The following is a 144,179-nucleotide window of genomic DNA, read 5'->3' as shown; positions in this document are numbered from 1 at the left end:
TGCTCTCATTTGAGGAATTCAGTACTATTTGGGATATCCAGCAGGGCCACTTGCTGCTGCACAGAGCAATCATGGGTGCAATGAGATGGCACTGGCAGATGGGTATGATAGAACCACCACAACATGCCACATGTGAATATATCAGGATAGCTGGAGGGGTCATTAAGGTAGTCACATGCCTGTATAGGGCGATTGGAGGAGACACTTTCAGACCATTAGAGAGGGTAAAGAACCACTGGGCAGAGGATATAGAACGTCCCATAGAGGATAAGGACTGGGAAAATATACTGGAAAGGGCACCAAGGCTATCTAGAAACACACGATTCAGGGTCATAAGCTTATACACGCTACATCAAGCATACATCACCCCGGAACGAATAAACAGGTACTTCCACAGAGAAGACAAGGAATGCCCTAGATGCAGGGTAGTAGGTGCTAATTTCATCCACATGATGTGGAACTGCCGACTGTTATCCCAGTACTTGCAGGAGATCAAAAGGGAGACGGCCCAAATCACTGAAAAAATAGTACCCTGCACACCGACACACTGCCTGCTCGATATGTTCCCGCACACGGCCAAGACCAAAGTTACCGCCAGGTTTCAGGACCTGGCTTTCACATTAGCCAAGCAGGAAATCACCAGCAGATGGAATGCACCAGGTGTCCCTAGCATCACTAGATGGAGGCAGGAGCTCGAGAGATGGGCGGGCTGCGAGAGCAAGGTCCTGTTGAGAAATGCTAGACGACGCTGAGGCAGAATAGAGAGGGCCCAAGCATGGGAGACACTGTGGAGGAGATGAAGCGTAGTAGGCAAGAATCTGGCAACATCTCCCCAGCTGCAGGATCCAGACAGGGAAGCAGCCAGGGACAGGTACCAGAACTTGACTAAGAGCTGGGACCCAGGGAGAATGACCGACAGAACTAGCAGGTGGGGGTGAACTAAATATGACTAAGAACCATAGATATGAAGTTCACACAGCCCGCTCATGATTGGTGAAAAAGCGGCAAACAACAGAGGGCGATGGCCTGCAGTGCGAGGGAGGGGGGGAAGAGTTTGGGGGTTGAGGGGACTTGGGGGGTGGTGTTTAAATGAACCCAACCAATTTGAAGATACCAGGACTGTAACTGGGTTATTGGAAAACCAGAATGTAATCCACCAATTGACGGCTATGGAATATATGTTATGTAACTCAAATTGATGACAATATGAGAACGTGTGTCACACCAAAACCCAATAAAATATGTTTTAAAAAAATCTTGTATATTTAACCCCGCACACACTACATATAATATACCCAAAACAGGCGAATAGCTGCCCTTGGTGCATCACTCAGGGAGCGGACTTTGTCCCGTGTTGCAACCTTACTGGGAAAGAATCCTAGTGAGACTGGGAGAGGCCACGGGGTGGACCATCCCACAGGAAATAAAATGATTACTGTCTGGCCTGTTACCTGCACCAAAAAATAACAAGCTGAGCAGACGCTTTGTGAACTTAGGACTGGTGTTGGCCAAAAGACTCATTGTATTTAGGTGGTTTAAACCACATCCTCCGAAATACCTAGATTGGCACTAAGTCCAGATGAGACTGGTGAGGAAGGACGAAAAAGCTGAGGATGACAGAACAGCCTGGACATCCACAATAACAGACCTGCAGCGGGACCAAAGACAGTCTACCCAACAAAGTAATGTGAGGGACAATACTCAGGAGGAAGACTCAAGCGGAGGCTCAGTTCGGCAGCCACCACCACTTGAATAATATAGTTATGACGGAGTTATTGGCAATCATAGTGAGTGGAACTGAATCGCCTTGAAGGAAGGGAGGAGGGGGGGTGGGTCATGTTTAATGTTTTTTTTCTTATTTCTCTAGATTGTTACACCACATGATGGCAAGATACCATGGGATATTATACAATGTTACATGAAACAGATGTTTGAATTTAAAAGGATATGGAACGTTATTTTGTCTAAGCTGGATTAAGACATGGCTTCAATGTTATATATTATGATTAAAAGTCCTGATGCGTTCTGTATACGATTTTAAATGCCAATAAAAATATATAAAAAGAAAAAAAAATCATTCCAGTGTTGTAGGTTCCAGGTGGTCTGGTAGTCTCATTGAGCAGGATTAAACATATTTACAATTGTGCCCTTTTGTCTATCTGGCAGAATGAGAGAAAATATGCGGCTAGCCATCTGTTTTTTTCTTAGGGTCCTATCTCGGATGTTCTTTCGTTTCGATCTTCTTTCCTTCATGGTCTGACATGTCTTCATTATCCTCTGTTGTATATCTGGATAGGGGGGAATGGAATTTGGTTCCACTTATTGTGCTGTTCCGTAAGACCCACTACAGTGGAGCTCTGTACTTCCTGTTTCCTGTTCCAAAGACATTCCTCATTGGAAAGTTCCCATTTGAAAGTTGAACGCCCTTTTTCTCTTCCTACTTCTCCTTATAACTTTATATGAAGATCAGAGTTGGTATTTGTTAGAATTTCATAGGAATACCTTCTTGCAGGCTCCTAGCTACGGAGTATTTTTTATTTTTTTACAAACAAGTATTTTTTTCCATACAGAGCAACTGCAGTTCATTTTAAAAGTGCCCTCTTAAAAATACTGACTAGAGGGAGTACTTTGATGAGATAACTTTTGCATTGGGACTGACCTGGCCCCTGTGTCTGGCCTGCACTCAATTGTGCTTGGTCTCAACTTGTGACTTTGTCCCGGGCTAATGCAACCAGATTTCTAAAGTTAGCGCTTTATGCTTCTTGGCACTATATTTATTTAAACGTTTGAAATTGCATACCTCCAGTTCAACTGATTGGAATTTTGTCGTTTTGGGTCTGATTGTATTCATTAGGTTTGATTCTATTTTTCTATAGTGGTGTACTTAACACAATGCCTCTAAGTTAAGCTGGACTGCTTTTGTTCCAAGCTACAAGAGGGTTAAGCACAGGTTAATTTAGTGACTTATGTGGTTCACCTTGACAAGGACTGTGGTTGGTGTTTAAAAAGAGTTTTCACGCCTTTTCAATCAAAAAAACACAAGTTCATACAGACATCATGGAAGGAAAAGGTAACCTAGGAATGTCACAAGTCTGTTACTATTGGTTGCAGGTTTTTACTGAGAAATGCCAGCATAAGGAAACTTGTCCTGAAGGTACTGTCTCTACAAATCTGTTTCTTCTAAAGTTTCCAAAAGAATGCCCTTACCAGGATATCAATCCAAACTGGCAAATGCATGTCATGCCAGAAAAATATCTGCAGGCCTGTGTTTGTAAGATCTCATAGATCCTCGGTTTCCTTGTAACAGGGGAAATCTTTCATTTCTGCCTTCATCCTCCTCATTGTCTATCCTTTCACTACAATATTTGTGGATGAGGGTTCCTCTGTGCCCTACCCTAATTTCCCTCCTTTCCTCTTCATGTCTCTTTCCTTAACCAAGCTGGTTCCCCCACCTCTCCCTCAACTATGCAGTTTTCCTCTGTCCCACATTCTATCTCCTCTTATGCCCAGGTAACTCTACTTCTTGCCTACACCCTATAGTTTATTTTCCACCTGCATCCTAGTAGCACCACATCTACTCTATCTCTAACACTACCCATATCCTAGTATGTCTACATCTATCATACTACCCCCACCCATGCATTGATCTTCATACTTCCATCTACCTTCTCGAGGACTCTAACAATAAACCAGCATCAGCATTTATAGAGGCCCTGAACACTCACAATCTTCAGCTTCTTAATTCATCACCTACTCACTCAGCGGGCAACCTTTTGGACCCCATTTTTTATAATCTCTCAACCTTATCTGTCACACCACATATTCAACTGTGCTGGATGGATCACTGTGCAGTACCTTTCACCATCAAATCTCTTCCGGATTTTTTTACTGGGCCGACCTTAGCACCTAAATCCAGGAATTGGTCCAAACTTGACATGTCAGCACTTAACAAACGGCTCCTTAACAAAATCCCTACCCTTACATCCCAACCTGATCCGAACTAAATCTCTGCGTATCATTGGCTCTCAGAGGCTATTGACTCGGCACTTTCACTGTTAGTTAAACCACAACAAAGAATGCACCCTCCTGCCCAATGATTCACTGATTCCCTTAAACAAGACATAAAACGTTGCAAAGCCTAAGAGAGACAATGGAGGAAGCACTATGCACCCCAGGCTAAGTCAGTATGTTTGACAACACTGAAAAAATACCACGCTCCTTATAGCTCTGCTCACGCTACTTTCTTTACGGAAAGGATCACAAATTCCCAACACTGCCAGAAAACTTTGTTTAAAGTCATGAATTAACTTTCAGCAGATAGTACTTTTCTGCCTCCTCCCTCACTTTCTCCACACAAGTGTAATGAGCTAGCAACGTCTTTCCAAAATAAAGTCAAGTGCATTCACTGCCAACATTGACATGGATACTTCCCATCAAGGAAACTTTACTTTCCCTGCTACTCTAACTGTTGGTCAGTCTGAAACATTTTCCTAAGCCTCCTATTCTGATGAACTTCGACAAATAAGGGCTATGTTCCCACTAGACTTGGCTACACTTCAATCATTACTTGGATCTATCAAGCCTGGCTCCCCACTTGACTCCCTTCCAAACTCAGCCACTTGGTTGAAGCTGCCCTTATTGTGAGCCTTAACCTTCTCAATACCTCATTAAACTTAGGACACGTTCCACAGAATTGGAAACATGCCCTTGTTCTTCCTTTACTGAAAAAGAACAGTCTTGATCCTCTCTGTTGGTCAAATTTCCACCCAACATCCCTCCTTTCTGTTTTCTCTAAGGTATTGGAAAGACACATCAAGGCCCAACTCTCCTCCTTTGTTAGAATCCACAATTTGTTTCATCTGTCACAGTCTAGCTTCAGATAAGGCTATAGCACAGAATCAGCTTTGCTGGGGGTCACTGAATACACCAGGCAACAATTTGATTGCAGAGGTACTGCCAGTCTCATTCTACTAGATTTGAGGACGGCATTTGATACGGTGTCACATACCATCATGGCAGACCTTCTTGAAGCCTCAGGTATTGAGGCTTTGGCCTTGAGGTGGCTGATCTCTTTTTTAAAAGATCGTTCCTTTCAAGTCTTTTCGAATACCACAAAATCGAGGCCCAACGCATTATCTTCTGGAGTGCCCAAGGGATCAATTCTAAGGCCTCTTCTTTTTAACCTCTATGTTCGCCCTCTGGCGGATATTGCTGAGAAGTTGGGAGAGACCATAATTTCATATGCAGATGGTACCCCGATTATCTTCTTTATCTCAACTGCTCAGCATCAGGATCCCTACCTGCTTCAGCCAGCTCCGCCTGAGTAATATCTCTTTGTGGATGACCAGAAATGTCTTGAAGCTAAATGGTACTAAAACAGAGATCCTTGTTCTGGGTAACAACCCCGAACTTTGGAGAACTAACAATTGGCCTGACACTTTGGGACCATTACTGGCTCCGGTCCCTAAAGTTTAGAACCTGGGTTTTACTATTGATAACAATCTCTCCCTCAAATCTCAGGTGTCTGGGCTCACTGCGACATACTTTGCGGTACTTAAATGGCTTAAAACGATCCTCTAGTTAATTTCACCAGCAGTCAAGAGAACAGTAATGCAGGCGTTGGTCATTTTAAGACTATATTACAGCACTGTCTTGTACTTTGGCGCAGAAGAAAACATTAATGCATTATCTGCAGCTCATACATAATGGAACTGCGCGCCTCCTTTTTTGACTGCCAAGACATGCCTCAGCTTCACCTTTGCTTCATAAACACCACTGGCTCAAGATGGACAAGCATATCGAATTCAAGGCTTTATGCTACATATTCCGGGCCAAACATGGTTTGGCGCCCTCTTACATACAAAGCCTGGTGAAACCTTACGCACCTGCCCGACAGCTGAGATCAGCAAGCCTCTCACTGATTTCTGTGCCCAGGTTCACATGAGATGCCGCTTGTTTTCCTACTTGGGCCATAAACTATGGAACACTCTTCCAACGAAGCTCAGGATATGTTACTCATTGCTAGCCTTTTGTAAGAATCTAAAGACTTTCCTTTACAGACAAATATAATTTTACATCGGGCTGTGGTTTTGCAGCCTATGGTTTGTCTGCTGTCCTCTCCTGTAGAGCCCTGGGAGACCCACTTGGGTGGCTGTGCGCTCTATAAATCTAAAATAATTATATTAATACTTATTTTCCTACTTATACTTTAATATATCCACCTCTGCTTATACCTAACTACTTCTAACTATACTCTCATAACCCTATATCTGCCTATACTGTAGGACATCTGCCTAAACCCTAGTAGTTATACTCCTAATTACACTCTAGCACCTCTACCTTCAACTCTACCCTAGCACCTCAATACCTACCTACACTCTAATACCTTTCCCTACTACTTTACATTACTTGCCCCCCTTTTTTTCTCCATATGTGGTGTCATGCGCTCTTTGCTTGCCTTGTGTGGCAATTCCTGTCTTTTTTGCCAACTTTCCTCACCTATTTCAAGTAAAAAGGTTTTTCCCTAATTTGGAAATATATCAAAATTGAGTTTTTCCAGCCACCAGTTGTAGGGATGGTGTTCTCCATTTTTCTTCTTCCAAATGAGGTAGAGTCATGCTTCTCACCTCTGTCTTGAACCACTGTGTTTAGCAAAATCCTGGTTTCTGCCTTCTGGCTTTCCTTTGTAAGCTTTTTCCAAGCTACTTTTATCAATATATTATAACAGGCTTTGCACTTTCACTTGTTTTTATTACATTAAACGATGGCCATGGGAGAGAGGAACAAAAAGATATGGGAACAGTTTGCATTATATATAGAAAATCAATCCAAAAAATCCCTGTACCCAGGACACTAGTTAGTAATTATCTAACGGGCATGAGAACCTTCTCCACTCGAATTTTCAATCGTAAAATTCCGGAAAGACCTCTTCTTGTTTCTATGTTTAGGTATTCGTTGTCTCGAATGCCCTACTGTCCCAAACAAACAAATAGTTTGTAAATACTAGTAGTTATGGGGGGTTCACTGTATTTTCAACTCGGCGCGACCTAAAAATGTCAGCCCTAAATAGGACCATACATATACCCACACATACAACAAGCATTGGAAATGCAATAGGTCTCGCATTAGAAAAGTGGGAGCTATTGGTATTGTAATTTTTTTTTTGTGTAGTTTTTCCAAATAGCTACATTGATAGATTAGTCATTTACAATGCCAATAGTTTTAATTTTTTTGAATGTGACACCTATAGCATTTGGAATGCCACATGATTTGTATTGACGTGACTTTGATGGCAGCTTATGTTGTAATGCCACATTTCTAGAGAGCAGGAGAGTGCAGCAGGGGATAGAAGCACAGCCCTGCAAGCTGAGCGTCCTCCCATCGCACACCCATCTGTGGCTTGAGTGGTGTGAGGGTGAGGGGTGTGAGAGTGAGGAATGTGAGTGTGAGGGGTGTGAGCATGAGTGCTGTGAGTGTGAGGGAGTGTGAGTGTGAGGGGGTGTGAGTGTGTGGGATGGTGAAGTTGAGTGAGTGTTTGTGAGGCTGAGTGTATATGACGGTGTGTGTTGGTGAGGGTGTGTGAGGGTGAGTGAGGGTGTTTGATGTTTAGTGAGGGTGTGCGTGGGTGAGTGTGTGGGAGGGTGTTTGATGGTGAGTGTGCGAGGTGTAGTGAGTGTGAGAGTGTTGTGACGGGTGTCAGGAAAGGGTGTGTGTGTGAATGTCATGTGTTTGAGGGTGAGGGGGTGTGTGTGTGAGTGTGAGGGTGAGTGAGGGGGTGTGAGGCTTCGGGTGTGTGACGGTGCGTGAGTGTGAGTGTGTGTGAGGGTGAGTGAGGGTGTGAGAGGTGTTGTTACGCAGAGGGTGTGTGAGGGTGTGTGAGGGTGAGGGTGTGTGAGGGTGAGGGTGTGTGAGGGTGAGTGTGAGTCATTGTGAGTGAGTGTGAGTGAGGGGGTGTGAAGGTTTTTGAGGGTGAGTGTGTGAGGTGTAGTGAGTGTGAGAGTGTTGTGAGGGGTGTGATGTTGTGATGGGAGTGAGGGTGTGTGAGGGTGATGGGGTGTGAGTGTGTGTGAGGGTGAGGGTGAGCGAGGGAGTGTGAGTGTGTGTGAGTTGTTGAGGGTGAGAGTTAGGGTGTGTGAGGGTGATGGTGTGAGGGTGATTGAGGGTGTGTAAGGGTGAGGGATGAGGGTAAGGCTGTGTGAGGCTGAGGGGTGTTGATGATGAGAGAGTGTGAGGGGTGTGAGTGGGTGCGGCTGTCCGGTGTAGTGGATGTGAGCTTGTTGTGAGGGGTGTTATTTTTTGAGGGGAGTGAGGGTGTGTGAGTGTGTGTGAGTGTGAGGGGGTGTGAGTGTGTGTGAGGGTGAGTGTGAGTGAGTGGGTGTGAGGCTGAAGGTGTGTGATGGTGAGTGAGGGTGATGTTGTGTCAGGGTGATTGAGGGTGTGTGAAGGAGTGTGAGAGTTTTGGTGTGTGAGGGTGATGTTATGAGTGTGTGTATGTTAATATTAATTATTTAATATGTGTTGTGTAAAAAAAACGTGATAGATCTTCCCTTTGTAATTGTCCTGCCTTATGTGTATTTTTGTATGTAATAGAACTGTGTATGTTTTTTAATTACTGTGTGGTGTTATGTGTGTTTTAGGTGTCTGTGGAGTCCCGTATTAATTTTATTATTTTAAAAATGGCCAACGCAATGCGTCACCTTGACGTTCCCTATGTTAGCGTTCTAGTTTATTTTTGTGTTGTGAGTGTTTACGTTTCCTTGACGTTTATTTCTAGCCAATCGGAGCGCGACGTTTTTGACGTTGCGTTCCGTTTTGCTTACGTCAACGGTGGAATTCCCCAGAAGATCGAGAATGTTGGTGCGCGGAAGGCGTGTTCTTGTTCCTGTGCTGTTGCTGCGTCGTTTGACAGGTAAGAATGTATTCCAAAGTGTTTTTTTATGTAATGTAATGTAGTATCTATACTATCTTTAAGTTAACGACTGAATAGGAGTGTGTTTTTATAACTGTTGACAAATTTCTTTTTCGATCGTAATATTTGTAAATGTTTGTAATGTAATGTAAATTAAAGTCTTGTTTTCAATTGTCGATATGTAATGCATATGTTTTCTAAAACTGTAATGTAATGTATTTTTTGCTGGTGTTTGTTATTTGACGTACAAGAGCTGTTATTTGAACTTTGAAGTGCTATTTAGTTTATAATATATTTATGTATGTTGTGTTTGCATTGTTTTTTTCCTGTGATGCTGAAGTAGCCGGATTATATGTTATTGAGGTACTCGATGTATTAAAGGAAACTTTGTGTATTTGCTGAATTTATTTTCCCTAGCAATGTATTAAGAGGATGTACAGTGATGTAATGTGTGTATTTTATGCGTTTTGTGAAAGAATTGTTTTATTTTCCAATCCCTGTTCGCATATTTGTGTATTAATAGCTGCACCCTCCTTGCGTGGCTTTAAGTTTGCATTTTGGACTAGCTGCAAGTGTGTAATCCTCTTTTTACGTAGAATTCAAATAGTTGCTTAACGATATTTATGTGTACAGTTGGAGGCTGGAGTTGTATTTGTAGTGTAGAGTTGTAGAGTTGTATTGTAGTTATAGGGTGTAGTTGGAGGCTGGACTTTGACGGTGTGAGTGTGAGGGTGGGTGCATGTGAGCCTTTTGGAGTTTGCCCCAGTATTTGTGAATTTGTAGTACTGTATGCAGTCTATTTTCTTCCCCAAACGTGTTTTGTGTTTTTTAGCTTAGTATGTGTTAGATCAGAATGTGTATGTGAACTATCTTTGATGTATGCAACAGTGAGAATAAGGGTGTTGCTTTTAATTTATGGGCATAAGGGTAGACGTCTTAGGATGTTTTTGTATTTTCTGTACTTCCCTAATTTTTTGTGAACAGCTGCGTGGGCAAGGGGCGTTGGCTGTTGTGTTGTTGAGTAGTGCTCTTTTGATGTTGTTTGATGCTGTTTTGGTGTACGGTGTTCCTGTGGTTGTGCACTTAGCACCACCAAAACACTTCGTGCAACAGCAGCATCAGTCAGAGCAACACCAGAGTCTTGTGCTTTTGTGATGACGCATTTTGTTTGTGTTTTTGATTATTTCTGGCATTGTTTACTTGTTTATTTTCCCTTACTTTAGTAAGTGCTTTCTGTTGTGAATTTATTTCCTTTAGCTCACTTTGTCCACTTAAAAATTATTGTATTTTTTGCTGTGTATTCATATGTTTGTCTATTTTGTGTGCATTTATGATCTTTGTGAAAGAACTGTTTTATTTTACAATCCCTTTCTTTATTTTTGTGTATTAATTGCTGCACTGTCCTTGCGTTGCATTTAGTTTTAATGTTTTAATAGCTACAAGTGTGTAATCCGAGTTTTACGTATTAAAATAAATATTGCCTTACGTTATTTATGTGTGGATTTGGAGAGTAGAGTTGTAGTTGGAGTGTAGAGTTGTAGGGTGGTATTGTAGGTATAGGGTGTAGTTGGAGGGTGGACTTGGACTGTGTGAGTGTGAGGGTGAGTGGATGTGAGTCTTTGGGTGTTTGAGGGTGCGTGATGGTGTGTGAGAGTGATTGAGGGTGACTGTTTTAGTATGAGTGAGGGTGTGAGTGTTGTGAGTGTGAGGATGAGGGGGTGAGTGTAAATGTTGACTAATGTTATTTTTGTGTGGAGTTTGAGGGTGGAGTTGTAGTTGGAGTGTAGAGTTGTAGGGCCCGATGTAGGTGGCCAATACCGGTCGGAAACGGCCGAATTCGGCCGTTTCCGACCGGTATTTGGCCTTTTGAGATGTAGGGGACCTTTTTTTCTCCGATTCGGTATTTTACTGATTCGGTAAAATTACCGAATCGGAAAAATACCGAATCAGTAAGTTTACCGATTTTAAAAAATCGGGATGTAGATGGGACTACTTTCAGTCCCACAGGCCCTTCAGATTCGGTATTTTAACACCCAATCCAATTGGGTGTTAAAATACCGAATCCAGGTGTGCATGCACATGTGTGCATGCACACCTATGCCATGTGACAGACAGACATGCCCTTAGGGCATGCCTGTGTGCCACATGGCACACAAGCCAGTATTGGGGGTGCTAGAGGGTGTCAAAGTGACACCCCCTGCACCCTTGCAGAAATCGGTAATTACCGAATCGGTAAATACCGATTCGGTAATGCACATTGATTCCTATGGGCTTCAAGGCCCATAGGAATCAATGGGGGGTACCGATTCGGTATTTACAGAATCGGTAAATACCGAATCTTACAGATTCGGTATTTACCGATTCTGAAATACCCACATCTCCCCCCCTCCAATTTACCACTTCTTAAATACCGAATCGGTATGATTCGGTATTTAAGAAGTGGTAAATTGGACTTTACCTACATCGGGCCCGTAGTGTGGTATTGTACTTTTATGGTGTAGTTGGAGTGTTGTCTTTGACGGTGTGAGTGTAAGGGTGAGTGGATGTGAGGGTCAGGGGGTGTGAGTGTGTGTGATGGTGTGTGAGGGTGAGTGAGGGTGACGATGTGAGTATGAGTGAGGGTTTGAGGGTTGTGAGGGTGGACTTGGACGGTGTGAGGGTGATTGGATGTGATTTTTAGGGGGTGTGAGGGTGTGTGATGTTGTGTGAGGGTGAGTGAGGGTGACGGTGTGAGTATGAGTGTGGGTGTGAGGGTGATGGTGTGAGGGTGTGAGAAGGTGAGGGTAATGGGATGTGATAGTGTGTGATGATAGGTGTGGGTGAGTGAAGGTGATAGTTTGAGCGTGAGTGAGGCTGAGTGTTGTGAGGGTGTCAAGGTGAGTGAGGGTGTGCGAGTTTGAAGGTTGAGTGTGTGACTGTGGGTGAGGGTGAGTGTTTGTGAGGGTGAGGGGGTGTGAGGGGGTGGGAGGGTTTGGTGGTGTTGTTGAGTGATGGTGTGTGATGGTGAGTGGGTGAGGGTGATTGAGTGTGTGTGAGGGTGAGGCTGTTGAGGTTGTGTGCGAGGGTGTGTTGCTGAGTGATGGTGCGTGATGGAGGTTGTGGGAGTGTGATCGTATCACGCTGTAGAGGGATGTGGGGAAATAGTAGGCCAGCTGAATGGGGTGTTTTGTTTTTTTTTCGTTTTGACACAAGTCTTTTGAAAGTAAAGCTAGCCATCCCTCCTGTGCCTCGAACTTGCTGTCATTTTTCTTTTTTGGGTTTGCGTGTAATTTAGTATGTGTTGTGTGTTGTGTGTGCGTCAAAATGCAACCCAAGGAGACGTAATAGAGTGTGTGTGTGAAAGTCCCCTTGATCCGTGAATGTGTGTATGAAAACTTTGTTGTGGTGTGGCGAAGTGGTGTGAACGGAGTGTGTGTTGTAAGAAAGGATCCGTTGTTAAACGAGCAACATTTGTAGCGAGTCTGGATGTATACTGATCAGCAGTAAAGTATTGCCTGTGAGTTGTGTTTTCCTGTGTGTATGTGTGCAAGATGCAGAGTGGTTGCAAGCTGCAGAGTGGGTGCAAGCTGCCGAGTGGGTGCAAGCTGCCGAGTGGGTGCAAGCTGCCGAGTGGGTGCAAGCTGCAGAGTGGGTGCAAGGTGCAGAGTGGGTGCAAGGTGCAGAGTGGGTGCAAGGTGCAGAGTGGGTGCAAGGTGCAGAGTGGGTGCAAGGTGCAGAGTGGGTGCAAGCTGCAGAGTGGGTGCAAGCTGCAGATTGGGTGCAAGCTGCAGAGTGGGTGCAAGCTGAAGAGTGGGTGCAAGCTGAAGAGTGAGTGAAAGCTGCAGAGGTGATAGATGCAGAGTGGGTGATAGATGCCTAGTGGGTGAGGAGGTACGCCTGGTGTATAGGGATGTCTGTTACTATGCATATGAATCCGAGATTGTGTGTCCGATTTGTGTCCCAAATGTAATTAGAAGCTGTGGCCACTGTCTAGCAGGTTGGTAGTGTTAAGTAAGCCTAAACTGTGTTAGCAATCCATAAGTTCTGCGTGTAATGTAGTATGTGTTGTTAGTTGTGTGTGCGTAAAAATGCAACTGAAGGAGACGTAATAGAGGGTGTGTGTGAAAGTCCCCTTGATCCGTGAATGTGTGTATGTAAATTTTGTTGTGGTGTGGCGAAGTGGTCTGAACGTAGTGTGTGTAGTAAGAAAGGATCCGTTGCTAAAGGAGCAACATTTCTAGTGAGTCTGGATGTATACTGATCATCAGTAAAGTATTGTCTGTGAGTTGTGTTATCTGATCAGCAGTAAAGTATTGTCTGTGAGTTGTGTTTTCCTGTGTGTATGTGTGCAAGCTGCAGAGTGGTTGCAAGCTGCCGTGAAAGTGTTTTTTAAAAGTAATTTGTGGTGTGGCGAAGTGGTCTGAACGGAGTGTGTGTTGTACGAAAGGATCCGTTGCTAAACGAGCAACATTTCTAGCGAGTCTGATAATGAACAATAAATTACAATGCCAATAGCCTGCGTTCAAATGCTGGTGAGCCCACCCAAATTAAAAAACAATGGTAACCCTGTGTTTCGTGTTGCTTGATGGGGTGGGTTGCTGAGGGTGCTTTCAATGCGGCTTCCCTTTGCAGGCTCAGTTTGAAGGCCTGGTCTTAAGTATGCAGGCTCGGCACTCGATACAAACTAAGTATCATCAGAAAGGAACGGGCTGGAACTTGGGAATATGTGTATGAAAACTTTGTTGTGGTGTGGCGAAGTGGTCTGAACGGAGTGTGTGTTGTAATAAAGGATCCGTTGGTAAACGAGCAACATTAGTAGCGAGTCTGGATGTATAGTGATCAGCAGTAAAGTATTGTCTGTGAGTTGTGTTTTCCTGTGTGTATGTGTGCAAGCTTCAGAGTGGTTGCAAGCTGCAGAGTGGGTGCAAGCTGCACAGTGGTTGGAAGCTGCAGAGTGGGTGCAAGCTGCAGAGTGGGTGCAAGCTGAAGAGTGGGTGCAAGCTGAAGAGTGGGTGCAAGCTTCAGAGTGCGTGAAAGCTGCAGAGGTGATAGATGCAAAGTGGGTGATAGATGCCGAGTGGGTGAGGAGGTACGCCTGGTATATAGGGATGTCTGTTACTATGCATATGACTCAGAGATTGTGTGCCAGATTTGTGTCCCAAGTGTAATTAGAAGCTGTGGCCCCTGTCTAGCAGGTTGGTGGTGTTAAGTAAGCATAAGCTGTGTTAGCAATCCATAAGTTGTGCGTGTAATGTAGTATGTGTTGTGTGTTGTGTGTGCGTATAAATGTAACCCAAGGAGACGTAATAGAGGGTGTGTGTGAAAGTCCCCTTGATCCGTGTATGTGTGTATGAAAATGTTGTTGTGGTGTGGCGAAGTGGTGTGAATGGAGTGTGTGTTGTACGAAAGGATCCGTTGCTAAACGAGCACCATTTCTAGCGAGTCTGATAATGAACAATAAATTACAGTGCCAATAGCCAGCGTTCAAATGCTGTTGAGCCCACCCAAATCAAAAACAATGGCAGCCCTCTATCTGTTTCATGTGGGTTGATGGGGTGGGTGGCTGAGGGAGCTTTCAATGCGGCTTCCCTTTGCTGGCTCAGTTTGAAGCCCTGGTTTTAAGTATGAAGGCTCGGCACTCGATACAAAGTAAGTATCAGCAGAAAGGAACGGGCTGCAACTTGCAACCAGCATTTGAACGCTGCCGTTCACTCCCACACATGTACATGTTTTAGTACTCAATGCGAAGCTGTGAAAATGCGTGTTTAAAACGAGACACGTTTGTGATACTGCAGGGAGAGAGAGGGGAGGTGCTGGCGGATGGGGAGGGGGAGGAGAAATGCGAGGCTGGTTGTGTCCAGGGAGAGAGAGGGGAGGTGCTGGCGTCTGGTGAGGGGGAGGAGAATTGCGAGCGTGGCTGTGTCCGGGGAGAGAGAGGGGGAGGGGGAGGAGAATTGCGAGCCTGGCTGTGTCCGGGGAGAGAGAGGGGAGGTTCTGGCGGCTGGGGAACAGATGTCGAAGGCTGTCGAATTTTGTTTTAAAAATAGTGTGTTTCAGTGTGTGAGTTGTTCATGGTTAAGGGAGACGAGACAGAGGAGCTGGTGGCTGGGGAGGGGGATGAGAAATGGCAGCCTGGCTGTGGAGGAATGCGACCCTGTCTGTGTGCGGGGAGAGAGAGGGGAGGTGCTGGCAGCTGGGGGTGGGTGCGAGAGAGAGGGGAGGTGCTGGCGGATGGGGTTGGGGATTGCCGTGGGAGGGAGCCTTGAGGGGGAGGAGAATTGCGAGCCTGGCTGTGTCCGGGTAGAGAGAGGGGGAGGGGGAGGAGAATTGCGATCTTGGCTGTGTCCGGGGAGAAGAGAGGGGAGGTTCTGGCGGCTGGGGGCTGGGGAACAGATTTCGAAGGCTGGCGAATTTTGTTTTAAAAATAGTGTGTTTCAGTGTGTGAGTTGTGCATGGTTAAGGGAGACGAGACAGAGAAGCTGGTGGCTGGGGAGGGGGATGAGAAATGGCAGCCTGTCTGTGGAGGAATGCGACCCTGTCTGTGTGCGGGGAGAGAGAGGGGAGGTGCTGGCGGCTGGGGGTGGGTGCGAGAGAGAGGGGAGGTGCTGGCGGATGGGGTTGGGGATTGCCGTGGGAGGGAGCCTTGTCGCTTTCATGTGCACGCGCTTTTAATGTCAATGCGCATGCGCATTGAGCTTGAATTTCACGGGCACTGCAAGGAATCGCCACGATTCCTTGCAAGTTGGTTAAAGTCTGTTTAAGCCCCCATAGTCTCGCAAGCTCAATGCGCATGCGCATTGACAGACGAGACCTAAAAACTAATCCAGAAAAAATGTGTGGCGGAGAGGAAGGCACCTCACGGGCGAACACCCTCGGGGCAATCTGGTCAGATGTTAACCAGATACTTTGCCCCTTTCTCATCATAGGTGGCCATTCCTATTCCAGAATTTGTGAACAAGTGAAAAAAAGAAAAGTAAAGAGAAGGTGCAAAGTAAGGAGCTTAGAGCATGGCTCCTCAAACAGACAGAAACAGAGTGAAGATAAAATCAACAGTCAGACCTCTTGAACCACTTTATTACTAACTGAGGTGTGCACTGTTGAAATAAAAAGGCTGGTAGCTTATTGTCGCATACCACTACCTGCAACCGACATGTTTCACTGCCCAATAAACTTTATGGCAAATTCATCAGGGTTAACACTCTATTGCTGCACCCACTTTCGACATCTTTAAAACAGGAAGCTGCCGAGTTGAAAAAAACAAATTAAAATATAATTAAGACCCATTCTGAACTCAAGACTTCTTAATTGTTATGCTTCTTTTTTATAAACAATTTCTTGATCTAAGAAATTGTTGTCCTCCACCAGTTTACCATATGTATAACAAAGACAAAAAGGTTTTTTTTTTACCCTAGTTCAGCTATGCTCCCTCGTACCAGCTGAAAAGGCAATTCTCCGCCTGGTTGTCGGTTGTAGTATCAACCTGTAGAGCATTTAGGTGCAGTAAGTACAACATGCATGAAGTAGCATGCCCACAAAATCAAACTTCAGTTGATGAGCTATCCTTACTTTAGCGGAGTTATCCCTCCAAAGTACACTTTTAATCAAAAAGAACATCCACAGAGAAATTCTAAATGAAAAGAAACCTCTTTAAACACATTCAAAAGGTCTGCCTTAACCCACCTATAACCGTGACTAATGCTTGTAACAAGGGTCGCCTGACTCGTGTAGTCTAAAGGGGTGTGATAGAATACCCTTTCCAGATTATTTTAGTCCACAAACAAAAACACCCACTTCTCGTAAACGGTGTACTGAACATAACCTAGCCCTGTGACCCCATAGTCCTTATCTTAATTGTTCATGTTGTGCCACGAGCATGATAGCACAAACTACGGAGGACCGGCAAGGAGGAAAAAACAACGAGGGGAAACAGCGTCCAAGAGCCCTCTCCTTACCGTACCACCTTGATTCTGGAGCGTTTTATCATCCCAGGAACCAGGAACGGGAAGTGTGCACGCAATTTAAACTTTATGCGTGATCATCAAACCCGGGCATTACCCGATCATGTGATCGGAAAACAACCCCGCCACGTGGTGCGGGCGGGAGTCGCGTCAGTATAGGGAGATGGAATTACTGACTAATGTGGGGGCCATTTTAGAGTGGCTAGTTGGTTACATGGTCATGTGGATATTACCGTAATGATTTAAACCAGGAGTATTCGTGATGATTTACAAGGAGGATTATCATACACTTTTCACAAATTATTAAAGTTAAAAAGGTTTCCTTATTATTAAAATATACTCGAAAAATCAATCACAGATTAATGCAAGATGCTATTTCCAAATGGCTAATTGGTTACACGGTCATGTAAATGTTACCATGATGATTTAAGACACCAATTGTCATTAAACATTCATGCTCATTTTTCAAATGGTGCGGCCTTGGGCATTAATAGGCATATGCTTGGTAATGTACCAAAACTTGATGGCATTAAAAGGTTATCTTCTTATTACGGTGCACAAAAACAAGTGTTGTCACAGTGACTGCCACCATCCATATTTTTAGAAATTCACTTAATGGAAGGCAATCCCCCTTCTGGGATTAGATGTACTATCCCAACTAAATGTTTATGATTGAACAGGAGCCTCAAAACCACTGATGTAGGGCCATTCTTTTTATATACCAATCTCTTCTATATAACCCTGTTTGTAAACCGGAAAACTGGATTACCAGAAGAAATGCCAAAGTTCATAGTATTTTATTCACCAGTGCTTCTCGTGTTGGATCCCAACAATGGAGCACAACACGAATGTTTTTACCTTTCACTAAAGGGAGCAGGGACCCGACTCAAGGCGGACTCATTAAAGTGGTTAATAAGCTATTTAACTTTGTTCCACTCTATAATTTCGTTAAGGCCCCGCTTATCACTGCCCTCTCTGAAAATCCATTTAGCTTCCTTTGTAATCAAGATTGATTCAACATTAGTTGGGTTACCCTTTACTGTCTCTAGCACTGTCCATGTAAAACTGTGTTTTTCTTGATGACAATGTTGGACCAATTTGGTCGTCAGTTTTCCAGCCCTAATGGTACTAAGGTGTTCCTGTATGCGAACCTTTATTTTCCTCGTAGTGAGTCCAATATATTGTAGGCCGCAACTGCACAGTAACCTGTAGACCACATTAGTGGTGTTACAGTTACTGAATTGATTTAAAAACCATTCTCTTCCTGTAGATAACATGACGCTGCTACATTTGTTAGTCAGTGGGCACACTGAACATGTACCACAAGGGTAGTGACCCTTCGGTATCGTTGTAGAATCATTTCTCAGAGGTACTCGATCCCGAGTATGGACAAGCCTGTCCTTTAGATTGCCTGACCTTTTAAAGGCAAATCTCGGTGGGGGCATTGAAAAATCTTTGTTACTTAATAGGCCCCAATGTTTTCTGATTGACTGCCTAATCTTAGTGGCCATAGGTTCAAAAGTCATAACTACTGGTAGGCAGTCCTTTTTATCTTTAGTACTATGCTCAAGCAAGGCGTCACGAGGAGTATTAAGTGCCCTCTTTCATGCATTCTTGACAACCTTGTGGGGATAATTACGCTGTTCTATTCTTTTTGTCAGATCACCGGACTGTTCAACTGTCCGGTGATCTGACAAAAAGATTAGAACAGCGTAATTATCCCCACAAGGTTGTCAAGAATGCAAGAAAGAGGGCACTTAATACTCCTCGTGACGCCTTGCTTGAGCATAGTACTAAAGATAAAAAGGACTGCCTACCAGTAGTTATGACTTTTGAACCTATGGCCACTAAGATTAGGCAGTCAATCAGAAAACATTGGGGCCTATTAAGTAACAAAGATTTTTCAATGCCCCCACCGAGATTTGCTTTTAAAAGGTCAGGCAATCTAAAGGACAGGCTTGTCCATACTCGGGATCGAGTACCTCTGAGAAATGATTCTACAACGATACCTAAGGGTCACTACCCTTGTGGTACATGTTCAGTGTGCCCACTGACTAACAAATGTAGCAGCGTCATGTTATCCACAGGAAGAGAATGGTTTTTAAATCAATTCAGTAACTGTAACACCATAAATGTGGTCTACAGGTTACTGTGCAGTTGCGGACTACAATATATTGGACTCACTACGAGGAAAATAAAGGTTCGCATACAGGAACACCTTAGTACCATTAGGGCTGGAAAACTGACGACCAAATTGGTCCAACATTGTCATCAAGAAAAACACAGTTTTACATAGACAGTGCTAGAGACAGTAAAGGGCAACCCGACTAATGTTGAATCAATCTTGATTACAAAGGAAGCTAAATGGATTTTCAGAGAGGGCAGTGATAAGCGGGGCCTTAACAAAATTATAGAGTGGAACAAAGTTAAATAGCTTATTAACCACTTTAATGAGTCCGCCTTGAGTCGGGTCCCTGCTCCCTTTAGTGAAAGGTAAAAACATTTGTGTTGTGCTCCATTGTTGGGATCCAACACGAGAAGCACTGGTGAATAAAATACTATGAACTTTGACATTTCTTCTGGTAATCCAGTTTTCCGGTTTACAAACAGGGTTATATAGAAGAGATTGGTATATAATAAGAATGGCCCTACATCAATGGTTTTGAGGCTCCTGTTCAATCATAAACATTTAGTTGGGATAGTACATCTAATCCCAGAAGGGGGATTGCCTTCCATTAAGTGAATTTCTAAAAAATGGATGGTGGCAGTCACTGTGACAACACTTGTTTTTGTGCACCGTAATAAGAAGATAACCTTTTAATACCATCAAGTTTTGGTACATTACCAATCAAATGCCTATTAATGCCCAAGGCTGCACCGTTTGAAAAATGAGCATGAATGCTTAATGACAATTGGTGTCTTAAATCATCATGGTAACATTTACATGACCGTGTAACCAATTAGCCATTTGGAAATAGCATCTCGCATTAATCAGTGATTGGTTTTTCGAGTGTATTTTAATAATAAGGAAACCTTTTTAACTTTAATAATTTGTGAAAAGTGTATGATAATCCTCATTGTAAATCATCCCATCATTGTGGAGAAGTGTGGCTCAATTCTTAGAGCGGCAGACCTTGATGCAGAACGCTGGCCAGGGACCAGGGTTCGATTCCCGCCTCAGCGGGTTTCGGGCTTAAATTCCTCTGACCGGATAATCTCGCCTCAGTGTCGATTCTAAGCATGGGTCCCACGCTGCAACTCTGGGCAATAGCTTGCTTAGTCTCCACAAAGGCCCCCTGATACACAAGGGATGCCTGGTTTCACCATGGGATGCCCAGGAGTGGACACCCCACAAGGAAAAGCCAGGAGGGGTTCCCTTGTGGTAGGAGTACAAGCGCCGGGATGCCTCCGGGTCACTGTTCGCGCTATACAAATACGCCACATTTACACATTTACATTTACATCACGAATACTCCTGGTTTAAATCATTACGGTAATATCTACATGACCATGTAACTAACTAGCCACTCTAAAATGGCCTCCACATTAGTCAGTAATTCCATCTTCCTATACTGACGCGACTGCCGCCCGCACCACGTGACGGGGTTGTTTTCCGATCACATGATCGGGTAATGCCCGGGTTTGATGATCACGCATAAAGTTTAAATTGTGTGCACACTTCCCGTTCCTGGTTCCTGGGATGATATAACGCTCCAGAATCAAGGTGGTACGGTAAGGAGAGGGCTCTTGGACGCTGTTTCCCCTCGTTGTTTTTTCCTCCCTGCCGGTCCTCCGTGGTTTGTGCTATCATGCTCGTGGCACAACACGAACAATTAAGATAAGGACTATGGGGTCACAGTGCTAGGTTATGTTCAGTACACCGTTCACGAGATGTGGGTGTTTTTGTTTGTGGACTAAAATAATCTGGAAAGGGTATTCTATCACACCCCTTTAGACTACACGAGTCAGGCGACCCTTGTTACAGGCATTAGTCACGGTTATAGGTGGGTTAAGGCAGACCTTTTGAAAGTGTTTAAAGAGGTTTAATTTCATTTAGAATTTCTCTGTGGATGTTCTTTTTGATTAAAAGTGTACTTTGGAGGGATAACTCCGCTAAAGTAAGGATAGCTCATCAACTGAAGTTTGATTTTATGGGCATGCTACTTCATGCATGTTGTACTTACTGCACCTAAATGCTCTACAGGTTGATACTACAACCGACAACCAGGCGGAGAATTGCCTTTTCAGCTGGTACGAGGGAGCATAGCTGAACTAGGGTAGCCCCCCCCCCCCCCTTTTTGTCTTTGTTATACATATGGTAAACTGGTGGAGGACAACAATTTCTTGGATCAAGAAATTGTTTATAAAAAAGAAGCATAACAATTAAGAAGTCTTGAGTTCAGAATGGGTCTTAATTAGATTTTAATTAGTTTTTTTCAACTCAGCAGCTTTCTGTTTTAAAGATGTCGGAAGTGGGTGCAGCAACAGAGTGTTAACCCTGATGAATCTGCCATAAAGTTTATTGGGCAGTGAAACATGTCGGTTGCAGGTAGTGGTATGCAACAATAAGCTACCAGCCTTTTTATTTCAACAGTGCACACCTCAGTTAGTAATAAAGTGGTTCAAGAGGTCTGACTGTTGATTTTATCTTCACTATGTTTTTGTCTGTTTGAGGAGCCATGCTCTAAGCTCTTCTCTTTACTTTTCTTTTTTTCTTTTTTTTCACTTGTTCACAAATTCTGGAATAGGAATGGCCACCTATGATGAGAAAGGGTCAAAGTATCTGGTAAACATCTGACCAGATCGCCCAGAGGGTGTTCGCCCGTGAGGTGCCTTCCTCTCCGCCACACATTTTTTCTGGATTAGTTTTTGTATGTGTGGGTATATGTATGGTCCTATTTAGGGCTGACGTTTTTAGGTTGCGCCGAGTTGAAAATACAGTGAACCCCCCATAACTACTAGTATTTACAAACTATTTGTTTGTTTGGGACAGTAGGGCATTAGAGACAACGAATACCTAAACATAGAAACAAGAAGAGGTCTTTCCGGAATTTTACGATTGAAAATTCGAGTGGAGAAGGTTCTTCTGCCCGTTAGATAATTACTAACTAGTGTCCTGGGTACAGGGATTTTTTTGGATTGATTTTCATTGAGTGGAGGGCTTTCCCTATCAGTACCCATAGTTCCCTCTAAGCTCCCCTTGCTATTGAATGCATTATATATAGGTCTGGGTGAAATTGTAATTGCCCTGGTGTAACTGGAGTAATTTTGGTAATTTCACGTGACGCAAAATTACCAAGGGCTATACAGTTATGCCCACTGGCTAAAAATGCCTTCCTCCAGAGCACAGTAACAGAGCGCAAGTAGCAGCTCGCTGCTGTAGTTCATGATTTTTTCCACTTAGCACTATTTTCATAGCACCAAATGCATCCTTGGGTCCATTTTGAATGTGAGGGTGCATCTTGTGCTTAGAAAATAACACTGAATGCTGTGCCCCTCACGTTATTGCGTATAATCGCACACACGTTTGCTATAATTTCACGTAATTAGGTTAAAGCAAAATACACATTATGCCCACCCCTAATTATATACAGCTTTTAGATTCTCTAACCAGATTTTTTAGGATCTCTACAAGGATTTTTGTTAAATTGCCTTATAAAACCTGGAATTTGTTAAACTTTGCAGTTAATAGTGCTGGTCCATAGCAATAGATGTTATTTGCCAAAAATAAAAACTAGATAAATAGATTTCTACTCAACTATGCATGCAAGTAGACCCACCATTGGCGTGTAATGATTTGTGTGAGTTTGAATGACCTGGGGACGTATTACATAAAGTGCCCCGGGGGTACAACGGGCATTTGCACCCACTTTGCACGCCCCTGGGGCACTTTGATATCACAGAAGGTGTCGCAGATGCTTGTGCGGCCCCTCCTGTAATACTAATAGCGCTGGTACACATGAAGCACCAGCGCTATCTTCTAAGGGGTATTCACTCATTTGCATGGTGGCGTGCCCATGTAAAAGGGGGAAACGCTTTGTCTTTGCGCCCATGCCCTATTACCATCATGGGCAAAGAAGCCTTCAAGAGGCGTACTGACAGCGCACTACCTAAAACGTGATGCACTGTCAGTGTGCCCCCTAGAGCAGCCCTCTGCTGGGGCTAAAGGGGGCCCTATTGACCCCTCAGATATCCCCTTGTAGAGGAGTGCTGTCACCTGCTGCACTCGCCTGCAAGAGAATCTCTATTCCCCTTTAAAAGTGCAGGCAGATTGCTGCCTGCACAATGAAACACAGAGCGCCTTTAATCCCTCCCTGCGGCGCAAATTCCGCTGTGGTGCGGAGATTTAATTAGGGGGCGTAACCCCTTGCGTGCTCAGGGCGGCCCCCGGCCATCTTACGTCACGGTAGACGTGCGTGGAGGACGGCCGGGAGTCATCCGAACTCTGCCCACTAATTATTTCTCCCGTACATGCGGGGAATTTCAGCCGCTCTGGGGAATCGGCGGCGTTCGGACGGCCGGGGGCCATCCTGAGCACACGCCCACCGTGACATTGGAAGGCCGGGGGCTGTCCTGAGTACACAAGGGGTTAAAGCAGCTGCTCAGTATTTCATGTGAATGCGCTGTCCCCAGGGCAGAACAAGGACGTGGCGGCCCTGTGGGAGCACATTTCCCATAATGCAGCGCATTTTCTTTCATTGCACCAGGCGCACCTTTTAAAAAGGTGTGCCCGGTGCAATGAAGGAAAGTGCGCTGCATGTGTAATACGGCCCCTGATATTCAAATCTGATTCATTTGCCATCTTTCCTGTTACCACAGTGTTTCCTAAATTACAAGGTACTTGGCATAATTGCAGAAGGCACAATAGGCGCGTGAAGTAGACCAGTCACCAGAGCAGTGCAAGAGCTATGATGGGATCCTTTGTGCAAGGCACAGAAGTGATACCACCTTGAGAGCCCTGGAACAGTTTCTATTCTCTGTGGTCTGATAGCTGCTTCTTGGCGCCCACCCTGCCCGTTCAGTAGAGGAGAAGGATGCTGATGGAGCGCACTTGAACACGAGGTTGTGCGGCGATCAACGAAGCTCTCTGGACCCAGCCAGCTGTTGAAATTTAATTGAAGTTAAATTGGATCAGCGTTAAATTACAGCTGGGACTAATTAATCACTGCAACTGTTTATTTCTCTGAAATATTTCATTTCCCTGGCCCATGTGCGACAAGACGCAGAGGCCCTGAGCTGGGAGGTACACCGCTGTAATGGGATTGGTTGCTCGCCTCACATGTCTGGTTTCCCTTTCTGGAATGGGTCCGAAGGAACCAGCCCTTAGGAAAAGAACATTGTCATATTCTTGTAGGGGGGACAGTAAAAGCTTCCCAGGGGTGTGACATGCTGCAGGGAGGTGCACTGGTAAAATCTTGTGTACACTTGAACCTATAACCATGCATGAAAACTAAACTATCACCTCAGTTTAGTTTTCAAGCAAGAGCAACAGTACTTGCTGCATACTAAGTACTGAGGGGTGGAGAGCTCCATTGTTCAGCACGTGCAGGGGTCGCTTCCTCGTCACCAGAGAGGTCACGCGGAAGAGAGCTTTCTAAGACTAATGGAAAATCATGAGCAATAATTAAACTTAATTCGTGAGCAGAATCTTACATCTAAATGCAAGGATTTCCAGTGAAACATTTTATTTCGCAGGATGATGATTTGTAACCAATCTCATTTCTTTAAGCACTTTTTTTGTAATTTAAAATGTTATCCAATCGGAAAAATGTAGGTGTATATAGGTGGCATTATTATGTGACAGCCTAATATTACAACCCTTCTGTTCTAAACCTCCCAACTCCGGCTTCTGAACCCAGTTAGAAAGAATCCTGAGGGCCATTCATTTGAATTCTTCGCACATTAAAAGTTGTATTGTATTGTAACATTAATTACGTGTTTCTCACTTTTTAAGCACTTTTTAAAATGAGGTTGTGCACTGAACCGGAGTGTAAAAAAGAAGGTCCAGGGATCCATATGGCAACATATGCAGGACAGAGATGATGGCAAATGATTGAAATGATGGCAAATGGGCAAGAATCGGACTTGGTGACATGAGCAGTTGCCATGCCCTTTTTAGGTCAAAGCCTGCCGGAAAGCACAGCTGTCTGGTTGTGAAAGACTTATTGGAGACATGTTGCTAGCTGTCCTGGAAAGTAACTCTGCTCATTGCTTTCTATTGTCTTTCTCTTTTGTTATTATTATTTTCTTGATTTCTATTTGATGGTGTGATTTGGTCTGGCTTTCCAAGTCAACCATGTTTGTTCCTCATGTGGAGCACAGTGGTGTAACAGTAGCCCCTGCAGTGCAGGGGAGCCCCTCGAGCTCTGGGGGGCCCCATCTGGTACTGAGGACGGGTGGGCCTTAGAGCTCCGGACTAGGTCTGGAGAAGTTGCGGCCGGTGGCGGGAGTGCTGCGGGGCGGCGGGGCGGGGGTGGAGCAGTGTTGGGGTAGTAAACTATGGAATAAGGCCCAACAGAGGTAAGTAAACAAATAAAACACATTTTGTTGTATTTGGCAATGCAACATTCACAATGAAATTCGTTTTTTTATTTGTTTACTTACCTCTGTTCGGCCGTATGCAGTAGTTTACTACCCACCCACCCCATCCAACCCCGCCTTGCACCACCGCCCTCAGCACTCCCACCACCGGCCGCTACTGGCCCAGAGCATGGGGGCACTCCTTCATGTACTTTGCAGGATGGGGCCACTCAATTTACGCCACTGATGGAGCATAGCCTGTTTACGATGTTTCCTTTTATTCTTCCAAAGTGTCAGGGGCGTATGGTTGAGGTTTGTGAGTGGGGGGCGAGGGGGGCGGGCATGCAGGCAAATAGGAGACATGGATCTCATGCAGGGAATTTAGGGGATGCAAAGTAGCAAGAACAGAGCTAGTGCCCTTGCTTGTACGCCTGTCTCATCCAGGGTTGCTTCTCTTTTTTTCCATCTATCTCAATGTCCCAGTCGCTTTCTTTTGTACCTGTTGCTGCTTAGTACCTCTCTGCTGTACCTTGCACCGGTCCTGACCTCTCATTAACGCGTGCCTGTGGCCGTTTACCTCTCTTTTTCTGTTGAAAATCTGAGTAATATACACACTATGCACAGATTTTTCTCGTCCCGAATTTGAATTTGAATTCAGAGCTGAAAAGTAGTATGCACAGCCACTTGGCACTGTGTAATATTTCTGGCTACTTCATTTTCAACACAGTGCCAGGTGTTGCCACACAGTTGATTGCCCTTTGCAAAGGTTGACAGGCCCTCTTAAGTTCATTGCTGTATTTGCGTGTTAAACTGGTCCAAACGAAGTGAGACCTTGGCCCAGAAAGAGTAAACGTGTAAAAATGACAGAAGTAACACTAACACAGAAAGTGCTGCACACGCTGCATACTTTGCCTTTTATGCTGCATAGTTTAGTAAACCCTGCTGCATAATGCGGTCCTCTCCTGACTCATAATTCCAGAGGCCATCAGTGACAGAGGCGAAATAAACCGGGCCAGCTGGCACCAGCGAGAGCTGTCTCCCAGCTTCCTCAGTGTGTGGAGGGCCGCGTGAGGTGCCGGGTTTTTAGGAACCCGGTGGTGCCAGGGGATAACACCCGAAGACCTCTGAGTTCTCCCTGTTCCGGACCACAGAAACTAAGAGTCTTCTAGGTGAAGTCAGAGATCGAGTTTTATTGGCTGCAACCAAGTAACATGTGTCCTAGAAGTACGACAGCACGGGCCGTAAGTTCTCAGGAGACTGTTCGTTTTTACAGAACCAGCCTTCTCCTTTTATACAAATTATTGCACTTCAGGCAAGAATTCTTGAGTTTACGATATGGTCATAGACATATTTACACAATAAAGCAAAGAGCAAAGTCATGACGGCCAACCCATATTTTAGATGTCCAGTTTGTGATAGATGAACCAGCCCAGCCCGGAATTACAATCAGATATCGATGAAACCCCAATAAAACAGGGCACATCCTTGTCATAAAACTGGCCATAAACAAGGAACATGGACAGGTGTATGTGTGTAGAAAACATGGTCTGTAGGTGGTGAATGGTTTATGGCATGTTGTGCTTTAATGATATCTTACTCGGCCACTGGGCGAGGAGCTGCCCAAACAGGTTTGGCTGGAGGCGGTAGAGTCAGTTCGGCCAGGTCATGGGGAAGTCAGCTAAGGTGGACGTGTACTTTCAGATCAAGCTCGACCTTAATCAATTGACTTATATGAGGGCAAGGCATAAGTTGGATGCCGTTCACAAAATGGAGTCCGAGGGTTCAGAACGGAAACCACGATTTGAGGGTGTTGGCATCGCTCAATCACGACGCAAATGTACAGGGATAATGTCCTAATCATTATCGGTCTGTGGATACCAAATTCGTCATGGTACGACGATATTTTGTGACACGAGTGTTGGACCTCGGTACCATATCACAGCAAGGTCCGGAATTTCAGAACCACAGACCCTCCTTTTGCTCTCATATTAGGCAATAACTCATGCTAATCTGAGTCCAAATCCGTATTAATGAATTCATGGAGATGCTGCTGTAGCATCATCCTGTTGCTCAATTCGTCCCTTGACACAGGCTTCCTTACACATGAAGTAGCACAGAGGCCACATATTGCAGGAGCGCACTGCACAAACAGGCAAAACATAAACAGAATGGCTAAGATCATCCCAATGAAGATCAGAGTTTTCCATCCCCAAGCAGAGATCAGTTCCCAGAACCACCCTAGCAGAGACCAATCCCCTTTATCCACATGAAGGAAATCAGAGATTTTGTGCCGTTTGGAGATGGCCTGGTACACTGTCGGAGCATTATCAGGGATCAAAATGCAGCAACTGGGTTGGATCACTCTACATACACCACCACGGTCTGCAAGTATGACATCTAGGGCAACCCGGTTCTGAAGAGTCATAAGCTGGTCCGACTGGAGCTCAGCTGTCAAATTACTAAGGGCACCGGCCGTTTCGGTCACGGCGGATTCGACTACCCTCGTTAACTGGCGAATGTTCCTGCTGTTCACCATAGGCCCCCAAAAGGGCAGAAAACCCTTCGCGAAGTCCCCAAATTCTTGACCCGCAGTGTCGTCATGACTCACGACACCCCTAACTGCCTTGTCCGATGGTAATCTGCCCCGGCCGTATAGGTGGGTGGCAGCAGAAACGAGATAAAACATGTGCCCGAGAAGTCAGGGGGCAACCAAGTGTATGCTTTGTCATGGCAGATGAAGTATGTACCCTTAGCTGCCAAGAATGGAGGGGAGGTTCGGGATGAAAATACGTACATTTCTGTGCATACGCTCTTCCCCAACTGTGCTTTGGGATCCCTGCCAATACCATGCAGACATAGGTGACCTCGGTGGGGTACTACCCAAACTGGGGAGGATTTCTTCGATTTCTGGCTCTCACTTAAAGAAATCCCATATTTGGTGATGTTCCACCTACTGTACGGGGCAAACTCATCTTTGGGAATCGTTCGATATGTGTCGATATCCCTGCTCATATTCCTTACTCCTGCCACTAGTGCCTTGTTGCTGGAACTGCTCCCTGTGGGACGTGGGGGATATGGTTCTATGGCAAACAGGAACATTGTCTGAAAAGCCCACAGAGAACCATAGTAACTGAATGGCAGGACAAAGTAAGGGATACCCTTATCGGTCGTGTGTGGCATTAGTCCACATATCCAACAGTTCAATGTGTTCATTATAGACTGGTGCTGGTGTAGGAGCTGGATGAATGCGTTATTTACAAATTCTATTCTTCTGGCGGACTCGTTTCAGGCAGAGGGTGAAAGGAGTGTGTGGGAACAGTAGGAGGAGGTGTGGGCTGAGTGTTATTTACAAGGGTAACTTGGAACGTGGATAGAGTAAAGCTAATCAAGAGCATCGTTATGCTGCACAACAGTAGAATACATACTATCTAGAATCTCTTTCTGGCCATCACGGTGCATATTTGCTTTTTAAAGTTCGTGGGTCTAGCAGGTCTCTCTACCCTCAGGAACTCCATCCTCTAGTTGCTGCCCGCGGTGGGAGTTTGATTCTGCCAAGAAGTGCGCTCTGTCCAGTCCGGGGTAATTCCCTCAGACCGACCAGAACCGTTGACCTAGGCGTCCCCAGCTGCACTCCTCAGACTTCAACCGCGGCCCTAGCAGCAGAACCGGATGGCGGTTTGAAAATTAAAAATGAGCAAGTTCCTTGGGCGAGAGAGCTGCAAAATCAAAAATAGTTCTTAGGGGAAAGAGAGTCACATAAGTTCACTTTTATTAGTCCCTTTTTCTCGACCTCAGATTATATCGTTGTTTCCCAGGTACGGTGTGGTCTTTAAACAATGTTTCAGGTTCTGTAGTGTCCAACTGCATTGACGGTGGCACAAATCCTTGCAAAATACGATCACTCTCCTTTTCTGTACCAGTTCCTTTCAGTCGTGCATCGCTGAAGAGTGTAAAGCGAGGTACAGTTTCAGTCTCAGAGTCAGCGATTCCGTCCTGGACCCACCGGTCATATGGAAAAGGAAGAGGGACCCATTTACAGTGGGTCCCGTGGATCCAGTTCTTCTTTCCTTCCACCCGAACGGCTGATCTTGTGGAAAGAAGGACGAGGTATGGTACGGTCCACCTGGGCTGCTCGTTGTTCGTGCGCTGAAAATTCTGCACCAAAACCCAGGTGCCAGGTTCAATGGAGTGACCTGGATCGTCAGAGGCTGGCGGAGAGGAACTGTGAACCTGTTGGTATAAAACACGCAATTTAGTTGTCAGTTCGTGCAAGTAGTCAAGCAGTACAGGGTGCTCTATCTCACTGAGCCTTCTGGGCCTCGGTACCCCCCATATATTTGCTGGGCGCCCGAACACGATTTTGTGGGGGCTAAGTCCCAGTCTAGAATGGACAATCATTCTGGTAAATAGGAGTGCTAAAGGCAAGGCGTCAGGCCACTTAAGACCTGTGCTGGCTTGGATTTTGGCTAGTTTGAGCTTTAGGGTGCCGTTATAGCACTCTACTAGACCTGCTGATTGGGGGTGGTTTGCAGCGTGAAATTTTTGGTGGATGCCTAGACATTCGCACACTCTCTTCATCACCCGTCCCATGAATTCACTTCCATTATCACTCCAGACCATTCTAGGCATCCCAAACCTAGGGAAGAATTCCTTGACAAGGGCTTTGGCAGTTGACAAGGCAGTGTTGTCTTTGAGGGGGTACGCTTCCACCCACCTGGAGAAAGCGCAAACAACAACAAGCACGTATTTCAGATTGTTGCACCTCTCCCTGTGGATGAAGCCGAGCTGCAATACCTCGAACGGGTACGTTGGAGGCGCAAAATGACCAGCTGGAGTTGGGGTTCCCCTACCGGGATTGTACTTCAAACACACCATACAGTTCCTGACCAAATTCTCAGCGCATTTCGGGATACCACTATTCTGCCATACTGGGGCCAACAGTTTACAGATTCCTTTTACACTGATGTGCGCCATTCCATGGGCCATTGTCACCACTGCGAGTACATATGCGTCGGGTAACAGCCATCGTTGGTGTTCTGACAATTCAACCCAACAACCATTCGCATCCAATCTTCCCTTGCTTTCTCTCCATTCATTCACCTCTTCTTCGGTGGCATCAGCTTGTATGGACTTCACACTTTCAATAGTGTCCTCACACATACCCACATCGGGGATCCATCTAGCAGGACCTACAACATACATCCGACTCATTGTGTTCCTTGCAGTCTCTTTCGCAACCTCGTCGGCAAATGCATTCCCACGACCAACATCATCTTGAATCTTTCTATGTGCACTGCACTTTACAATTGCAACTTGTAGCGGCAAGGTCAGTGACTCGAGGAGCTCGTTAACTAGCTGACCATGTTGGATTTTTGCACCATGTGACGTCAGGAACCCACGTTCACGCCACAATCGTCCAAAACTATGGGCTACGCCAAAGGCGTATTGGCTATCAGTATACACATTAACTCGCTTTCCTTTTGCCAACACACATGCTCTTGTAAGTGCTATTAACTCTGCTGCTTGCGCGGAATTCTGGGGGATGCGTGCAGTCTCTACAATAGTGTGCAATGTTGTTACAGCATATGCTGCAGTCGTATCACCATTTGGCAACTTGAAGCATGAACCATCAACCCATAAAGCATCATTACATTCAGAAAGGGGAGTGTCCTGCAAGTCTACTCTCCCTTTTATCTCTTCTTCTGTCCTAAAGCAGCAATCGTGTTTTTCAACCTCATCTGTCTCTGCCGGAATAGGTAATAACGTGGCGGGGTTAAGTGTATCACACCTCTTTATGTGTATGTGGCTCGCTAATAGTGTCAGCTCATAGCTGGACAGTCGAGCACTAGTTAAATGCTGCGTCTTCGTTCTGTTCAGTAAAATGTCTACTGCATGTGGTACCATAACGATCAGAGTATTATTCATGACTAACCCAGCAGACTGTCGAATACAGACAGCTGCTGCAGCAGTGGCCCTCAAGCAACTTGGTAATGCCTTAGCTACAGGATCTAGAGTCGCTGAGAAATACGCGCATGGGCGCTGTTTGTCTCCAAAGTATTGTGTCAGTACTGATAATGCGCAACCTTCCTTCTCATGGACGTATAATGTAAAAGGCTTACTGTAGTCGGGGTTGCCCAACACAGGAGCCGAACACAATGCTTCGCGCAACTCATGGAAACTTGTCTGACAATCTTCAGACCAAGGCATAGGATTGTGTGTGTCTTTGCAGAGTAGTGCCAGCAAAGGTTTGGCCAATAGGGAGAAATTCGGTATCCATTGTCTACAGTACGATGTAATGCCCAAGAAAGCCCGAACTTCTCTCTGTGTCCTTGGGGCACTCAATCTTGCGATTGCCTGTATTCTTTCTGGGGTCAGTCTCCTTCCCTCCTTCGATAAGATGTGACCTAGGTAGGTCACTTCTTGTCGGCAAAATTGTAATTTTGAAAGAGAGACTTTATGCTTCATGTCACATAAATGACGCAACAACGACAGTGTGGCTTGCTTGCAAATTTCTTCAGTATCTGCAGCGATCAGTAGATCGTCTACATACTGAATCAGAGTCGCACCATCAGATAGAACAATCGTATCAAGTTGTGTTTTCAGAGCCTGACTGAATATGGATGGACTTTCACAGTAGCCCTGAGGAGCGCGTTTGAAGCGGAAGCTTCGTCCTCCTAAATTGAAGCCAAAAATGTCTCTGCTCTCCTCGGCGATCGGGATGCTGAAGAAAGCGTTCTTCAGGTCAATCACCGAAAACCAAGTGGCTGAAGCTGGAACCATTGTCAATAAGGCAGTAATGTCGGGGACGACTGGAAACTGCGGTACAACTATCTTATTTACTTCTCTAAGATCAATCACGAATCTGTATACAGGAGGCTGTGAAGGATCAGTACGCTTTAAGACAGGCAAAATAGGACTGTTACAAATGTTGCCGGTTGTTTCCTCAATTACATCTTTCTCAATCAAATCGTAAATGATCGCTAACAACGCCTTTTCACATTCGCTAGAGATCTTGTATTGGGGAATAAGTGGCAACCTAACATTGGCTTTCAACGTTATGACATACGGTGCTATCTCCAAACGACCTACATCATTAGAACCAGTAGCCCAAAGTATATCCGGGAGAGATGACAATTCAGTCGGAATATCTTCCTTTGACAAATACATTGGGGAAATCACTTTCTTACCAAGGGTAAGTTGTACTCCCGAAGGAGAACAGTACAAAGTCGCATATAATCTATTTAACAAATCCAAACATAACAAATTTTCGCCACAACCTGTTGTAAGGATGAGGGGTGCTTCTAATTCGCATGGGCCAACAGAAAGGGGCATAGGACTAGAAATCGGGTTTCTAACAGGGGCGCCAGAGAAACCTACTGAAATATTCATTTCGCCAGACAAAGGTGCGCCAGGAAGTTTTGAGTGCATAATAGAACTTTTCGTAGCACCAGTATCCAGCAGAAATGGCTCTGACACTCCTGATGTAATCACCTCGGCATAAGGTCCATTCTGATCTACTGGAACTGAAACAACTCCCTCTCTTTGTCCATGGCTGTCCTAGCAATTATTACCCTCATTCTCGTTTTCTGCGTAAGAGTCATCAGCATAGTACTGAGCTGATCTAGAAGACGCATTATTTTGTTGATCAAAGCTATTCATGGAATTCTGAGGCTAGAAGGAAGTGTTATTCTGGGGGAAATATCCACGACTCCTACCCCTAGGAGCCTGTTGAACACCTCTACCTCGTGCACCAGAAGCTCCAGAAACACCATTCAGACGTCGTGCCAGAGCTGGACAATTATTCTTGAAATGACCCTCTTCTTTGCAATAGGCACAATGATTCGGGCCGTATGGTAAACGCTGATGGGAAAACTCGTTTCCTTGCGCGTTTCTCGAATACTGCTGTGGTTGTTGATAATTGGGCTGACTAGGTGTGCGAGGCGGATAGGCTTGCTGGAGAAGAGCTTTGGTCTTTAAATCTTTAGTCTTTTTGTCTGCCTTATCTAGCTCGTCCTTGCGCCTATTTTCGTAGTACTGGGCTGTGGCTAAAATCTGTGCTGACGTGGAAACAGCCCAAGCACTCTCTGAATCTTTCAATTTATTACAGTTCGGGAAGCAAATTATGTACGAATTTGTCTACGAACAATCTTTGGCCACCTTCGGTAGCCATATCCTGACCGCTATGATAGACGAAAGTCTCTTCAAATCTCGTGAAAAAGTCAGACACATTCTCATCTTTCTTCTGCTTGCACGCAGATAACTTATCCCAATTGACACGCAATTCAGGCATTAAGGTCTTCATGTACGTGATAATTCTACCAGGAAGTTAAACTATTAAAGGCTCAGGTTTAGAACCACCAATTTGTCTAGCATCTGCAGCAGTAATATTAGCCCAAGAGTCACCTAGTTCTTGATCATGATCTGTATGGCGGATCTTACTCCATAACATAAAGGCTGTGGAACGACGTTCCCAAACAGCATGTCTACATCTGCTCAATTCATTATACATGAGCTGGCAGTCTGTGATAACTCCTTATAATACCCTGCTGGATTTTTACGTGGATCGGGTAATGTCTGCTTGAGTGCTAACACTTCAGATCTTTTCCAGGGGACATGTACCCATACACGCTGGAAATGCGCTGGAACAGGTGGATGCGCATTCGCATCACCTTCCCTCCAAACTGGAGGAACTTCTCTCATCGGGTATTGTCGCGCCCTTTTCCTACCTGACACGTCATCTTCATACAATGATCTAGAGACATTTCCCTTACTCCTATAGGATAATAACAGATCAATTGCTTTTTCGACATCGGCACCTACAATCATGCCTTCGTAGAACTTAAAACACATACGGAACAATTCCTTCATCTTGCGTTTGGGATCGTTTGTCTCCAAATCTTCACAAAGGTATACACACATCTCTTCGAATACGTATCTCTGAGTGGGTGCATCCCATTGTCGGAAAACTTCCATAACGGACTGAACATCGTATTTAACCGTGTCAGTAACCCATTTGCGTGCTAACTCATTCAGCACTTCTCTTTCCTCATAATCAGGCAGTTGACTACGCAACTGTCTACGTCCTGTTTTAGGGGTCGTTTTAGGCGACCCAAAGAAAGGTGAGAACAGACCAGTGACAGTGCTTGCCACTCTCTATCGAACAGAAGGAGAAGCTTGCGGAGAGGCAGATGCGCCAGAAAAGACAGACTGATGTAAAGAGGAAGTCGAGGCAATAGCAGAGGAAGTCGAAGCAGTAGCAGAAGTAGTATCAGGGTAAACAGTTGGAGCAGTAGGCAAAGTTGTAGAAGAAGTAGATGGAGTTTGTAGTAAAGGCGGCGGCCCTTGAGAAGGCTGCGCCGGAGAAGTAGGAACCAGCTGAAGAGGAGCTGGTGCTTGTGCAAGAGCTGCATTTCGTGCGCCAGGGCGCGGTATAACAATACGCTTCGGGGGTCCAACAATACTCGATGTATATGGGGGTGGTGAATTCAACAAATGGGACATTAATGGGTCTTTGTCAGATGCTCCCTTCGAATCTTGTCCTCCATGGGGCAACATTGGGTAGCATTTATCTGTATGCGATGGTGGCTTGCACCATCGACATACCTCTTTTATTCTTCTTAGCTAATTTTATTTCTTTCTGTTTGGCTTCTTTGCGCCATAAGCGAAAAGAGTCAAACATCGCCGGCCGGGCTTTCTTCTTAAACAATTTGACCTCGAGGTTGTCTAAAACTTCTGAGTCAAAGCTACCATATTGGGGCCATTTTAAAACACCATCCTTGCGGGTGTATTTTATCCATACTTCATTATACGTGATAGGGCCTACTCCGTGCTTGATATATAATTCATATGTTGGAGTTCCATTCGGAGGAACCGGACACGAATCCTCTAATCGGGAGTCCATACTACAACCAAGACAAAACAAGTTTCCAAGTCTGCTAAGACCAGGCATCTTTGCTCACTAGTCTAGCTTCAAACTTCAAGGGATTATCTAACTAAGATTTGTTCGTGAATACACAAATCCCTCGGTTTTGGCGCTTGCAAGTTCCAAACAAGGTGTACCTCAAGGATACCAAAGACTAAGAACCAAACTAAGGACTGGGAGACGCTCCACTTATACTTAACTGAAGTATTGACGATCGGTGACGTCATTAGAAGACTCGTCTATCGTTTCGCTCTACCAAGGATCACTGGGTCCAAAACAGGGCGATAGTCAGGGCAGCAGTCCTTCGTAGCCGTCGGGACGTGGGGAACCTCGCAGCAAAGACCTTCGGAACCACGTCGACATACAGGGGTCGCAAAAGTGGCTGGCCGTCCTCTGGAATTTTCACACGAAGCTCCTCACGAACATCTGGCTTGGACCGTCACCGCTTGATACCGCCCCGAGTTGGGCGCCAACTGAAGTGCCGGGTTTTTAGGAGCCCGGTGGTGCCAGGGGATAACACCCGAAGACCTCTGAGTTCTCCCTGTTCCGGACCACAGAAACCAAGAGTCTTCTAGGTGAAGTCAGAGATCGAGTTTTATTGGCTGCAACCAAGTAATATGTGTCCTAGAAGTACGACAGCACGGGCCGTAAGTTCTCAGGAGACTGTTCGTTTTTACAGAACCAGCCTTCTCCTTTTATACAAATTATTGCACTTCAGGCAAGAATTCTTGAGTTTACGATATGGTCATAGACATATTTACACAATAAAGCAAAGAGCAAAGTCATGACGGCCAACCCATATTTTAGATGTCCAGTTTGTGATAGATGACCCAGCCCAGCCCGGAATTACAATCAGATATCGATGAAACCCCAATAAAACAGGGCACCTCCTTGTCATAAAACTGGCCATAAACAAGGAACATGGACAGGTGTATGTGTGTAGAAAACATGGTCTGTAGGTGATGAATGGTTTATGGCATGTTGTGCTTTGATGATATCCTACTCGGCCACTGGGCGAGGAGCTGCCCAAACAGGTTTGGCTGGAGGCGGTAGAGTCAGTTCGGCCAGGTCATGGGGGAGTCAGCTAAGGTGGACGTGTCCTTTCAGATCAAGCTCGACCTTAATCAATTGACTTATATGAGGGCAAGGCATAAGATGGATGCCGTTCACAAAATGGAGTCCGAGGGTTCAGAACGGAAACCACGATTTGAGGGTGTTGGCAGCGCTCAATCACGACGCAAATGTACAGGGATAATGTCCTAATCATTATCGGTCTGTCGATACCAAATTCGTCATGGTACGACGATATTTTGTGACACGAGTGTTGGACCTCGGTACCATATCACAGCAAGGTCCGGAATTTCAGAACCACACGCGGGGAAGCCCACGGGCAGGGGGTGTGCTGCTTCTCATGTGTTAGTATTACATTCATGGGGGACGGGGGTAGCTAGCAGTCACTAGAGGTCTCTGTGCTCTGCTTGCCACTTTTTCTTGACAGCACCAAGATCGTTTCACTCCCTAGCCCCAGACAGGCTCCTCCCCACTCTGGTACATTTCTTGACCCCTTCTGTGCTCTTTACGAGCTCAGCTCGTCATGATGCACGGTGCTCGTGTGCTCATGACGAGCTGAGCTCGGCACGACCACACCCATTGCTATTAGTGTCCAGCACAGGAGAGGAATATCAATATCAGCCATGAAGTTATGAGCCACAACACTGAGCGCACACACAGCGGTGCAACCAGTGGCTTGTGTACCCTCTGAAGGTGTTCTCCTGGCCTGAGGCCTCGCCTTGAGCAGCTGCAGTGCACATTGGGGAGCCCCTGACAGAGGTAGCAATGTGAGTTTTTAAAGGGGGAGGCTTGGAGCATGAAAGCTTACCTTGCTTTTCACAGCCATTGCGCACTTTGTGTTTAGGAGAGACAAAGCCAAGGCAATCACAGCAAGTCCGTCCTAGCGGATCAAACATAGCCAACAGGAGTACAACACACCTGATGCCTGCATGCCCTGATAGGAGCGCTCAAAATTGCTTTGAACAGGTTTTCAATGTAGGAGAGCCCGGCATGGAAAGAATGTCAGAAACCAACATCATAATCTTGGCGGCAGTAACGCTGTTCATATGGGATTATGGATGGTGGTTCCGACTGTCTGTAATCGTAATACGGCGGTCAGAAGTCAAACCAAGGATGTCGGTCGGAAAGCCTATGGCACCTTGCTAGTGTTACCTAGAGGGAACCGAGCCTTCCAGGCCGACACACTGACCAGAGACTCCTACATGTGGACGCTCCAGCTGACAGTGGTCTAGCACATCCCTTGCGGGGTGTCCAACTCGAGACCAGGATGGGATCCACACTCTCTCACTTCAGGTAATGTGGTTAGACAAAAACTTAGAGGGATTCTTTGCTTTACTGCTACTCACATGCTAGTAACACTTGGGTACATCTAGACACGCATCATAGGAGTACCCGCTTTCTTTTATCCTGCATTTTATATCAATGTATGTGTTCACGACTATTGCAAAACGGTAGAACTGTACTGTCCTTTTATATTCACTGTACTGCTTATCATATATATCTGCTACTGTCTAACGGTTGTTGCAGCACATATATGTTACACTAGAAGAACAACTGTGCAATAAATTCTTATTGTAACACGCCCGACTGTTTCTAATGTTTAACTCTCTGAGACCGACTAAGAGAGCACGAAAGACTGAGCGAAAGGTAGTACATTGCTTCCACAATCCTGGGGGGATCAGGGTTCTCATGTTCTATGGTTTCCGGAAACTATTCACTCCCTGATAAGAGGAGATACTAGTGGCACTGTGAGCTAGCTTATGCAAACAAGTTAACATTATCGGTGGGAGTGCTCAGAGCCAGTCTGCATACAAACCCACAGTTTATGTTATCCGAATGCGCAGATTTTGTATAGGAATATATAGGAACTACACAACATGTTATCACTTTTGACTCTTCAAAGGCATCGTCTTTTGGGCTAAAACCACAAGTAGCCTTCCTAGGAGAGGAGGTCACACCTCACTCTGTACCAAATGCCTTTGTTCCTAAGCCTAGGAGTCATTCCCACATCTCCCTAGAAGGGCAGAAAGTTGTCTGTTGGCCAGGGCCTGTGGAAAGCCACTGGACCAGCAGGGGCACAGAACTGCAACTTTATAACCATTTGTTTGTTTGTTTAACTTTAATAGTGACATTAATTTCGACTTGGGCTTCAAGTCGGGTTTATTGCCATGATTAATTTGATGCCTTACAGTACCCTGTTAGGTAGTCCCATTCAGAAGTTAGCCAGGTGGTAACCCTGTATTAGCCAATGAGGCTACTTACTTTCCTCAGCAAAACATCAACCTTAACGGTTTTGCTGCTAAGAAATATTTAAACCTATATTTTTTACTTCACAATATACAGGCACCTGCCATAGGGCTCTCTGGGCCTTCCTTAGGGGAGACTTACATATATTAATAAGGAAAGTGGTGACATTGTCATTAATAGTAATGGCAAAGTCAAACTAGCAGTGTGAACACTGCCCTTCCAGTCTACAGTGGCAGACTGGTAGCAATTTTATCTTTTTTCACACTCAGGGTACCCCAAACAGTGCTGCATTCTGGGGTAGACACTCTGCCTTACATGCCCTTGGTACCTCGGGTGCCATATACTAGTGACTTACAAGTAAGTCAATGCTTACCAATTGGGAATCTCCAGTACGGCAGATCTTTCGTAATGGGTCAGAACACTGGCACTGGGGCATGGTTAGAAGGCCTCAGTACACTCTCAGAGTAAAAAAAACAGCAGCAAGTTGTCCAAATGGGGACAAAGTGGGAGGTAACCTGCAAAACTCAGTTTTCTTAATCTGCACATGTGTGGAAAAGAGTAAAGGCGGGCAAAGAAATCCGCTCCGCCAGCGGAGTGTGCCGAGATTTGCCTACTCCATGCTCCGCTGAGAATTCGGAGTATAGGGCAAAACTTTGAAGCAGAGCGGAGTTATCCAGCCCCCCCTGCTAAATAGGCTCCCCAACACCACCCCTTATAAAATTAATTTAAAATGAAATAAACACACTTACCTGTACTGCGGCATCCCCGGGCTGCCCTCGCCTCCTTGCTGTCTCTCTCCTACGTTGGACATACACATTGCGTGAACTGCGCATGAATGCGGCGCATGTGTAGTTCTTGCAAGAAGTACATCCGATGCAGGAGAGAGACGGCGAGGAGAAGGAGGGCAGGCTGGGGACGCCGCAGTACAGGTAAGTGTGCTTTTATTTCTTTGTAAATTAATTTGGAAATAATTTTTATTAGCGGGTGGAGGGGGGAGGCGGAGTGGAGCGGAGTTCCAATGAGTTTCTTCCCAACTCCGTGGACCTCCGCCCGGGGTTAGAAAAGAGATGAATCACTTGGTAGGTTGCTGCACTGCCAGTGCAATAACAAACTGGCCTGCCCCATTATACCCTTCTGACTGCATCTATCCATGCAAGACCAGTATTTTTTCACAGACCCCTGACACTTTTGCTTTTTCTTCTTTCACATCCCAGACGACTTGCACTTTCACTATTAGTAGGGAATTACATTGCAGGGTAATATAACTACATTGTGGTGAAAAGAGACGTGCCTTGCTTCCATTGTTTCATCTGCAGCAGCAGCATGAGGAGCAGTTCACTCCCACTTTTCCAAATGATCCAGCAGAGGGGCAAAAACACCATTCCTCTCACTTGAATCTAAGGACGCCCTGCACTGGAGGTCACCATACTAGGGCAGAGAGATAAGAGGTATATTAAAGGCTGGGGAGAGGGAGAGGATGGGAAGGTACCAGCAGAAGTGAAGGGGAAAAGATAGCTGTCAATAAAGGGGTTGTTTTTCCACTGAGAGTTTCCAAGTGACAACATAAACATTGGCAGTGATGCTTGAGCTGCCTATGTTGTAAATTGGAACCTCAAGGTTCCAAGGAAAACTCCACTTTATTCAAAGCTACTCATCTACATTTGTAAGTTCTACCTGGCCACCCGTATTGCCCCAAGGATGAGCTGTATAGTGTGAGACGCGTAAAGAGAGAACCATGCACAAAAGGCCCTTCTTTACACCCACGTACCTCACACCCCCTTCCTCATCTGGTGCCCTTCCATCCTCTCCCAAACCAAAGACCCTATATCTCCTTCTGAAAGTTAAAAGCCCTCAACCTCCATTAACAGTTTACTTTCGATGACGATGATCCGTTCATATGCTAAAAACATATCCTCTATGGAAATGTACAACCCACACGTTCATTCTGTCAGCATCCACTCATCTGCAGGGACGGACCGGTCACATCATTGTAGGCACAGTCGCTCTCTCTGGGCTTGAAGTAAGGGGATCTAGTCATAGCAATTATCCACTGAGAAAAAGTCAAAGGGATGTCAAGGTCATCGCCGACAGAGCATCTGGCTACTGTAGTATATTTGCCCAAATTAGTGGGGCAACCAAGCCAAAATTGAGATGCACAGGTAGCTCTCGGTTTGGGGAGACGCTTTTAAGCACCCCTTTTCACTGATATTCTATGGACATTATAGTTAAGTCATCTACAAGGAAAATGTAAGTGTTACCCAATATTTAGAGTCCTAAGACAAATCAATGTTACGCTAGAACAGTCAGAAGTCAAGCAGCACATAAGACTCTCAAGAAATGATCAGCGGGGCTAGACACGGGAGGTAACATCAGGCAGGTAGGGAGATGTCAACAAGTACTGACTGACTCATCAGGCTAGTATGTGCTTTCGAAGTGCATGGATGGACAATTAGGAATAATTGCTTAGGAAATAAGGCACCCCATCCTTGATATTATGTCAGTTAAAAAAAGTGTTAGCCAAAGCCTTGATGAAGGTGGAGCCCAATGGCCAATGTTGCACCATGTGGTCCTTCCAGATGGTGAAGCCATTGCTGTTTTCAGAAAGGTGCTGCAGTAAGCTCCATCAAGGGACTGTTGAGATGCAATTCAGGTGCTGTATGTATGTCTGTATGAGCAGCCCGATGGGTAAGATGGAAGGGGAGAGTGCACAGTAACAGGCTTGACACAACAATGCTTTTAACAGATGAGGGCAGATGATTTAAGACTGCCCTCTTCCTCTAGCGTCTCAATCCCTGCATCCCAGATGGCCACAGACATTAGACCTTCAAACAGAGATTAGCACAACCAACAGCAGTATTTCTAATTTTGTAAATATGAATGATTTCATGGCTTGCAAATCGTTGTCAAAAAAGGTTACAACCAACAGACTGACTAATATCACTCTATATGGCACCAGATGTTTCATGTTCTGTGCCCTCTCTTTCTTTACAAGACATTTCTTTTTTACACTTAAAACTAAAAAACAGGTATTGATATGTATGGTTGCCTATTTCTGTAGAGTGAAGCTGGCCAAAAGGTAGTGGAGCGCTGTACAGGGTCAAAGGCAATGTCATTGAGTGATAGGTGAGGTAGCTGGTTCGATGCTTAATGTATTGTGATGCAGTGTTCTTTACAGAGTTGCGTTTTCAACATTTTCCCAAAGTGGAGCAGCGTTGGGACAGTCCTGATGGGTACAGGTTCCTTATCCCAGATTCTGTGTGCAAATCAGTGGGGCAACCAACTAATTGAAAAAGATCAATTAAAGGAGAGAGGGGCCCCTCAATCAAGGGTCTGGGCACATGCAAGACTGTCAAGTCAGAAAACTTTCCCTTGGGGACTTATTGTTTAACAATCGCAAATGCATAACATCATACAGTCAATCACCCTTATTACCTTCATCCCATACTCTATTGCACGCCCATTCTGAAAATAATGATGTAGCACGATAGTATCCAGTTGTGTGGAATTTTAACCTCACATATGTGAAGAACACATCTAATTTTTTATATCAATAGGAAGCTACAAATCATATTTCATCTAACTGTCATTTAGTGAAACTAACAATTATTTATGACATTGATTAAAAACATAAAAAGAACAATTGATGTACCGAAATACTGAATAATGTCAAGCATTCATCCCCAGTACAGAGAGCTGGTCTTAAATCCATGGTTGTTTTTCCCACCATGCCATTCCAGTGTAAACCCAGCCATATGCAAATCAGTTTTGACGCTGATCTCTGTGGGAGCAGTCCAGCCCGAACCACCAGGCCAGGTCCTCCCGGGACATGAAACAAGCATCCTGGGACCAATTTCAGGGTTTCACCCCTCATCAGCCAGGCTAGTTTGAATCTAGTGGCATGGTGAGCACGTGACAACATCTGGGCATACCTGTCCCACTCGGGTGACTAGTGCAAAAAGAACAATTGATGGACAGAATGTTGAACAATGTCAAACATTTACCCCAGCTTTAGCCCCATCTGGTCCTAAATCCATAGTTTTTTTACCCGTCATGCCATTCTAGTGTAAACCCAGCCATATCCAGATCAGTCTTGAACCTGCAACCGTGGGAATAGTTCAGCGGAACTGCCACGGCAGGTCCTCCCAGGACCAAAATACAAGCATCCTGGTACCTGTTCAGGGCATCATCCATGATCAGCCAGGCTAGCTTGAATCCAAAGATATGGGCTTAAATCAATAGTTTTTTTGCCCACCTTGTCAAATCAGTTTAGACCCAGCCATATGCAAACCAGTCTTGACCCTGCTCCCCATGGGAACAGTCTGGCTGGAATGGCATGGGTAGCAAAGAAACTATGGATTTAGGCCCAGACCTCTGTACTGGGGTGAATGTTTGACATTGTTCAGCATTCTGTCCATCAATTGTTCTTTTTGCATTAATTAAAAACACTGCACAAACCATTAAACAATATATTAAAAAATACAAGCACGTAATCATTTAAAAATACATATCATTTTAAAACATGCAATGGGAGATAAACATTAGAAAGCCACATATGTCATTATTCACTCATAATCTGTTTCAGTCATAATTTGAGGTACATGATTTTTCAAATAGGCATTATGTACTATATCTCAAAGTTCACCAGATTTAGTCCAAACTTTACCTCAATGCGTTTCAGTATGTGACAGAAATATTGGCCACCTTCTTCAGGACAGACTGCTATCTCCCACACAGATATGCATAAAAACTGTTTAAACCTGCATAGAAAATAACCCCAAAATGACTTCAATACTCTTGCAATATTGAACAGTGCATTCTTGTCCCATAAAAGTCTGCCCAACCTCACACAAGAATGGTTCCAAAAGCCAAATACATGGGGGTTGCCAGTCGACCTCACCGTCACTAAAGATTTTTTTTTAATGATGAGGGATACCTCAAATCTACAAGTTATCATATAAATACTTAAATTATTTACAATTTGAATCCATTAAATACTTGACAATGTTTGTTAACGACAACCCCCTTCCTTTTCATGATGGACTGCCTCCTAACACTTCTTATCTCTCGTATCTCTAGCTGGCCGGCCTATTGTCGTATATACTTAGGCCCTAAATAGTAATGTTGAGCCATTAGGCATATTTAGGGGCCCATATGGTCTTGGCCGTTAGATCTCTGTTTATTTGGAAATTAGGGCCAGCCGCCTCCCCACTGCCGCAAAGTCATGTTATGAGGGTTACCCCACCATATCTTATGCTGAGATGTCAGGGACTCCCACGGGGCTACATCTCCCTAATATAAAGTTTTGTATAGCGCGAACAAGACCCGTGGGTATCTACTTGAAAGGCCGTTTCTATTAAAGTTAACGTAGTAGTAGTATAAGCTTTATTCGAGATAACTTCTCATAAAAGCACAACATATAATCAAGTACAATACAGATAAAAACAGTTAATTCATTCTCATATACATATACATATCCTAAAAGCAGTTGTACGAGCTCATACAATACTAAGTAATAAGAATTACACACAAATATAAAACCTGATTGCATTAAAATTACATTAAAATTACATTAAAAAACCCTACCACAAGACCCGTGGGTATCTACTTGATAGGCCGTTTCTATTAAAGTTAACATACACTCCATCAAACCTAAATTGCAAACTTTCAAGGCACTTACCTTCCAAATCAGGTATCGACTCTCGCACAATTAGGGATTCAATAAATACAGCTGCTGTGTCCGAAGTCTTTAAATATTCCCATCCCGTTCGCCGAGGTTATGGGTTAAGGTCACGTTTTACCAGAATCAGAATTTCCGAGGTTGCAGGAGCCGCCATGTTGGACTATTTTACTGTGCAAGTATTACGTGAAAACTGTTGTTACCGCTGAATAATTTGTGACAATTTCCTAGGATTCTTACTCAAATTATGAAAAGTATTATCTGGTACTAATTACAGTCCTAATTGGGGAATTTAGACATCCCTGGTTGTTAAACCTACTTATCATGTTAAATTATACCATGTAAAAAGCGATATTCCCTCGTCAACATGTTAGGTAAGTTGCTTACTGCAACATAATGGACAAATCAAGCTATTGACAGAATCCATTATCAGGTGTTTTGAAAGAGATGCTTCCCCTATCACATATCTCACCTAATCAATTTCTCCCGATCATCTCTAGATTTTAAACGCTTCCTCACTGTATTTTCGAGATGGAACCTATAAATACATGAATATTGTTATTAGCAAACAAACGGCGGTGTCTATCTACTAGACCCGTTGACATTTTGAGCAAAAAGTAATTCTTCCGCAGGCCAAATTTGTAAGCCATTCTGCATTCTTAATAGTTCATTTTCAAGGTTGGTGCAGGTGTCTTAAGTGACTGTGCTGTTGATGCGTGTCTTACTACTATACCTCATTATGATGGCGGTCGGAAGAGCGTCCGACCATCATCCTGTCGGGAACGGCCAACAGGTTGTCGCCAGTGCCGCCAGGGAACTTACATACTGACCGCCATGGAGGCTGTCGGTAACATGCCTCTTAACATTGAGGCATTTGCTGCGGCTTGAAAGAGGTATGTCTGTGAACATCCCTGCACCCTGTGGCAGGCACCATGCGGTGCCTGTCACACACTGCAGGGATGTTTTGGGGAGCACCATAGTTGTCCCTCAGACCCAATACTGGAGTTCCAGGAGCAAGGGGGGCCCGCTAGGGGCCCCCAAAGTCACTTTCTGCCAGCCTTTTCATTGCGGGGTAACTGCCATGAAATGGCCAGTGGAAAGGGACATTGTAATTCCTACGGTGGTGCCTGAGCAGGCACCAACACTATTATAGGGTTCGCAGTACCTCCGACCATCCAACGGTCTTCTTTAGCCTGTCGGATGCGTGGCGGTCAATCTCTCCACCATTCCTCCATCCTCCAACCATCGTAATGCGGCTGGCGGTCCTGCAGGGTCCGATGGCGGTGGGACTGCCACCGACTGCTTGACAGCGGCAGTCCCACTGCCATCGTAATGAAACCCAATAGGTTTATAAACTATATGTTTGTAAAGTTGGCCTCCTGAAAAAGAGTATTGTGCTGTAATTGTAGTGGGGTTAACTTTGAACTCTATTGATTCCTAATAAATGTTGAATATATGATTATGAATTATGTTATGACTAATTGTATGTACAGATACTTAAAATGACATTGGGTCACAAGCAAATTGTCTCAACCATTGATATAAATACTTATATATGCTGCAACAAGGTTTAGCAACCTTTTTCCATCAGGTTCCTGCATATCAGTGCACCAGAAAATGGTATGCTTCATGTCGGCATGTTTGACTTATATGCAACAACTATTTGCCACTATTCATAAAGAGAAATGCACATATTTCTTGAACACCAGGTGTGTTTTCTTTAGAGGCCAGTGCAGTTTGGTGCAGTAGTTGCCCAAGTGTGGGACATATGGGTCCCGTGCTCAATGTGCCCTCGGGCTAAAGTTGCACCATAGTTGTGAGAGACAGGTAGGCCAAAACCGCCCTCTAAGTGATTTCATTCTTGCCTGGAGGCTACCTAGCCAGGCAATGAATACTTGAGTTCATCTCAGCCACATGTTTTACACTAGGCAACACATCATTGTTGGCCAACTGTGCCAAACCTTAGGCAAATCTGCTCTGGGACTGTGCCAATAAAACCAGCATTGCCTGAGCTACCAGGCCACTGTTTGCCACTATAATACCCGCCCTCCTGAGAATCGTTGCTGATGTCCACTATAAATATAGTGGCACCATTGAAAGTAGTTAGTGATCTCCGTTACAAGGGCTGTACCACTATTGAGAGGTTAGAGTAATGTCCCACTAAAGGTATAGCAGTTCTAGTGGGAATTGCTGATACTGCATGGTATTAGTAATATAGGCATGAATAGAAATGTTTGGTTATATAAATTTCAAAGTATGCCAGATATTTTAAGATGTGTTAATGCTAATGTAGGGGAGACACGACAGGACCTGAAGTACACTATTAAGTGCCACTACATGCATGTACTGTGTTGCATGTACATTATGTGATGTATGTGAGTGGATTATCAACAGGGCAATATCCTGTGTAAACCTTAGAAGTGTTCACTCATTTAGAGAACATAGCCCCAACCGGACGACTCCTCCATTAAACTCATATTCTCATGGGCTGGACTCGGCATAGAGATAAAGCGAATGGCTAGATTCAACAGCTTACATCACAGTGTGTATTTTGGATAAGCCACAGGAACGGATGACAGAAACATATAGACCAGATGAAAGGTCGAAGTGTGAGAGGGCCGCTGTACCCCTCTGAATTTCCCACGTTTTCTTTCCCAGATTTTAACCATACTGACTGAGGCATTTATTAAAGTAACAGTTGCTACCAGCCAGGTAAATTTAACAGTCCCCCCTCCCAACTCCTATTTTCTTCCATATAGTCTGATATTATTCAGTGCTCCCATGTTGCCTGATTGGTAGCAGCACACCCCATTCTGCAGCGTAATTGAAAGCAACCCAATGATGAAGGAAGCCACCAAGAGAAATCCTAGTGGGTGAGGGTTCTATAAATAAAGCATTTTTGCTTTTTTCATACAAAAAAGTGGTCTGGAAAGTCCACATGATAAAGTAGGGCTCTCTAGTTTGTGCATAGCTTGAGTTTGAGGAGGATGAGCCCATCTCTGTACTCCCTCTTTTCTCCCCTATTTGTAGTATGATATCCAGAATTGATAATTGCAACAGAATAATGTTGGCATTCTCGTGAAGACCCTCAATTCGTTCCAAAGGGAACAAAGCAGCTCACCTGCATTGATCTCCCTCCACTGGATACCAACAAAATATATGGCCAGTCAAGAATTTTCACTTATGCACACAGGGTTAGCAATGGACAAGCGCCTGCCTACCTCACCAGCCAATTGCCGGCATACAAGCTGGCTAGACACCAAAGCCTGGCTTCCCAAAACAGACTCAAACTACACACAATTTGGTACAAAAATGTTTTGGTTGCAGGTCACCTCATTTTCAACACTCCACCAAGTGAAACTCATCAGGTCTGAGATCTCTTGGTATGGATCATAGCCCTCTCGGGATACCTCTGGACTGCCACAACACAGTACAATCAATCAATCAATCAATCAATCAAGGCATTTATATAGCGCACTACTCACCCAGAGGGTCTCAAGGCGCTAGGGGAGGGGGTCCGCTACTGCTCGAACAGCCAGGTCTTGAGTTGTTTCCTGAAGGCGAGGTGGTCCTGGGTCAGGCGGAGGTGGGTCGGGAGGGAGTTCCATGTCTTGGCGGCGAGGTAGGAGAAGGACCGTCCCCCTGTGGTGGCTCTTCGGATGCGGGGGACGGTGGCGAGGGCGTGGCCGGTCGATCGAAGCTGGCGTTTGGGAGCGTAGAAGTTGAGGCGGCTGTTGAGGTATCCCGGCCTTGGTTGTGTAGGGATTTGTGTGCGTGGGTGAGGAGACGGAAGGTGATTCTCTTGTTGACCGGGAGCCAGTGCAGGTCTCTCAGGTGTCTGGAGATGTGGCTGCGACGGGGGATGTCCAGGATGAGTCGTGCTGAGGCGTTCTGTATCCGCTGGAGTCTCTTCTGGAGTTTGGCGGTGGTTCCGGCGTAGAGGGAGTTGCTGTAGTCCAGATGGCTGGTGACAAGGGCCTGTGTGACCGTCTTCCTGGTCTCGGTGGGGATCCACCGGAAGATCTTACGTAGCATGCGCAGGATGTTGAAGCACGACGAGGAGACGGCGTTGACTTGTCTGGTCATGGAGAGGGAGGAGTCCAGGATGAAGCCCAGTTTGCGTGCGTGGTCTGTTGGTTGGGGTGCGCTGCCTAGGGCGGGGGGCCACCAGGAGTCGTCCCAGGCGGAGGGTGAGGATCCCAGGATGAGGACTTCCGTCTTGTCCAAGTTCAGTTTCAGGCGACTGTTCTTCATCCATTCGGCTACCTCTTTCATCCCTTCGTGAAGGTTGGCTGTGGCGGTGGCGGGGTCGTTGGTGAGGGAGAGGATCAGCTGGGTGTCGTCGGCGTAGGAGATGATGTTGAGGTTGTGCTGGCGTGCGATGTCTGCGAGGGGGCTCATGTAGACGTTGAAGAGGGTTGGGCTGAGCGAGGACCCTTGAGGAACGCCGCAGATGACTTCGGTGGCTTCAGATCTGAACGGGGGGAGGCGGACTCTCTGTGTCCTTCCGGCGAGGAAGGAGATGATAGATTCCAGTGCCTTCTCCTGGATTCCGACGTTGCTGAGTCGCTGCACTAGTGTACGGTGGCAGACAGTGTCGAAGGCCGCGGAGAGGTCTAGGAGGATGAGGGCCGCTGTTTCTCCGTTGTCAAGCAATGCTCGGATGTCATCGGTGGCTGCGATCAGGGCGGTCTTGGTGCTGTGGTTGGCTCGGAAGCCAGACTGCGAGAGGTCGAGGGATCCGTTCGTCTCGAGGAAGGCGGCCAGCTGCTTGTTGACGGTCTTCTCGATGACTTTTGCAGGGAACGGGAGCAGCAAGATGGGGCAGTAGTTCTTGAGGTCGGTGGGGTCGGCTGATGGCTTTTTGAGTAGAGCGCTGAGTTCGGCGTGCTTCCAGCTCTCCGGGAAGGTCGCGGTGTCGAAGGAGGTGTTGATGATGTCCCGCAGGTGGGGTGCGATGACAGCGTCGGCCTTGTTGAAGACGTGGTGAGGGCAGGGGTCGGTCGGAGATCCGGAGTGGATGGAGTTCATCGTGCGGACGGTATCCTCTGTGCTGATCGGGGTCCAGGTGCGGAGGGTGGTGGTGGGGGGCGGTGGTTCGGTTGTGGCGTGCGTCGGTTGAGTGCTGAAGCTGTTGTGTATGTCCGCGATCTTGTTATGGAAGTAGGAGGTGAGGGAGTTGCAGAGGTCTTGCGAAGGGGTGATGTCGTTGTTTCCGGCGTTGGGGTTGGAGAGCTCTTTAGAGATGTTGAAGAGTTCCTTGCTGTTGTGTGCATTGTTGTCCAGTCGGTCCTTGAATGCAGATTTCTTGGTTGCATGGATGAGTTGGTGGTGTTTTCGGGTGGCGAGCTTGAGGGCAGTCATGTTGTCAGGTGTTGGGTCTCTGCGCCAGGTTCTCTCGAGGGCTCGGCAGTTCTTCTTAGAGCTCTTGAGTTCGTCGGTGGACCATGGGGCTCTCTTGCTGCCGGGTCTGCTAGGTGGGGTCCTCAGGGGGGCGGGGTCGTCTGTGCAGTCGCTGATCCACTTCGTGAGGTTGGTGGCCGCTTGGCTGGGGTTCGTTGCGCTGGTGGGTGGGTTCTTGCTCAGGGAAGTAGCGAGCTGGTCGGCTGTGATCTTGTTCCAGCTTCTGCATGCAACCTGTTGCTGTTGGTGGTGGATCGTGGTCCTTTTGAAGCTGAGGTGGACGCAGCTGGGGTCCGTCCAGTGGAGTCCGGTGGCGTGGCTGCCCTGTGACGGTTTGATTTCTTAGGGTCATTTTTCCTACTTTAAACTCTTCACAAATGACACCAGTGGAGAGTGAATGACTTGGAAATCACACCTACACAGTACTAATCCCCACATGTCTGTCTGTAATAGCATTTAATGTTAGTCACCTCTACAGTGCAAACCATGTCACCTCTAGGCACAATTAGTATTCTAAAGTTTAGGGGTATTTCTACAGGGCAACAAAATGGCAAAAAGTGTGACCAGGCAGCTCTTTCTCCTGCAAAAATTCCTCCTTTTCCACACATTGACCACAAGATAGAGGTGAAGGAAGCCTTCATCCTGCCATGCTTTCACTAATGCACTGTAATCTACTCTCCCCACAAAAATATTTGCCAGAGACTCACATTGAAATCTCTCTATTCAGGCTCCCAGCAGGGGCCAACTTCCATAAAAATATAAATGCTGTACAGCACACTCAAAAAAATGCCTAGTATACCTGCAGAAACTAGCAGTTCACTATGCCCCAATCAATTGTTCAAAGCGATGCTACATGGAAGTGGATTACTGCACACCAATAGCACAAGAGTACCACACCCTCAATCCGCAAGTGATGTCTGAACCTCACCACATGCGGTTTAGGAAACATTTGAAGACTGAACTATTCAGACTGGCCTTTAACTGAACTCAACACTAAAAATGGGTCATGATGGAGGAACTTTTGACACAGTTTACCACATCCATGAGATGTCTCCTTTCCCTTCTACCAGCAGGCTGTACTATGAAGAAACCAAAAGGCTACACACAGCTCTAAAAGATATTACTAAATATATAAAGAAAGAAATAGATGAATAAATAAATAAATAATATAGCAACCCACGAATTTACGTCTTGGTTGTGTCACAGCCCTAGTGTAAAATTAATTTCAGGATTCACAAAGCAATGCAAAGTGTCTTTTCAAAGAATCAAAAGTAACACAACGCCGTGTATAGCACTGACTTGCATTACCTTGCATTAGGTAGGTGCTACATGGGTGGAGCATGGAAACATGGGTTTGCGCTAAAAGAGTGTGCCTACTCAGGGCTGGTGTAATAAGGAAAATATCTTTAATTCTCCTCTTTACTTCCTGTTTGCATATGCCTCAAAGGAAGGATTTTGTGCAAAAAGGTAACCCAAGGACTAGCGCCAAGAACACTGCTGAACTGAAATATGATGCAGTTCCGACTCTCTGTTTTACACAGTGCAGCGCAGCAACCACCTCGCTGCGCTGTGTGAAATCTTTGTAAATTCTGTCCCAATTCTCTTTCAATATACCCTGTCGGTCTCTGTCACCCCCCACCCACAGTCTCTCTTTTCCTCTAATCTCTAGCTCTCCACTCTGTTCACTAATTTTCTGAATTCTCTCTGTATTTCACTCCTCTGCTTCTTTTTCTTTGTTCCTCCTTCTGTCTTCCTACTGCACTACGATGCCATAATAATAATGTTTAGCCGTATACAATTGGGAATAACATAACATGCCTGGTCTGTCTATATATTAATGCAGCTCTCTGTCTCAACTCCTCTCTCCTCTCCTATCTCGTCTGTCTCCCACTTTATAAGTATCACAACCTCTCCTGCGCATTTCCCTTTCACTCCTCCATTCTCCATCACAAAAGGCTCTCGCATGCCTCTCGTCGTGCAATAACTACACTCCACACTGTTACTTGGAGCATAACCCCTTCGCTGGGGGGGTTATTCCCCCGCTGTGTTGGGGGGGATCGGGGCGCGCACAGCGCCCGCATGCTCATGACGAGCTGAGCTCGTCACAGGTGCATTGGCTCTGTGGAACGTTCAGCACAGCGGGGGAATTCTCCCTGCACCTGAGCGTTTCACGGGCCATGACGAGCTGAGCTCGTCATGAGCACCGGAGCACCGTGGCTCATGACGAGCTCAGCTCGTCATGAGCATGGGAGAGGATAAAAGGCCATTTTACTACGACACGGTTGTAACCATTAACATTATTATCCAAAACATCAATACAACTATAACATTTCCCATCATCATCCCCTTCATTCACCCCATCCATCCTCAACCATCACACCTGTTGTTCCTCCCCTTTCACTCTGTGACCTCCTCCATCCTCCCCATTCTCCACTTCACTTTTCTTCCAACATCCTCTCTTGTAATTTCCTGCCATCCTTTTCTTGCATCCGTACCCCGCCATTAGTCGTCTGTTTCCCCCCACCGAGGGGTGGATGCACCCGTATGTTACTCACCACCCCTCTAAAGTACTGCTAACCCCGAAAAAAACCCACAACCTGTCCTAAACTGGCACGCTAATACCACTAGCATCCCTTCCCCTATGACGTGTAGGGTGGGTAGGTGGACTAACTTTCTTCACCCCTCCCTGGTGATGCCAGGTGCAGGAAGCGCCTGAGACTTCCCTTCCTGCACCTTTATACCCCACCCCAATCCCTCCCCTTGACCGACCCCTTGACCTCCGCCCAGCATGTCCTTCCGCCTAACTTGAGCAAAGAACAGTGAGGGAAGAATGGTCTGCGACCCAACTTCCCCCAGGGCCCGACATTCGTGTTCTTCACCCTCCCTCTCCCCACCACACTCTACTCTCCATTTATCTTCTCGCCTCTCACACCACATTTTTCCCACTCTCTTTTTCCTGTCTATCCCTTTCTCACTATGCCTCTCGCAGTTTTTATCTCTCCCCTGATCTAATTTAAATGTCATTAAATTACCAGGGGAGCTGTTTTTTTTCGTCCTGAGATGTGAAATCTCACATTCCACTGAGATACCGAAGAGTGTTCTCTCGCCATGCGGTTTGTGCCGCGCTGACGACCAGAAGCAGACAGGCAGGCAGGGCTGTGAGATGTTCCCATTAAACAGAGGTGACAAGTGACAGAGTTACTGCAGCAGGGAGAGAGAGGTGAGAGCTAGAGGCCGGGCTGAATGGCGGAGGGAAGCCTGCCAGGGTGGATGCAGAGATGCTGCAACGTTTTATAAGCAAGGCTTGGAGCATCTGTGGGCATCAGACCGAGGGAATATTGGCACTGCACTTTTTGAATAACAAGTCATTTTGAGGCATTTACTGAGCAGCAGCAATTTCTGTATGTAAAAGATGCATTTACTCTGAGTTTTATGTGGACTCTAAAACGCATCCATAACTAGCATTGGTAAATGCATTAGGTTTCGCCTCTGGGATTAATAAGAGGCGTGGTAGCAGTGTATGAGTGCAAGGAGACTGGTGTGAGCGGATTGAAGAAAGAAAGAGGTGGCAATGAGAAGAGAGGAACACATAGACGACATGACAAGCGTGGAAGGGTGCAGGTAACAGTACTATAGAGTAGCTGTATGCTGCATTCATACATAAATAGGCTTGAATTAGTAAGATATTTCCCGCTGCCATTGGGTGCAGCATAGGAAGGATCTTGAAGAAAGTCCCAATACTGAGCCCATGATAGAGAACCTTCTATGTGAACAGTGTAAATAGTAAATAAACAAGCATGACTTTGCTTGACAGTGTGCAGCAGAAAAAATAAACAATTAATGTGACATCCATTTTGAACAAGATGGCTTTGAGAACTAGCTATGTCCTAGTTAGCAAAGGCCAAGAAAATGCACTTTAACAGGTCGTAATAAAATAGTTTCGAAGGCAATATCATAGCGGCAGAGTGCACACACAAATTCGAGTGTAGACCATTATTCTGCATGTCGTTAATAATCCAAAATATTATAAAATGTTCACAAACCTCCACAAAATCGTGACTTCAGTTTCATCTGACAGAAATAGCATATCTTAAATGTGGTTTACAAAAATGTTGCCATATTGAAGTCAATAACAAAATTTAAATTTGTTGGAAAAATAGTTTCATAAACATTATTTAGGCCACACTATTCATGCCCTACTATATTTGTATTATCACTATTCTGACATCTACTAAATCATCTGTGGAAACTGCTCAGCAAATAGGAAGTTGGCACAGAGATAAGTGATACTAGATGTAGTGTGGCTATCTCATTCAGAAACATAAATGTCAATCTGATGAAAAGCTTCCCACCCACTCCCCTGCTGCTATATTTGCATACCTGTACTTGAATATATTTACTCTAGTAATAGATGGATAGGCTTTCATTAGCCCATGTGAGTTTACTCAGCGTGGTGGCTTTGTTAGGGTGGTTCGTTGTTCCTCATTGAAGATAATCATGTTTTCCATGGCTCTTAATCTGCATTGTGAGCCTGTTGCTGTATATAGCCAGCACAACACTAATGGAAAAAGGACAAGAGAAAAGTGAAGTTACTCCGTGACAGAGTGGGTTTCGCTGACAGGAAAACTAATTAAAAACGATATTGCATGAGAAAGCAATGTTGAAGGACAGATAAAATGTAAAGGGCTCTAAAATGTGTTCCATTTATTGTAAGACAGTTCCGAGAAGGTGCCTGATAGTAAGGAACAGGAAGACTGCACCAACCATGGGCTGCATACAATCAAAGGAGAGCGTGGATAACAAGAAGGCAACAACCATTGTCAAGTCCAATCAGTTTGGCCTTGGCAAGCTGGTTTGATGGGTACCTTTTTAAAAAGAATGTTTTTTTGCATGCATGTGTCCCAAAAATAAGTAGAAAAACAGGAAACATTTCTCCACCTAAACTTACCCACCATTTCTTTGCAATAAAAATGTGTATAAGTTAAAAACTATTCACTAATATCAGTATTCAACATACCAGTGGCTTTCAGCTCATCTTTGTAGTGGCAATGAGCAGGTTTTCCAGTGTAATCGACCCGAGGAGTGGCTAGGAAAAGCCTGATGGCGCGTATGTAGTGACTTAGGCTGGGGAGTCAGTAATGTGTCAGAGCTCAACGTAGCTATTGTGAGGAGGCTACAGCACCTGGAGCTCTCGGTGTTTCTGAGGCGGTATTATTGAAGTGTGAGGCACAAAACTAGACCTGCGCTGAGGCAGCTGTTTGATCGGCATTCTTTCGGTGCCATTTTCTAAGCCATCTTGCTGCTAAGTGGCGATGTCTCTGAGTCATTAACGGAGATTCACACACCAAGTTCACTACATCAAGGTATTACATAGTACAGTTCCCAGTGCACCAAGTATTCATGCTCACATTTGCTGGCAAGAGGCTATCCCTAATTTGAATCTTTAACGGTGATTCAAACACCATTGCCCACAGCTGCCACCATTGTGTTCGCCTTAAGACTGTTGACGTTCACAAATTACCAGCGGTAATACCAGTGGCTGTCAGGTCATGTTTACAGAGTGGTGCTCGGAGATGCAGCAGGGAGGGAATGGAGGAAGGCTGGGTTGTGTGGAGTAACACATGAGGCGATAGTGGAATGAGTAAGAGCACAGGAAGATGACAAGCAACAAACCACGTGGGACAGGGGGTCCTGAAAAACTAGCAAAGTAACAACAGAGCAAACTGATGATGGAGGAAGCAGCCGTGTTGGAGAAGAACCCAAAACAAACGCTGTGCATGCAAAACCTTAAAAAAATAGCTCTACAAAAGCGGATGGAAATGGTACATGGTCGCAAGGAAACTGATAAGAGAAGTATTTGAGGAAAACACGAGGAACAACAGAAAAGAGAATGCTACAGCCAATAGAAATGGAAGAAAAGTAAGTGGCAAACACAGAAACAAATGGAAAGCAAGGGAGCACAATGTTAATCCCTTTTAAAATATATTAAATACAATAAATTTCACAAGCACAGCAAATGCTAAAAATTCACATTTTGGTATACAAATATACTCGTTTTATAAATATTTTTAGAATTTCACAGATCTACTATTCATTTGCAACCAGCTTAAAGCTTGTGGTGGAACCCAGCAAAAAACCTCACTGGGTGCTCCAATGAGAGGAAAGGCCTGTGGTAGAAAAGTGGTGGGATATTTTGAAGCTCCAGGATGATAAGATCCATGACAGATTGGGTCAATATTTCTGTGTAGTGTAAATAATATTTTTCACCAGAGCACTGAGGTAACCAAAAGGTGGCACACAGCACTTTACAAAACATCTAAATAAACTTTATTGTGACTGGGGACTTCGGGGAAGGGGATAGATTTGCACTACTTGGATTTATAGGGGCCTTTTGCACAGCATAATATATCAGATACATATGCCTACTAAGAGTCGGTTTAGGCTTTGGCAGACAGAGTACAGTACATCAGGGTTGCAGAAAACATTATCTTCGCCACTCTGATGGACTATAATCCGCCTAATTTAGAGATGACTGCCAGCCCAGTGGCCATGTCTGCATGTTAAAAAGGAACCAATCTCACAGTGGTTCCCTTTAAAGTATGAATGTTTGATGGACAGCTGCGGTCAGTTTTGATGGCTGCCCAACAATCTTTTTAAAAAATTGTTTTTCATAAACAAACTCCCAAAAAAGGTGATGCGGAGAAGGGATCATACCTTCACTCAAAGTGTGTCTCAAAAGGAGGATTTGTTCAATCTTTTTTAAAACGTGGAAATACTCAAGAATGTGAGCAGAGTTGGTGGAAGGGAGTTCCAGATCTTTGTTGCACTGCCAGAGAATGCCTATTTCATATTTCACGTTTGTACCTGAATCTTGTTGGTTCCAGCAGCAAGCCTTCAGAATTTCTAAATCCCCATTGAGCATCAGACACTTTCAGTTTTCCAGCCAAGAAGGAAAGCGTAGCATTTATGGAGGACTTTGTGGGTGATGGAAGCAATCTAAAACTGGCCTCTTGTTTCAATGGTTAGCCATTGTAGAGTGCTAATATTAGGAGAATTGTAACATATTTTTTGTGACCTGTCACAAAGTGAAAAGCTGCATGAAGCACTGCTCTCAGGGGTGCCAGATGTGCTTTGGGGAGATCGGAGAGGAGAAAATTCCTATATCCAGTCTGAAGAGTACTAGTTTTCAGCTGCTGTTGAGGAATGAACAGCATGATGCTCCAGATCTCTGAGCAGGTGGAATATTCTGCCAGATTTGTCCCCATTGTCGAAGAGAAATCCTAACAGAAAACGACTGGTTATTCCAGGGTCCATGTGGTTATTCGCCAAAACGGAAGTTAATTGCTGGATTTTGTGAGAATTTAAGATTCTTGTCCACCAGTATCCCCACACCAAAATCTGCTTGCAGATCTTAAAAATAATAAATATTAGATATCACCCAGAAGAGAGTTATTGAAAAGGGGCAAAGTCTCCACCAGGAACCTTACAAAGGAAATTGAAGGACTTGAATCTCTATAATGTGGAATAGAGAGGCAATGAAATAGACATGCAGGTACGTCAAGGATAAAAAGCAGTCACATTCCAGCACATTTTGCTGTCTTACCAAGGGCAACAATGGATAATTAAATAAAACCTGCTCAAGGACGACTAAGCAAAAATGTTTTTGTCACTAAAAAGGGTGTGCATGGAAAAACAGTGGGGGTGGCAAAATAAGTAAAAGTATTAGAAAAGGTTCATGACAAATTATTAGTAAACATAATTGTATGCAATGAGAGTGCTGAGCTATGGGGACAGAGGTTGCAGAGTTGATGTGAGCTCTCACAAAGCCAAATCAATTTGACCTATAAAATTAACCTGATTTCTGTACAGTAAGCCGGATTCACACCTGGTGGTTTGGCTCAAGCAGCACGGCATCTTCAGAATAAGAGCGAGTCAAAGGCAAATCTCCAAACCACAATTCCAATTGAAGCTTCTACAATATGAGCGAAAGTTTCTGTTTACCTCACAAAGTTCAAGCTACCATCCAGCATCAACAGTACCAAAAGACTATTTTTCAGATTCCCTCTGTTTTTCAGAATGCAGCTACAGGGCATCTTCTCAAGCTACCCGAACATCCCACATTTCACTACACTAGCAGTCTGTGGCCAGTTATATCACCTTTATAGCTATGTGCTTTAATCATCAAACAAATTTAGAAATCCATAGCATTAGGTCCCTTTTTCTTAATAATAAGCTGCACATCTGTTACCAAATATAATAGCTTCAGTTGAGGTTAGTCTGACTTTACCATTCCTCCCTTCAAGACAACTCAAACTGGCAGAAGCTGCTTCTCTGTTCTGTGCTAAGCACTGGAACTAAATTTATTGCAACAATAAGATCAATTGACAATCATCTAGAATTTCAGAGCACACCAAAGACTGCATAATTATATGATACAGATAACAAGAAGAAAGCAATGGTAAAAACATTGGGGCATATTACCAAGGGCCATTATCGCCGCTTTATCAGGACTTTTTCCCGCTAAAGCGGCGATAATTTGATCGCCCAATTACCAAGCTGTCGCTAGCACCAGTTAGCAACAGCTAGTAGGCGATAGAGATCATCTTGAGGCCCACTTTGCAGGTCAGCGATAATTATCGCTAATGACATGCAAAGTGGGCATACCAAGATGTTAGCGATTGGAAACAGTCGCTAATATCGCTATCTCCTATTACCTATTACCAACAAAGGCGTAGTTTTGGAAATATTCGTGCTAAGCGTGAATATCTCCAAAAGCTAACGCCTGCCCAGAGCAGTTCTTAGCCATGTTATCCAATGGAAGGTGGATAACATGGCTACGAGCATTGTCACGGTAATGTGTGAACATCGCTGTATTTACAGCGATATTCACGCATTTCGCCTGCTTTTTATCGTTTTAGAGATATACCTTGCTAATAGCAAGTTATCTCAGCAAAAAAAACAGGTGAAGGGCGATGATGGAAATATTCCCGCTAAGCCAACATAACGATAATTATCGCTAGTTATTGGTAATATGCCCCATTGTGTCTGAGAATTATTTGCTCAATTTTAACGCAGAAGCACATCAAAGCTTAACACATTTAAGAAATGAAAGTGAGTCTACATAGAAAGCTCCCCTGCATTTAAAGCAGTCCTGACTTTTGAGTCAAATAAAGGTCAAAAGGCAAGTGAGACTTCAATATAGCCATTTGCTAGTGTCCATGACAGTTAAACTGGAAGGCTGTAATGAAGGATTTTTTCCAGTTAATTCATTTCACATAGAAGATAAATGAGGACTGTATTGAAGGTGACGGATACTTCATGATAGACAGGCTTTACTTTCTAAGCAAGTTAAAGAAAAACATCTTCCAGCCCAAGTGGCAGTAATGAGAAGCTGTTGTAGGGGAAACAACGAGGAACATGAATCAGAGTATGTGTTGCTATGAATTATAGTATTTACACCTTAAGTGAGACAATTAAGCCTTTACATGATTCTATTGTTGAAACATAGCAACAAAATAAAAGACATCAACAGATTATTTTTTAAATATAACATTTTGGGAAAAGTATAGAAAAAGTGGCAACTGGAACAGGCATATTGAGGCTTCGTCCACATGCTGCAGAGATGTAACAAAATGTTTGGGGCAGATTACATCATGTTTTTAATTTTTACATACTACGCAAACATGTTCTATTGATCTGACCACCCCTGCTCTAGAATGTGAGAGAGCTTTTAGCCTCAGTAGTATGTCTATGTCAGACGTCATAATATCTAGGACTACACCGACGCTGAAAATGTGCTACTGTCTTTGAGTTTTGCTGTTTGTTGTGGCGCAAACAGCCTCTCCAGCTTTGCAATAGCATACATAGAAGCTATTGTTGAAAAAAAAGATCATAGGGCCTCATTTATGAAAAGTGACGCATCGCTGCGAGAAAACAGCGATGCGTCACTTTTCATTGCGACCTCCTTGCGACCCCAATGATGCGTCATATTTACAATATGCATCATTGCGCAAGGAATTACAGATACGTCAATATTTCTGACGTATCTGTAAGCGCAAAAGTGACGCATTGCTGGAGTGTGTCACAAAAGTGACGCAACTCCAGCAATGCGTCCTTTCACATGGGGAAAGCCCCATGTGAAAGGGCTTGCGTCAGTCTTACGCCTGCTGTGAGGCAGGCGCAAGATTTTAACGCAACAGCGTCCTAAAAGTGATGCAGTGAAATCTCATAGATTTCACTGCGTCACTATTACGAGGCTTTTTGCGGGGGAACGCGCCCTCTGCATACATTATACCTGACGCAGATATAATGTAGCGCAGGGGTTTACAAAGTGACGCATCTGCTTAGATGCGTCACTTTGTAAATAGTGCGCAACAGGAGGCATGTTTTACGCCGCCAATGCGTCACAAAAAGTGACGCACCGGCGGCGTAAAAGTGACGCACAGCCTCATAAATGAGGCCCATAGTTTCTACGCTCTTTATAGATTTCACCTGATTACCACCTGCTCCAACTTCAGAGCACAAACAACTGTTTTTGTGACTGTTCGCAATTAGTGAATCAATAATACATTCCAAAATAAGAAACACTAATCAGAAATAGATAATCACATAATCCAGCCTCAAAAATAGCGCGTCACAAAGATTCGGTCTGCATTGCTATTTTTGCGTCTGGCGTCGCAACCCATTTCGATACATTCCAATCCTTTTAACAGTTGCTAACCTATTTCCGATCAATTTCCCAAATTGAAAATGCTTCGGACATCTGGCCTTTAATTTTTACCAGCTGTGCATTTATCTTGCTCATAGACATCTGTCTTGCAAAAGAGACAATCACTGAAATATGGAAAGTAAAAGATAATACCTTTAAAAAGACCATTTGTAGATGGGCCTAACAGTCAGCCTGCAGTAACAACAAAGGTCAAATTACCAGTTGTATAAATAAAAAAAAACATGAGGAGCAAACCAAAGAGATGGAATTAATCATATTAATTTGTATTCATTTACAGATCCGTAGCAGAGGATAAGATGGAGAACTGATTAATAGAAACCACCCAAACACCAAAATATATTTTAGACTATGGAATAAACTTAACTACCCACTTTTGAGTAGCAACTTGCCTCTTCCTAACCTAAGAACCCTGCAATAGCAACCCAATTGTATTACTTCTGGCTGGCATCCATCCTTAACAACCACATTCCACTTGAGACCTCCTCAATGTATACATCAGCTGCTCCAGAGGCTCATCTCCTTCCTCACTCTCACTTGCAGCAAATACACTGTTGATAGGCAAATCATTCTAAACTTGAAAACCTATCAGATATCTACTCATACCACTGGCCAGGGCCTTCAAATGGAGGACAATTGGATAACTAAAGACCACAAGTTAAACAGTGACACTCTCATGCAGGAAGCTTGCAGACCTCCCCAATGTAGCCACAAGAACTTGGTGACTTATAACAACACGTGTATTTGTAAAGGGCACGTATCCCTCAAGGATATCAAGGTGCTGAATATAACTTTGTGGATCATGCAATGTCTCCCTTGCTTCTCCTTGGTGAGTCTATTATCCTCATAGTTCATCCCTCTCTGAACAAGGCCAGCATACATTCCTTTCGGTCCTTATTTGCCTCATTTGCATTCAACAGCAAACAGAGTTGCTAAACATCACCTTAAGCTACATATCTGTACCCATATCTAACCATCCATCCAATCTCGACACTGGCTACCCGTGGATAGTTGCATTACCTTTACAGCAACGTGCTTTGTGCTGTGAGCCATCCATAGCACTGACCACAATTTCTTTTATCTAAACTCAACATTTATATATAGGTATATCGCCACATTCAAGTTTGCACCTACTCTTGACGAGCTCTTATATCCAAGCTGTGAACTACATTCCTACAACAATAATGAACTTTGGGCTCCACCTTAAATGTCAGAGAGTCTTAAAAATCTGGTACTTTTCACTCACATAATTGTATGATACAAGCAACTGCTAATGAAGATTGTAGGCACCTGCATGCAGATGTATGACGTTACAACGCATACTTTTACAACGTCTATCTTTACAACGCAATTTTTATACCGCAACATCCATTACAATGCATACCATTACAACGCATGCCATTACAACAATTCTTTGAAATTACCTTTACAACGCATTCCACTACAATGCATACTACATTTACAACGCATAACATTACAACGCATAACATTACATTGCATGTAAGGTAAGTATTGGATAGTGTAGGGGTAAAAATTACTATTCTAACTCCAGGGGGGTGCAACAGTAGGGTAAGTGTTGGATAGTGTAGGGGTAAAAATTACTATTCTAACTCCAGGGGGTGCAACAGTAGGGTAAGTGTTGGATAGTGTAAGGGTACTATGTGTTGTAATGCTATGCGTTGTAATGGTATGCGTTGTAATGACTGCATTGTAATGGCATGCATTGTAGTGGTGTGCGTTGTAGTGTCATGCGTTGTAATGGTTGCATTGTAAATGCATGCATTGTAATGGATATTGCGTTGTAAAAGTTTTGTTGTAATAGTAGTGCGGTGTAAAAGTTGCATTGTAAAGGTTGTTTCCCCCTGCATGCATGATGAGGTCTTGAATTTTACTGTACCACTTAATGCTAATGCTAATGCATGGCTACAATTTTACCACACTCACCATTAAAGGCAAGTCTCCAATACTCCTGCACCAAAAAAAACTTCATATGTGCTCAACCAAGCACTGCTTTAAGTCTCCCAGGGAAAAAAATCAATTACATCTCTTTGTGGGCTAGTCAGTGTTATGAACCACAATATAAGTTCTCTAAAACACTACATTATTCTTGATTTTAAATAAGCATTCTAATGTTAGAAAGATATGATATTACTGATACAGGTCTTAAAAATCCGTTCTTTCCAAGACACTTAACATGGATTTCCCTGATCATCATTCCAGTAATATATTGAAACTTTTTGTAATAAATATGTCACACAATTTGGCTAGGACCATTTTGCTTATTATGATTTTCCCAAGTCTGTTGTGAATAAGCCAGACTGCAAGTAAGTAGAGTAGATGTTTATTCAGCGTGGTACAGCCTTCTTCAAGGGGGATTAGGCCCAGCTGACTAGAAGAGTCCGAGAACTCCAATGACCCCACTACATTCCACTTTCAGCCTTCTAATCGCCACATCACCACACATCTCCCTTTTTATAAAACAAGAATAACATAACATAAAATATTTCACCAAATAAATGACATTTCCCCCAAACATCTCCTTTTATACTGAAAGAAGATAAAATAAATCACAACATTTCACTCTATGATAATCAACCATCGCCTGAATCGTTAAAGGAAAAACACAGTAAAAACAAGACACTTTTTTTTTAAACTAAATTTTCAAATACAAAACATAAGAGCAAAGACATTAACAATACATATCTGAAAAGAAATTAGACAAAACAATAAACACTAGAAAACAAATGCATATCATAATCCTTGGATCAAATAAAATAATACTGATAAAGAGAGGATAAGGGGGGGCAATGAGCAGGCAGGCAGGTAAAGGCGTCTGAAGTGTGGAGGCGACACAGGAGGTGAGAAGACAACATATCACTTTTTCCCCTTTTTTCTGTAGCAGGGTGCCAGATTTCCGTGCAGACCCCCTACAACAAGAACAAGCATTTACAATGCAACGGTCTCGGCAATATTATAGGTAGAGCTATTGGAATTGTTTATTATTTTTTTATGTTTTTTTGTATCCCTAAATAAATGGCATTGTTTGTTTTGGCATTAGCTTTATTTTTTGCATAAGTGATACCTATTGCATTAGCAGAGAGAGAGAGTGAGGTAGTGAGATTGAGAGAGCGAGTGTGGTATTGAAATAGAGAGGTAGTGAGAGAGAGTGAGGTAGATAGAGAGTGAGGTAGTGAGATAGAGAGTGAGATAGTAAAGAGTGAGGGAGAGTGATGTTGTGAGGTCGTGAGATATTAGCATAGAGTGATGTTGTGATGTAGTGAGATAGAGAAAGAGATAGTGAAAGAGAGTGAAAGTGAGTTAGTGAGATAGAAGTGAGGTAGTGAGATAGAGAGTTATTGAGGTAGTGAGTTAGAGCAAGAGAGTGACGTTGTGAGCTAGAGAGTGAGGTAGTGAGAGTGAGGTAGTGATGTTTTGAGAGAGAGAAGTTGTGAGATAGTTAGGTAGTGATATAGAGTGGAGTAGAGAGTTATGTAGTGAGAGGTAGGTAGATAGAGAGTGAGGTATTGAGAGACTGAAAGTGAGGTAGTGAAAGAGTGAGGTATAGGGATGTTGTGAAGTAGTGAGATAGAAACAGTGAGTGGGTTTGTGAGGTAGTGAAAGAGAGTGAAAGTGACTTAGTGAGATAGAAAGTGAGAGAGTGAGGTAGTGAGAGAGTGAGGTAGATAGAGTGAGGTAGTGAGACAGAGTGAGGTAGTGAAAGACTGAGTTAATGATGGCGTGTTTTTTGGTGGTTGTGTAGGAGTCTGAAAGTGAGTTAGTGTATTTGAGAGAGAGAGTGTGCGGTAGTGAGATAGAGAGAGTGAAGCAGTGAGTCAGAGAGAGTGAAGTTGTGGGGTAGTGAGAGAGTGATGTAGGGAACTTTAGAGAGTGTGTAGTGATATAGTGAGAGAGACAGTGAGATAGAAATGGAGTGAGGTAGTATATAGAGAGAGTGTGAGGTAGTGAGATAGAAAGTGAAGTTGTGAGGTAGTGAGAGTGTTGTAGTGATTTTTTGAGAGAGCGTGTCGTGATATAGTGAGGCAGTGAGAGTGAGATAGTAATAGATAGAGTTAGGTAGTGATGTAGAGAGAGTGAGGTAGTGAGATAGAGAGAGTTAAGTTGTGAAGTAGTGTGTTAGAGAGATAGTTATTGTGGTAGTGATATTGTGGTACTGTGAGAAAGAGAGAGTTGAGTATTGAGGTTGAGATTGATGGAGAGAGAGAGTGAATGAGAGATAGTGAGTTAGTGAAAGAGAGTGAGGTAGTGAGAGAGTTCGAAGGGACAGTACAGTGGAGCTGAGGTGAGTGAAGGGATGGTGCAGGTGCAGTGAGAGGCTGAGGAGAGTGCATTAGTGAAGGCCGGTACCGTAAGATGTTGAGGAGAGAGTGCAGCAGTGAGTGATGGTGCAGTGGAGGAGTGAGGGCTGCAGGCTGGATGGGGGCGGGGCTGAGCAGAGAGTGCAGCAATGAAGGGACTATGCCATCAATTTGAATATAACACGATTCATCTGTGGGACAGTGTCAGCTTGGTGGTGCCTGCTGCAGGATAGGTCACACCACGTGAGTCCGGGCTGAACATGGCTGCCAGAGTTTAATTTGTGCCTTCAGCCTTTTATAACGTTCCCCCGCTGTTACCCAGAGGAACAGTTGTAAAAGTTTCTCCAGGCTTAGTCAGCGCTGCCCAGCACTGCAACCTGAGCAGTCAGCTTAATGCTTCCAGCAGTGGCTCAATTGAATTAGGAATTGTTGCCTGTTGTCCTTTTGAATTTTAAGGAGTCTTTTAAAGTTATTTAACTGCTCGTTAATAATTCCCTCCTAAGATTTGAGGGTGAGAAAGAACTGAGAGATCCTGACCATGCAGACCAATAAAACTGAAGCTAATTTCCAATATTATGTATTAGGCATACTTATTAAAAGATCTACCTGCAGAGAAATACCAGTGGTGTGGGAGTAGAGAGTGGTGTGGGAGTAGAGAGTGGTGTGTGTTTAGAGAGTGGTGTGTGGTAAGACTGGTGTGTGGTAAGACTGGTGTGTGGTAAGAGTGGTGTGTGGTAAGAGTGGTGTGTGGGAAGAGTGGTGTGTGGGAAGAGTGGTGTGTGGGAAGAGTGGTGTGTGGGAAGAGTGGTGTGTGGGAAGAGTGGTGTGTGTGGGAAGAGTGTGGGGTGGGGGAAGAGTGTGGGGTGGGGGAAGAGTGTGGGGTGGGGGAAGAGAGTGGGGTGGGGAAGAGAGTGGGGTGTGGGAAGAGAGTGGTGTGGGGGGAAGACAGTGGTGTGGGGGGAAGAGAGTGGTGTGGGGGGAAGAGAGTGGTGTGGGGGAAGAGAGTGGTGTGGGGGAAGAGAGTGGTGTGGGGGAAGAGAGTGGTGTGGTGGAAGAGAGTGGTGTGGGAGGAAGAGAGAGGTGTGGGGGAAGAGTGGTGGTGTGGGGAAGAGTGTGGTGGTGTGGGGAAGAGAGTGGTGGTGTGGGGAAGAGAGTGGTGGTGGAAGAGTGGTGGGGGAAGAGAGTGGGGTGGGGGAAGAGAGTGGGGTGGGGGAAGAGAGTGGGGTGGTGGGGAAGAGAGTGGGGTGGTGGGGAAGAGAGTGGGGTGGTGGGGGAAGAGAGTGGGGTGGTGGTGGAAGAGAGTGGGGTGGTGGAGGAAGAGTGGTGTGGGGGGAAGAGTAGTGGGTGGGGAAGAGAGTGGTGTGGGGGAAGAGTGGTGGGGTGGGGAAGAGAGTGGTGGGGTGGGGAAGAGAGTGGTGGTGTGGGGGAAGAGAGTGGTGGTGTGGGGGAAGAGAGTGGTGGTGTGGGGGAAGAGTGGTGGGGGGAAGAGTGGTGGGGGAAGAGAGTGGGGTGGTGGGGGAAGAGAGTGGGGTGGTAGGGGAAGAGAGTGGGGTGGGGAAGAGAGTGGGGTGGTGGGGGAAGAGAGTGGGGTGGTGGGGGAAGAGAGGGGTGGTGGGGGAAGAGAGTGGGGTGGTGGGGGAAGAGAGTGGGGTGGTAGGGAAGAGAGTGGGGTGGTGGGGGAAGAGTGGTGGGGGAAGAGAGTGGGGTGGGGGGAGAGAGTGGGGTGGTGGGGAAGAGAGTGGGGTGGTGGGGAAGAGAGTGGATTGGTGGGGAAGAGAGTGGGGTGGTGGGGGAAGAGAGTGGGATGGGGGAAGAGAGTGGGGTGGGGGAAGAGAGTGGGGTGGCGGGGAAGAGAGTGGGGTGGCGGGGAAGAGAGTGGGGTGGTGGGGAAGAGAGTGGGGTGGTGGGGAAGAGAGTGGGGTGGTGGGGGAAGAGAGTGGGGTGGTTGGGGGAAGAGAGTGGGGTGGTTGGGGGAAGAGAGTGGGGTGGTTGGGGAAGAGAGTGGGGTGGTTGGGGAAGAGAGTGGGGTGGTGGGGGAAGAGAGTGGGGTGGTGGGGAAGAGAGTGGGGTGGTGGGGAAGGTACATAGGCCTTTCCCGCATAATACTGCATGCCTTTTTACGAACCCTTGTTTTGTCTGGGCATTGACTACAAGGGTCGTACATACTCGTGCGTGCAGTAAAAACAATATGCAAGTGCAGTGCAAATTATTGTCGAATACAATTGCAGTATCATGCAAGCGTGTTATATAAATAGGCAGTCTACCTTAATATTTGTTTTTCACGGCTTCGTTACTTACATATAAATGATGCTAGTAAGTACATCAACATGAGGTACATCTGACTTGAAAAACCAAAGAAAACGTAATTAAATTAACCGCAGTCTTGCAAGCATAACAGTAGGCATACAATTGGAAAAAGTAGCTCTAAAATGAAGACCACCAAATTTGTAAAAAATGGTGTGTATTTATCTTACCAATATGTCGCTCTGCACGTAGCTGTGTAGCCCTATGGTAATTTGAAGTCGGAACACGTCCCTGATGTTAAAAAGACGTTAAAGATAACTTACCTTATACATGCCCTTACACAGAGCTGAAGCAATGAGTACTCAAGTTGTGGGCCAAGGTAGACCTGTAACTGACAAAAATAAAATTATAAAAGCAATCAGAGCGCACAGGACACGGACACACCGGAAGAAGGGGGACATACACTTCGGGATGACGATAACACGGAGAAAGCCAGACAGCCACAACTGCAAACACAGCTCACAAGACACCGGCACACCAGGAACACAGGTGATAGAAAGAAAACACAAAAACAGAAAAATGTAAGCAAGAAAGACAATATAACTTATTTGACTGTTTGTGCATCACGGAGAGAGCAGAGCGCTACGGCCACTACTGGAAAGGGAGGTCACAGGACACAGGCACACTGGGGAAAGGGGTCATAAAACAAACAGAAAAGAGAGAATGTGAACGATAAAAAAAGGCTTACGTAATGCTCCTTGCACCACGGAGAAAGAGGGACGACGACCTCTACTGCAAACGGAGCTCCTGACGTCGGAAATACCTACTTCACACGGGGCACACCTGCAACAGAATAAAAAAAAAAGACATATCTGAATTGTTTCACAGAAACTGTAAACGAAAAAGTAACATTACATTACAAACAAAAACATTATCCATAAAGCAGCTCTTACCTGTATAACTCCCTTGAAGCGAACAACACAAAATGGCTACCCGAAAAGCATGCCTGACGTCGGAAATACCGGAAAGGAAAAGAAAAACACTTTCGTCAAAAGTACAAAATAAAACCCCCCAAAAAAAGCACTTTCGTCAAAAGTACAAAGAATTTAAACAATGTTAAAGTATACTGTATTTAATGGTAACATTTCATAAAAACACACCTAATGCAATGCATGGGGGAATAAAAGACCTGTCCGGCCCCATTTCTTCCCGCTCATACACATTCTGAGAGTTACACACACTGTCATAACCTAACATCTGGGCCTATTTGGTAACCACCAGACCTCCTGTGCACATAGACTCGACCTTCTTCGTTCCTTATTTCTCTATTGTCACCAGGGCAGTCTGGGAAGAGCACAGACTCTCAGTGGAACACACAGCCTCCATGGGCCCACAGAAAGCACGGGGAGCATGCAGAAGGAGCATCCGTGTGAAATGTACATATGCTTCCCTGAGCCTGGCCTGCGGCAAAGCCTCACTGGAAACATACAAACACGCAGTCAGACCACAACAACACGCCACTCAGACCCTGTCTGCAAACCTGTACTACACCTGTGACTCAGTGTGTTTGTGCGAGGAGAAAATCATGTAATGCCTGGAACGTGCATTCCATCCAAGAAGTTGCATAAAAATTTCTGCTAAAGCTTGTTTTTTGCACGAGAGCCGCATTTCCTGGTCTGGTGCTTGCAATTGCCCCGTTGACCACAGAAAGCACGGGGAGCATGCAGAAGGAGCATCCGTGTGAGATGTACATATGCTTCCCTGAGCCTGGCCTGCGGCAAAGTCTCACTGGAAACATACAAACACGCAGTCAGACCACAACAACCCGCCACTCAGAGCCTGTCTGCAAGCACTGATAAACAATTACGTTTCCTACTTTATTAGGGACAGTCTCGCACATGGGAATCCAAACACTGACTCCTATAACATCTAAATGTTATGGGGGGTCCTCAATCAACTGAGAGCCTACAAAGCACCGTTGTCTCCGATGAGCTGGGGTGTGCCCACCCAGTACTGTCTGTGCACAAGTATATCCCCCAGTACTCGATGAAGTTGGCTCATAAGTTCGCATTAAAGTCTTGACTTGGCGTAAGTACTCTCGAGCCGTGGGTGTGCCCCGCCCCCTTGTCCCCTGACCCAGGTAACCCCCCAAAAGAGCCCGCAGTAGCCTCACCCTTGATAACGTTGACGGCCTCTACTGGAAAGGGAGGTCACAGGACACAGGCACACCGGGGAAAGGGGTCATAAAACAAACAGAAAAGAGAGAATGTGAACGATAAAAAAAGGCTTACGTACTCCACACCTTGAGTCAATGTGGCTCAGATATTCACTTTTCAGGCGCCTATTTCTGATGAACACCCTCAATAACCATAAACTTTAATGGTGTACGATCGTTATGCTGCGACTATCCCCTGTACTCCCTAACATTCATTAGTTTTCTTACTCTGCGCTCTTTTAGTTCTGAACTCCCAACATAGCTTCTGAGTCTGACCTCATCTTACCTACTCGTAGACCTCTCATATCCGTGTAGCACTGGTAAACAATTACGTTTGGATTTGCCGCTTTCGCCCGCATCCAACAGCAGGATCTTCACAAGCCGCTTGACATGGGTCTTCTCCCGTGAAAGGCTCTTATCGATCCCCCGCGACTCTCGCTGCTGCTCGTCTTCGCGGGTATTAAGCACACAGTGTGGAAAGCAGACGGAGAGCACAGAACGGGTGGGCAGGAAGTCCGCCATCTTTGCAGAGCTTAATGCGAGGAGAGCTGCAGCGGGCGGAGGGAGGGGGGAGGGGGGGAGGAGGCGAGAGCGCGATGGAGGAGGGAAGGGTTGCGAGGCTGAAGGAAGAGCACGACGGAGGAGAGCTGCGGCAGGGGGAGGGAGGGGGACACACACACACAGGGATGGCATGCTAAGACGATCCACCCCGGCGAAGCTAAAGAGAAGCAGCCGAGGCGCACAAATACACAGAGAGCGGGAGGGGGGCGGGAAACAGACAGGGTGAAGAAGGCACAAACAGACACGGACAGAAAAAATACACGGAGAGCGGGAGGGGGGCAGGAATCAGGGGAAGAAGGCGCACAAAGGGAAACAAACACAGGCTTACCTTCACTGCGAAGGATAGAAAATGGCGGACACAAGCTTCTGTTTTTTTCGGAATTGGGGGCGTGTTCGGTGCTCAAAAGTAGGCGTGGCCAAAAAGAAGAACACCGAACACACCTCCAAATCCGAAAAAGACGGAGCCTATTTGGAGTGAAGGCTCTCTCCTCCAATGGCTGGCCTCCATTTAGGAAGCCAGCCAATGGAGAAAGAGCAAAAAGAGGGAGGGATAAATGCAGCACTCTAAGAATCATTAAATCTCCGACTTCCGGTTTCTGCCTTACGGCAGAACCGATAGTCCTCGACCTAAAAAGGGGGATCTGCAGCAACAGCCAGCACAAATCAGTGAATGCATGGAATGAAAAAAGCCCTTGACAGCAGAAGCATCAGGGTTAGTCATTTGGCGTGCACAGTATTGGGCAAAGAGACCCCAAAAACTCTTCGGGCGATTACATGATGGCCTCATCTCATTGTAAACCTCTGATTGGTTATGGCAATATAATATATCTCCCTCCATTTCTGCTAGGGTGGGCAATGGTCCTCTCATCCATCTCATTGCCAGTCTACGCTGGGCTAAAAGGAGGCCTAAAGTAACCAATTCACGCATTACCTTCTAAAGAGGTTTAGTGTATCCTAGCAAGGCTAACAGTGGGTCCGGGGATAAAGGTGATCCAACGATGTTGCTGAGTTTATGAAAAGCCGAGGCCCAATACTGCGCGACCGAGGGGCAGAGCCAAGCCAGAAGGTAAAAACCTGCCAGGGGGGCATCACATCGCTCACAGCTATCAGTGTCCCGTATTCCAAACCAGCGCAGGTGCAAGGGGGAATGGTACACCCTGTTCAGGAACTTAAAATGGATAAGCCGATGTCATCCGTATATTGAAATTTGGCACGTTACTGTGCAACAGTAGAACCAGACTTCGTCTGTGATAGGGTAGTCTATGTCAGATTGCCAAGCTTGTCGAGCTTTGCTTAGGGGGGGTACCTTTGCGGCAAAGGCTGAGGTGTATAATTTGGAGATCAGCTTGTTCAGGCCCTGGGCGCCCAAGATCAGAGTCAGAGGGGGAATGTCCAAGGGTTCCTGAAGTTCCTCACCGAAGACCGCCTGCAAAGCGTGGCGGGTTCTAAAAAAATGAAATTTAGTCAGTGCTGTGTGTTCTTCAGCTGTGCCCGCCACCTCCTCCCATGTGCGCACCAGCCCACTTCGAAATAGATCCCCCATAGTGTGTATATGTAGCATGTGAAGGGAGTCAAGTACTCTCCTGTCCGAGCCAGGTCCAAACCATTGGCACCACTCAACTTGTAAATGGGGGGAAATAAAGTACATATCAAGGAGTGCATTCCATGCATGAGAGACTGAGTTGATGGAGTCAAGTATACCACATTAACGAGAAGGGGTCTGTGTTAGAAAACGTGAGACGTATCCAACGATCAATATCATCTGTGAGTTTCCCTGTCCCTGCACCGTTGTTGGCCCTTAAGATCACGTCCGCATCTGAATGGATTTGGATGCCTAGGTATCGCACAGGTTCTGTAGTCCACTGCAGTTGATATTCTAACGTGAATTGCTGCGTCGCAGGTGTCAAGGGGAATATGAGGGACCAGAAAGGCCCCCAAAATGAAGGACTTCTCGGACTATAGGAGACAGATTGACTTTGTGATCCCTAATATATAGGAGGGTGTCATCAGCGTATGCAGTTGTTATGAGATTGTATTAGGGGAAGCGAAGTCCTCTGTGACTGTGGTATTCTCATAAGGTCTGCAGCAGTGGTTCAGCTGCAACCGTTTATAACAGCAGAGACAGCGGGCATCCCTGACGGGTTCCCCGGGAGATTGGAAACCTAGCCAACACCGCATCGCCCGCCCGGACCATGGACACAGGAGCGTGATATAGCGCTGAAATCAGCTACAGGTACACTCCGCCTACACCCATTCGAGTCAGTACAGCCTTCATAAAATTCCATTCGATTGAATCAAAGGCCTTTTCAGCGTCAAGAAAGACTGCAGCAGCCTTCACCTCCGGTCTCACATGCTGCAGGGCACCAAAGACAGTGTGGATATTCTGCGTGATTGTATGACCAGGAATAAATCCGGCTTGCTCAGATGAGGGAGAAGTGGCGATAGGCTGTTCGCAAGAATTTTGGCGAATAGTTTGGCATCAACGTTAAGGAGTGAGAGGGGGCGACAGGACGAGAATTTATGTGGATGTTTATTGGGTTTTAAGAGAGTAATAATGAGCGCCTCGCACATGGAGGGGGCATGGACTCTTTCTGCGGTAATGTCATGAAATAAAGTGATAAGATGGGGGATGAGAAGGTCACTGAAGCTATTATAAAGTGAGACCGTTAAGCCGTCCATCACAGGGGGACTCCCTTCTCGCATAGAACCCAGCACAAGGCGGACCTCGGCAGCCTCAATACACCGCATCAAGAATTTGCGATGCCAGTTCTGCAACCATGGGAGCTGTATATATTCAAGGTAGTCAGCTATGTCCACATCGGTAGGGGAGAGCTTAGAACTGTACAAGTCTTGATAATAGGAACGGAAGCGTGAATTGATCGCAGCGTTCTCTGTCAGCAAGGAGCCGTCCTTGCCCTAAATCTCAACGACTGCCCCAGATCCGGCCCGGTGCCGCGCCAATGCCGCCAGTACTGAGCCCGGGCAATCTGACTCACCGTAGGCTCTGGCGGATTCATACTTTAAGGGGTTGAGTGCGCTACGAGGGTGTAGGCGCATCCCTGTGGTGGGCACACTTTTCGTGGAGCTGTGTGTGGTGAGACAACACAGTGATTTCCAAAGTTCAAATAAAGTTTCGCTATTTGAAGGTTTCACAGTTTTTTTATTTAGAGTCTTTCATTAGTGTATTTCATATTGTATTCGTATGAATTCGCAGACCATCAGTTTAATCCATCAACACTGTAAATTGCTCCAATGCATTTCGGACGAGTGTCCTTTCTCAAGGAGCACTGTAACAAAGAGGATATGAGAAGCCAAATCAAGATGCATAGCATGAAAATGAATAAGGCACGGTATTGGTGACTGGTGTGTCTCAACGTATAAAACCTCATGCGCCCAATAGTAAAAGAACGAAAGTAAGTATGGAAACGATGTCACCCGGGGGACGTGAGAGGGTGTGGTGGTGAAGGGTAATGGAGATTATCGAAGTGATTGAAGTCAGGGTCGGTGCAGGAGCGTCTGGAGCGGAAAGGATTGTAGGGGTGATTAAGGCTGGGGTTAGTGCAAGAACGTCTAAGGCGTGATGAATAATAGCGTGAAGTGGCGAAATATTTAAAGGTAACGGCTCAAATGAGCCCAAGCGGGGCTTACGTGTGCTGGATTCGAAATACTCAGTGGTCCTAAAAAGAAATAGGATCATCGAAGTTAATAAGGCAAAGGGTGAAAATTAAGTTGCCGGTTGTGGAAACAGCGGGCAAACGGGTGAAACTTACTAAATCAGACGGATAGGTGGAGCCGTGAAGTAGATTCCGGGTAGGTGAACCTCCGTGGAACAAGAGCGGGGCTTAACTGGAGGGTTGGAAGGTGATGGGAACAAAGGAAGGACTGCGAGGGTGAGTGAAGGGAATAGTGGAAACGGGCGGTGGCCATCTTGGAAGGGAGGGTAAAGTCTGAAAATAGTTATGAAAGTTGGAAAAAACAGCAGAGGTAAAGAGAGCGACAATTAAATACAAGCAGCAAATCAAAGTTCATAATGCATCAATAAATGCACAAAATGGCATTATAAGTAGCAGCTTAGTTCAGTCCGGTCATTAAGACCAAATGGTTTCTGTGTTTGTAGTCTGTACATCCAGGCAGTCTCTCTTTGTAACAAAGTTTTATTATTGTCTCTGCCTTCGGCTTTGGGGACAATCTCGAGCACCATATATTTCAGCTGAGCTACACTGTGGTTGGCCTCATTAAAGTGAACAGCAATGTTGGACTTGGTGTTTTTCGTCCTTATGTTCATTCATACTTTCCCATATGTTTGATTTCCTGATCAGCTTCCTCATGGAATTCAGCTAGAGTGGTCTTAATCTGTTCACTAAGCTCAGTGTCATCAGCACTGATCCACCGTGCCTCAAGTTCAGCCAGACGGGTCTCCAGTAAAGTCAAGCGGTCTCGGATAGGACAAAGAACTCCTGCATGTTTACTGATAGCTACTCCACGGATGAATACCTTAAACGCCTCCCGTACTGTAGCAAAGGAGTCGGCCGTGCCCACGTTGTTGGTAAAGATTTCAGATATTGCTTCATGCAGGTCAGAGCGGAAGACAGCGTCCAATAAGGAGTAGGGGGGGATCGCCATAAAAATGGAGTAGGGGTGCAGAGATGGGCAGCAAGGGAAAACAAAACTGGGGAATGCTCTGAAAATGTGCGTGGTAGGACTGAGCTGTCTAAAACCCTGGCAAACATGTCACTTGGGATAAACCAGTAGTCAATGTGGGTATAAACGTCTAGTGGTACTGAGTAGTGCGTATACCTACTCTGGACCTGCGAACGCATCCTCCACACACTAAGTGTAGTTGTAGGGTGACGTCTAGTACCGCTTTAGCTGAAGCAGAGAGCGGGCGGGGAGGGCCACGTGAGCAGTCTAGAGTTGTGTACAAAATACAATTAAAGTTACCTCCTCAGATAATCAGAAGGGAACTGCAGCTTTTAAGTAGTGTGAACAGAGAGCTGTAGAAGCTGGGGTCATATTAGTTAGGGCTAAGTATGGGCGGAAAATCCGTTACGCTCGCGGATTTTGCGGATTTTCGGTAAATTCGCAATCCGCGAGATTTGCGAATTTCCCGCAAAATCCGCAAATTCGCACGCAGCGGATTTTTTTTCTTCTTGGTGATACAATTTTGCGGCGTGCAGCGTTTATCATCGTTTGCCGAGTTGCTTTTCTTGATATTTTGCGAGTGCTGCGCCATTTTGGATTTTGCTGCGGGATCCCGCGGGAAATTGGCAAGCGCGATTACGTAATCGCGGCTTGCCAACTTTTACAGCGAGCGTTTGTTAACGCGAGTACGCCGTGATCGCGTATCGCGGTACTTCGCAATTGCGAGCTTTGAGATGCGGCGAGCAGCAACAATCTCGCACACGCGAAAATATAAAATTTGCAATTCTGCACAAGAAATCCACCAGCAAGCAGCATAAACCTTCTTGAAATGATGATTTTTATCTGAATAACTCCTTAGGTTGACATTTGCCTGCACTTTTTTTGCGAGGAGTCCATTTTGGGGAGGGGGGGGGGTGGGAGGAAGGAAGTGCCCCACAGTCTTCAACTTCCTGTTCCTGTCCAGCAGGCTCCTCCCAGTGCTTTGTCCATCTCCTGGTCACTTTTCATTTGGATCTGTAGCTGGAAGGATTACTTTTTGTGGATGCTGCTGGATATTTGGATTTGAGGCCTTTTTGACTTTCTTTGGATCACTTTTGGATTAGAAATTTCACAAGTGATTTTGTTTGGGGCATTACAGTTGGTGCAACTACAATTTTGGAATTTTCGATTTTTGGGCTGTTTTGGGGCCTTTTGCCCAGGGGTACTCAGTGGTGGGTGGACTGAGTCTTTCTGTGGGGTGTCTTGAACTTAAACATCATGGAGGGCATGGATGGAATGGGATTGTGCTGATTTTTCAGTGATTTTCGTTTTTTGGGGCTGTACTTGTGGCCTTTTCACCTGGGGTATTGAGTCTAGCATGGGCCTAGTCTTTCTGTGGGGTGTCTTGAACTTAAACATCATGGAGGGCATGGATGGAATGGGATTGTGCTGATTTTTCCTTTTTTGGGGCTGTACTTGTGGCCTTTTCACCAGGGGTATTGAGTCTTGCATGGGCCTAGTCTTTCTGTGGGGTGTCTTGAACTTAAACATCATGGAGGGCATGGATGGAATGGGATTGTGCTGATTTTTCAGTGTTTTTCGATTTTTGGGGGTGTTCATGGGGAGGGACAGGCCATGTGGCTGGGGGCCATTTTGAGTGCTGCTACAGGCCCTGGCCATGTGCTGGGAGGCAAGTGGCCATTTTGAATGCAGGCATTGTTGTTAGGCCTGCAACCATTTTGCCTACTTTTCAACCTTTATGCCCAGGAGTAGTGAGTCTTGCATGGGCCTAGTCTTTCTGTGGGGTGTCTTGAATTTAAACATCATGGAGGGCATGGATGGAATGGGATTGTGCTGATTTTTCAGTGATTTTCGTTTTTTGGGGCTGTACTTGTGGCCTTTTCACCAGGGGTATTGAGTCTTGCATGGGCCTAGTCTTTCTGTGGGGTGTCTTGAACTTAAACATCATGGAGGGCATGGATGGAATGGGATTGTGCTGATTTTTCAGTGTTTTTCGATTTTTGGGGGTGTTCATGGGGAGGGACATGCCATGTGGCCGGGGGCCATTTTGAGTGCTGCTACATGCCCTGGCCATGTGCTGGGAGGCAAGTGGCCATTTTGAATGCAGGCATTGTTGTTAGGCCTGCAACCATTTTGCCTACTTTTCAACCTTTATGCCCAGGGGTAGTGAGTCTTGCATGGGCCTAGTCTTTCTGTGGGGTGTCTTGAATTTAAACATCATGGAGGGCATGGATGGAATGGGATTGTGCTGATTTTTTAGTGATTTTCGTTTTTTGGGGCTGTACTTGTGGCCTTTTCACCAGGGGTATTGAGTCTAGCATGGGCCTAGTCTTTCTGTGGGGTGTCTTGAACTTAAACATCATGGAGGGAATGGATGGAATGGGATTGTGCTGATTTTTCAGTGATTTTTCGTTTTTTGGGGCTGTACTTGTGGCCTTTTCACCAGGGGTATTGAGTCTTGCATGGGCCTAGTCTTTCTGTGGGGTGTCTTGAACTTAAACATCATGGAGGGCATGGATGGAATGGGATTGTGCTGATTTTTCAGTGTTTTTCGATTTTTGGGGGTGTTCATGGGGAGGGACAGGCCATGTGGCTGGGGGCCATTTTGAGTGCTGCTACAGGCCCTGGCCATGGACTGGGAGGCAAGTGGCCATTTTGAATGCAGGCATTGTTGTTAGGCCTGCAACCATTTTGCCTACTTTTCAACCTTTATGCCCAGGAGTAGTGAGTCTTGCATGGGCCTAGTCTTTCTGTGGGGTGTCTTGAATTTAAACATCATGGAGGGCATGGATGGAATGGGATTGTGCTGATTTTTCAGTGATTTTCGTTTTTTGGGGATGTACTTGTGACCTTTTCACCAGGGGTATTGAGTCTTGCATGGGCCTAGTCTTTCTGTGGGGTGTCTTGAACTTAAACATCATGGAGGGCATGGATGGAATGGGATTGTGCTGATTTTTCAGTGATTTTCGATTTTTGGGGGTGTTCATGGGGAGGGACAGGCCATGTGGCTGGCGGCCATTTTGAGTGCTGCTACAGGCCCTGGCCATGTGCTGGGAGGCAAGTGGCCATTTTGAATGCAGGCATTGTTGTTAGGCCTGCAACCATTTTGCCTACTTTTCAAACGATGTTGCTGAGTTTATGAAAAGCCGAGGCCCAATACTGCTCGACCGAGGGGCAGAGCCAAGCCAGATGGTAAAAACCTGCCAGGGGGGCATCATATCGCTCACAGCTATCAGGGTCCCGTATTCCGAACCAGCGCAGGTGCAAGGGGGAATGGTACACCCTGTGCAGGAACTTAAAATGGATAAGCCGATGTCAGCCGTTTATTGAAATTTGGCACGTTACTGAGCAACAGTAGAACCAGACTTCGTCCGTGATAGGGTAGTCTATGTCAGATTGCCAAGCTTGTCGAGCTTTGCTTAGGGGGGGTACCTTTGCGGCAAAGGCTGAGGTGTATAATTTGGAGATCAGCTTGTTCAGGCCCTGGGTGCCCAAGATCAGAGTCAGAGGGGGAATGTCCAAGGGTTCCTGAAGTTCCTCACTGCAAAGCGTGGCGGGTTCTAAAAAAATGAAATTTAGTCAGTGCTGTGTGTTCTTCAGCTGTGCCCGCCACCTCCTCCCATGTGCGCACCAGCCCACTTTGAAATAGATCCCCCATAGTGTGTATATGTAGCATGTGAAGGGAGTCAAGGACTCTCCTGTCCGAGCCAGGTCCAAACCATTGGGACCACTCAACTTGTAAATGGGGGGAAATAAAGTACATATCAAGGAGTGCATTCCATGCATGAGAGACTGAGTTGATGGAGTCAAGTATACCACATTAACGAGAAGGGGTCTGTGTTAGAAAACGTGAGACGTATCCAACGATCAATATCATCTGTGAGTTTCCCTGTCCCTGCACCGTTGTTGGCCCTTAAGATCACGTCCGCATCAGAATGGATTTGGATGCCTAGGTATCGCACAGGTTCTGTAGTCCACTGCAGTTGATATTCTAACGTGAATTGCTGCGTCGCAGGTGTCAAGGGGTATATGAGGGACCAGAAAGGCCCCCAAAATGAAGGACTTCTCGGACTACAGGAGACAGATTGACTTTGCGATCCCTAATATATAGGAGGGTGTCATCAGCGTATGCAGTTGTTATGAGATTGTATTAGGGGAAGCGAAGTCCTCTGTGACTGTGATATTCTCATAAGGTCTGCAGCAGTGGTTCAGCTGCAACGTTTATAACAGCAGAGACAGCGGGCATCCCTGACGGGTTCCCCGGGAGATTGGAAACCTAGCCAACACAGCATCGCCCGCCCGGACCCTGGACACAGGAGCGTGATATAGCGCTGAAATCAGCTACAGGTACACTCCGCCTACACCCATTCGAGTCAGTACAGCCTTCATAAAATTCCATTCGATTGAATCAAAGGCCTTTTCAGCGTCAAGAAAGACTGCAGCGGCCTTCACCTCTGGTCTCACATGCTGCAGGGCACCAAAGACAGTGTGGATATTCTGCGCGATTGTATGACCAGGAATAAATCCAGGTGCTCAGATGAGGGAGAAGTGGCGATAGGCTGTTCGCAAGAATTTTGGCGAATAGTTTGGCATCAACGTTAAGGAGTGAGAGGGGGCGACAGGACGAGAATTTATGTGGATGTTTATTGGGCTTTAAGAGAGTAATAATGAGTGCCTCGCACATGGAGGGGGCATGGACCCTTTCTGCGGTAATGTCATGAAATAAAGTGATAAGATGGGGGATGAGAAGGTCACTGAAGCTATTATAAAGTGAGACCGTTAAGCCGTCCATCACGGGGGCACTCCCTTCTCTCATAGAACCCAGCACAAGGCGGACCTCGGCAGCCTCAATACGCCGCATCAAGAATTTGCGATGCCAGTTCTGCAACCATGGGAGCTGTATATATTCAAGGTAGTCAGCTATGTCCACATCAGTAGGGGAGAGCTTAGAACTGTACAAGTCTTGATAATAGGAACGGAAGCGTGAATTGATCGCAGCGTTCTCTGTCAACAAGGAGCCGTCCTTGCCCTAAATCTCAACGACTGCCCCAGATCCGGCCCGGTGCCGCGCCAATGCCGCCAGTACTGAGCCCGGGCAATCTGACTCACCGTAGGTTCTGGCGGATTCATACTTTCCCATATGTTTGATTTCCTGATCAGCTTCCTCATGGAATTCAGCTAGAGTGGTCTTAATCTGTTCACTAAGCTCAGTGTCATCAGCACTGATCCGCCGTGCCTCAAGTTCAGCCAGACGGGTCTCCTTTAAAGTCAAGCGGCCTCGGATAGCACAAAGAACTCCTGCATGTTTACTGATAGCTACTCCACGGATGAATACCTTAAACGCCTCCCGTACTGTAGCAAAGGAGTCGGCCGTGCCCACGTTGTTGGTAAAGATTTCAGATATTGCTTCATGCAGGTCAGAGCGGAAGACAGCGTCCAATAAGGAGTAGGGGGGGATCGCCATAAAAATGGAGTAGGGGTGCAGAGAGGGGCAGCAAGGGAAAACAAAACTGGGGAATGCTCTGAAAATGTGCGTGGTAGGACTGAGCAGTCTAACACCCTGGCAAACATGTCACTTGGGATAAACCAGTAGTCAATGTGGGTATAAACGTCTAGTGGTGCTGAGTAGTGCGTATACCTACCCTGGACCTGCGAACGCATCCTCCACACACTAAGTGTAGTTGTAGGGTGACGTCTAGTACCGCTTTAGCTGAAGCAGAGAGCGGGCGGGGAGGGCCACGTGAGCAGTCTAGAGTTGTGTACAAAATACAATTAAAGTTACCTCCTCAGATAATCAGAAGGGAAATGCAGCTTTTAAGTAGTGTGAACAGAGAGCTATAGAAGCTGGGGTCATATTAGTTAGGGCTAAGTATGGGCGGAAAATCCGTTACGCTCGCGGATTTTGCGGATTTTCGGTAAATTCGCAATCCGCGAGATTTGCGAATTTCCCGCAAAATCCGCAAATTCGCACGCAGCAGATTTTTTTTTTCTTGGTGATACAATTTTGCGGCGCGCGGCATTTATCATCGTTTGCCGAGTTAGTTTTCTTGATATTTTGCGAGTGCTGCGCCATTTTGGATCTTGCTGCGGGATCCCGCGGGAATTTGGCATGCGCGATTACGTAATCGCGGCTTGCCAACTTTTACAGCGAGCGTTTGTCAACGCGAGTACGCCGTGATCACGTATCGCGGTACTTCGCAATTGCGAGCTTTGAGATGCGGCGAGCAGCAACAATCTCGCACACGCGAAAATATAAAATTTGCAATTCTGCACAAGAAATCCTCCAGCAAGCAGCATAAACCTTCTTGAAATGATGATTTTTATCTGAATAACTCCTTAGGTTGACATTTGCCTGCACTTTTTTTGCGAGGAGTCCATTTTGGGGAGGGAGGGGGTGGGAGGAAGGAAGTGCCCCACAGTCTTCAACTTCCTGTTCCTGTCCAGCAGGCTCCTCCTAGTGCTTTGTCCATCTCCTGGTCACTTTTCATTTGGATCTGTAGCTGGAAGGATTACTTTTTGTGGATGCTGCTGGATATTTGGATTTGAGGCCTTTTTGACTTTCTTTGGATCACTTTTGGATTAGAAATTTCACAAGTAAGTTTGTTTGGGGCATTACAGTTGCTGCAACTACAATTTTGGAATTTTCGATTTTTGGGCTGTTTTGGGGCCTTTTGCCCAGGGGTACTCAGTGGTGGGTGGACTGAGTGTTTCTGTGGGGTGTCTTGAACTTAAACATCATGGAGGGCATGGATGGAATGGGATTGTGCTGATTTTTCAGTGATTTTCGTTTTTTGGGGCTGTACTTGTGGCCTTTTCACCAGGGGTATTGAGTCTAGCATGGGCCTAGTCTTTCTGTGGGGTGTCTTGAACTTAAATATCATAGAGGGAATGGATGGAATGGGATTGTGCTGATTTTTCAGTGATTTTTCGTTTTTTGGGGCTGTACATGTGGCCTTTTCACCAGGGGTATTGAGTCTTGCATGGGCCTAGTCTTTCTGTGGGGTGTCTTGAACTTAAACATCATGGAGGGCATGGATGGAATGGGATTGTGCTGATTTTTCAGTGTTTTTCGATTTTTGGGGGTGTTCATGGGGAGGGACAGCCATGTGGCTGGGGGCCATTTTGAGTGCTGCTACAGGCCCTGGCCATGGGCTGGGAGGCAAGTGGCCATTTTGAATGCAGGCATTGTTGTTAGGCCTGCAACCATTTTGCCTACTTTTCAACCTTTATGCCCAGGAGTAGTGAGTCTTGCATGGGCCTAGTCTTTCTGTGGGGTGTCTTGAATTTAAACATCATGGAGGGCATGGATGGAATGGGATTGTGCTGATTTTTCAGTGATTTTCGTTTTTTAGGGCTGTACTTGTGACCTTTTCACCAGGGGTATTGAGTCTTGCATGGGCCTAGTCTTTCTGTGGGGTGTCTTGAACTTAAACATCATGGAGGGCATGGATGGAATGGGATTGTGCTGATTTTTCAGTGTTTTTCGATTTTTGGGGGTGTTCATGGGGAGGGACAGGCCATGTGGCTGGGGGCCATTTTGAGTGCTGCTACAGGCCCTGGCCATGTGCTGGGAGGCAAGTGGCCATTTTGAATGCAGGCATTGTTGTTAGGCCTGCAACCATTTTGCCTACTTTTCAACCTTTATGCCCAGGAGTAGTGAGTCTTGCATGGGCCTAGTCTTTCTGTGGGGTGTCTTGAATTTAAACATCATGGAGGGCATGGATGGAATCGGATTGTGCTGATTTTTCAGTGATTTTCGTTTGTTGGGGCTGTACTTGTGACCTTTTCACCAGGGGTATTGAGTCTTGCATGGGCCTAGTCTTTCTCTGGGGTGTCTTGAACTTAAACATCATGGAGGGCATGGATGGAATGGGATTGTGCTGATTTTTCAGTGATTTTCGTTTTTTGGGGCTGTACTTGCGGCCTTTTCACCAGGGGTATTGAGTCTTGCATGGGCCTAGTCTTTCTGTGGGGTGTCTTGAACTTAAACATCATGGAGGGCATGGATGGAATGGGATTGTGCTGATTTTTCAGTGATTTTCGATTTTTGGGGGTGTTCATGGGGAGGGACAGGCCATGTGGCTGGCGGCCATTTTGAGTGCTGCTACAGACCCTGGCCATGTGCTGGGAGGCAAGTGGCCATTTGAATGCAGGCATTGTTGTTAGGCCTGCAACCATTTTGCCTACTTTTCAAACGATGTTGCTGAGTTTATGAAAAGCTGAGGCCCAATACTGCGCGACCGAGGGGCAGAGCCAAGCCAGATGGTAAAAACCTGCCAGGGGGGCATCATATCGCTCACAGCTATCAGTGTCCCGTATTCCGAACCAGCGCAGGAGCAAGGAGGAATGGTACACCCTGTTCAGGAACTTAAAATGGATAAGCCGATGTCAGCCGTTTATTGAAATTTGGCACGTTACTGTGCAACAGTAGAACCAGACTTCGTCCGTGATAGGGTAGTCTATGTCAGATTGCCAAGCTTGTCGAGCTTTGCTTAGGGGGGGTACATTTGTGGCAAAGGCTGAGGTGTATAATTTGGAGATCAGCTTGTTCAGGCCCTGGGTGCCCAAGATCAGAGTCAGAGGGGGAATGTCCAAGGGTTCCTGAAGTTCCTCACTGCAAAGCGTGGCGGGTTCTAAAAAAATGAAATTTAGTCAGTGCTGTGTGTTCTTCAGCTGTGCCCGCCACCTCCTCCCATGTGCGCCCCAGCCCACTTCGAAATAGATCCCCCATAGTGTGTATATGTAGCATGTGAAGGGAGTCAAGGACTCTCCTGTCCGAGCCAGGTCCAAACCATTGGGACCACTCAACTTGTAAATGGGGGGAAATAAAGTACATATCAAGGAGTGCATTCCATGCATGAGAGACTGAGTTGATGGAGTCAAGTATACCACATTAACGAGAAGGGGTCTGTGTTAGAAAACGTGAGACGTATCCAACGATCAATATCATCTGTGAGTTTCCCTGTCCCTGCACCGTTGTTGGCTCTTAAGATCACGTCCGCATCAGAATGGATTTGGATGCCTAGGTATCGCACAGGTTCTGTAGTCCACTGCAGTTGATATTCTAACGTGAATTGCTGCGTCGCAGGTGTCAAGGGGAATATGAGGGACCAGAAAGGCCCCCAAAATGAAGGACTTCTCGGACTACAGGAGACAGATTGACTTTGCGATCCCTAATATATAGGAGGGTGTCATCAGCGTATGCAGTTGTTATGAGATTGTATTAGGGGAAGCGAAGTCCTCTGTGACTGTGGTATTCTCATAAGGTCTGCAGCAGTGGTTCAGCTGCAACCGTTTATAACAGCAGAGACAGCGGGCATCCCTGACGGGTTCCCCGGGAGATTGGAAACCTAGCCAACACAGCATCGCCCGCCCGGACCCTGGACACAGGAGCGTGATATAGCGCTGAAATCAGCTACATGTACACTCCGCCTACACCCATTCGAGTCAGTACAGCCTTCATAAAATTCCATTTGATTGAATCAAAGGCCTTTTCAGCGTCAAGAAAGACTGCAGCGGCCTTCACCTCCGGTCTCACATGCTGCAGGGCACCAAAGACAGTGTGGATATTCTGCGCGATTGTATGACCAGGAATAAATCCGGCTTGCTCAGATGAGGGAGAAGTGGCGATAGGCTGTTCGCAAGAATTTTGGCGAATAGTTTGGCATCAACGTTAAGGAGTGAGAGGGGGCGACAGGACGAGAATTTATGTGGATGTTTATTGGGCTTTAAGAGAGTAATAATGAGCGCCTCGCACATGGAGATGGCATGGACCCTTTCTGCGGTAATGTCATGAAATAAAGTGATAAGATGGGGGATGAGAAGGTCACTGAAGCTATTATAAAGTGAGACCGTTAAGCCGTCCATCACGGGGGCACTCCCTTCTCGCATAGAACCCAGCACAAGGCGGACCTCGGCAGCCTCAATACGCCGCATCAAGAATTTGCGATGCCAGTTCTGCAAACATGGGAGCTGTATATATTCAAGGTAGTCAGCTATGTCCACATCAGTAGGGGAGAGCTTAGAACTGTACAAGTCTTGATAATAGGAACGGAAGCGTGAATTGATCGCAGCGTTCTCTGTCAGCAAGGAGCCGTCCTTGCCCTAAATCTCAACGACTGCCCCAGATCCGGCCCGGTGCCGCGCCAATGCCGCCAGTACTGAGCCCGGGCAATCTGACTCACCGTAGGTTCTGGCGGATTCATACTTTCCCATATGTTTGATTTCCTGATCAGCTTCCTCATGGAATTCAGCTAGAGTGGTCTTAATCTGTTCACTAAGCTCAGTGTCATCAGCACTGATCCGCCGTGCCTCAAGTTCAGCCAGACGGGTCTCCAGTAAAGTCAAGCGGTCTCGGATAGCACGAAGAACTCCTGCATGTTTACTGATAGCTACTCCACGGATGAATACCTTAAACGCCTCCCGTACTGTAGCAAAGGAGTCGGCCGTGCCCACGTTGTTGGTAAAGATTTCAGATATTGCTTCATGCAGGTCAGAGCGGAAGACAGCGTCCAATAAGGAGTAGGGGGGGATCGCCATAAAAATTGAGTAGGGGTGCAGAGAGGGGCAGCAAGGGAAAACAAAACTGGGGAATGCTCTGAAAATGTGCGTGATAGGACTGAGCAGTCTAACACCCTGGCAAACATGTCACTTGGGATAAACCAGTAGTCAATGTGGGTATAAACGTCTAGTGGTGCTGAGTAGTGCGTATACCTACCCTGGACCTGCGAACGCATTCTCCACACACTAAGTGTAGTTGTAGGGTGACGTCTAGTACCGCTTTAGCTGAAGCAGAGAGCGGGCGGGGAGGGCCACGTGAGCAGTCTAGAGTTGTGTACAAAATACAATTAAAGTTACCTCCTCAGATAATCAGAAGGGAACTGCAGCTTTTAAGTAGTGTGAATAGAGAGCTATAGAAGCTGGGGTCATATTAGTTAGGGCTAAGTATGGGCGGAAAATCCGTTACGCTCGCGGATTTTGCGGATTTTCGGTAAATTGGCAATCCGCGAGATTTGCGAATTTCCCGCAAAATCCGCAAATTCGCACGCAGCAGATTTTTTTTCTTCTTGGTGATACAATTTTGCGGCGCGCGGCGTTTATCATCGTTTGCCGAGTTAGTTTTCTTGATATTTTGCGAGTTCAACGCCATTTTGGATCTTGCTGCGGGATCCCGCGGGAATTTGGCAAGCGCGATTACGTAATCGCGGCTTGCCAACTTTTACAGCGAGCGTTTGTCAACGCGAGTACGCCGTGATCACGTATCACGGAACTTCGCAATTGCGAGCTTTGAGATGCGGCGAGCAGCAACAATCTCGCACACGCGAAAATATAAAATTTGCAATTCCGCACAAGAAATCCTCCAGCAAGCAGCATAAACCTTCTTGAAATGATGATTTTTATCTGAATAATTCCTTAGGTTGACATTTGCCTGCACTTTTTTTGCGAGGAGTCCATTTTGGGGTGGGAGGGGGTGGGAGGAAGGAAGTGCCCCACAGTCTTCAACTTCCTGTTCCTGTCCAGCAGGCTCCTCCCAGTGCTTTGTCCATCTCCTGGTCACTTTTCATTTGGATCTGTAGCTGGAAGGATTACTTTTTGTGGATGCTGCTGGATATTTGGATTTGAGGCCTTTTTGACTTTCTTTGGATCACTTTTGGATTAGAAATTTCACAAGTAAGTTTGTTTGGGGCATTACAGTTGCTGCAACTACAATTTTGGAATTTTCGATTTTTGGGCTGTTTTGGGGCCTTTTGCCCAGGGGTACTCAGTGGTGGGTGGACTGAGTCTTTCTGTGGGGTGTCTTGAACTTAAACATCATGGAGGGCATGGATGGAATGGGATTGTGCTAATTTTTCAGTGATTTTCGTTTTTCGGGGCTGTACTTGTGGCCTTTTCACCAGGGGTATTGAGTCTTGCATGGGCCTAGTCTTTCTGTGGGGTGTCTTGAACTTACTAACTAGTTGCACACCTATGAGCCCATAGATGTATCTCCCATGGCACCAGTATCAATGCTGTGTATCCAGCTGTGGTTATAATCCAAAGAAAGGTTTCAAACGAAAGTTTATGTTGTTCAGAATAAATTATATTTGAAATTGTTTCAAATTGTTTCACATTATTTCTTAGTTCATAACATGTAGCAACAATCCTGTTTGTTCCAATGCATTTCGGTGAATACAATCACCTTCGTCAGGGAACGTCTACAAACAAATGAAAAATGTACAATGTAACAATTTGCGATCAAAACGTGTTTAAATCACACTTTTACTTAAGTTTTAACTAGTTGGTGGTTCATTTCTGAAGCGTGTTTAAGCGGGCTTTTATGCTAACAAACTGCTCGTGTATGGCGCTTCTACGTGCCCCTCTGTTTGCCGTTCGGTTTTAATATCAAGTATGCGGTTCGCTTAAAATTACCGTTTGCTGCCTGCTAGATACAGTTCACAGAGGGTTATGACCCTTTAGGAAAAACAAACCAAAACTTTAACAATCAAACCTCAGATATCACATATCTTCTGCAGGTAGAGGTTAATCAAGGCGCCACTGATAATAATTACTTGCTACTCATGTGCCCGTTCTGAAAAAGTCTGTAACTTGATAGAGTATAGATGCATATTTACAAGTAACAAATAGTTTTGGTTTGTTTTTTTTTTAAAAACGCAGTAGGCATAAAAAAATTTCAAAGTTAGACACTGCGCATGCGCTACAAATCGCGGCGTCAGTTGGAGTTCCCGTAGCCTGTGAGAACGCAAACCACAGCAGGAACCCTCACGTAGAAGCGTAATGATTGTTTAAGCAACAGAAGGTGAGCTTCGGCTAGATTTAGATAAACCGAGCGTAAGCGGCAAGCGACTTTTCCTAAAGGGTCATAACCCTCTGTGAACTGTATCTAGCAGGCAGCAAACGGTAATTTTAAGCGAACCGCATACTTGATATTAAAACCGAACGGCAAACAGAGGGGCACGTAGAAGCGCCATACACGAGCAGTTTGTTAGCATAAAAGCCTGCTTAAACACGCTTCAGAAATGAACCACCAACTAGTTAAAACTTAAGTAAAAGTGTGATTTAAACACGTTTTGATCGCAAATTGTTACATTGTACATTTTTCATTTGTTTGTAGACGTTCCCTGACGAAGGTGATTGTATTCACCGAAATGCATTGGAACAAACAGGATTGTTGCTACATGTTATGAACTAAGAAATAATGTGAAACAATTTGAAACAATTTCAAATATAATTTATTCTGAACAACATAAACTTTTGTTTGAAACCTTTCTTTGGATTATAACCACAGCTGGATACACAGCATTGATACTGGTGCCATGGGAGATACACCTATGGGCTCATAGGTGTGCAACTAGTTAGTATTATCACATACACTCCAGGAGGGGAGTGATTTCCATGCCAGCACGGTCAAAAAAAATTCAATAAATAGGCGGTGCACATCCCTTTTCCACAAAGTGTCTTGAACTTAAACATCATGGAGGGCATGGATGGAATGGGATTGTGCTGATTTTTCAGTGTTTTTCGATTTTTGGGGGTGTTCATGGGGAGGGACAGGCCATGTGGCTGGGGGCCATTTTGAGTGCTGCTACAGGCACTGGCCATGTGCTGGGAGGCAAGTGGCCATTTTGAATGCAGGCATTGTTGTTAGGCCTGCAACCATTTTGCCTACTTTTCAACCTTTATGCCCCGGGGTAGTGAGTCTTGCATGGGCCTAGTCTTTCTGTGGGGTGTCTTGAATTTAAACATCATGGAGGGCATGGATGGAATGGGATTGTGCTGACTTTTTTAGTGATTTTCGTTTTTTGGGGCTGTACTTGTGGCCTTTTCACCAGGGGTATTGAGTCTAGCATGGGCCTAGTCTTTCTGTGGGGTGTCTTGAACTTAAACATCATGGAGGTAATGGATGGAATGGGATTGTGCTGATTTTTCAGTGATTTTCGTTTTTTGGGGCTGTACTTGTGGCCTTTTCACCAGGGGTATTGAGTCTTGCATGGGCCTAGTCTTTCTGTGGGGTGTCTTGAACTTAAACATCATGGAGGGCATGGATGGAATGGGATTGTGCTGATTTTTCAGTGATGTTCGATTTTTGGGGGTGTTCATGGGGAGGGACAGGCCATGTGGCTGGGGGCCATTTTGAGTGCTGCTACAGGCCCTGGCCATGTGCTGGGAGGCAAGTGGCTATTTTGAATGCAGGCATTGTTGTTAGGCCTGCAACCATTTTGCCTACTTTTCAACCTTTATGCCCAGGGGTATTGAGTCTTGCATGGGCCTAGTCTTTCTGTGGGGTGTCTTGAATTTAAACATCATGGAGGGCATGGATGGAATGGGATTGTGCTGATTTTTCAGTGATTTTCGTTTTTTGGGGCTGTACTTGTGGCCTTTTCACCAGGGGTATTGAGTCTTGCATGGGCCTAGTCTTTCTGTGGGGTGTCTTGATCTTAAACATCATGGAGGGCATGGATGGAATGGGATTGTGCTGATTTTTCAGTGTTTTTCGATTTTTGGGGGTGTTCATTGGGAGGGACAGGCCATGTGGCTGGGGACCATTTTGAGTGCTGCTACAGGCCCTGGCCATGTGCTGGGAGGCAAGTGGCCATTTTGAATGCAGGCATTGTTGTTAGGCCTGCAACCATTTTGCCTACTTTTCAACCTTTATGCCCAGGGGTAGTGAGTCTTGCATGGGCCTAGTCTTTCTGTGGGGTGTCTTGAATTTAAACATCATGGAGGGCATGGATGGAATGGGATTGTGCTGATTTTTCAGTGATTTTCGTTTTTTGGGGCTGTACTTGTGGCCTTTTCACCAGGGGTATTGAGTCTTGCATGGGCCTAGTCTTTCTGTGGGGTGTCTTGAACTTAAACATCATGGAGGGCATGGATGGAATGGGATTGTGCTGATTTTTCAGTGATGTTCGATTTTTGGGGGTGTTCATGGGGAGGGACAGGCCATGTGGATGGGGGCCATTTTGAGTGCTGCTACAGGCCCTGGCCATGTGCTGGGAGGCAAGTGGCCATTTTGAATGCAGGCATTGTTGTTAGGCCTGCAACCATTTTGCCTACTTTTCAACCTTTATGCCCAGGGGTAGTGAGTCTTGCATGGGCCTAGTCTTTCTGTGGGGTGTCTCGAACTTAAACATCATGGAGGGCATGGCTGGAATGGGATTGTGCTGATTTCTCTGTGTTTTTTTTATTTTTTGGGGGTGTATAACTGAACTGATGTTCCTCTGTCTTCCATTGCTTTTAGGTGCACAAGACTCAAGAGAACCACCAGTGCCAGGAAGAAGTCCTGCAGCGGTGTGTGTGTGCAGCATAACGTCACGCGACGTCACGTCTGGCCTCAGACAACTCTACAATTCGTGCAACTGTGGCCTGCTGTCTGACCTGCTCTGAAGAAGATGGCCCCAAAAAAAGGTCTCCGTAGCTCCTCTAGCAAGAAAGTTGCTAGTAAGGAGCAGAAGAAGCAAGTTACCAAGGAGGCTGGTGTGCCGGCCGCCGCGTTTTTTGGGAGCAAAAAAAAAAGTACGCCTGCAGCAGCATCAGGATCTGCTGGGGACCAAGCTGGGAGCAGCACCCCCGCTCCATTGGGTTCAGTGCCTCCACCACCACGCCAACTTAAGTCAAAGCCCTTGAGTGCTTCAGAGGCAGTCAGTGTACTTCTCCAATCACCATCGACCAGTGATGTTGGCTCATCGCAAGAAAGTAGCAGCAATGTCCCTGAATCAACACAGGTTGTTGTAACTCATCTGACAAGTGTTGAACAACCACAGCCGCAACAACAACACCATGTGCAAGTACAAGCCCAAGTACATGTGGAAGGAGAGGCAGCACAAGGAGATGCGCAAGCAGAGGTGCATGGAGGGTCACAAGTGCCCACAATAGTTGTTCCTCCCGAAGTAGGGGCACATCAGGGAATCGACAATCAAGCCGAGGTATCATTGGAAGCCACTCCTCCTGATGATCATTCATTGTCTTCCACATCCCTAGCAAGGAAAAGATCAAGGTTGGTGTCTACATCTTCTTCAAGCCCACCTCCTTCTGATGATCCCATTCTGGATGAAGATTGGGAACCATCATCACGGCAGTCTGAGAGTGAGGTACACCATGATCTGACAAAGGTACCTAAGCGTAAAAGGAAGGCCGTCAAAAAACTCATAGCTATGGAGTGTGATGAGGCTCAACAAGAAGTGACGGATACTGCTGCTGGTGAAGCCTCTCACGATGACGACGAGCTAGTCATCATAATGGTCACTGCAGCCCCAGCGGGCATGCAGCAAAGAGACATTTTGACCCTATCCCGAGAAGCTGCTGAGCGTGATGATGATGTCGACGAGGAGGCAATGGAAATGGAAACACAACAATCATTAGATTTGGAGTTAACTAGTACACCAACACCTACCGCTTCCATATTTCTTTCTCGCAAAAAGGGACCTCCATCCACCTCGAACTCAATTCATGGTGGTGACAGTGCAAAACGTACTGAAGTTCGGCAATCCACATCCTCCACTTCATCTGGCATTAGCAGCAGGACCACCACCACCAGTATCGCCGCCTCCTCCGGCCCCCAAAGACATTTCAAGTCTCCAGTTTGGGACTTCTTTAGTGTTTGCCCAAAAAAGGAATACGTAGCCATTTGTAGCATTTGTAAGCTTCGAGTTAGTCGTGGTAAGTTTGGTACCAACTATGGTACCGGAGGCCAGAGAGGTCATCTTAGGAGAACGCACGCTGTCCAATGGTTTGCGCACCTAGAGGCGGTCAAGGAAGCCCGAATTGCACGTAATGAAAACGTTGATTTTTCATCTGATGATGACGAGGAGGAAGAAGACAATTCAAACACTTCACTTACACCCAGTACCCCTGTCAGCAGCACACCCCATGTGAGCCACACTAAGAGTGTGGGAGAGAGTGAGATATCAATGCGAAAAAGTTCATCAGCGAGCGTAACTGGGTCGAAGATATCATCATCATCCCGTAAATCCTTGGTCCAGGGCAACATTAAAAAGATGTTGTTTACAGAAGCGCAATATGAACGCAACCACCCACTGACGCGTCTGTATAACACTAAGCTGGCTAAAATGCTAGCTCTGGACCTTCTCCCTTTTTCTTTTGTAGAAGGGGTTGGTTTTCTAGAATTAGTGGCAGCGCTGTGCCCTAAATGGAAGGTTCCTAGCCGGTTCTATTTTGCCCGAGTTGCGGTTCCAGCACTACATGAAGATGTTCTGGAGGTGATTGAGGCAGCTTTGCAGAAGAGTGCTGTTCACAATATACATCTGACAACAGACATGTGGACCAGTGGCGCAGGCGCTGATTACATGTGCATCACTGCACACTGGGTTTCTTTTTCAGGGGCTAAAGCAAAGCTAAACACAGGTGTTGACCCGGACATTGTTTTTAAAGCTGCTCGGAAACCTGCAACACTAGCCATGTTTGGTTTGGAGAAACGTCACACAGCACAAAACATTTTGGATGTCTTTAACACAAAGGTCCTTAACTGGCTGTCCCCAAAAAAACGCCAGGTTGGTTATGTTTCCACGGACAATGGCGCCAATATAGTTAAGGCCATGAAGCTGGGTGACTATTTCAGAGTGCCGTGTTTGGCGCACTCTATAAACCTGGTTGTCCAAAAATTCTTGGGTAATAAAGACAGTGCAGCGTACAGAGTAGTGGACACCTGCCGAAAAATGTGCAACCATTTCAGCCATTCTTTTAAGGCCCGGAAGCAGCTGAGGAGCCTGCTATATGAACGTCAAATGCCAGTGAAAGCACTCATCCAGGAGGTGGTAACACGTTGGAACTCAACCTTCTACATGCTTGAGCGTCTGTATGAGCAGTATACGGTACTCGATTACTATTTCTTAACACAGGGTACAGCTCAGAAGGAGGACCTGAGGATGGGTGCGGCGCAATGGAACATAGTTAAAAGCCTGACACGCATGCTTCGTCCTTTTGAGTTCTTCACGCGTGCAGTCAGCAAGGAGGACTGTAATTTGGGAAAAGCTATCCCATTGTTGTACATGCTGGAGCATCAACTGAAGGAGGTGTGTTCTGTGTTTGAAAAAGATGACGTAAACCAAGACCCTTTTGTTCTGGCTGAGAAATTATTAGAGCACCTACAAGGTGATGAACATCTTAAAATGATCCACTCAAACCAGCATTACATTTGTGCTACTATTCTGGATCCACGCTACAAAAAGGCGCTGGCAGGCCAAGCATTCTTTCCTTTTGCTGATGAAAATGTTACAAAGTACAAACAGTGGATAGTCTCCTCAGCCAAGAGGTTTGAAAGAGAACGGCAGCAAATTGAAGGAAAAGGCAGTACATCAGCATCAGCAGGCCATCCCCAGTCACAACAATCCATTCTGCACCTGTGGCTGCGGCACAAGTGACCTCTCAGCCGTTAAAGAGACCGGCAACCGGATCATCTGCACCACCAGACACAACAGTAACATTGGAGGCTGAAGAGGATTGGCTAGCTCGGCTTGGGTTTGGTTCTCAAAAGGTCACAGCAACAGCTAAGCAAAGTGGAAGAACCTTGGAGGAGAACCTTGAGTCGATGGTGAAGGACTATCTGATTGACTCAACAGAGGTCTATGTTAATGCTGACCCATTGGCGTATTGGCATGGGAAAAAAGAATTGTGGCCACAGCTCACCAACCTGGCTTTAAACTACTTGTCTTGCCCACTCGCAAGCGTGTCTTCTGAACGTGTTTTCAGTGCTGCTGGTGGCATTGTAACTTCCAAACGGAGCCGCCTCTCGCCCAAAAATGTGGAGAGGTTAACAATGATCAAGATGAATCAGCACCTCATACCACCAGATTTCAGAGTACGAGAAAGCGCTCCGGATGAAGACGAGGTGGACAGCAACATAGATGAGGGAATTTCTTCTCTGTCAGGTGACACTGAGCTCACCCTGCCTGAATTCGCAGAGTATGATGACGAAGCCTTATTCTTATTCATGGACCGTGATACCGAGCCCTGAAAATGAGACAACGAATCAATAACTTTCTTTTTCGTCCTTATTCACTTTTATTCCTGTGTGTCTGTCTTTCTTTGTTGTGCAGTTAATATAATTCAAACTTTAATCAGATAATCACAAAAACAAGCTCATCAGCAGAACTGTCTTCACTTGTTTGCTAATTGATTTGAAGGTGCCGCAGTCTGCATTCCTCATGTTCACAAGTTCAGAAGAACATGCTCCTCTATCCTCCTCCTCCAGACTCCTATTTCTATCAAAGCAGAGGGCTGGTTTATGCCCAATGAAGAAAGACTCAGCACTTGTGGGGGTGTTGTTCTACCTCTTTGCGGGTGAATTGACGGCTCTGGGGCCATTGCTGGGAAGCTCTAATACCGGATAAAAGTGGTTTGGACCAAATCCGAGGCAGAATTTTTTTTGTGTTTTTGCTGACTTGCTTGCCTTTGAGGTGCTCTTTGAGGGGGTTCCGGCTGTTTGTGGGTGAGTTTCGGGGTCTGGGAGCACTGCTGGGACACTCTAATCTTGATTGCATTTGCTTTTCAGGAAATCCGTGGTGGCAAACCGGACTTATGGCCTAGCTACGCAGCGCGTTTGGACCGAAGGCCGAGAAATCTTGTAAGTAGATGTTGCTTTTGGCCTGTTTGGGGGTGTTATGCTTTTTGGTGGGTGGGTTTGCGGGTCTTGGGCCATTCCTGGGAAGGTCTAATACCGGGTAGAAGTGGTTGGGTAAAATCCAGGCCGATTTTTTTTTGCTATTTCTGATATTTTGCTCAATGTAGCGTATTCGGGGGCCTGTTTGGGGGGCTTCCTGGTGTTTGTGGGTGGGTTTCGGGGTCGGGGAGCACTGCTGGCTATGGATACTTTACTTTGCAAGAGGTTTGAAGCAAATCCATGGTGGCAGAGGGGAGTTAGGGCCAAGCTGCAGAGCGCGCGCGGAGTGATTGAGAAATTTGGGAAAAAATGACTAAGTCCCCATTTTTGTACTTTTGCTCTTTGGCTGTTTGGGGGTCTTCTACTCGTTTTCTCCTGGGTTGATGGCTCTGGGGCCATTGCTGGGAAGCTCTAATACCGGATAAAAGTGGTTTGGACCAAATCCGAGGCAGAATTTTTTTGTGTTTTTGCTGACTTGCTTGCTTTTGAGGTGCTCTTAGGGGGGGTTCCGGCTGTTTGTGGGTGAGTTTCGGGGTCTGTGAGCACTGCTGGGACACTCTAATCTTGATTGCATTTGCTTTTCAGGAAATCCCTGGTGGCAAACCGGACTTATGGCCTAGCTACGCAGCGCGTTTGGACCGAAGGCCGAGAAATATTGTAAGTAGGAGATGTTGCTTTTGGCCTGTTTGGGGGTGTTATGCTTTTTGGCGGGTGGGTTGGCGGGTCTCTCTTGGGCCATTCCTGAGAAGGTCTAATACCGGGTAGAAGTGGTTGGGACAAAATCCACGCCGAAAAGCCTTTTGACACTTTTTGTAACTTAAGGTTTATTAGGGTTAGCCCTAGCAGCAGGATTGCATGTGTTTCGGGGTGTTCTAGATTTTTGCAACTGAGTTCTGGGGTCTTAGAGCACTCGTGAGAATGTGTAATTTTGGTTGCAAGTCATTTGAAGAAAATCCATGGTGGGAAAGGGGGGATTTGGCCTAGTTAAAGAAAGCCTTTGCCACTATTCTTAACTTAGGGTTCGTTAGGGTTAGCAGTATTTCTATTGCATGTCTTTGGGTGGGGGGGTTTTCGAGTCTCGGAGCGATGCTGGCTATGGATACTTTTGCTTGGTTGCTTGCAAGTGATTTGAATGCAATCCACGGTGGGTAAGGGGGTATTTGGGCCTACTTTTACTTTCAAAGTACGTTTTGTCACCAGTTTTCTGCTAGGCCTCGTTTGTTGCGATTTGATTGGGGGTCTTCTACATTTTTGCGACTGGCTTTAGTAAGGGTCTGGGTGGGAGCACTGCTGGTAAGATCTAATTTTGTTCTAAAACACAGTTTACAGTACACCTAGCTTGAGGGGAAAGATCCGCTACATTAATTTGCCCATACTTATTTATCCTTCAAAAGGTGACTCAGACAGAGTAAGCACTGTCAAAAATATTGTACTGTCTACTAGGAAAATCAAAGTGTGAGTTTTTGCACTCCACAGCCTACATACCTTATATTTATTTATCAGTGGTGTTGTAATATTATATCACTTCCTGTTTTTCGTTGAATAATTACAGGCCGGGTTTCAGTCTGTGCAATGGGGAAAAAAGGACGGAGTCAGGCTTCACATTAGCGACCCGCAATTCAGCATCCGCCAGGCAGGGAGTGGACAGGGTGTCTTCTGGTCACCAACATTGATGGACGAAGCGTCAGATGGAATGGAGGAGTGCCGCTAATAAGAGGATTTTTTTTCTGCATGCAACTTACTTACCAAATTCAACAGGACAACTACAACAACATACAGATACAGTATCCATTGTGTTTTTCTAGGACTGTGACTGCATTTCTTGGATCTCTCTCTGCTTCTAAATTGATCCTTTAACACATCACTTAGTCCACTCCACTATCACATCTGCACCACACATAGTCATTTGTAAGTGCTCCTACGTAATTCGCAAGTCGCAGCACGCCCCAGCCCGTAGAGGACTGGGATGGCCCCAATGATGAAGCATGTCACCAAGGGGCAACCCTGGTGAGTGAGGGGACACCTAGAAAAAGAGCAATTTCTCCTTTTCTATCTACTACACCTTCCAGACCAACCCCATTGAGTGTTGTGAATGGATTTATAGTGACCAGCAAGGCTCTCAGGTATCTGGCAACAGAGACCTTATGTTGAATATAGTTATCAATAATTCCACACAAGCCCTGTACTGTCGCATTCTTTCTTCCACAGTTGTCGAAAGTACTACTTACTTTTCACTGACATGCATGCAGTAGTGCATGCACTTTCAAAGATTGATGGATCGGTTTGTACCCAAAGATTTGTTTATATTCACAATTGTTTGTCCATGCTGTGCTATTTTTTCTTGTCTCCCAAAACCTTTCCCAAAACCCCCCGTACCCATCCATTTTTCAAACCCTAACCCTCTTCCCCCGGGCTGTGTGGTTTTGATTGATGTGTGACTAAATTACAGCAATAAATCCACACACTTGCTGGGGAGGATAAGGTTATAGCAACAGGCTGGTGAAGAAATCCGAGGATATATTCTTACTCTGCTTGACAAAGACACATGGCTAATGTCAAAGAACTTCAACCGAATTAGTAGTTATACTTTACCATTTGTTAGGCTACAATGCACTGTTCTAGTGTACTGTCACCTGCTATATTCTCTATTGTACCGTTGTATTGCTCAGGAGGACAAACCAGATTTCATTTTCTTTTTTTTCATAGGCGTGCAACTGCCACTGTGTCACACCACTAGTACCACCGCTATGAGGAAATTTTATCCGCCCAGGATCGCCAACCTTATTCGCTGTTTCCCCTGGAGCCAGCCCTGGGTCTAGCCCTACTTTAAAACACAAATTACAGGTAAGATAAGCGTTTGGTGGGAGGGAGTACAATGGAGTATTAGGAGAGACGAGAGACTGACGGTAGTACTACTAAAGTCCTAGGACTCTTGAATTCACTTCACTTACTCTGTGAGAGGCACTTAGTGTTGAAAACATTTGGGCATTTACACTTAAAGGAAGAAAATGGAACTAAACTTTCAGGAAAACAAAGTTACTGTTAAACCCCCACCCACCAGGCAAGCAGTAAAAAACAGGTATGCTCAGATAAAGTTTGAAAAAGTATATTTATATCCCTAACAAAATAATCTCCCGCAAGACCCTCCCTAACCCCAACGGTTGTCCTTTAAAAGTCCCAAACCCAACTCCCGATTCCCACCCCCAAAAGTCTCTAAAAAAGGGGCAAGGGATACTATGGGTGGATGCTGTTTACTTTTTGGGCCAGGGCATCATACTCCTGGCGGAGCAAGGCGTGCTCTACGCGGAGCCCCTCCAACACGTTTGTGAAGTGGTGGAGCTCCTGCTGAAGGCTGGACACCCTCAGGGTACTGCGGCGCAGGCGTGCCTTGCATTTACAATGGCTGTGAGAGGCAGCTGTTGTCCTTGCTGCTCGGCGGTGGCGTTTGGCTTTGGCAGCCCGGCTCAGTCTGGCTGGAGCACTGTGCTGGGTGGCAGCCCGTGGGGGCACGGAGGCCGATGCAGACGACGTTGTTGTTGTGGTCGACTGCACACTTTCGTCGTCCTCCAGGGCCACCAGCCGCCGATATTCTGCAACAGTGGCAGCGATCCTCCGTTGCCGGGCCGCTCTAGCCAGCTCCTTCCTCCTTGTTTGTTTGGAAGGAGCATCTATATGAAGAAAGAAAGACATAGTCTGTAACCAATGCTCTTTAAGATTAACTCAATCATTCAGCAGAAATTTGTGTTGCAGTACAACTAGCAACTTGCAAGCGCATTACATAACTATTGAGGCCAGTATCTATCTAACCTCCCACTTCTTCGTCCTTGCTCTAACATTAGTGGGAGTTTAAGGAACAAATTCTACGAGCACTATGGACTTCCATTGGAGTCAACTATGAAAGTACACCAGTCTTATTCTTCTTCTTGTCTCTTGTTTAGGAAAATTGGTACGTTATTTTCTGCAAGCCGGCATAATGCCAGCGCAGTGAACTTGCACCCGAGAAAAAGAGACGCACGCCATGATGAGTGACCTAGACTTGCGTTACTGTACCGGTCCAGTACTTTTCTATTACGGGTGGCACTGAGAATACTCTACAAGGGCTACTGTTTAATTAATTTAACTTTCACCCTACAGTGCAACAGTGCAAACGAGTACTAGAAATGGAAAAATGAAGAAGATAAATAATCTGATTATCTATCACTTCACATGGGATGTTTTTGCTTACATATGGGATGACTTTGGGTGCTTTGCTTTTTATTGAGTGACCAGTGATACATCCACACATGAATGACTGAGTACTACTAAACTTATTAAGAGAGGTAGGGAGTGGCCACCGTAATAACCGGATCTATGCTGTGCTTGCCATACAAACTACTGCTACTATTGATGGTAGTATTTGGACAAAATTACAACTTCTTTTCCTTGCCTTTCCTACACTGGAACGGACGTGCGGGTGCTGTGTTACATGCTCTTCAAAGTTACACTTAGTTCATCCACTGACCGTCTACTCTCTCTAGATCATGGGTACTCACAAACTTTCTCTCAGGGGCTAAATTTACAGTGTAGTTTGTGGCCGAGGGCCGCACTGGTGGGGGCGGAGTCAGAGAGGGCGGGGCTAAAGCAAAACGAAAACTTGTGACCATGAGGTTGCACACAGGTCCCTGCAGCAGATGCCTTCATCCACTGAGCCACCAGACCCAGCATTTACATACATCTCTCTCCCTCCTGCTCTCCCTCCTACCCTCCCTCTCCATCTCTCTCTCCCTCCTGCCCTCCCTCTCCCTCCCCCTCTGTCATCTCACTGTGTGTGTGTCTGTCTGTGTCAGCCTTCAGCCCGGGCTGAGACAGCTTCCTCAACGCGCACACACAGACAGCCACACCAAAGTACTTAACAGGTCTTTAAAAGACCATTAACATATTATTGAGGCTTTGTTTGTTGTAGCGCCCCTGCATCTCCACCCTGACAATCACTGCTTGCCCGGCCCCACAGAGCAGAGGCTTTGTTCTATTTCACCTCTTTGTGGCCATGCATCTCCACTCTGCTCTGTGGGGGCCGGGGAGCAGTGATTGTCAGAGTGGAGATGCAGGGGCGCTAACAGGTGAAATACAACAAAGCCTCTGCTCTGTGGGGGCCGGGGGAGCAGTGATTGTCTGCAAGGTCTGCGCACCGCCAAGGAAGGCTTGCCGGGCCGCCACCGGCCCACGGGCCGTACTATGAGTACCCCTGCTCTAGATACACATATGCTATCTAAGAGTCAGATAGTAGCATGATCCAGGTATATTATGGACACATACAGTTTCTGTGTCACCCACCCAGGCTGTTGTCCTTCCACCAATCATTGCTTCATGATTCACCCAGCCATGCATCTCAAATTCTTTCCTTCCCAGCCACGTCTTCAATCTCAATAAGTAAGGAATATATAAGAGCTTACCTCTGCCCGCCACCACCACCGTCTGAACTCTCACAGCCGGCACTGGAACCGCCGCATCCTCCCCTGAGGAATTGCCCTCCGCCTCCGTGTCGAGCACCACCACCTCCACGTTGGCCCCGCCACCAGATGTTCCACCTACAAAGTACATTTAAGAATGTTAGAATAAACCACTCACTAGTACTTGGTCTAGGAATGAAGACATGTGAAAACAATGTAATTTGTGACTGTGTACTCTAAAGTAAAAAAAAATGTCCCTTTTTCCAGGGAAGGGTGTTGTCTTGCTGCACTTTTTGGCACAACTGATGAAGGCTGGCTTTTTAACACGCACCATTTTTCTCCACACAGACAGAAGATGGACTTCTAACAACAAGATCAAGTTGAAACAAGGTGTGAGCTCGGCTCGACCACAAGAAATGTCTTCAAATAATCGTCAGCACTAACCACTTTTCCAGTCTCAGTTAAACGTTTAGTTTTTTTATTATGACTTCATTTTAATAAATGTGTTTACTTTTAATAAAGCTTTTAAACTTAAATAGACTCTGTCTTTTTTGGTCCAGACTAGAGTGACTGAGCGAAAGGTTTTGCAATTTTTGCAAGCATGAGTCCGTGCCTCTGACACTTCTTGACTCTGACTCCGTACTCTTGAGCTACGTTGGATAATCATCATTGGGGATCAATCATGGATGAATTCAGGAGGTAAATGACTGCACCACACTATGTAGTCACTCAGTAAGGACATTGGGGGTTCAAAGTCTGTTATCACAGAGGTATGTGGAAACTCTAACAGCACCTATTATAATTGATGAGCAATGCACTATTTATTGTCCATAGTTGTTTCTGCAGAAGAATTGTCCCCTCAACAGTAGTGGTATGGATTGTCCTCCTATCCAAACCAAAAGGTAGTATCTTATTCTTTCTTGGTGGTCATTCACATTTTATAGTTGGGAATTTTCAAAGCAGATAGAACACTTCAAAAGACATTATGGACAATCCCAGAGGACTGCACTGCACTAAGTTGATAGAGCTATTGCTGACTAGAATGGGAGTTTCGCCAACCGTGCAATCTTAGTTAGCTACACAGACAGACTAATAAGAATAATCTAGTAATACCACAGGGAGTCATAGTAGAGGCAGGATAAGAATTTAGATAGTCTACAAGAAGATAAAAGACGATTTTGAAAAAATCAAATGAGGAACGCTAGGAAAAATAGGTACTAGTCTAAAATGAAAACTTACTGGGGCCAGCAAAGGAGCCCTCGCCTGCCCGATCCTGGCCCTGTTCAACAGCATCCGCCGCCTGCTGCTCCTGTGTCCCCTCGCCCCTGGGGGGAGCTGACGTACAACATGAAAGAAAGAACAGAAAACATGGATGACTGTTGCTTGTCAATGTCAACCAAATCAAACATTTCAAAACAACAATAACAAAATATTTCTGCGAAATTATATTGATTAGGGTTAGTTTTCATTGATTTGCAAACCTGCGAATTCGAAAGTCACGTAACTCACTAAACAAAGTACTGAAAGGTTCACCTAGGACTGGCAGGCAGCAGTCCGCAGGCAAGACACAAAGTGACAGACAAACTCCATTGTGATTTCAGTCAGATCAGTGACAACACTAACAGTTGCCTGCTACATAACCAGTCATTTAAATAGTCAAACTATCAATCCACCGCCACTATTTTTCTTATTGTCAGGGGTACAAAGGAAGGGGCAGATTTAAGCCCCTTGCGGCTCTTTTGCTCCGTTCTTGCGTGACTTTTGTGACGCAGAAGCTAAAAAAAAGAGGCGCCATGGTGCGGCGTATAATATTATAACAACGTGACGCATTTGGGAGATGCATCCCGTTATAAAGCCCTGCGCCATCAGGGGGCGTTTCGGCGCAAGGGAGGGCATTCCTGCGCTGGAACACATCCTAAAAGTGGCTGAGGGAAATTTGCAAAATTTCAATCAGTCACCTTTAGGACAATGATGCGTCACACAAACCCTGCACCTGCTTGAAGCAGACGTACGGCTTGACCCAGCAGTGGGGAGATAGGGTACCCCAGAGCATTGCTGGAGCTGCGCCATCGTTGTGACGCAACTCCAGCAGTAAAGGTTCGGTGACGTTTTGGGCCCATGGTGCGCCGCATTGCAAATACGGCGCACCATGTTTGGTGGTGGTAGCGGGCCGCACAATTACTGGCGCATCCCTGCTACTTTGCAGGGATGCGACGGTAATTGCAATTCTGCCCCTTAGGGGCATACTTACTTACGCGTTCTGGCGCATCCCCAGAGATGCGCCAGATCAAATGCGCCACGCAAAACTACCCTTGCGACACGGCAGATGCGCCTCATTTACAATGCGGCATGCCCTGGCGCAAGGGTAGGCACTTGCGTGACGCATCTCGTCACGTAAGAGCGGCGCATCGCTGGAGTCACATCGCCAACGCAATGCAACTCCAGTAATGCTCAGGGCCACCCAATACTTAACATGCTGTGTCAGTCCTTACGCCTGCTTCAAGCAGGCATAAGGAATTGAATTGACGTAGCAGCGTCGCAGAAGTGCCTGCGTTAAATCTTGTAGATTTCACGCAGGCACTTTTGCGAGGCGCACAGCCGCAGGACCTCCCACCCTGAATACTAGGAACGCACCCATTGTGGCGCAGGCCCATGGCTTTATAACGTGACGCATCTCCCTAGATGCGTCACGCTGTAAATGACTCGCAGGGATGCGCCACGTTTACGCCGCTGTTGCGTCACGCAAGGCAACGTAAACGTGGGGCAAGGGGCTTGTAAATGTAATCTGCCCCCTAGTGTCTAGCATTACGCAGTTCTGTAAAGTACACTCATACATAATTGTTACTCAGGCCAATGAGACCACAAAATAGAAAACAAATAAGCATAGTAGCAACGCCACTGAGAAGGAGAGTAGTGCACCTGAAATGCACAGAAGATTTTGAAATATAATTTAACTACAATGTAATCGTCAGCAGCATTATTGGCTTGCTCCATGTAAAAAACAAATATTTGCAATACAACAACACAGAGCAGGAGAAAACATAGTAGTGAGTGATGAAAAAGCTACTATTACTCACCAAGCCCGGGGATCTCCAAGCCGAGCTGGTCCAGCAGGTCGCGCTCCCTGTCCAGGACGTCCGTCCAGCGGTGGGTGACCTGGCTGTAGGTGCGCTGGACCCCGGAGAGTTGGGACATGGCCCAGCACACCTTCTCCCACCGCTTCCGGCGCTCCCGGATGTTGTAGCCGGCCGCGATCCTGCCGCCTCCCGCGATGGTCCTGGGCAGGCGGCGCTGGACGAAGTAGACCAGCGCGCCCACTTCCTCCGGGCTGAAGATCTCCCGTCGGGTCACCTGCTCCCCCCTCAATCGCCCGCATGCTGTCCTGGCACGGGGTCCAGGACTCCTCCTCCCCGCCGCCGCTGCGTCCCTCAAGTGCCTGGGCAGCTTCACGGCGCCTGGCTTCACCATGGTCTGGGCAGGTAAGGTAGGAAGTAGAAAATTAAGAAGGAATAGGATAGGCAAGAAGAAAAGAAAAGAGTTTAAAAAGTAGTTTAAAAGTAAACAAAAATAGCAGAAAAGACAAAAATGTACAGCTAGGAAAAGAGAGGGATAGATAAGAAGCAAAATCGTTTGAAAAAAAACTGAAAACAAGCAAAGGATGGCAAAGATAGCAAGAGGATAAACACCATGCCCAGACACAGGAAATGAATGAAAAACAAGATGGGCGCCCGTTCACGAGCGCGAAAGTAAGTTCGCACGCAATTTTCCTCGCGATCTCGTGCGAACTTGTACTCGCAATGCGCTTACCTCGCGAGAATATACATAGCGGGCGGAAACGGAAATACGTCACGCAAACAAAATGGCCGCGCCCGTACTCGACCTTGCGGTAAATTCGCGAGTTGCGCTGTAAGCGGCTCACGAATACTGCAAAAAAACTCGCGAAATAACACGCTGCAAAAAAAATATAAAGCTCATTCGCACGAATTGGCGGCTTCCGCGGTCGGTTTCGCACGATGCCGAGCCTCGCAAATAGCTCAAAAATTTCCGAAGAACGATTTTTGCAAAAGCAAAACAAATGAGCAGGTGCAAAAGGTCAATCTCATGATTTGTAACGATTCCCTGTTGTGCTTCCTGAGGGGGCCCTCCAGAATTAGGTTGCCTGCTTGCAACAATTGTGTGACCCTGCTATGACCTTAACTGTATGCCACAAAGGTCCTGACTCCTGATTTACAGCTAAGGGAGCAGACAAGCAGGTGCCAGGCTGGAACTTCAAATTCAGTGACACATTAATTAGCCCCTAATTCATTATTGTCAGTTGGGGCAGGGCAGGTGTTGTTAATAAACTAACCTCAAATTAATTCATGTCAGTTGAAGCAGGGCAGGTGTGCTTGCTTTTCCCCCCCATCTTCTACAGTGATGATGTAACAGAGGGTGGCATTGATGTAACAGAGGGTGGCATGGGTCAAAGAGAGGGTGGCAGTGGTGAAACAGAGGGTGCTGGGAGGCTGTGATGATGAACCAGACGTAGAAACAACATAGTCGCGACAGTTGCGAGCCGATAAGTAAGTTCGCAATTGCGAACTACTACCAAATCCTCGCGAAGTGGCAGAAACACTTGCGAACACAAAAAAAAATCCGCAAATTCGCGGGAATTCGCGGATTTTGCGGATTGCGAGTTCGCAAATCCGCAAAATTCGTAAACCCGAGATTTGCAAAATTCGCCCATACTTAGTTAGGGCCGCATGTGTTCATTATTAAGAATTCCCATAGGAGGCTATAAGACCGTGACACTGTGTATCTGCATGCCGTGTCTGTATGCAGAGGCTCAAGTCAGAGGCAAGTTTTAGGATTAATCCATGTTAAGACACCCTTGAGTGAGAGGTGAAGTAAGCTGCATGGGAAGTGTTCGCTAGCCCGAGTTTTGGAGGGAGAGCTCCGCCCGGACGCAGGTGCGTCTCCTGCAGCAGTGCTATATCTATATCCCTTCGCTTCAGGTATGCGAAGATTTTGTGCACTTTGCGACCATCGTTTAATCCCCGCATATTCCAAATTAAAAAGGACAAGCGTCTCGACGCTTCAACTTTGGGTTGCATATTTGACATAAGGCGCACATAGGGGGAGTGAAAGATGTCTGTATAGAGGAAAGCCCCGCCCACCACCCCTCACAGCCTACAAACAAAAAAATATGTTCCAAGCATAAAAAGTGAAGTAATAATATAAAACATTCAAAAAACACAAACCCCCCCACCCACGCCCTGCATTCCCCAACACTGCAGAAGAAAGCCATCACCCACCCAACCCTCACTAAGAAAGCAATCAAATGTGAGGGATACTCACCCATCTTACCCATAAAACACTCCACAACAAAAAGTAGAACAGCGGTTAACGCAGTAGGGCGGATGTTGCCCGGGTACACAAACTAAGCCAACCCACTGCTCAAATACCACATGCCACTATTAATCCTACAACAGCTTATCTGTGGTTAATTAAAGGCACAGAGCGTGTAAAACAACTCTCTTTTGGGGAAGCAGAATAGCAGCAGGGAGGCAAGTCCCCAAGGAACAGGCCGACGACCAGACCACCCACTACGAATAGCCAGAGGGGCAAGTTAAAGAGAAGCACCAAATCGGAAAAGATAACGTATACTAGGGAAATATCTGGTCAGGTACAACTCGCCTGTCAAAGGGCCCCAGATAGCTATAAGAAATAACTGCAACCAGACTAGAAATCATTAGCTATAAGAGCAGGATAAGCATTACAACAAAGAAGATATCACCAGGCACTCAGTCATTGTCATCCATATTTCCGTTGTCATCGTTAGGTGTAGGGGATGATCATTGAGTGTTTGGACTCTTGCTTGCCCTCTCCCAGTCTTGAAAGGCCTTCTGAAGGGACTGCGGGTCCTTGTATATACGCGGCTTCCCATCAAAGAGGACTTTCAATCTGGCGGGATACAACATAGCATATTCAATGTGATGGTCCTGCAGTTTACGTTTCTGTGAGGTGAACTGCCGCCTCGCCTTCTGCACTTTTAGGGTGAAGTCGGGAAACAAAGAGATGTCCGATCCCTCATACTGCAGAGGACCCAGCTCTCTTACCTTCTGCAGCGCGGCATCCCTGTCCCGGTAATTCAGAAGTTTTGCAATGATGGGGTGAGGCGGGCCCCTGGCTGAGGTCGGGGGCCAAGCGACCGGTTGGCCCTCTCCACAACGAAGAGATGAGAGAATGTTTCTGGCCTAGGAGGGTGGTCAGAAGGCGCTCCACAAATTGCTCCATGTTTCCTGTAGCTGTGGACTCTGCCAGGCCCGTAATGCGCAGATTGCTGCGATGAGACCGGGCCTCAAGATCCTCAGCCTCGTCTTGTATGGCCGCGAGGGCCCGTTCCATCTGTTTTCACGTGTCTCCCGCATCCATCTGGGCCTCCTCCACCTCAGTTATGTGGTGCTCCGCCCTGTCCAGGCACTCATAGTGTTTGTCGGAGAGACCCGGTCCATTCTGTAAGCCAGGGAGTCTATCATGGTGTCGATAGCAGTCAGGCCCCGTTGCATGGTGGCAATGATCTGTTTGATGTCTCCCACCGGGTCATCCGTCGACGCGTCTGTTTCTGAGGGAGAGAGCCCCCTTCTGCACCCTCCTCGTTGCGCCTGGACCCACGTTGCTCAAACTGGAGTTTAGGCTTGGTCCTATCAACCTTCCCCATGTCCTCAAGTGAACCAGGTAAGTACATGCTGCAACAGAGAAACAAGGGTTCCTAAGGCCCATGGAAAGACCTCCACGCCATGTCCAGTCACCTAGATCCAAAGCGAGTGGAGCAGCACAGCGCCCCCCAAGGCAAGGGTGGTAGGGGGTACCCTGTGGGGGAGGAGCAGTCACCAAGTCAGCAGTAGACACTAGGGGACCAAAGACAGTGTTGTCCTCAAAGTATGACCCAGTCTGCCCATAGGACGCTGTCACCAAACTGTTGAAGAGCCCCAGGTGGGCAGCAGACGTGGGCAGCCACCAGGAAAGACCAAAATCTGCCACAAGACCAGGGGAGCGATCCACCTCAAAGCGCAAGAGCCACGTACCTTCCTGCAGGCTCTCTAAGCTGGCAGACAAAGATGGGCGCTCCTCCAACCACCGGGACATCCACAGGCCAGAAAGCCCCAGCACAAGTGGAGTCAGACCTCAGACGGCCCCAGCAGGCAACGAGAAGCCGCCGCGGCCCTCCGCTGTATGGCTCTTTGATGCGCCGCCACCGCAGCCACAGATGAGAACTAAGCCGCAGAGGAGCCCAGCGCGGCATTAGGGAGCGCAGCCCAGGGGACAGGAGCACCGGGCAGCCTACACCAGTCCACGAGTGCTGAGCCCCCGCAGGTCTCTGGAAATGGGCGCTCGGCATGGGCGGGCGCTATTATCTTTGTCGCCTGCGTCCAGGGGGCCAGCTCCTGCCTCGGCAGAGTTGCTGTTGCAGTATGTATTTCGGATTGTGGGGACATTGAGGCGGTGTAGAGAGGAGCTCTAACGGGATGTGGCTATCATCCAGCCGGGCAAGTTCCACCCCCCAACATGACACATTTGTTATGAATAATTGCTGAGTTGAAAAAATAAAATAACCTTCTCAATACACACAGCAATCATGCCATTTCTTTGGTAAAAATTTAGTGCGAATGCTTTTCCTTATTGGATTGATTGCCTTACCATCAAGTGCATTCTTCTCCGCATTTCCACATGTGAAAAAAATCAGTAGGAATTAAAGCTAACGAGTAATACTCCCCCAATTCCCATCAGATAATTTCACTGAATTCTTTCTCAACACACCCACCGGAACAGGGTCTTTAAATTTTGATAATCCCTTCCCAATCATAACAGGATTTTTGACAGGCACCCAGTCTCCTACTTTCAATGTACACTCTTTTCTTAAACCAGAACACTCTTTCTTTACTCTTTTTAAATTGACCATATTTGACTTAAGCTCAGCACATTTGAACCATTCTCCAACACTCCCTTGTCTAGGTATTAACTGATTTATCCAATAGGGACACAACTCTGTTGCAGCTTCCCATCTCCTCAGCAAGTTAAATAGTGAAGTCCCTGTGACACTTAATGAGGTGTACTGTGGTAAGACCACACCAGCTCTCTAATGGACCCAACAATATTCATGTTGCTTCTAATGGTAGCTTGTATGTGCTCCACCAATGCTTTGTTAAAACGTTCTACCTTCCCATTTCTTTGAGGATGATACAGTGCGGTCCTTAGATGTTTTATAGCAAAATGAGGTAATTTATGAAAAGTTCAATTGAACCCCATTGTCCATTAGAATCTCTTCCTGTAACTCTTCTCTAGAAAAACTTCTTTGAAAACAATCAATCACTTTCTTAGTGGTAGGTACAGAAAATTGCTCTACCTGAACCCATCGAGAAAGATGGTACACCATACCTATGAAGTATCTCATACAACTGGGTAGAATTGATATGGTCCCAAGAAATCTACTCCTACACGTGCCAAGCTTTACCTGGACAAAAAGTTACTGACTCCACATGTCGTTCCATTACTAAAACTTTGTCACTTACTTAGCATTTTACACAATGTTATATTTCACTGCCCATTCGTGGCCACCAGAACATTTCCCAAACCTTCCTTTTGGTTGCCGCTGAACCCAGATGACCTTGGTGAGCTAATTCAAATATGTGTTGCCGAAAATCAAAAAGGAGCAATAAGCTTGTTTCCATTGACTAAAATATTATTTTCTACGGACAATTTTTCTGTAATTTTCCAGAACATCTGTAAATCATACGACAGACAGTTTTTCTTTTGGCCATCTTGATTTTGCCAAAATGTTCACTTCACTCCAAATGCTATCCTCCCTAATAGCAGTGATCCAATCTTCATTCTTATCACACATACTAACATCTCCTATATAAGCAATAAAGCATTCCTCAATTTCCAATTCCCACTCCAGATGTTCAGACTCCTCAATTGGAAGCCTGGACAGACAGTCTGCTCTAGAATTTTTCCCACCTGGGATGTATTCTATTGTGAATGAATATACCAGTAAGTTCGATGCCAGTCTTGAAATTCAGGCTGTAGTATGTTGAATTGTTCTTCCTGAAAGAATATTAAGTAATGGACGATGATCAGTCTTTAACACAAAGAATCTTCCCCATAGATATACCTTAAATTTCTGCACACTCCACACACACGCCAAAAGTTCTTTCTCAACTACTATTTGCATTCTGCCTGTCTCATTGTTCTTGATGCAAAACCTACAGTGAAATTGTTACCCTTTTCAGTTTAAGATAAGACTGCACTAAGTCCATACTCACATGTGTCAACTGTAACCACTGTAGGTCTGCCTTCTGAAAACGGTTGTGAAGCAGGAACATTTACACTCTTGTCCTTGATGATTTTAAACATTTGCTCACACATATCAGACCATACAAACTCAGTATTTTTTATCTAAAGTTTTCTAAAACATTCTGTTAAGTTCGCAAAATTCTTTAGAAATTTAGCATAAAATTAACACAATCCTATGAATGAAAGTAGTTGTTCCTTGTTTTTAGGGGCAGGAGTATCCACTTTGCTTTTCACAAGACACAGTTTTGGTGTCACTCCTTGACCAAAAAAGACATGGCCTAAATATTCAATTTCCCTTGTTTTGAAAATTCACTTGTCTTTTCGTAATGTTGCACCTCTAGATTGAAGAGTAACCAGAACTTTAGTTAATACAAGATCATGTTCAGATTCACTTTTTGTGAAGATCAGAATATCATCTTGATAGACTGCTACTTGTATAAAATTTTGAAACATCGATAACATAAATCTCTGAAAAACTGCTACTGCAGAAGCTATGCCAAATGACATCCTACAAAATTGAAAAGTAACCCCTGGGGTGATAAAATCAGTTAAATGGTGAGAATCCTTATCCAATTCAACCTGGTGCTAAGCAGACCTGAGGTCTAATTTTGTATACCAGCTACAATGACAGAGTTTGGTGATAAGGTCCTCTATTCTACGTAAAGGAAAATTATCAACCCAGATTACCTCATTGACTCTCCTCAAGTCCACACATATTCTGAGCTCCCCTGAGTTTTTCTTTGCACAATGGGGGATAACCATAAGGTTCCCTCTAGCTTTTCAATGATGCCCTGTTCACACATAACTTTTAACATATCTTACACTCATAGGAATGTTCCGTAACTTGTGTTTCACTCGTAAGATTTCTTGTTTTACTTTTATGGAATATACAGAGTATGTTATTTTCCCTAAATTTTCTTGAAAGACTTTTTGAAATTTACTCTCCCATAATTTCTCTACACTTGCGATAGACTTTATATTGTACTTCTCAATAGTGACAGGATTGCTCAAACCAGGTCTTATGGTTAAGTTATTATTCACTCTTAGGTCTAACTCCAAGCACCTATTGTGCATTCCCCAGTTTTCCAAAGCCAGGAAGGGCCTTATTGGTCAGGACAGCTTTGCTATGGAATGCACTTCCTTTACATCTTCGCATACTGGACTCTGAATCTGACTTTTGCAGGCCCCTGAAGACATGGCTCATCGGCTATGCCAGTCCCTTACCTGTTCACCTGACTACTGCTCAGCGCCGGGACACCTCTTTTTGGGGTAGCTGTTTGCGCTATAGAAGTAACATTATTATTATTAAGTTAAATTCTGCTTGTTTAATTAAACAGAAGACATTGAAGCCTATGTATGCTATGTACACTTTCCCTTTGATGGACAACTCTAATAACTTGATGGTGGTCCAAAATAACCAATTAGATCTACCTTGCTGCCTTCAAAAAGCTACTGTCATTACATGTAAATGTAAATGTGTTTGTATTTATATAGCGCCTTCTACCCAGAGGTCTCGTAGCGCTGTATTCATACCGCTGTGGAACCCTTCCTGGCTTTCCTGTGAGATGTCCACTCCTGGGCACCCGCAAGGTGAAGCCAGGCATCCAAGCGCTGCTGGGGCCGTTGTGGAGATTAAGCAAGCTATTGCCCAGAGTCACAGAGTGGGACCCATAATTAGACTAGGCACCAAGGCAAGAATGATCAGGTCTGGGGAGACTGAGTCCAAGAGCCGCCGAGGCTAGAATTGAACCCTGGTCCCGGGCCAGACCTCTGCATCAGGGTCTGCAGCTCTAGCCATTGAGCCGCGCTTCTCCACCTCCAGGAGGTAATAAAGGTTGCACATTTTCATAGTTGGATATAATTATCTTGAGCCACAATAAGGATCTGAGCCCCTGTAGCCACTAAAAGCTTCACTGGATTTCCTTCAATCCGTACTCAATTTCTGGGGCAGGTATCTGAAGTGCATTGTCTTGCTTCTCAAATCTCACCCCGAAAACCAATTCATTATGTTCTTCCTGTTTGTTGTCTTCATTAACTTCGTACTCTTCACTAACTACACAACATACAGAATTCCTTGAACAGCGCAAGTGTTAAGTGGCTGCTGACAACAGAAACAACCGCAGGACAAGGAAACTGTAATTTATTTAAGTACTTACCCACAGCTTACGTTGTTGTCGGGGTTGCGTACTTCTTTCTGAAATGTTCTAAAATGTTAACCCTTGAAAACCTTTCCAGTGACAGGGTTACAAATGGGGTTCCTTTCATGTCAATGTCAAAATCTTTCATAAAACCCAAGTCAAGTAGTCACGCATATGTAGAACATCGCACACTTTTCACACTCTTGACAACTTAAGAGAGATAGCGTTCTTGACACACGCGCCAATGCTGTCAGCACACTTTTCAACAGGTTGCTGAGCTTGCACTCCAAAGCAAACCGAAGCTAGAGGTCTTAGTCCGCTTGGTTGCCAGGGAACCGGAAACACAGATCACAACAAAGTCGGCAATGTTAAGAGGCCCGCATTAAAAAAAACGTTTACAAGCCATACCGTTTTGAACCTTTTATGACTGTGGCACACTCTTCTGGTAGTCTTTCGAATCGGTATCATCTCTCACCTTAATTATTCTCCTACTAGTAAATTATGTTGTCGGCCTCCTCCTTGCTTCATTGTACAAGTGATTACTTGCTGGCCCCTAAGATGACTTCCTTTCTATACTACTATAATAAAGTAAGAACTTTCAGGCTTTGAGGTGGGTAAACTCAGGAACCACTGCGCCAATCTACACACCCGATACACCGTTAAAATCGTCAGGGTGTGTAGATGGTTATAGGCTATATAAATGTCAAAATAAGCGGCGGTAGGAGCAGCGAAGAGGCGGACAGGGCGCGGGGGAGGAGCGGCGGCGGACAGGCGGTGAGGAGCAGAGAGGTGAGGAGCGGTAAACTGGATCAGGTAAGCCTCCAGGGACAATGTCGGGGCAGGCGGGTGTCCGGCCGCGGTGAGGAGCAGAGAGGCGAGGAGCGGTAAACTGAGGAGCGGCGGATCAGGTAAGCCTTCGGGGACAATGTCGGAGCAGGCGGTTGTCGGGCCAGGCGGGGGACGGGGATCGGCTGAGGAAAGTTCACAAGATCCATCACGAAGACAGGTGAACGCACCTTACACTGGGGCAGCCGGGGGTCGGGGCAGGTGGGGGACGGGCCGGGCGGGGGCACGGGCTGCTGGGCAATGTCGGGGCAGGCAGGGGTAGGGGAAGCCTGAATGCTCCCGGACAAGGTCGGGACGGGCTGCTAGTTAGTAAAAAAAGGATTAGCCCTGGGCGGTAAATTCCGTTCCGCTCACGGAATTTGTGGAATTTGAGTAATTTCGCGTTCCGCGGACAACGCGAAATTGCCCAAAATTCTGCGTTCCGCGACTTCGCGAAATTTTTTGCTTCCCAGTTCATTGCCAGTTATGTTGTAACTAAGCCAAACTAGAAGTAGATAGAGTAGACTTTTATTCATTGTGGTACATCTTTCTTCAAGGGGGCACAGGAGTAACTGACTGAAAGAGTCAGAGAACTCCAATGACCTCACTACATTCCATCTTCAGCCATTCAATCTGCACATTCCCACAATATATTTCTCCTAAATCTCTGCATCGTGAATCTGTCATCACTTTGCTGTGCAGATTCTATTCAGAGTGAACTTACATTTGTTCCCTCAGTATGGATCTCTTACATTTTTATTAGCATGAATTTTCCACATTTCAGATTAATAATAAACTCACAGATCTATAGTTCGTCTATAGGCAGTCGTCTCTGATAAGGCCACGATGGGGACACCCATGTCTCACTATTGCTGGCACAGCATATATACAGAATACATTATAGAGCAGAGTTGATAGCACTTTACTCTCATGTCAAACTTTTGTTGGCCCTGTTTGTGGTGTGAGTATCCAGATATATTTCATTGGTTTCCCTCCTCAGCCCATAAACATTGGCTCCTCGCCAGATGCTAGATCTGCCGGGTACTGTTGACACCCTTTAACCCTAACCCTTAGGTGAGTAACACCAACACCTATTCCAAGGATATGCGATATAGTTCTAATGGATACTGCTTCATTAAGTTTTTAACTTGTTTTTAACTACATACTAGTCACTTTCTTCACTAGTATGTCACTCATGCACAGTGTGTTCATGGTCACTACATTGTCACATGCTGTTACTTACCTGTTGTAATGTTCTCCTTTGTCTACAACATTTTTAGGCAAGAGCAGTGTCATACAGGTAGTACAACTATTGTGCTTTACGTAAACTGATACTCTTAATTAGATCATGTTTAGTAGATTGTAGTTTCCCAATAGGTCCTGAAGAATCGCACTGAATGAACTAGATGCGGGAAACATGTCGACCACACTTTTTGCACTTTTTAGCCCTGGATCACTCTGAGAAACCATAGTTCTCACGAGCACCGGCTATCCTTGATTTTAACTGTGGCAGAGGACCACCAGAACAAAATTGTTTCCGGTACCTTGAGCCACATTTTACCCTCACCCACACTATCTACTTTTTCTGGCCCCTCACCCGCACTTCACCATAAGGCAGTTGGATAAAAGATCTCCGATAAAGAGCCCCTCTTTGAGGTGAGCCCGTTGGACATTGCACCGCCTGCCCAACGAGGAGCATTGCCGATGATGAAGCATGACACTCGCAAGGGTGTGTGAGGCCAATATATCCAACAAATTGGATACCCAGGGGTGGTCCTCCTTTTGAGCACTAGCCCCCCCCTAGTGACCGTGTCCCTCCCTTCTTCTTCCTTCCCTTCCCTTCATCCAGGAACAGCCCAGTCACCTTCCTGTTGTTTCCATACTTGGGGTTACGACTGTGGCTGGACCTGCCATTCTCCCTTCTGGGAATGGTAATCTCAGCCCTACTGGATCGCAATTGATCCCAACTTTCCCCTACTTGTTGTTACAGTATCCAGATATAGCCTTTCAATCTCAATGTGTCTACAGGTTCATGGTACGCATCTAAAAAGAAGCTGAAAGCAGTAGAAATGTGTCTGGTTTGTTTGCAATCCACCAAGACGTAATGTAAATCTTTGGTGATGTACTGCATGCCAGCAACAGGTGTCCTGTGGATTTTGGTCAATGAAGTCCACAATGGGTTTAGCAGTGACAATGATTCTTAGGCCATTTACCCACCAGGCACTTTATAGCAATGTTTGAGGATGAGAAGATGTGGCCGAGTGCTGCCGGCTTTGGAACTGGGAAACGAGGTTCAAAGCCCACAGCGGCTGTATTTCTGAGAAATTATTTAACATTCCCTTGCCTAAAACATAAGCAAAATTGTAACATCTGGCTCTTATATAAAATACTTGAGTTTCATGTAAAACACTTTGATATTTAAAAAACGAACAAAAAATGAGTGGGAAAAGGATGGTGTAATTTCTGAAATCCTTTAATTGAACAACTACATCTATATAAACAACATAGCAGCTTCCGCAACCCCAACAACAACCAATGCAAAATTCCAATTAGCCTACCAAATCCCTAATTGCCGTACTTACCCCAATTGCCATATTTCACATTTATGATCTATTTCGTTTTTTGTGAATACCCAAGGCCTCTCATCTGCGCTACCCCACAGTTTAGCCATCTACCATCATCACAGAAAGGGTCAGCTTTCATCATGATTTCTTGCAAGTCACCTCTCACACTTTAAGCCACATCCACCTTACTCCTGCATAACGTGCACCACATCTTCTAGGCACCTGGTTTTTCAGGGAGGGAGAGAGTTTAAAGTGAATCTGTATAGAGGCACCATCCACTTTTACGGCACAGCAGGAAACCTATGCAGCATTTCCTGTCTCCCTGGGACTAGGTCGTGCAGCTTGACAACAGCAATTGGGGCTGGGAGGAAGGTGAAGGTAAAGCCACAAGGGATGGAGGGGGTGGTAATTATTGATTTTAATATGTTTGTAGCGTTAGGTATATGTGTCACGCAAAGGGTGTAAAAGGAGGGCTGTACACAGAGGAATTTAGAACAGAGATGCATACCAGTTAATAACACACTCTTTATGAATAAACAGATGCCCCCGAGACAACATAGCAGTGGTGAAAATCCAAACACTCATTCTCTAGCTACTAGGTGCTAGATGTTTGAATCGTTTGTGATTGGTAAATCGGTCTCAAGTAGGTTAACGATTTACGACCGATTCTGGTAGCGGAAAAGGTAAGTTTGGTATGTATCTACGGGGGGGGGTTCGGTTTCCATTGCAAAAATAGTGATGCAAAACAAACAGAATCTATTTTTGCGTCTCAAAATAGTGATTACCTATTAGAAATTCTTATTTTGAGTTTCTTATTTTTTTTTTTTTTTTTTAAAACCTTTATTTATAAATGCACAATACACAGCGTCTGCCTACAACCCCGCGGGGCCGGCCGCTATGACAAACACGGATGGTTGAAAAGGAGATTAGGAGACAGTACGTTGTTAAAGCAATCTCTCGAGTCTACATTGTTAAATGTAACATAGCACCATATCAAATAGGATGAAAAAAGGTTTGATTTTATGATTTTGTCGAAAAGAACAACAACACACAAACACATGGTATCATACTGGCAAGGGTCGCAGGAGGGGGGGGGGGGGGAAAGAGCGCTAATAAATAAAGGAGCGCATATGGCGAGGGGGGGGGCGAACATGAGGGAGAAAGCAAAGGCTATACTGGAAGTTGGAAACGGAACGTCAATCATGGAGAAGGGGGGAGAGGAACCTCATAGTCAAGTGGAGGGGAGCAAATGTCTCCGCGGTACGAATTCCACTGAGCCCAGACCCTGGACCATTTCTTGGGACGCCCCCGTGCCTCATATACAGTTTTTTCTCGGAACATGCACCAGTCCATGTTCTCCTTCCAGGCACTGAGCAATGGTAATCTAGGGGAGCCCCAGAGCTGCGCTATATCTCTCTTAGCGCCCATGTTGCCCAAAGTAACCCAAAGTGTTCGGGCAGCATTACAATCCGAGGGTTCCCACACATGGAGCAGGCAACGTCGTGCCTCGGGAAGGAGAGGGATCCCGGTGACACGACCCATAACATCATGTACTCTAGACCAAAAGGCCACAATCATCGGGCATTCCCACAGAACATGCAGGAAGGTACCATCCATACCATATCCACGCCTGCACCATCCATCCGAAACCAAACCCATTCGTACCAGACGCATTCCGGTCAGATACACACGGTGGAGGATCTTCAGCTGGACAAAACGAAGCCGAGCCGGGATAGCCACCTCCTTAGGGGAGGATACAGCTGACTGCCAGTCCTCGTCGTCGAGTTCGAGCCCGTCAGCCGTCCAGGAAGCACGAAGTTTCTCAAGTTGGTCAGCCCTGTTATTGACAAGCTTTTTATATATTAAGGAAATAGTGCTATCGGGGACATGGCCGTCTAAAACACGATCCTCCAAAGGGGAGGACTGCGGGATATCGGTACCAGAGGGAAAGACGGAGGACAAGGCATGTCGAACCTGCATATACCGGAAGTGCTCCCTATCATCTAGCCGGTATTCCAGTTTCAATACCTCGAAGGATTTCACAGCGCTCCGTGCCCACAGATCCTCCACCTTACTGATCCCAATCATGTCCCATTTCTCAAATCCTTTCGTCTTCCACAGGTTACCCAACCGATCCGAGTCATACAGTGGCGTCATACGCGTCAGCTTACCACCCCAGCCCGTGGCCACAGTAGCATCTCTCCAAGCCCGAACTGCACACTTCGTCGGGCCTGTAAGGAGTCGAAAGGGTGACTTTGAGTACAGAGCCCTATTAAAGTTGCCACCGGGCAGCAATAGTTTATCCAAAGCAAAGGCGGGGGCAGGTTCCGAGGAGTAAGTCGCATGGTTGATAGCGCTCAGGTGCGAGGCCCAGTAATAGCGTCTAATATCCGGCAACGCAATACCACCATCGTACCATGAGAGGGTGAGCTTGGACAAGGCAATACGGGCACGACCATCCCAAATCAGTTGTCGCTGTAAGCTCTCAACCTCACGGAAGTAGCGAGCAGGGACAGGATCGAAAAAATTCTGCAGGGCGTAAAGAAATCGGGGGAGCGACATCATTTTGAAGAGTGCCGCTCGGCCCAATGGGGATAGGGGCAATTCACGCCACCGTCGCACGTCCTGCTTGAGTCTTCGGAGCGGAGCATACAAGTTCCACTCATAGCGGACCGAAGAGACCGTAGAGACATAGATCCCCAAATATTTGAAGCCGTCAGTCGCTACCAATATGGGGAACCTGCGAGGCAGAGGTGGCAACGCTCCGGCTATAACGTAGACACAGGACTTGGTCCAGTTGATGACTAATCCCGAGTTCTTACCAAAGGACGTAAGAACATCGAAGAGGACGTTAAGCGACTTCTGAGGGGAAGTAAGATAGAAAAGGATGTCATCCGCATACAAGGAGACACGATCCTCAAGATCTGGAGACCATCGGATCCCCTTAATAGAGGGTTCCCACCGAAGCCACGCAGCAAGGGGCTCAAGCGCCAATGCGAATAGAAGCGGGGAGAGCGGACAGCCCTGACGAGTTCCACGGCCTAATGGGAAGGGGTCAGAGCATCTACCATTTACCACAACCTGAGCCAATGGTCGTTCGTAAAGGAGCCTGACCCATGCGATAAAGTTAGGACCAAAGCCAAACTTAGCGAGAGCCGCCCAGAGATAGGGCCATTCGATAGTGTCGAAAGCCATAGTGGCGTCCAAGGAGGCGACCACTGCCGGCTCGGCGAGAATTGGAGCCCTCGCGAGAACACTGTGCAGCCTACGCAGGTTAAGGGCCGTGTTCCTATGCGGGATGAAACCGGATTGATCCGGATGGATCAAGTCGCAAATCACCTTCAGCAGCTGATTGGCCAGAACCTTGGCCAGGATCTTGGGTTCCGCGTTCAGCAAAGAGATGGGGCGGTAGGAGGTGCAGCGGTCACGAGGCTTGCCATCCTTATAAATGACCACTATGGTAGCTAGGCGCTGCTCGAGGGGGAGGCTTCCAGCCTCGACCGCCTCGAGAAACATGTTGCGCAGATGGGCGGCCATTTTGTCCGGACAAAGTTTGTAAAGTTCGATGGGCAACCCATTTGGGCCCATCACTTTTCCCGAGCGTAAAGATCGAATAGCAAGGGCAATCTCATCGACGATAAAGGGGGCCTCCAGGACAAGACCATCTTCCTCCGAAACAGTAGGCAGGGCTATATCTCGCAGTAGCAGCCTGGAATCAGCCTCATCCCGATCACTAACCGGCGTATAGACCTTCCGGAAGTGATCCACAAAGCAATCAACAATTTCACCAGGGTCGGAGACACTCTCACCGGATTCGCGAACAATGACAGGCACAACACGACTCGCTCGTTCAGCCTTATCCAGCCATGCCAGGAGCTTGCTAGCTTTGTCACCCACATCATACAGTCGGCCTAGTTGGTTCGCTCGCATCAATTTAGCAGCATCAGTGACACAAGCTTTGTAGTCAGCTTGTTTTAGTTCCAAAGTGTGCAACAATGCAGGCGTGTCATCCCCACCCAGCTCACTTTCAAGCGCAGTGATCTCAGTTTCAAGGGCCAGAACAGCCTCCCTCTTTACCCTACGCTCAGCAGCAATGAGTGAAAGAGCGGAACCCCTGATAACCGTCTTGAAGGCTTCCCAAAGAACAGAGGGGGAGGTGACCGAGCCCACATTCTCATCAAAGTAACAATCAATTGCCTTCACCAAATCTGAGCGGAGCCGGGGGCTTCGGAAATGCCAGGGAGGGACCGGGGGGATCCTGTTACCAAGTAGACCACTCACCGAAATCGTAATCATCAAGGGGGAATGGTCAGAGATACCCCGGGGAAGATGTTGTACCTCCCGGACAGTGGACAGAGTGGAAGCTAACATAAAAAAATAATCTATACGAGAGAGGCTGCCATGCGCACCAGAGTGAAAAGTATACTGCAGGAGTGAAGGGTGTAGTGAGCGCCAAACATCCACCAGGCCAAAAGTATCAGCCATCTCATTGAGCCACATCTGGGATGGCAGCAGGACTCTAGGGGGAAGCCGATCACATTCACCAGACATAACAGAGTTGAAGTCCCCGCCCATGATTAACAATCCATCAGGAAGGCCAAGAAGAGTCCTGCCAAGATCGGCATAGGTGGTAGCCTGCAGTCCCGGGGGAATATAAACAACAACAAGCACAATTTGTTTGCCCTCCCACCTCCCAGAGACAGCAGCATACCTCCCGCGGTCGTCAAGTATAACTTCGTCAATAGCAAGAGCTAGGGAGGACTTCACCATGATACCCACTCCCCGGGACCCAGAGGTGAAACCAGCATGTGCGACCAGGCGGTAACCCCGGCGGTCGAGGGCCTTACAAGCATTACCGAATAAGTGGGTTTCCTGAAGAAACACAACATCAGGGGCATGGCGCCTCAAAAATTGTAACACAATGCCCCGCTTTATCCTGTCACCCAATCCGTTGACGTTCCAAGAAAGAACCCGCATTTCACCCCCCCCCCCTCATAGCGGCAAAGACAATCCACCCCAACCCCCCTCCACAACCCCAAATTCGGAATAATTGCAATCAGTAAAATACCATGAAAAATAGAACACAACAAACAAAACGAAACACAACCAAGTCCCCAGGAACCAACCCCCAAACAGAAACCCGTTACAACACCCCCCTCCCTGCACCCCTGCTGACTAAAAAGCCACCCCCAACTGCAGTGTGCCTGTCGCCCCATCTGATCTACACAAAGAACCCCCCGAGGAGGAAGGGAGAAATCACCCGTTCCCGCACCGCCACGGGCATAAACATAGAACACACAGTTAAGTTACTCTGTACAGTACGTAGTCTCAATTCGGACCTCCGGGGGCCCATATTGCTCCTGGGCCGTTGCACCACCTTCCGCACCGCCAGGGCCACCGCTCTCAGAGTCATCTGTCGGCAACGAGTCCAACCAGTCGGCAGCACGCTCCGGCTGATCAAAAAAGTAGGCACGTTCTCTAAACTCAATCCGCAGTCGGGCTGGAAACAACATGGCATACTTCAGTCCCCGGTCCCTCAGGCGACGCTTCACTCCGAGAAACCCAGACCGTTGTCGTTGCACTTGGGGAGTGAAATCAGGATAGATGGAGATAGAGTTATTGTCATATTTCAACGGGCCGTGTTTACGGGCGGCCTGCAGGATAGCGTCTCTGTCTCGATAGTGAAATAGCCTTGCAATGATAGGCCTCGGCGGGCCTCCTGGTTTCACTTGTCCTCCTGGGAAACGATAGGCGCGCTCTATGGCAAAGAACTTACTGAGTCCAACCGGAGCAAGTTTAGCAACGAGAAGTTCTTCGACCAATAAGTCAATCGAGGCAGCACCATCACTTTCCGGCACTCCAACTAGGCGTATGTTGTTCCGCCTGGCCCTGTTGTCGTAGTCCTCCATACGTTTAAGCAGCAGATCATGCGAGGAACGCAGATTCCCGATCTCAGACTGTGCCTCCGCCATGTCAGTCACCAGGCTCGATGCCTTCAGGTCTAGTGCCTTCACTCTCTCGTTCGTTTTGGCTAGATCGGCTCGAATAAGAGTAACATCCACAGCCACTGTGTCTATCTTGGACACGATGGCTTCGTATTGCTGACTCATATCGGCCTTAAGTCCAGAGATGGCAGCCAATAGGTCTTGGAGCGATATTTCAGAGGAAGACGACATGTCCGTTTGAGGTCCTTCAGCGCCCACGCTGGTGACACCGGGGGAGCCTCTCGGCTGGGTATAGCGTTCGATCATATTGGACTGGATCGACCCCCCCCCGGGTTACAGTCTTCCTGCGTTTTTCGACCTCGGGTTTTGCCGCCATGTTGCAGTCAGTGGCGGCCGAGGACCCAAAAGGGGCAGTGGGACGGAGAAAAATCCAGAAACTCCGAAGCGCAGCCAGAAGAGGGAATACCGCAGGCCTCCTTGCCAGCCCAAGGATGGAAAGTGTACGCTGTGAGGGCAGCAGGCGAAGACAGAGTAGGAGGAGACAGAGACAATGAGGCCGGAAACCGAAAGTGAAAGTGGTACACCACCGGTGGGCCAGATGCCAGGCAGCCGTTGTTGTTGCATTACAGCTCGGCCATAGTAGGCAGCCGAGACCCCGGTTGCGTCCGTGGGTAGGCCAGAGAATTGCAAACGACAGAAAAATGGTCCCCGAGGTCCGATTTCGACCAAAAAAGGATCGTCAGCATCAGTGAGAGTAGCACTTCAAAAGCCCGTCGAAGTGATCAGGATAATTGCAGGATAGATAAAAAAGGGCGGCGCGGGTCTCGGGAGCTCTCTGCTCACGCAACCATCTTGGATGCCCGCGTAGCTCCTCCTCCCGAGTTTCTTATTTTTGAATGTACTATCTTTTCACAAATAGTGAATAATGTCATAAAACGCGTTTTGTACTTACAAATTGCAATCAAGTGGAAACAGTTACCAACCAGGCGCAAATTAAAAAATTGATGATATTTACAAGGGCTTTATCTCTGCTTTTTTGGCTTAAAAAGCCAAAAAAGCGGAGTTAAAACTATCACCCTATTTACAAGAGGCTGCTAACATGCATAATCTCATGTTAGCACCCTTTTTCCCAACGCCTCCCTTTGCTTCTCTAATGAGATGCAAAGTGGGCGTCACTGGGCGTACCTCGGAAGGACAACCTTGCAAATATCGCTAATATTCACATCGGGATTATTTACAAGGCTGCCCCAGCATTTTAGCACAAGTTAGTTTTTGGAGAAAACCGCTGTTTAACACAATGGCTGCTCTGTATTCTATGCTGAGGAAGATAAATCCCTTTGCTCCACACCAGCACAGGATTAGGCAAAGACAGAAGCACATTTTCGGATGTATGATGTTACAACGCATACTTTTACCATGCATACCATTACAATGCGGTTTTTACAACGCATACCATTACAACGCATAGCGCTTTGGGGTGCTGGACAGTGAATAGTTTAATTTACTATTCCAACTCCAGTCCCCATGGACACTAGGGAAGGTGTTGGATAGTAAATTAAACTTATTCCCTATCCTAGAGCGCCCCCCAGCGCAATGCGTTGTAATGGTTTGCGTTGTAATGACTGCGTTGTAATGGTAGTGGGTGGTAAAAGATTCGTTGTAAAGGTTGTATACCCACATTTTCACTGTCAGGGTGACTGTATTTCAGCAGAGTGAGGAGGTGAGGTTAGATTTTTTTCATGTGGCACCTTTCCCACATGATGTAGGCTGTGTGAATGGCACACATGTCTTAATTTGCCATCCTGGTGCTACTGCATTATTTTACAGGAATCGGAAGAGCCAGCATTCCTCTTAATTAGCTGACATGGGGGCTACATTTATTGGTTCTACTCATGACTTCTGTATATTCTGGAACTTTGTACAACCCGGCTTCTAAGAGGAGGCTTTTGGGATAACTTTCTATAAGGTATTTGTAAATCTCTACATTGAGCTGTATTAATCCATATTATATTGTAATGATTTTAATAATATAATGCTTTATTTTTGTTCAGTGACAGTGCTCATTCACTAAGAACGTGCATCTTGACACTCTACCTTCCATGCAAATACAATGAGCCAACGCTAACCACAAGCAAACAAGGGCTTGCATAGAGCATACTTTTGGACTGCAGAAGGTGAGTTTTTGCTGCTTTCATAAGAATGGAGGAGCACACTAATACTCACCTTTAGTGGTATACAAGGTAGTGGCATTGTGTGCAATGCTGCACACTAAAGCTACCAGGAAGGCACTTCCAATGCAGCCAGACCAGAACAGCTCTGATGAATAGGAAGACGAACCATCCCCACACCCATCCCAAGATGCCAGCAGAAAAGCAGATGGAAGGGAGAGACACAGCAACGAACCAACAATGTGTTAAAAGATAAGTTTATTCAAACACATACATGCAATAAAAAATGAAGTACTCAATCAAAATGCAGAAAAATATTTATTTCTTAAGGTTTCTTTCACCGGAAATGTCAAGACGCACAAATTGGAATATGAAAACATTTATTCCTATTAACAAAATATTTAAATGTTCAGAAATATAAGCAAAAACATGTTTACCTTAAATTTAAGAAACACATTTTTTATGCCTCTTCCTTTGCTGGGAGTAGGCATTTCTAGGTTTCTTGCAACATAGCTACTTCTAATTCTGAAGGAGAACTGCATGTATGACCTCAGGCAGTTATACTTCCATGGCTAAAATCCTCTTCACTTTCTGGTGCTGGGGTAGCCTGACCACTAGAATGTGTTTGCATAGTTTGCAAAAAAACAAGACATACTGTTACCTGTCTTAAAGTATTTGAAACATCTTTGCTACAGTGTGCCTTTACCTGCTGAATATGAATGTTTCGATGACTTATTATCCTTTTAGCTGTTGACAATATCTCTATACTTTTGCCCACATTTTACATTTTAGGATTAAAACAATGTTATTGGTTTTCATATAAATCGAGTCAAAACAAGGCAATTTGTCACCTTGCCTACAACCACCAGCCGGCGAGGCAAAAGAACCAAAATAGCTAACAACTAGGTAGGGGGTGAAGTGGGGAGAGAAGGGGAAGGGCGGGTATGAAATCAAATGTCCTTGGGGTGTTAAAGAATGGTGGGGAACAAGGAGAGATAGTAGGGAGAAGATGCTCGCAATCACTTCTCCCTCCCAACATAAGCTAGGCTGGAAATTACAACAGGGGGCTGCTCAAGACTGGTCGGAGGCCACCGCTGTGAGGCAATGCACTCGGATGTACGTCGGACAGGTCAACTCCCGGAAGATCCTTAAACATGGATCCCATGTTTTCTCAAAGAGGGGAAGCTTATGTTCAACACAAGCCATCAGTTTCTCCATACCAAGGAGGTCCGATAGTTTATAAAGACAGTCTGTGTGAGTTGGCACCACCTCTAGGCCCCCTTTTGACAAGAGAACCTGTCTAGACACATAGGGCTAGATGTAGGTAAATCTAATTTACCGATTCATAAATACCGAATTTTACCGAATCGGTATTTATGAATTGGTAAATTAGAAGGCGGCAGATGTAGGTAATTTTTTAAACACAATTACCGAATCTGTAAGATTCTGTATTTACCGATTCGGTAAATACCGAATCGGTATTGCCCATTGATTCCTATGGGCCTTGAGGCCCATAGGAATGGGAAATACCGATTCGGTATTTACCGAATCGGTAAATACCGAATCCTGCAAGGGTGCAGGGGGTGTCACTTTGACAACCTCGAGCACCCCAAGTACAGGCTTGTGTGACATGTGGCACACATACATGCCCTAAGGGCATGTCTGTGTGTCACATGGCACAGGTGTGCATGCACAGATGTGCATGCACACCTGAATTCGGAATTTTACCACACAATAGGATTGTGTGGTAAAATACCGACTCTTAAGGGCCTGTGGCACTCTTAGGAGTGCCAGCTACATATGGATTTACAGATTCGGTAAATATACCGATTCGGTCTTTTACCGAATCGGTATATTTACCGAATCGGTAAAATTACCGAATAGGCCACCTACATCTCATAAGCCAAATACCGGTCGGTAACGCCTGAAATCGGCCGTTACCGACCGGTATTTGGGCTCCTACATCTGGCCCATAAAGAGCAAGGGTGATGGCCTTCCCCTTTGTTGATTGCAATGGGTAGGTCAGGGCTTTGGGGAGTCCAAATAAAATATAACTGGGGACCCGAGTTATCTCGGTGTCATACATAGCATCAATGTCTGTAAGGATGTCATCCCAATAACTGTGTAGTGTATAGGAAGGCCATAGAATATGAGATAAAGTGCCCAACAATTACGCCAGCAGCTGTCACCTCCACCACGCTTCCACTTGGCAATTCTGGCTGGCATGTAATACCAGTAGTGCGTGACTTCAATTAGGGTTTCTTTCCCAGAGGCACTACAGGTGAAGGTGCAGCTACAGTGCAAGATATCTGATCATTCCTTATCAGATATGGGAGCGGGCAGGTGAGATGTTGGCATTTGGGAGAGTGTTGAGAGGGGTATAGATATCAGTGAGGATCCATTTGTCATCATGTCGGGCAAGGAGCCACTTCTCAATGTGTGTGAGGGGTCTACCTAAATAGGGGCATACAAGAGGATGTGAAACCTAGTGTTTGAGAGTGGCATAGTGCCTAAATTCAGTGTCCGGTAGACCATAGACAGCCTTGAGTTGAGGGAAATCGAGTAAGCCCTGTAAATCAAACAGTACCCCAACCCGCTTACAGTTAGCCTCCTGCCATGAGGACAACCTTGTGCCATGTAGTCCCAGGGGAAAATCAGGGTTCCCGATTATAGGTGTGAGCGGAGAAAGAGGTGCGGAGAGGTTTTTAGCTAAGGTTTGTCTCATATACCAACAGTCACCCTCGCCACTGGAGAGATATACAATCCCAGTGGGCAGTGCTTCTTGAGAAGCCATGGTATTTTCCATATATGAATGCCAGCAATTGCACCAATGTATCTCTGTACTCAGCCATTAAATTCCACCATGTACCTCAATTGCACCACTTGATAGTAGCATACCAAATGGGGGATACTCAGGCCTCCCACTTGCAAATAGGCGTGTGTCCTAACCATACACTTCAGATAAATGTGTCTATCAGCTGTTGGAGTTTCTCTCAAACATGTGGATGTGGTTGTAAAGTTAGTGTCTACATTAAGTAAAGTAAAGAATCTTTGGAAGAAGGGCCATCTTGATGGATGCTATCCTACCAATCATGATATAGGGCTACTCGCCAGGACTGAAATATAGAGCAGGCGGTGTCGAGCAGGGATGTGAAGTTGCAGTCTGTCATTTTGTCAAGGGTGGAAAACAGGTGGATACCTAGATATTGGACCCCTTGAGACACCCAATGAAAGGCAAAGAGATTCTCCAACTGAGTCCTCCCAGCCAGCGAGACAGTGAGGTAACGGGTGTGGGATTTCCACACATTAATCTTGAAGCCGGAGACTCTGGCAAACATCTCCAGCTCTTGCAAGAGCAGGAGCTGAGAAGTACGAGTTTGAGTAGTGACCAACAGGACATTGTCCATGTAGAGGGTCAGCTTATGGACCTGTCCGCCCATGTTGATTCCCCCAATAAAATGGTGTACACGGATTTACTCAGCGAGGGGCTCCATATAGAGAGCACATAAAAGTGATGATAAAGGGCACCCCTTACGAGTCCCTCTTGCAATTTGAACAGGCTCGGACAACAGCCCACTGATATGCATGAAAGCAGTGGGGCCTGCGTAACTGAACCAGACCAAGCTGCGGAAGCGCAGACCCAAATCCCCCCTCTCTAGGACCTGCTGAAGGAAGGATCAGCGTACCGGATCAAACACTTTCTCAGCATTGATTGAGATTAACAAGGGTGGAATATGGGATCTAGTTATTTTATCAATTAGGTGAAGGCTACGCTTGGTGTTATCGCTGCAATTTCTCCCAGGAATAAACCCATCTGGGTCTATTAGCCCCTGCATGTATGGATTCTGGTGTGCTGCAAGTATGCTGGTATAACGTTTTGTAACAACATTGACAAGTGAAATTGGACAGCATGAGGAGCAGAGAATATCGTCCTTCCCAGGTTTGTGGATGACTATGATGATCACTGGCCTCATTGTGTCAGGGTGGGCTCCTGCTTGCCTAGTCAGTATGCAAAAACAACAATTGATGGACAGAATGCAGAACAATGTCATACATTCACCCCTGTACCGAGATCTGGGCCTAAATCCATTGTTTTTTTGGTCACCATGACATTCCAGTTTGCACCTAGCCATATGCATATCAGTCTTGACCCTGTGCCCGATGTGAATAGTCTAGCACCACTGCCAGGTCCTCCCTGAACTGGAAACAAGCATCCTAGGACCGGTTTCTGGGGTTTCATCCCTCATCAGCCAGGATATCAAGACTCCAGTGGCCTAGAGAGCACGGGACCCACATAGGTGCATACCCGTCCCACACGGGGAGACAAATGCAAAAACAACAATTGATGGACAGAATGTAGAACAATGTTATACATTCACCTCAGTACAGAGACCTGGGCATAAATCCATCGTTTTTTTGCTCACCATGCCATTCCAGTTTGAGCCTAGCCATATGCAAATCAGTCTTGACCCTGTGCCCAATGAGAACAGTCCAGCCAGAACTGCCAGGCCAGGCCCTCTCTAGACTGCAAACAAGCATTCTAGGACCGGTTTCGGGGTTTCACCCCTCATCAGCCAGGATAGCTTGACTCCAGTGACATGAAGAGCACAGGACCCACGTCTGGGCATACCTGGCCCACTCGGGTTGACAAATGCAAAAACAACAAGTGATGGACAGAATGCAGAACAATATCATACATTCACCCCACTAAAGAGATCTGGGCCTAAATCCATCTTTATTTGCTCACCATGCCATTCAAGTTTGAGCCTAGCCATATGCAAATCAGTCTTGACCCTGTGCCCAATGAGAACAGTCCAGCCCAAACTGCCAGGCCAGGCCCTCTCTAGATTGTAAACAAGCATTCTAGGACTGGTTTCGTGGTTTCACCCCTCATCAGCCAGGATAGCTTGACTCCAGTGAAATGGAGAGCACAGGACCCACGTCTGGGCATACCCGTCCCACTCGGGGTGACACATTCAAAAACAACAAGTGATGGACAGAATGTAGAACAATGTTATACATTCACCTCAGTACTGAGACCTGGGCCTAAATCCATCGTTTTTTTGCTCACCATACCATTCCAGTTTGAGCCTAGCCCTATGCACATCAGTCTTGACCCTGTGCCCAATGAGAACAGTCCAGCCCAAACTGCCAGCCCAGGCCCTCTCTAGACTGCAAACAAGCATTCTAGGACCAGTTTCGGGGTTTCACCCCTCATCAGCCAGGATAGCTTGACCCCAGTGACATGGAGAGCACAGGACCCACATCTGGGCATACCCGTCCCACTCAGGGTGACAAATGCAAAAACAACAAGTGATGGACAGAATGCAGAACAATATCATACATTCACCCCACTACAGAGATCTTTACCTAAATCCATCTTTTTTTTGCTCACCATGCCATTCCAGTTTGAGCCTAGCCATATGCAAATCAGTCTTGACCCTGTGCCCAATGAGAACAGTCCAGCCCAAACTCCCTGGCCAAGCCTCTCTAGATTGCAAACAAGCATTCTAGGACCGGTTTCGTAGTTTCACCCCTCATCAGCCAGGATAGCTTGACTCCAGTGACATGGAGAGCACAGGACCCACGTCTGGGCATACCCGTCCCACTCGGGGTGACAAATTCAAAAACAACAAGTGATGGACAGAATGCAGAACAATATCATACATTCACCCCAGCAAAGAGATCTGGGCCTAACCCCATCTTTTTTTGCTCCCCATGCCATTCCAGTTTGAACCTAGCCATATGCAAATCAGTCTTGACCCTGTGCCCAAAGGGTTCAGTCCAGCCCGAACTGCCAGGACAGGACCTCCCTGGACTGGAAACAAGCATCCTAGGACCTTACTTGGTCTTCAAAATCAGACTGTTAGCCCACCTGTTTTTGTTAAGTTTGTGGCTTCAGCTATAAAAGCTCCCCTCACCACTACCCAGTGGTGGCTGGTGACAATTGAAAGTGGTGAGGCATAAAAGGTTGATGAGACTTTTAGGAAGTGAGCGATGCGAGCAAGCTTAATGGACAAACATGGGGTCCAGGCTGGGTCCTCCTCCAGAGAAAAAATTGTAAAATAAATTGGCAATTGGTGCATTTTAAAGCAAATAATTTAGTGATAAAGCCAGGCTTTTTAAAGCTATGGGAAGGTATAGTCTGGAAATATTAAACACATTAAAAACTCCCCTATATCTTACTGCATTAATATGTTTAACTGTTACTGTAACATGCAATATGGACAACACAACAAACTCAGCCTTTTAAAGTGTGTGCTTGTCCAGTGTCTTTCACTGCATTCATCATCATTGTTGGAAGAAAATGCTCTAACTAGGCTTTGGAAAAGACCCACAGCTGCTGACTGCAATCAGTCATATCGAAATATGTGAAGACAGGCCTTTAAGTGGGATGAAAGACGTGGTGGCTCTCTAAAAGGAAGCATGTACAACAAATTTCTGTGATTCCCATAAAGTGCTACCTGAACGGGATTCTTGGTTCTTTCTATGATGTAATTAACTAATTACATCCAGATATATAACACAACAACTGGCCTACACCTAAAACGTGTCAGCACAATTGGCTGTTAGCATGTTTAAGATAAATGAGTAACAAGAAGGATTTGTTATAATTAATCAAGCTTCAAAATGTTTCAATTCTGAAATGTCAATAGTATTGAGGCCTGTGGAAGGATTTGTAGCCTTCAATTGTGTGTGCTTTATCTATACTACTATTATAAAGAGAGAACTTGCACCTTTGGGCAAGGTAATCTCGGGAACCACAGCGCCAATCTACACACCCAAGACATCTTAAAAAATCTCAGGGCAAGCAGAAGGACATAGGCTACATAAAAATAAAAATAAAACGTTGTTTAAAATATTAATAAATGAAAAAAGTAGTCCCTTGCAACTAGCACCGGCCGCGACGTCTGCGTGAGGGGAGGAGCGGCGTTCACCAGAACCAGGAAGAGCAGACGACATGAGCGACGTCTGCGTGAGGGGAGGAGTGTCGTTCACCAGAACCAGGAAGAGCGGAGGACAACAGCGCCGGTAGGAGCTGCGGAGCGGCGAGAACCGGAGGAGCAGTGGCAGCGCGGGGAGGAGCGGCGGGAAGCGGAGGAGCAGTGAGAGGTACGTTGCTGGAGATGTTGCTGGGGCGGGAGGCGGGAGGGTGTCGGCGGGTGCACCGCGCAGGCTGCTACTTAACTTAAATCGGATGTTGCTGGAGTCCAGGTGGGAGGCGGGGCGGGACGGGCCGGGGGGGGGGGGGGGTCGGGGGGCGGGAGGGAGTCGGCGGGTGCACCGCTCGACAACATGCTGCTCCAGCCACCTTCTGCCCCGGGGTAAAAATGCAGCCCCCAGTCCCCTTCTGCCCCAGGCAACGCTGGGGCGGGCTGCTAGTGTTAGATATATATGTTGTTTTTCTCTGCACATCTCGTCCATCTGCACATCTTCATCTACCTCTCTTTCCTCTTCAGCACCCTCTTTTTACTCTTCCTCACATTACCCTCATTTCACAGCTTCCAAATATACACTGCAGTCACTCACATTCAAGCAATTCATTTCCTTTAACATTTGCCCTGTAAATATTTTGCCATCTGTGCACCCCTTCACACACATTTCAACAGAATTGCAATTACAACTGGAATATATGGCCATTGTTCTGTGTGCTCGGCAGAGAAGCCTGACAGGCACTTTGCTTTGGCTTCAGCATCAGCGTCAGAGCTCTCAATCAAAGCCTCTCATAAACACCTGGCAAGGCTCAAAGTATGCACGGAAAAAAAATACAGAAACACAGCATGATTAAATAGCTAACTCTTGAGGAAGGCAAGATGAAATAAAACGGGAAATCGCTGACATGCATTGCTTGAACATATTTAACACTCTTTGTTCGTGAATCAATTCATGTTTTTGGCAATACTTTTGTTAAGGGAATAAAGATAGTGCTAGGTTTAATGTCATACAGAAGATAACTGATTACTGTAAGCACATAGTTCGTGGTACATGCATGAATGGGATATTTGGATCACCTTCACAAGGGAACAAGAACTATGGCTTGCTTGTCCTTTTTTAAATTCTTTTTTATTTAATGTAAATTAAAGCTTCACATCAAAAAAATCATTTGTAAGAAGTCATGTGCATATAAAGTATCAATACAGCAGAGTAATGCAATTGTCCCTCTCTTGATATTACATCCTTTTTCAGGTTTAACTATCCAGTCTCTCTCGACCAGCCACTCTCGAAGCCACACCCCCCAACACGGAGGACAGGGGGGTGCATATGTTCTCTCAGTAAGTATTCAATTTTTCCCAAACTTGCTCCCATTTCTTAGGGCACCCCCTGCCTTCATTTACAGCTTTCTCAGCCACCATAAACCAGTCCATGCCTTTTTTCCATTCTGCTAGTGTTGGCGCTGCTGATGTCCCCCATCTCCGGCACACATTTTGTTTAGCGATCATATCCCCCATAGCTGCCCAGATTCGTTCTTTGGGTTGAGATCTATATCGTCCCATATATATTGAAGGCACCAGGCCTCCTTGTCTTTTGGATCAATTTCGCGGGGATACAAATACAGCAGCTCCACTTCTAATGGGGCCAGCGACATGCAGCCAGGGCCTGGGGTGTCACAGTGGGGGTGGTTAGGGTTATGAGAGGTCTCAACACAAAATACATAACAGAAGATTAGCATTCTAACACTTACTATTACCAAGAACAAGGCACCAAAACACACATGCTTGCATCCACTCCTATGTGTGATGAATGGAAAAGGGTGGGATCTATGCCTGTGAATGACTAAAATATATCGATTTGTTAATCAATCTATTAATATTTGTACAGACATGTGTAGGAATTTCAGGGGGGTGCAGCCCCAGAGCCTTAATGCAGAAATTGCCCCTGCCACCGCCTTGACAGTGTCCCAGAGTAGTGCTAGGGAACTGTTGGTGTTGTCATTGGAAGCTAAGTAGGCCTGTATGGTATTTCTAATTTCTGTAACAGTGTGGTCGTAAACTAATAGTTTGGGTTTGAGACGCCACATACACATCCCCAGGTGTGTAATGGGCGTGCGTAAAGTGATTGAAATCTGGGCTTGGTCCGATAGGGCTGCCACCGCAACATCTGTGTGTGTGATAGCTAACTGGAGGGAAGGGATTGGTAGGAAGTAATTGATCCTGGCATATGGCATGTAGTGGAATAAAAGGTGTCGTCTTTCACTGTGGGTTTCCGGGACCTACAGACAACTTTCAAGCCCACATCTGTCAACCACTGCAATCCCTGTGTCATGAATGCCCCAGTATGGCCCATCCGTTGGGCCGAACGATTGAGGAGGGCATCAACTACCAGATTAAATTCACTCCTAATTAAATCATCAGCATCCAGAGATGTGAGGGCCTGCCCCACTAATTGTTGAATAAAGTCTTCTTGTCTATCATCGGATGCATATTTTACGGGCACAGTGAGGTTGCGAGCGTGTAGAGAAATCCATAAGGTGATGAGCCGACATGTTAGCTCTGAGTGTACCTGGAGCACCTGACTCTGAAAGTACGTTACCAGTATGATCACTACACCTGCCTTTTTCCCAGGCCCAGAGGAGAAATACAATCTATCAAACCACTTGTACTTCATCTGGCTCCAGTCCTCTTGAAGAGGATGAGACTCATGCAAAAGGCTTACATCGCAGTGGGAGTCTTTCAACATGGCAAGGAGAGCAAGCCGTTTTGCCAGAGCATTGAGGCCTCAGATGTTAAGACTCGAAACCCTAACCTGTAGCTGTAGGGTGAAGGGTAGGCCTTCAACAAATCAACCCCGGCAGTCCCCCAGGAAAGGACTCTGTCCTGACATGCCTATAGAGAGAATGTGTGGGAGTCTGCAAGTTAGCAAAAATTGTGAGGATCGGACGATGGGGGAAACAGTAAAAATGGGGAAAACCATTGCTCTAGTGTGTAGAGTCCAAAGGATGATGTGATCAGGATCCATATCTTTGATGTGAAATCCCAAGTAGACAAACATACGGGTGGTCAGGTCTCCACTACATCCCGGATGGCGAGCAATGTGGGTGGGTGGCTAATGGGGGAGCTTCAACTAGCTGTGGGTGAGGTACCAAAGAGCAGGGAAGAGATCTCCTCCACAGGCATGTCAGACTAATATTAACCCTCCCAGAGCTAAGACAGATGTTTCAAGGATTGGCATCATTAGTCCAAAGTATGATCTGAGGAGGGGTCTCATTGATGGAGTTGTTGCAACATGGATGACCGTTCTTTACAGCTCTCTGCGGCTGTGGGCTTGCTGGTCTTCTTCTGAGCTAGTGGCCGGGTCCACCCCAATGGCTTGGGGCAGCAAAGGACTGGGACCATTGCTGTTTTGAGGGTGGAGGGCCATACACTACCTATCCCAACCTCAGGATTGGTTGAGCCTGATCCCGGTTACACACAACGTGTCTCACGGTTCCACACAAAAATAAGGCGGAACGGAAACCCCCATTTATATTTTACTCTTTTCTCAATGAGGAAGGTGGTGACCGGCTACAATGCTCTACAACGTTGGAGGGTGATGTGAGAGAGGTCTTGATAGAGCCAAAGTTTCCACCCCTCATGACGACCAACCCTTGGTCTCTCATAGCAGGTATGATCTGTTCCTTCTGACAATAGTGATGATGTAGACAGATCAGTATGTCTTGCTGAGTCCGAGGAGCATTGGAAGGATGGCCCACTCTATGGGTACGATCCAAAATTATTTCTTTGTCGCGAGTTCCAGTACTATGTAGTAGAAGAGACAGGGGAAATAATCTTCCAATTTGCCAGACTCTGCCTGCAAAGGACTCCTTTAACCCCTTCAATGCTTGTGACGGAACCATTCCGTTATCAGTCACGGTTGGGCTGTGCTGATGACGGAATGGTTCCGTCACGACCACACCCATTTCAATAAGGGCCAGAGCAGGAGGAAAATTCCATCAGCAGCGATGGTGTTAATTCGGATGTTGGATCTACAGACCTGTTCTCTAAATCCTTCAGGTGAAATTGGAGATTTACACTTGGGTCTCGAAGCTCAGTCAGCTCGCATTGGTACAACTCTAGTTCCTCCTCCCTGGCATTGGTGCCTCGTTCCAAGGCGTAGACCTGCTGGCCCATATCTCCCATCTCGCGGTGACCACTTCCTGTTTGAGGGCCGCTATGTCATCGTGAAGTGAGAGGAAAAGGGTTTCCATGAACCCATTTGTGACTAGGGAATTCTCATCTGCTTGGCAGTCCTGCGAGCCAGTGAGTAAGTGAGGTTGGGGTGACATAGGCCACAACATCTTGTGGCAGACTTAGAAAGCATGTCCTTGATTGTGGCATCTCTCCTGCCCCGGTAATTCACCATAGCAGCATGCAGCCACTTGCACTGTTGGAGCATTCGCCAAAATAAATACTTAATGGCGCAGTCTCTCAACACGACTCCTGGTCGATGAGTCCAAAGGGGAGAGTGATGTAGGGGTCACTTCTTCGGCACACCCAGTGACAGGGCAGATGTGCATGCTGAGTGGAACGAGGCACTACACCAAGGCCATCAAGGATACGTCGGCCCTGTGCTGCTCCTGGGTACCGATGGGTTGAATGCGGTTTCCTGGGGGATCTGGGAGCTACACAGGATCACAGACGATGAGAGGGGAGCCTGGTGGCTACTTCACTCCAGCTGTCATTGCACGGTCTCCCCAGCCGTCCCTGTCATCAGTGGCCTCCAGCGGTCCTGCACGTGGCAGCCCCATTTTATCTTCACAGTCTGTTGGGGGCCTCTCGTGGTCATACAGAGAGAGTCACTCTGTGCCGGAGTGTGTCTCCAGCAGGCCGGCCACAGTCACTGGTTGGTCCCCCGCTCGTTCACCTGCAGATTCTCGAGTCGGAGTCGCCCGGGCCGCTCAGGGAGTAATGGGTGAAGCAGAGGTCCGTAGGAAGAGTCTACACAGGCGCCATCTTGGACACGCCCCTAGATTTGGAGTTTAAACATGTGATGTCTTTTGTTTTGATGCTGTGTTTCATCATCAATTGAATCATTTCAAGATGGAAGGAATTCATATGTTGAGGGATTTGCTGAGGAAAGGGGATTGGTTGACCCATTTAAATTTAATAGATGTATATCTGACCATTCCGATGTGTGAGGAACAAAGGGATTACGTTCAGTTCAGGTGGAAAGGAAAGTGTTGGAGATTCAAGAGTCTTCCATTCGGGATGACTTCAGCCCCGTGGTGTTTTACAAAGGTAATGAGGCCATTGGAAGCATGTTTGAAATCCAGAGGGGTACGTTTGATTGTTTAGCTAGACGATATATTGATATTGGGGGAAGAGAGGAGTTTAGCGAGGGAGCAGACAGAGTTTGCTGTGAGAGTTCTGGACGATCTGGGATTTGTGGTACACAGGGAGAAGACTTGTGTGGAACCAGAACAAGTGATGTACTTTTTAGGCTTTCAGATACAGACATTGGAATGTGTATTGAAGTTGCCTATGGAGAAGGTGAAGAAAATCAGGAAGGAAGTGAAGAGAGGGTAGAATGCAGAGTAGATTACGTTGAGGCAGTTGCCTTGGTTTTTCGGGCTGTTATCTGCATCGATTCAAGCAATATTTCCCGCTCCCCTACATTAGAGCGTTGCAGAGGTTGAAAGCTTTTCATTTGAGGGTGCGAAGTGCTCACAAAAGGCGAGAAGGAATCAAGAGAGTCAAGAGGAACTGGATTGGTGGTTGATGAGTCTGGAAGAATGGAATGGAAGAGCTATATTTGGAGAGTTGCCAGAGATAAAGATAGAGTTGGATGCGAGTTTGCACAAATGGGGGGCAAGGTGTGGCTTAGTGTCAACAGGGGAACAGTAGTCAATAAAGGAACGAGAGATGCACATTGATTGTTTGGAACTTCTGGCAGGTCTTTTGCTTTAAAGAGTTTTATGAAGGATCAAGTGAAATGTTTTCTTCTGTTGAAAATGGACAATTTGTCAGCTGTACGGTATGTGAACAAGTTGGGGGAACCTCAGTCGAGTTAGCGGAGTTAGCAAAGGAATTTTAGAAGTTTTGTTTAGAGAAGGGGATAATGCTTAAGGCTCAGTATATCCCAGGGTTGTGCAACGTAGAAGCGGATTGGTATTCAAGATACCTCAGGGATGTGAGCAATTGGAGATTAAACAGAGGAATAATTGACAGGTTACAGCAGAGGTGGGGTCATCTGGAGGTAGAGCTGTTTGCAGACAGACTGAATTCACTGTTGAATGAATTTTACAGCTGGAGGTCTGATCCGGAAGCTCTGCTTCAGGTGTGGAAAGAACTGACATCTGACGAAAGTCAGACGGGAAAAGGCAGTTAGTCCTGGTGATGCCTTTTTGGAGAGCTCAGGTGTGGTTCCTAGATCTGATTAATCTGTTGACGGAGGATCCAGTCATATTGCGGAACTTCAGGTCGATTTTGTTGGATGTGCAAGGAAATGCCCAGGAATTGGTGGTATTGGGTCAGTTGAGGCTTGTAGCTTGGTTGATTTCAGGAGAGTATGGCAAGTGCATGGATTATCAAAGGAGGCTGAAGATTTCATCGCACAATCTTAGTCTACAGGGACAGCAAAGGTCTATAGGGCGGCATGGAGAAGATGGTTTAATTGGTGTGTTGAAAGGGTTTTGGATCCCGTATCAGCATGTGTAGTTGAGGTGGTAACTTTTTTGTCAGCTAATATAGTAGTGGTTTGGCGTACAATACTGTCAATTTAAGCAGGTCTATGATTTCAGCAGGGCATGTTTTAGTTGACGGAATTCCTATTGGACAGCATACATTGGTTAAAAGATTGGTTTAGAGCGTTCAAGTAGGTTTGCCTCCAAAAGCTGGAGAGTAAATGTGTGTTTGGATTTGAAGTTTTGGTCTTAGAAGCTGGCTATGCTGCTGTGTTTGGTTTCATTTAAGAGGGTTTCTGATATTAGAGCTTTAGAGGTAAATTCTAGATGTTATCAACCAGAGGGTGTATGTTTTGAAATAAGGAAAAGGGCAAAGACTATGTATAGGATGATTTTTTATCCTCTTTTGGATGGGCATATTAATTTGTGTGTAGCTCGTTGTTTAAGGGAATATGAGAAGAGGACTGTAGAGTTGAGACATAGTGCTTGCTCACAGTTGTTAATTTCTTATAAAAATCATTTTAAAGCAGTTTCTTCACCTACCTTGGCAAGGTGGGTAAAAGGGGTAATGTGTAAGGCTGTTGTGGATGTGAGTGTGTTTGGAGCACACTCTGTTAAAGGAGACATGGCTAGTAAAGCTTTTATGAGGGGCTTGAGTTTGAGTGGAATTCTGAAGGCTGCTGATTGGTCAAATGATTCAACTTTTAAAAGATTCTATTTTAAACCTGTGGAAAATGTGTTGGACAGTGTTTTAGATTAACTTTGAACATGCATAATATTAGCCTCGAAGCCTTGCCATAAAATGCAGATTTTTCACATTTTTAATGGGAAGAAAATCATGATTTTATTAAAGGAACAGAGGCTAATATTATCCCTCCACTGTTCCCACCCTATTTTATTAATTATTTATTTTGTTTATGTAGGATTGAGAAGAAGAGTTGGTCTTCTGGATCGAGTTCGGGAGAGGTCGGAAGGTTTGGAGTTCAGGACCAGCAGAAGGAGTTGGTTTTTTTGGACTTTGTTTATTTTGCAGCAGCTAAAAGAGAAAGATGGCTGCCTGTTCATCGATTATATTCATGTTCTGCGTTCTAGAGCTAATGTGTTATCTAATTCTAGAGTTTGTTGCTGCTGTGTTTGATGAGCAATAAAGGTGTTATGCATTATATTAGCCTCTGTGCCTTTAATAAATTCTGGATTTTCTACCCATTAAAACTGTGGAAAATCTGCATTATGGTGACCACTCAACAGCCATATGTCTATTCCCAAATCAGAATACCAGTAGGATTCTGGCTGGGTGGCTGTGAATCAAGATGCCCTTTTATTTGCTCTTCTTTCACTTTCAAGTCTGTTGTTTAAAACTTGAGTTCTGCTTCGCTGCTGTATTTACTCACTAGGGGAGTTCCGCCTGTTCATTCATGCTGCTGGTGTGGCAGCTGGTCTGCAGCAGAGGGCCGCTCTGACATTCAGAATCTGGACTCCAGGCCTCTGGGTCGGTAACAGGAAAGTTCAGCTGCTCTTCCTCTGACAAGAGCTGAGCAATCTCCTGAGCGGTGGATGCCTCGGTGATGGGCATCCAGTGGACGGATTCCACCCCAGCGGCTGTTTCGTCGGGAACTCTGTCCTGGCGACCAAATACCAAGGCCCTGATATGAGGTGAAGATGGCGGCCGGCCACGGGACTTGTGACCTCAGGGCTGATTGGCTCCTGCGGGACCTGCTCTTTTCATCCTTCCGGTGAGCACGCACGAACAGAAATGACACATTGGAGCGTTCTGTGCAGTGATCCAAGAGTGGTGTCTAGAGATGAACGAGTGAGGTGATCTGACAGAAGCACGCTGAGGGAAATCCTGCGAGACGGGTAGAGTGAAGCACGCCGGGAAGATCTGCCACAGTGCTACTTATTTATATGTATATAAACACAGTGAAGATAAAAAGAGGTCTTTCCCTGCGTATTTGTTAGTGGAGAAAAGTATGGCAGAAAGATCTGCGAATGAATTATACATCTCATGAAATATGTGTTTTTATGATAGCTGCAGTGGGCCCTCTATGCATCTACATTTCTAATACGTGATGACTGGTGCTCTTGTGTCATTGTGTAAGTGTCTCTAGGGGCACTGAGGCGCAGTGCTGTCGTAACAGGAGCTGCTTTCCCATGGTCCGTGATAGGCACCTCTTCTACCCACGGAGGGTATGGGACTGAATTAAAGGACCTCTGGAGAGCCCTTCCAGCTGAAGGCAAGAAGTTAATTGTTAAAAGCCAGTAGGGAAAAAATGGCCAGGAAGAAGACTGGGTCTCACAAATGGGTAAAGTCTTGGACTGTCGCGGGCTAAACCGGAAAGTTATATAATGAAAGTCAAAATGTGTACTTTGTAAGGTGCAAGAAATGCATTCGATTGCAATACAACAGTACTCAGCTCAACATACATATACACTCATGGTGACAGTTGTTAACAACATTTGGGGCAAAGTTGTACTGCATTAATATAATGCTCACTACAGGGAAGAAAGCATGGCATCATACATAGATAGGACAAAGGGCAGATTGGATGGAGTGGTGTTCATGGTCGCTGCCATGTATAATTCCACACAGTTCCTCTTCGGAGTGTTGTAATCACCTCAACAATTTCCGGTTCCCAGCTGCTCTTTTAGCACAACCTAATAACACTACAAGGAACTTTCTAATACACTGTCCCCAGAGGCATCATTAAAACGTTCATCCACAGAGAGGTGCAGCATTGATCTCGTCAGACACACAGCTGACTTTCCAGTCGTGTTTCCACTTACCCAGACCCAATCTACAGGCTTTACAGGAAGCTGAGCAATAGGATCAATAGGCCACTAGCCCGAAATTAACAGGTGCACATCTCTGCTGAGCTAAATGGACCCAACAGATTTCACAAGCATCCTCTGAGATAGGCGGACTAGCATCTGAGTTCTCACACTCAAATAATTTGCTATTTATTTTCCTTGCCAGTGAAAATACACTTGGCCCTCAGTATTCCTAAATAAATGTGGCACATTTCTGTTGTCTCCCTTTCACACAACACAGTGCAACAACTTTGACCGCTGTCCTGCGTTGTGTGAAATGTTAACAAATACATCTCTAGGTGCCAAGAGGTAAAACAGCGCACTAAGCGACCGATTACGACCGCCCGCCATCGCATAGGCACAAGGGACCGACCGCCATAGGTGCGGCGGTCCCGCAATACAAATTATGATGCGCCCGCCACACTGGCAGGCGCATCCCGTATTTTTACATTGCGGCAGCACCCACCACAATGTAAAAATACATATTTTGCATATGTATGTACAACGTGACAGGCACTGTGCGGTGCCTGCCACCTTGTACATGCAAATGTAGGGGGGGGTACCATAGGTACCCCCCACATGCAGTACCCCACTCCCTCGAGGGCCCGCAATGGGCCCCCAAAGGCATTCAACGCCTTTCTTTTTGGCGCAGGATCTCCGCCAAAAAAGACAGGCATCCAAATGCACACGGCGGTGCCTGCATTGTACTATGTCCCGCAAGGCAGGCGGAAAAGAACTGCCTTGCATCCGCTGCAGTACCATTCCCATTCCCACCGCCATTCTAATTTGGCGGTGGGAATATTGAGGTTGATGGCAGGTGGACGCCACCCCCTCACCGCCGGCCCAGTGGTGGCGATCCGCCCGCCATCGTAATCGGCCCCTATGTCCCCCTTGTCTATGAACACCAATTCACTGCATATTTTCTCTGTACAGGCCCCCTCCAATGTCAGTGACTGATATCTGCTCTTATTAAGATGCCTCGTAATTGTGTCTCCTTCTTTTCTTATTGTTGGGCACAGTCACAAGCACCTCTGTCTGGCTCACATATTAGTAAAACCCTTAGATTAAAAATAAAATACATTTCATTGTAGGGATTTTATGTAATAGGACACAGTCACTTAACTGATGTAACGACTTAAACATTGCCTTCCATGGGGACATTGGACTTTATGCATCATCTCCCCGCCTCTGTCCAGTGGGCCCCTTTTAAGCTTCATTTATGTCTTTCCAATTTGCTGTTGGATAAAAAGTACATGGGGCTCAGTTTTTGGGCATCACCACAAGTGGTGATGCCTTTTTTCTTCTCACATATGTTGAATGGCTAAGGCTTGCTGATTTGGAAATCACAAAGCATTTGTTGGGGACCATTATTCCATCCAATGACAAATCTCTTGCCACCGTCTAATGTCAGGGGAGGCACATCACCTAGTCTTCAGTAATAAGACTGCTCACCAGGAACGGCCTGTGCAGGTAAGAGAGGTGGGCGGTGGGGCCGAGTTGGGGGTCGGGGGGGGGTGGGGGGGGGGGGGGGGGCGGATTTGACAGACGACCACAAGGGGAAAATAAATAAATAATTAATTTTCCCTCGTAATTATCTGTCGAAATTCCCCCCACCCTGCCCCACCGCTCTTACCTGCATGGGCCGCGCATGCTCTTCACGGGTCTTCTGAACACTTATGAGGTATTCTGATGCAATGTGCCAAAATTCAAACTCATTTTTTATGGCTTTCCTAAATACTTTTGGGAAAAGGGAGAATACAAGGATCTGGCTCTTGGACATCGTCTCGTCTAATAAATGGGCTAGTGCCTATTATGTAGCGCTTCCTCATTTAACAAGAAGATCACTGTATATGTGTCTAAGATCAGGTGAAGCTACAGCAGACTTTCAGAGTTGAAAGTCTTCTTCTGCTTTCTAATACCTTTAGGCATTCTGACGCTGAAATTTAACCAAATTCTGTGTGGTTTCCCCATTTGACTTTTGGAAGATCATAGCTCATGCGGTTTGTAGAGACAAGGAACATGTTTGAAGCTCTAAGGCGTCCATTCGAGGGCATCAACAAATGTGTAGAGGACTAAATACATATATCAAGCTATGCTGTTTGCATACTCTACTAAACAATATTATTTTGTATGGGTGTTGTTACAGGTCTCTGCTGGCAGTGGGACAGGTAGCCTACCAAGGTCAGTAACACCCTTTGGCTCATAGAGCACAGTGATGTTAGGCAAGGCATCTTTTCATGTAGGGGGCAGTCCAAAGTGGGGGTAAGAGGCTTTCTTCTTGTATAAGTGATTTTGGAGCAGAAGGAGGTGGGTCTTTTTTTCTGAAGGTGGAGGGGGAGCAGAAAGAGAGGATTTCTCCATTTCCAGTGAACCCACCACAATAGCTTGTAAACTGCTAGACTGCTTCCTTGCTTACTTTAATGACGACATTTTCTACTATGAAATAATGCAACTCCCCTCTTAGCTTACATCTGTGAGCTAATGTCAGTCCAATTGTGTGGCACGTAAATATTTATTGTGTAGGTTAGCAATATAGGATCTGTTCATTCTTTGGCTCTATAATGACCCTCGGGGCACCCTCTGACAGAATCATGGTAAAGGGGCTGCACTATACACAAGGCTTTAACTACCAGTGAAACATTTCGTATTTCGTGTTATGAGTTCGGCAGTCAGACAGTGAGAGGACCGCCTCAGGCTGTTAAATCTTTTAGAATAACTAATTAGTAGGAAAGAGAACTGGTTCACTTTTAGTTATTTTAATTCTGTGAAACCGTGCCCTTTCACTAATAATAACAAACTAGAGATTCAGGGGCAGATGTATCAACATCCTGATTTGCAAATCTAAAATAGCGATTTTTTTTAAATCGCTATTTGAGATTTGCAAATAGGGATGTATGTAGAAAATCACAATTTGTTTGCGATTTCTTAAAATTCCTTAATTGCGATGGATTCGCAAATTGCGAATCACAAAAAAGGAACCATTTCCCATTCATTTTTATGGGCCAGGAGGCCCATAGGAATGAATGGGAAGTTATTCTCAATTTGCGATTCGCAATTTGAGAATCAGAAATTAAGAATAATTTCAAGGGTGCAAGGGTGTCATAAGGACACCCAGATGCACCCCTGAAATGAACATGTCTGCGCATATGGCGCACATACATGCCCTAAGGGCATGTATGTGCGCCATATGGCACCTTCACAAATGCCAAAAAGTGCATTTGTGAAAGAAATCGCAAATTACCACCAACTTGAAGTTGGTGGCAATTTACGATTTCTTAAGGAGAATTCGCAAAAATGTAATGCTTGTTGCACAGCATTTAAGGAATCGCAATTTGCGATTCCTTAAATGCTTACGCAAAATTAAAGAATCGCAAATTTTGCGATTCCTTAATTTTGCAATGCGATTTCCCTAATACACACCATTTAGCACATTTTTAGTCGCAACGCTGCTTTTTTGCGAATCGCAGTATTTGCGACTAAATATGGCCTTGATACATGTGACCCTAAATTATCAGATCACAATTCCTTAACATTTATTCAGGACAGTGACTTTGTTGTGACTGATGTATTTTAACGGTGTCATGCTGCTTTTCATGACTGTCTTGAGGCTCTGATGTCGAGTGACACATGGAATGCTCAGCTCGGCATTCGATGTGAGCGCAGTGACGATCATGGCAGCGGACAGTTGACAGACAAAGCAGGCCAGGGAACCTCATTACTGTGATGGGAAAATAAACTTCAACTTACCCGGGGGCATATTTACAAGGGCTTTATCTCCGCTTTCTTGGCTTACAAAGCCAAAAAAGTGGAAATAAAACCAGCGCCCTATTTACAAGAGGGTGCTAACATGCATAATAGCATGTTAGCACCCTTTTTCCAGCCTCTCTTTGCATCTCTAATGAGATGCAAAGTGGGCGTCACTAGGCGTACCCCAGATGGACTACCTTGTAAATGTCGCTGATGTTTACATCACAATATTTACAAGGCAGGCCACATGATTTTAGCACACATTAGGTTTTGGTGAAAACTGCAGTTTATACCAAAATCTAACGTCTGCTAAAATCCTGATTTAGCCATCCCTAACATAGGGGGTGAATTATGCTGATACGACCCTGTGGGTCGTATAAGCAAGGTTATCGCCTTTTTGCAGGGAACATTGCTGGAAAACCAGCGATGTTCCCTGCAAAAGAGCAATAACCTCGCTATCTCTGGAATTTTTTTCGCCCTTGAGTAACACAGTGTTAATAACGCGCTACCACAGTGATAAGTGCCAGAGATAGCCTGCTGTAATAAAATTATCGCTAAGCACGACCAGCGATGATTATCGCTGGCCGTTAATATGCCCCCCGTCTTTTTGCAGTGCCCATGTTATTTACTACAGTTCGGTGATGATCGCCTGCACTCTTATCACAGTGAGATGCATACTGACGTGTGAACAGTTGCATCCCGGACTGGGTAACACCACTTGGCGGTTAGTGTTGCCTAACAAGACCGTTTTACAAGGAAAATGTGGAGGAGATGCATAAAAGGTACTGTGGGGAATATTAGCAAGAACCCAGTTAAAATTACTGCAGTTTTAGCAGCAGGAAACTGCCGCTAAAACGGCGATAATGGGTTTGCTAACATGCATTATAGAATTCCAATAGAAGCCCAGGCTAGATGTCCAGGACATCTAACCTGGGCTTCAAAAGGAATTCTATGACGCATATCAGTAAGCCCATTATCGCTGTTTTAGCGGCAGTTTCCTGCTGCTAAAACTGCAGTAATTTTAACGAGGGTCTTGCTAATATGCCCCTGTGTTTTTTTATATTTTCGGGGAACTTACTGATGGCGGTTGACAGCTCAGGCTGGTAAGGAGTGGTTTTTGGCCACGTCATCCCTGAGCCTTCTTCTCCTGGAGTGTGGATGGCGTCAGGGAGGAGTGTGAGTTGTCACATGCAGAGGTTAATGTAACCCCATCTTGGATCGGCTTGGAGAAAGAACACAGTGTTTACTTTGATTACTTTGTGCATTCTAATGCCATATGTGCATACAGCATCTATTGAGTTGCGGTGATATGCACACATATAACAACAATGCAGGTACACTTCGGTAATATGCACACCTTAATAACAACGTGGTACCGCAATGAATTTACAAGGCATTCGGCACAACAGCAGTGTCACAGCGCTGCAGTATGGTATGTGAGCGGAGCAGGTATTATCACACGGTGATCTGCACACCTTTGTCTACAGTGCATCTTCACATTTTAATTACATTTTTGTTATGTGCTCAATATTTTCATGTTGATCTGCACAATGCAGTTTGATGAGGCAATATTTTACTTCACTTTTCATCTTATATATATACTTGGCTTGTGAGGA

This window comes from Lissotriton vulgaris, chromosome 2_2 (genome assembly GCF_964263255.1).
Source record: "Lissotriton vulgaris chromosome 2_2, aLisVul1.2, whole genome shotgun sequence".
Taxonomy (NCBI): domain Eukaryota; kingdom Metazoa; phylum Chordata; class Amphibia; order Caudata; family Salamandridae; genus Lissotriton; species Lissotriton vulgaris.
The sequence above is the reverse complement of the archived record's forward strand: the minus strand, read 5'-3'. Positions refer to the sequence as shown.